The sequence below is a fragment of the Lagopus muta genome, chromosome 3 (assembly GCF_023343835.1).
Source record: "Lagopus muta isolate bLagMut1 chromosome 3, bLagMut1 primary, whole genome shotgun sequence".
Classification (NCBI taxonomy): Eukaryota; Metazoa; Chordata; class Aves; order Galliformes; family Phasianidae; genus Lagopus; species Lagopus muta.
The window spans coordinates 82,701,386-82,840,787 of record NC_064435.1 but is presented as its reverse complement, the minus strand read 5'-3'; the positions used below and the strand labels follow the sequence as shown (position 1 = coordinate 82,840,787).

The following is a 139,402-nucleotide window of genomic DNA, read 5'->3' as shown; positions in this document are numbered from 1 at the left end:
ATTTCAATGTTATCTTTCTCCTGGCGGTTTTATTTATAATCAGGTAGTAGTTTAGGCAAACTGAAGACATTTCTGTGGCCATCACACAAAATAGGCTGTGCATTGATTTATGTAAGCCGATAGCCGTGTTTTTCTTTCCTTTTTGTAATCAATGAAGATGGGCAGCCCAGTTGCAGTTGAATACCAGCACTGTGTGAATAGCGCACTGCTCAGCCCTGACAGAGTTTGCTTGTGTCCAGCACTACTGTAGATATTGGTAGAAGGCTGAAGTAGGAAATTCATCTTGTAGTTCTGCTACTGCTTGTTTGAAGTAAACGTTTGCGAAGAAGTTTTATGACTTATAAAATGAACTCATTTAGTGAGAATGGAAACTATTCTTCTTGAGAATATTGGCTCTTTTTCCATTCAAAAAATTTATATGCGCTGGAGCAATGCTAATAGCTATTCAGGATATGTAATATTTCTTTCAGCTTGTATAGTAAGACGTTTTGGCTTTGAGACTTTCCAAATGTGGGTAGTAACAGGTAGGAATCTTTTTGAATTATTGATAAGTTGTCACTGCAATTCAACCATTCAAGGATAAATATTTTCTCCTTACTTTTCTTTCTGAAATAATTTGGTTTGGAAAAGAAAAAAGGCAGTTTAGAATGGAATGAATTTGAAGGTTTCCTTTATTTGTTATCTTTTTTACAACTCCTTTCTGTTAATAGTATCAATTAAGTGACAGAAGGATGCTGATGATTTTCCCTACTATGTTCTCACTTAAGGTGTTAAATAATCTGTGATTACAGGAGTGTCACTCAGAGAAGCATTCATGGAATCCTCTGTCTTGTTGGGTATTCTTCTGCTCATATCAGTATTATTTAGCGAGTAGTTCAAGCTGTGTGAGGCTTCAAAGGGAAACCAGAAAAGAATTCAAGAAACGCTGTAAACACTTTTTAGGGTACTGTATTCTTTTATATATTTCAGTAATCCTATTTGGAAGGATGCAGGCATTTGCTAGAAGCTGCCCAGCACTTTCATGGAGTCATACCATGGAGTCATACCATGGAGTCATACCATGGAGTCATACCATGGAGTCATACCATGGAGTCATACCATGGAGTCATACCATGGAGTCATACCATGGAGTCATACCATGGAGTCATACCATGGAGTCATACCATGGAGTCATACCATGGAATGATAGAATGGCCTGTGTTGAAAAGGACCTCAAAGACCATCTAGTTTCAACCCCCCTGCTACATTGCAACATTGCCAACCAGCAGACCAGGCTGCCCAGAGCCACATCCAGCCTGGCCTTGAATGCCTCCAGGGATGGGGCATCCACAGCCTCCTTGGGCAACCTGTTCCAGTGCTTCACCACCCTCTGTGTGCAAAACTTCCTCCTAGTTAAGGAAACCATAGAAATTAAAGCTGAAATATTCTGCAGCTCTGTAATACCGAGCCGGTCCTGTGAGCTGGGATATGTGAATTAGATTTTGTAAGTAAAATGGTACTGAAAGTAAAATCACACAATTCCAACACCTCGAAACACAGACTACTCTTTGTGTGACTGGCATCTTTACCTCATGTACACAGATGTGAAAGAATGATAACTCACTGGAATGTATTTATTGTATTAGGAGTGAATTTTTCTTTCCTCTTAAGCCTATGGCAGTAAGGCCAGTAAATGTTGGAGGCTGCTCAGAATTCTATTAAACATTTGCTGAGTCCACAATTGGTGACAACATGCAGAAGCTGGAGTATGAATTGTTAGCAATTATTTTAGTCACGATGAAATGTCATTTCTAACTCATGAAAGAATTCTTGGAAATATATGTGTCAGTATCTCTGAGATGATACAAATCTCCAGAGACCCGCCATTCTTCTTACTGTTGTCATACATTAGCAAAGTGCAGGAGATACTAGGGCCTTAATTTTGTTTTCTTTTTCATTCCCTCTTTAGCAAAAGAATGATATGTATTTCAAGGCTTGTACCCCTTATGTGATGCTCACTGTAATTTTCTTGTTCTTTTCTACTTAGCACGAGTTTAGATGTGCATTGAGTTAATGCATCACACCTGGGGATCCTGCAGCTTATGGAGATAGCATCTATTTATGTTAATATTTAAATTTAGATTATTTCTTCAGTTTTGAGTAATCAGAATTTGGTGTGAGAAATGTAATACAAAGACAGAAAACTGCCTGGGTATCAAATTGATGAAAAAGTACCTGAAGTTGTGTTAACTTAAATGAAGATGGTATTTTCTTCTCCCTTTATGAAATCACCTTCAAAATTAATTTGCCAGGCACATTATCAAATTCTGTCTGTATTGTTTTCTAGAAAACAAGTGTTTTGCCAATCCATCAATATGTAAGCTACAAATTGATTGTGTGACGTACTCAGCAGAGACAGATGAGACATTTGAGAGGAAACTAGTAAATAAAAAAAGAAAAGAGGAGCAGTATGTTGAAGGATTGGCTGTCATAATTCATATATGCTTTTATTAACCACCATAAATTTGTTGTGAAACGTAGAATCATTCTTTTATTGACACACATTTGACAAAAACTCACATCTCAAACACCGATGTGAATCTGTTAGTCTGTTTTGATGTACATGTAGCTAAATAATGACTGTAGTAACTTTCTGACATTTTATTTTGTTACTTGCCAATATGAAACATAGTGGGCCTGATATTTTTATTTTCCTAGAATCAGCTATGTAAAATTCCTAGTGCATTTTTAGTCCATACCATGCGCAGCAGAGACATCCCTATACTCACCGTACTAGATAAGGACTTGTAGTTTGTTAAGATCACTTAGTAGAAATGAAGTGCAGCTAGTTTTGTATTGTTTCTCTTTTGGTTTCTAAGATAGAAGCACTTTCACAACAGGGAACCTCTGAGTGAACCCAGAAGGCAGCTTCTTGTGGTGTGAATGGGGTGGTGGTGGACTGTTTGTACTGAAGGAGGTAAAAATATGCTTCCAAGATGGGTATTTGTCTTAAAAGAAAGTCTTTGTGAGGTAACCTGGTTTGGTATCAGCTGCTTACACTACTTACAACTTTGTCAGTAGTCAGAGGTGTAAACGCAGTAAGTAAAAGGTTGGAGACTGACAGAAATCAGCTAGTGACTTTAAAGTGTCTTTCCACTTAGTTAGTTTTCACCAGGCTGCAGGAAAGGTATCATTGTTGCTATAATTAAAAGTCTCATAAACATTTTAGCATTCTGTGCTTTATGATTTTTGTTTCACTTATTTGTATGATTTGTTGGTTTGGTTTTTTGTTTGTTTTCTAATTCCTCCACTGTGGTGAAAGCCCAGTTCCTCTGATGCTTTAAGATTAGATCTCATGACCTCCTTTAAATCCCATGTATTCATCTGGAAATGGCTGCTCAAACTTCCCATCTTTCTCCTCAGATTCAGGCCGACAAGCTCATGGCCGGTGAAGAGAAGCGCGGCGCTCAGCAGGAGACATTCCTAAAAGAACAACAGAACAAGAGAGAAGAGGTGGATGAAGAGCACAGAAAAGCTATGGAGCGCCTCAGAGAGCAGTATTCTGAGATGGAGAAGGAACTGGCCAAATATGTTTCTTTCTGAGACCTTTCTGTTCTTGTATTGCTGGTTTTGTGCCAATATTCAATTGCTTCTGAATTAAGTTGAGATTCTTTCAGAAAGCTGAACCAAGTAAGATTAAAGGAGAATCTCCTCCACACGTTTGGTACGGGAAGAAAAGTTTTGCATACTTTCAACTTAAGTGCCTATCTTTGTTAAGGGCAGGTGGAATGCCAGAATTTGGAAGGTGGAACTGGAAATTACATTGTGTGACTACATCAGCTCAGGGAGTTGCAAATTGGAATTCTCTTCAATTTGCATAGTGTATCATATCATTTGGGAAAATAGAGCCTAATGTAATGTTAACTGTACTGCTGTGCAGCCACAGCCCTTTCCCAAAAAGTAGGTGTAGTAGGTTCCATCCACTGTTAGCTGAGAATTCACTGGGAAAACTGTAAATTCTTTTTATAGATTTCAGGAAAACCAACTTGTTTTAAAGTATAAACTTTGAAATTTCAGTGGTGAAAGATCTCAGCACAGTTCTAAATTCAGTTACAATTCCAACTCATGTTTTCTGTGGTCAGTATTTTGAAGTGGAATTGAGATTTAAATGGTTTCTGCTAACATAGAAATGGTAAATGAGCTTGAACAAGAGATCTTCTGTCCCTGTAAATATTTCAGACCTCTTATCAACTCTACTGTTCTAAGCAAAGCCAAAACAAGCTCAGTACTAATCACAAGGAACATATCATTGTGTTAGCTTTTTAGCTAATACAGTATCTACCTTAAATATTTGACATGCTGTTTGTTTACTTAAGATAAAATTTTGAGAACTTTATAAAGCAATTGAGAAAAGATTTTTGTTTGTTTTTCAGCCTAGCAAACGTGAGCAGGTTAGTGGTAAAATGCTTGTAGTCCTGATCTTTTTCCTTACTAACTTTTACTCATGGGGAGCATGTGAAGCTCCTTCACTGCTTTCCTTTATTTAAAACTTGCATTTAACAGCAGTGTAACTGAAGAAGTTAACATAATCAGCTCATTAACTAAGCAAAATGAGACATAGTACTTTAATGAAATTTGCTGCAAGCTAACCGGTAACACAGGAAATATCTTTCCGTAATTTAACTGGTGTCCAATATAGAATGGAAATAGGTAAAAATAAACAGAATTTACCCTTTACCTGTATTGCAATGGTAATATGCCAACAATGGTTGCTTGTATAATTTTATGGCTCAGTGTCAAGGCTCCATTCCTGGCAGCGCGTTGATAGCATGATTAAAGTTAGCAGAGGAGATGGAATAAGTATTTGAGATTTCTTTCAATAACACTGAATTCCTGCCAAGCAGCTCTGCCCACTACTGTAGGCACGACAGATTCATCAATCATCATCGTGCATCTGGACTGAAGAGAGAACTTGTCGACAGTGGGGTGTGCTGGAATGTTAATTCTCTGTTACGGATGGGAAAAACACAGATGTCTCACAGGTATCTCCCACCTGAAAAACAGAGAGGTTTCCTTTTTGTTTGAGCAGAAAGTGATCTCTGTGATATTTCTCAGCTTATGCACCTGCTTATCATTGTCATAATTAAGCTCCTCTATTTAAAAAGCCCCTGCCTGTCTTTAGAATTGGGTGCGGAATTGTTTTCCTTTGTTTTAAGAACAATCTCAAAAAGGCTTCTCTCTTACCAGATTCCTTAACTGTGCTCAAAGTCCAAATATCTTTATAACAGAATGCATTTAACTGTATACTGAATTCATTTTATTTTTGCACTGATCGTTTTTATTACAACTTCAATTCCTAATTAACTGCACTGGAGCTGTACCTTTTAGAACTTTGTCAATTTGAGGGCTCTTAAGCAATGGTACAAGTTGCAAGTTGAATGTCCACTGGAAAATAAAGAAGTATTTCCAAAAACTTCTGGGATTTGTGCTACAGATTCTTTGTAAAAGCTTCTAAATGTTAATGTTGGAAACAGAACATATCTGAGCATTTTCTAGCAGAGTGAGAGTGGACACAACTGTGCAATACAATGGGACTTGGTAAAGTTCAAATACTTATTCAGTAGTCTCTACCATTTGGAAGAAATAGAAACACAAAAAGGAATGGTTTGAAAGTTGTTTTGTGTCACTGGTGCATGAAGGTGTTTTCACTTAAACTTGCAATATTTACATGATTAAATTGAAGAGCAGGTTTAAAAGTGTTGAAGATAGCTTTAACTCTTTTCAAACTTGTTACAAATTTGCACAGGATTCCAGGAGCTGGAATGCATCCTCAGTGTTTAAATAAATCTAAAGATGGTTCTCCTTGGAATGTTTTATATTCAAAGCCTCTCACATATTTTAAGGGAGGGAGAGAGCTGACTTACCTGCTCTTATTCAGATTCTTTCTATGCTAATCAAAGGTAAGAAATACTTCTTGAGGATAAATTCCATCATGACAGTTGGCACATCTTGTGATATTTTAATTTATGGCTTTCTAAGTTTTTTTTTTTTCTTGAAAACCATGGCTCTTCTCAGTAGTCAAATTAAATTGTAAATAAGCCAAATAATGAACCGATGTTCCCTCCTGAGCTGAAAAGCTTCCTGTGTCTGAGGGCTTTGGATTTTGATTTACAAATATTCTCCAGCAGGTGTCAGTGCAAGCCTGACAAGGAAGGTTTGAAGCCTGTCAATGCATGAAGTGGAGTGTGTAAATACTCTTGTTCCATTGCAGTTCACTATGTTGTGTAAGTATGAGATATTCAGTGAATGAAACCACATGCTTTTAAATTAAAAAAAAAAAGGGGGGGGAGAAAGAAAGAAAGAAACAGAGAAAGAAAGGAAGGAAGGAAGGAGGAAAGAAGGAAAGAAAAAAAGACTATCAGGAGCATTTTGCTCCATTACTCTTCAAAAATCTCATAATATATCACTCTTAAAGTGATTTATGTAAGATATGCTTGTTTGAACAGTGTTGATCGTGGTAGCTGTGTGTTCTAGCTAAAATATATTAGAAATTAAATTAGGCTGTCAGAGATGCAAACCTGCAAAAGTTACATTCTTAACCCTGCTGCCTGGCGTAGTGGCTCTGATTTTCTGAATTGGTTTGGAAAATAACTTTATTGATAGAGATTGTGCCATCATTTTTTACTTTTTTTATTTATTCTTTTATACTTTTGAAAAGGGGACTGCAGTGGAATTGTTGTGAACAGAATTATTGTACCGTGTACTTGTAAATGTGCCACTTGCTTGACTTGTGTACAAGCACACTAACTTCTCAAAGGATCAGAGATACTGAGCACTCAGTGCAGTGATTACAGCTTATGTTATGTTGGACAAGATCTGGCATAATCTCAAGGAAGATGCAGGTGCAGCTGTTTCAGCAGAATGTGAATGAGGAGTGTAACTAGCTTTCATCAGTAGCTCTCTCGTAAGATTCTTCAGAAATTCCAAATATCAGACATTTAAAAGGGAAAGGAGAAGTCGGAAGGGCTTTAAATCTGTTTGGGGGAAGTGAACACAAAGGGAGCTTTATAATAGAGATTTCTTTCAACCCACAGAAATGCGATACAGTGTGTGTAGGTAACTTCCAATTCTGAGAAGTGCACTAAACTGCACGCCTTTGCAGTTTTCTAGGTGGCAATTTTCTGTATAGTTGTGAGCAAAGTAGAAACACATTTCTTCAAGATAACGCTGAGCTTATTTGCTACATCACCACCATAGAGTGTTTTATGTTACTCAGAATGTTGTCTTGCTTTGTTAAGTCTCTACTAAGTCTGTATGAGTTAACTGGGCACGCAGTTACCTACTGTGTTAGTCTGAAATAGGACAGTCTTGTGTGTAGAAAGAAGGAGAAAGAAAAACATGTATCCACTGCAGACTTTTGCTGCCTTGTATTCCATTAATTAGACTGCATTGGAGTAAGAGCCATCATAAATTGTGTTTTGTGTCTGTTTACTTAAGCCAGAGTCCCACCATTCTTGAAGTTTCTGAAGAAGGAACTAAAATCTGCTTGAAATCTAGAGAAATGTCCCAGGAGTGCAGAGGTTTGGAAGGCATCCCTTGTGTTCAGGAAGAGCCCTGTAATCCAAGTGGCAATGAAGAAAGTTTTGCAGAAGTCCTGGCAACTTTGCCTTTGAAAATTCAGGGCTTGGATTTGTGCTTCCTGATTTAGGATTCTTGTAGAGGTATCAGAGTGCCTTCCGAAACACTTCATTAGGGTTAAATCTGAACTTTCAGATATATTTTTAATATAATTTTAGAGATAATGAAGAAAAAGCTGACCCCTTTGAATGATCATACCCCTCTGTATAATCTTTCAAGAAAATTACAGTGAATAATGGATAACGCTGTACTTTAAAATGAAGCTTTTAATCTAATAAATAAGCCTTGTATTTCAGTCTTCTTCCCCAGTGAGTCACTGGGTGGATACAGGGAGACCTGCCTCTGCATATCATTGTTTTGCTTTTATCTATGTATTTATTTTTAAACAGATGTCATGTTTAACATACAGTTTGAATTTTGGGCAGTCCTGTGTGAAGCTGGGAGTTAGCCTCAGTGATCCTTGTGGGGCTGTTCCAGCTCAGGATGTTCTTGCTTCTAATGTAATGGCACTGGGTGAGAACCAAAGCGCTGTTGGTAACTCTGCATGTTGCTCATTACTAACATTCTGGCAGGGGCACAACCTATACATTTATCCAGCATTTTATGACACGTGGTCCCTGTAATCAGAGGAAAAAACTTTAGTTTTTGCGCTGCAGGACCCGGGTAAGCATTGTTAATTGTCTTTGAGTTAATTATAAAATAAATTTGCAAGCACGCCTTGCAAAGCTTGTAGGATGGCACATAGCCAGTGCTCTCCCAAACCATGGTATGCAAAAGTGCCTCTTGCTGCAACGTGTGTCCTAGTCCGTGCACTGCATTTTTCAGTAGCTTCAGCTTCTGGAAAGTTAGTTCCAGCCTGCTTGAGGTCATAGGAAGCCCTTTGTGAGCGGACCCAAGTTTGTCCTTTCCAGATGTTTTTAGCCCTCATTAAAGAAATTCCGGTTCCTGAAAATCCCCTCTCCAGATGTCTCTAAACCTGTTCCAATATTTGCTATGTCATCTAGAAAGCTTCTAACCTGAATTACATAAATAGGAAATACTGTGCACTGATTTGAAAGAATTCCAAACATAGACAATGTTTTTCAAGCAAGGTTAAAAATGGTAAGAAAGAATTACAGTAGTACACTTAGTTAGCAGTGTGGTCTTTGAACAACTAATTACTGCCTGGAATCCTAATGAGGAATTTTCCTTTAAACTATCAAAGTCTAAATGGTTAAAGAAATTCTTCAGAGTAATGAGCCAGCAGTACATTGCAAGACTGAATTAGTTTTCTGTTGTTAAGGAGCACTCGGAGATAGCAAGACTTCAGTATTTGTGTCCTGAGCAAGTTGAGAAGTGCTCACTGCATTAGGTGTGTGTGTTAAATGTATCATCTGGGATGCTCTGAGCATAGGAAAAAAAATGCTGGTCAGAGAGCCAGTGTAGCACAGTACCTTTGGCTCATTCTGTGTGTGAAAGGCTTTCTTCATATCCACTATCCAGAAGAAGAGGGCACAAAAACAGGCTGCTGTTTCTCATCATAAAAATATCTGTAAATGTGAGGGGTGACAGGGATGTTTCATGTTTACAAATTTTCTGTGCAGCTGCAACTTGCAGGTGGTACAGCAAAAGTAATTTCCTTTAAGACATCCATTTACAAAATTTTACATGCCAGGGCTGCTTAATTATTGATTTTTTTTTTTATTATTTCTTGGCTGGATGCTGAAGAAGGGAGGAAATGAATGACGGAGACCTGGATAGAGAGGAGTGTTGGGCAGAGAGGAATGTGATGAGGTTCAGCGGGAGCAAGTGTAGTGTCTTGCACCTTGGGAGGAAGAACTGCACACATCAGTACAGGTTATGGGCTGACCTGCTGGAAAGGAGCTCTGCAGAGAAGGACCTGGGGATCCTGGTGGACAACAGGTTGGTGATGAGCCAGCAGTGTGCCCTTGTGTCCTAGAAGGCCAATCCTGGGGGTGCATCAAAAAGAGCATGGCCAGCAGGTCAAGGGAGGCGATCTTCCCACTCTACTCTGCCCTGGTGTGGCTGCATCTGGAATACAGTGTCCAGTTCTGGGCTCCTCCATTCAAGAAAGATAGGGATCTCCTAGAGGGAGTCCAACAGAGGGCCGCAAAGATGAGGGGTCTGGAACACCACCTGGTAGTGGTTGGTATTCTTCACTTGAGGTGGTGGTCAGCATCACCAAAGGATCACAAAATGTAAAAGCCAGTTTGCTAGTATCTGAAAGAAGTAAGTTGCGGAGAAGTGCCATGGCAAAAGCAGGGCATGAGAAGTCCAGACAGAGTTTCTGTATGCCACTCCTTTCACCGTTTGCAGTCTTTCCTAAAAACAAAATAGTGGTTTCCTCTTTATTGAGTCTCAGTTTTACTATTAGCAAAAGCTAAATTGGAACTCAAAAACTGGGTTGGAACTTTGAAATTGTCTTCAATAAAAATCAAGTAAGGTGCTCAGCCTTAGCCTCTGGTTCTGAGTTTCATTGCTGATTATTTTTTCCCTGTAAACACAGGGCTGGCCTAAGACCACAGAACTGTGCAAGGAGGTTATCCAGCAGCTATTGTATTAGTGCTACCGTGGGTCATTGCCTCAGTATGCTCCTTTTGAAATAGCTGCCATAAAGAGAAACTTCAGCTGAAAAGTATTTCCAAATAATTTTCACACGCTAAGAAATTATTCTTCATATATGACGTGATTTCCACGTGCACGTTCCCTGTGCTTTCAAGTTCCCAGGCTAGTTTGTTCCAAAGAATCCAATAAAAAAGTATTAATTTCTCCCTAGGGCCTTTTCTGGTCATGTTTGATATCACTTAACAGAATGAGCTTTTTACTCCCACATCATAAAGGGTTTTGTTTTGGACTTCTTTTCTCCTTCAACAAAAAGCGTTGCTTACATCCCCGCTAAAGAATGCTCTTAGTTATGTGAAATGCGGACAAGTCGTCTGGGCCAACCTCTTATCTGCACCAGCTTCAATCAGTCTGGGCCGGTGCAGTGGCTTAGGCTGCATGTTTTTGTTGTGTTTTGTTTCTTTTAAAAATATATATGTGTGCGTCTTGTTAAAAAACATCGCTGCCCCCGTCTAGGAACAATGCGACACTCACATCATTTCCTGAAAGAGTGGAGTTGGAAGGCAATTATCTACTCACCAAACAGGCTAAAACAACAGTTCCTGATATTCTTCTCAAATATTTTAACTTCCCAGGAATCCGGAAAAAATAATTCCATGAGATGGTGTTCTGAATGAAGGTATGACATTCCAGTTTCCTTCACTTGGAATCAGACATCCAGAGGTAATAAATTAGCACGCACTTGGCACGGCTGGGAGCGGGGTCTGGCTGTGGCATATTGTTTTTCTACAGAGCGGGAACAATGGAGCACTTTTACATCCTCCTTTGTCAGGCGACAGGCAGAGTTTCTTTCTTAATGAGCTTTCAGCAGCAACTACATCAATTGCATGAGGAGGAACAGGAACCTGACAGCAAAGCACCCTGAACTGAACTTATTCAGAGGTAGGAAAGCGTACTAACGATGTATATGCATATACATACATCATTATTTTGCCAGTTTACCTCTGTGAAATAAAACAGGGATAGTATGTGAACCACACCATAACAGGAAAATGAACTGAAATAACTGAGTAGTGAAAAAACATCTTCACCTATCTTGCATCTCAGTGCAAGCAGTTATTACTGATATTATCTTGGCATCTTTTCAGTCTGAAATGTCTGGTTACATCTACTGTCTGCAGTTATTTCATGCACTTTTTGGTCAGTGAAAGGGAAAAAAAGTAAATATGCGCTCAGATACTGCTTGTGCAGATTCTTTGTCAAATGTAACTCTCAGCTTACTCATCACTTAATTCAGTAGGAGTAATTCGTAGGTAGGATTGCAAACTTGAACCCCAAAATAGATATTGTGTAGGTATACATGAAAGTGTAGTGCTGCTCCTGGGGGAGGGAGTTGATGCTCCTAATGCTCTTGAAGAGCTCGCTTTTGGTGTTTAAAAACCAAGCAGGTGGAAAGTACTTCTGAAGAAATGTGCCCTTTGATCCAAAGGGAAGCTTTTTAGGTCTGGTGGCTGGCAACCCTGCACACAGCAGGGAGATTGAAACTAGATGATCTTTGAGGTCCTTTTCAACCCAGGCCGTTCTATGACTCTATGATTATGATTTAGCAAGGTAGCACAGGGAACCTTTGTCTGTTATATTTGTCCTACATGTGCAAAATTGTGCAACACAGTGCACATCCAAACCAAACACTATTAAATCCAGAAGCTCCTAATGGCACCTGCTCTCATTCTTTCTTCTGGATGAAATTTGAAGAAAGCGGCCTTAAGTGGGAAATATGGAAACTATATTTAATTTGAAAGGTGATCATTCTGATTTAATGAGAAGATACATGTATCATATAGCTTTTCTATGTTTTTCTCTTGTTACTCTTTTGAGAGAAGGTGCCCAACTCACCCCACCCCCTCTTGGGGCAGCTGTGCAAGCCCCAGCAGCAGGCCCTGCAGACATTGCAATGCTCCGCTTTGTACTTGGCATCTTCAGGTGGACTCAGCATCTACAAGGGATCATTTGGACAGGGTGAACTACCTCATAGAACGACCTAAACAACACAGGAGGCTTACCCATTTTGAGAAGTACAGTGACTTTTACATGTTCAGAAAAAAAAAAAAAAACAAAAAAAAAACTCTAAAGCTAAAATAAGTCTGCTCTTTTCCTTTCCTACCTGCCAGCCCTCAATGCAGAAACAGGGATATATGAAGGTGTCACTGCTATTTTTGCTTTGGTTTCTATACTCAGCCTGGCTAATAGCTTCCACAGCTGTATTAGTGGAGCCCAACAGGCTTCAGCCCCATTCTTGTCAAATGACCTCAGACTGATGGGATGCCACCCTGCTGTAGGGCTGCGTGGTCTGCTTCTTTAGCTACTATTCTTTTATTTCCTTGCAGCTCCTTCCTGAGCTGGCAATCCAAATTTGACAGGAGAAAGCGATAATAAACAATTTCTATTACTAACACACCTCTGGTGGCCATTAAGCTGGTAACAGATGTTTAATCAAAAGGTCATAATTTACAATGTGGAACATGATTTCACTTACTGCCTTTCACAATTACAAGTATGCAGTTATATCTGCATAATCCTCTGCGTGTGCTATTAGGCATGCACAAATTTAAACCCAGACTGCAAATCAGAGCCTCCCTCCATTACAGAAGACAGAGGAAAAAGCATAACCAGAGAGCTCAGTAAGTAATACCTGTGTAGATGTTTTGCTAAATCTTTGACTGAACTTAACGATAAACAACTAAAATGAGATTGTTGATTCAAGTGTTAACTTCCTTGAAAATAAATATGCTGTAGGATATACAGTTCTGAAACCATGGGTAATCTATTTCTTAAAGCAATTGTACAGCTTATTGCAGTGTAATTTATTATCTGTTCAGGATATTTTAATGTCAGTGGAAAACAATCTTCAACTACAAATAATTACATTCTTACACTACAAATAATTGAGTCAAGAAGCCTGAAAATTTATTTTCTGTACTATTCAAAAGAAAAGGAAAGGTGTGAAATCATACATCTTTCCAACACGTAACTGTGTTCTGCATCCCAGGTCAGTGGGTTTGTTTGTTTGTTCCCTGAATACCTCACTGGATAGGCTGCATTTTATGATAAGTATAACATCTTACTCCTAGGATCTCTATAATCTCTACTACTGCTTCTAAGTCTAAAGTCTGTAGATTCTTTCCCTGTGGTTCTTGCTATTAAATGCTGTAGAGACATGATGAAAGGTAATACATATTCAGAAAGGAATTTTCTTTTGCCCTATCAAATGCATATTAGTTTAATTTTCTAGATGACTGGTTCAGCCAGTATTTTAAAATAATAAAAAAAAAGGAAATAAAAATTGACTTTCTGGGGGCTGTTTTGCAGTCAACCGTGGCCGGATCCTGGGGCAGACTTTCCCCAATTAGCAGATCGTGTGCCCATCTGGTTGGCCAACATGGTTGTTTATGCGTCCTACGCGTTACCGCAGTCCAGACTCAAAACAGTAAATGCTTCAGAACACCAAAAATGCCAGAAGCCACCTCATTTTTGTTGTTATTTTCTGTAATTATACCTGGGAGGATTGGAGCATTTGAGCCTTTTTTTTTTTTTTCCCCCACTTATTTTTAATTTCTTTTCATTTTTATGACTTGTTTTTTGCGTTTCACATGAGCTGCTTGGCAGTGGGTATGTTTGCACGCAGTGGAAAGGAGATCTCTAGGATATGTGTACTTACAGCAGTGGTCAGTCCCCTCTGACACCATGCAGTGTGGCAGTGGTAGAGCCAAGAAATAGGGGCACATTCTCTCCTCCTATTTCCCACCTTGCTCTCCTCTCCTGTGTTGGACACTGTAGAGAAGTGTTCTCTAGCATTCCTCTTTCACTCTCCTCATCCTGGGCTGTGTTTTTTCTCCGAGGATAAGCCAGGGGTGGCAGAGCTGAGTTCTATGTATTTATTTATTTGTTTGTTCATGAATTTGAAAAGGTCACTTTGATTTACTTTATGGCAGGAGGTCTCAGACTTGAACGAAAGTTTAAGTAAGGTCAAGCAGACTTCCCCAAGTCTTGTACTGGTGCTGGTGCTGTCTAATATTTGATTTGGAGGAAAGGCACACAAACGATGGGGTGGCAAAGTCAACACATGACAAAAAATGACTCAGTTGCGTTTAGAAAGGATGAGAAGGACCTAACAAAGGCATGATATTGGACCTTTGATCATGGAGTAAAGCAACTGGGAGAACAATTTTGACTATTTATACCTACTGGTATTTAAATTAATTGAAATCGCCCAGGGAAAAAGATATGCATGCTGCTGTGAAAAATTGAGTGAAAACATCTCTTCAGTTCTTGCCTGGGTGGCAAATAATTTTATGAGGAGTTAAGTAGTACTAAGACAAGATTGGAGAGCAATACTGAAATAAAACAACATGATATGCAGTGTGCATTCACATAGACTACTGCACACAGATTGCTTGATCTCAGATGGGATTGGGTTGAGATGGGAAAAGAAAATGACAGTGAAAATAGATAGAAGTATGTAGGGAGAAACCTTGGGAGGTCTAAGTTGAAGAGTTAAGAATGAGTCTTTAATATAGCAAATGGTGCAGAGAAAATAAATAATGTCTATTCACATTTCTTTATTCAAGAATCAAGAGAAAAAACTAATTGTATCTATTTTGAAACTGATTAAAGGAATTGATTTTGACATAACATGCAGTCGATTAGTCCATTCTACGGGCTGCTATTGACTGACTGCTTCTTTCCAGGTGAAATGTTCTGGGAAAATTGCCCACCCTTCATTTGAAAGGTGCCATTTAGCAAACTTTCCTCTAGCTTTTTTGATCGTGACCTTTCCTAATTTTTGAGTACCCTTCTCTGCACAACAATGTCTCATCATGCAGATGAGGGCATCTCATCAGATTCAGCTTTAGTACGTGGATTTTACTTATGGTGTGAAAGAAACTGTTTAAACATGTTTATGTAACGGTTGCTAGGTTATTCACAATTAGTTAGGTAACTAATTGGAATAGGAAAGCATTAAAAAAACAACAACAGTGTTTTAGCAAAACTCAGCTGCTGCATTCTTTTCTTTCTTTAAGAATCCCCTCTCCTCTTCCTGCTAGCTGTTTTTCTAGGTAGATGCAGGTATAGATGTATTTCATAACATGCTATATGAGAAGAATGCATTCTCCTGTGAGAATGTGATTTACTTCCAGAGTTAAACTTGTTGGTGAATATTAGGCAGAAAGAACAAACCAAGCCAGTGTTGTCTGTCAGAAATACTCTGTGGGAGACGAGATGGCTTTGCATCTTGCAAGCCTTTGCACAGTGGTAGGTGGGTAACCGTGAGCTGGGATGATTTGGGAGACAGAGGGAGAGTCAGCTGGGAAGATGCAAAGAATCCCACTTTTTCTGTGAAGCAAATACATCAACACAATTAGACAGACTTTCTGGGGACTTGGAATAAATTTTTCTTGCAAAGGTACTGAAAGGCAAGGTGGCTCCTCTGCTAAACTTGTAGTACTTTCTTGCTCTTGCTTAATAAATGTTGACTATAAATAAGCTTTGCTTTTTGAAGAACTTAATGTGTGAGGCTGTACCAGTGCTGCTGTAAGAAAAAATGTAAGTATGAGAGTTTTAATACTTGGGTACTGAGCTTCCTGCTGAGCATCTGGCTTGGATTCCTCAATGGAAATAGGGTAAGTGACAGAACCTGGTAGGTTTTTCATACCAACAGTGCATTCTGCACAGAAGCTTTAGAAACAGAGAAGAAGATATAAAAGTAACAACTAAAAATAACCCACCTTCATCAGTAACAATACAGAAAATACTTTCCATGCTATGTAAGTAATATATCAACATTTAAGCTGATTAAGATTTGATAAAGTACTAACTTCCCCATTTTTTAATAGGAAGGCTGGGGCCCGAGATAAAACAGTGTCATGCCGAGTAGGACAAACACCACAGCATCCAATAAACTTTTTATGCATTTATTTTGCTAAGACCAATACCCGTTTCCTTTGTAACTCTTTGTTTATTAATGAGTTGACTCATCCAGCATCCAGCAGCTTGTTTCCACACCAGAGAGATGGATTTGTGCCTCTGCCAAGTGGTCTCAGAAGCAGAGATAACAGCCAGCAACAACAATAGTCTTCCCCACCCCATTTGCCAAGAACAACTGGCAGAAAGGACTCTGCAAACCACTTATCACCAGCACGCTGGATGGCTCCAAAGCAGTGCTGCTGCTTGCCTGCCACAGACAAACAGCAGGATGCAGCTTAGAGCTGAGCCAGCATGGTAAGCCTTGCCTGGGGGGAGACAGAAGTAGGCATGAAGGCCATACTGGCAATGTAGGGCCCTGTGATACCCCAGCCACTCTTGTAGCTGGTGGCATGGCGGAATAATGCAACAGGCAATTCCCAAGAGCTGAACCCACACCAACAAAAACCTGAGGATAGCTCAATGCTGAGGTATGGTTTATTCATTAATCTGGACATACCATTTAATTAGCTGGAATCTAATTATCTAATAACGAAGTGCTGTGGTTTTTGAGTGTGAGCAAGTTGTCACATTCTGCAGTACAGGTGATGTGAGAGCCACTCTCAGCAGTATATGTTTGCTCTTTGGCACGTGCTTCTCTTGCAAAATGTTGAGTTCACTCTCACAGCTGCACAGAAATTATTTGCATGGCTTTTTGGACAAAGCAGACATCTTTATAAGTTGTAATTAAGCTAATTAAAAAGACAATGAAGATGGAATTCATGTGACGCAAAGCTTGTTGTGGATAGTGAAATATGACTCGATGTATTTAATTTAACAAAAAATATGGCAAATTTGTGTGGTTAGGGTGGTAAGCAGCATGAAGTGGTATACTGTGGGTTGTTTACTGCAGCTGGCCTTCATATAATTAAACCCCCTTCAGATTAAGGAGAAGCTGGAGCATGCTAATTTGTTTTGCACTTCTTTCTACTCCTTACCCAAATATTCTTCATTGTTTGACTCCATGTCAGAAACCACCCTTCCAGTCTGCCTTGGTAGAGATTACTTTTTGTTATCCTTCCCTCTCTCTGGTCTGCACAGCTACATCATATTGAGATCCTTCCATTTCTTTTCCTGCAGTTCTGTCTATAACATAACTTCATCCAAATCTCTCATTTGGACTTTTATTGTACCATGTGCTGCTCTTCAGCTCTTGCAGCGTTCTCTTTGTGAGCGCCACAGAGATGCATGCTTTTCTCCCAGAAAAGCCAGGTGTTAAGTTTAAATTTTGCTTTTATTTGTCTGATTGTTCTTCTTCTCACTTCTGATTTCAGAGTTGGCTTCTGTGTCACATTATGTTGCGTTTAAAACTCTGAGTCCATCAACAAAGGGACACAAAATCACTGTTGCTTTCTGAAATTTGCCTTTCCTGGTATTTTGAATAATAAAGGTAGGATTTAACGAGCCATTAACATTATTTTTTGTTTCACAACAGAGAAGGGAGGAGCAAAAACCAACGTGAAGATGGCTTGCAATAAAATTTTTCAGAACTGCTGGACAAAGAGATGAGAAAGTTACTGATTTCCAAGCTATATCTGAGTTTACGGTGGCCAAGTGATGATTTCCTGTGAATCAACAGTATTATTATAGAATTTGAACGTCTAAAATGTACTTGGGCTATATCTATGTCCAGGAGCCCACGTCAGCCTCCTCTCTTCTCTCACTCCAACTTTATCTCATCACATCTAAAGTTAGACTGTCAGCACTGGAGGAGAAAACCACACCTTTCCCATATCTTTTTTTTTTTTTTTAATGTCTTGCCCATTTTTATGGGCTCTATAAATAAATAATAACCAGTGTGGTCCCAGGGAGGAAAGGAAAATGCTACATTAGATCACAGTGCAAAATAAGAAATTAACAACCTCAAAAATAAATCATTTTCTTATAAAATGTGGTCCCACATTATGAGAAATAACTCTTCTCTACTATGTGAATGAAATCTGTCTTTGTTGTGGCACCCCTGTTCCTCACTAAAGAGACTGTCAGGCTATGAAAGGACATTTGGACACCTAAGTGTCCTGACTGGGGAGGTGTTTGCTGCAGGCAGTGGCTGCAGGGGTAAGGTATTAGATGCTTCACAGGCTGCCAAAACTCCAGGTGAGGCCTGGACATTTGGCATTTGGTTGTCTTCTGGCATCCTTTTTGTGGTTGTGTAGCAATTTTACTTACGATTCAATTCTGTTTTTCAACTGGATTTTAGCTCTTTTCGTTTTTCATACAAGGATGTGATGATGCTGGAACGTGTTTCTGTAGGAAATACAAAGCTGGTCATTATTTAATCTTTAATGAGCTGTAGATCTCTTGTCTAGTGGTAAGGTGCTATGGAAAAGGAAGACAAATTGTGTTGTATATCCAAGAGAAATCCAGCGAGTGAGGATGTTAAACACCTTCTTATGGGATAAGAAGGAAACACTGTCAGAATTGCTTTTCTAAAAGGAGATCAAGCTGTGTAGCCACCTCAAGTGCACTGCGACTGGCTGTGTAGGAGGGAGCTTGGAGCTCCTGACAGATCTCGGTAGCTATCTGACCTGGAAAAGCCAAGGAATACTGGTTGGACTTGAGTAGTAGCTTAGAAGAGTACAGAAGTTATGTTTCAGGAGGTGCAAGAGTCTATAATGTGCTGCCAAGACTCAGTTTTTTCCACTGCTGTCAGGGTTAACAGACATATTAGACTGTAACATTCATTAAGAATGTTCTCTATCCATCTATACCCTCAGGATGCATTTGGCAGCTGATAGCACTTTTTATCCTCATACTGATTACAGTTCTGTATTCACACACCCAGCAACACAGAATTTTCTCAAGGAACTCTGAGGAGCATTTCCTACCATTACTGACACAGGCTGGCTTTGGGTGGATACTACCAGTGAGTCTTCCACTTGGACTTTCATCCTCCTGCTCTTCCCATCACTCTTCTGTAAGGGTTACTCCTTCGTGTACAGCAGTAACATTGGCTCAGAGAGGACTCTGACCAGTCAGATCAGCTTTCCCTGAGCTCCTTCCCAACACAGATGGGTTGAGACTACACCCAAAATCTGTATCTAGTAGCCACGTCAGTGAGAACTTTTCTCTGAGTAAAGGAGCCCTAGAAGTTGTGTAATGCTGACAACTGCCTTCTCACTTCCTTTCCACGTAGACAGATGCAGCTGTTTGTGGTTTTTCTCCCCTCCCTGTGTATCAGTCAGCTAACACTCGGCAAGTGCACCTGGCACACGTTGCTGAGGCTGAGGAGCCTGAGCATGGACTGAATACTGAACGTGCTCAGCGTCCTGCTTGTAAAAGAGCACCTGACACTATTTTAAAATAGCATTTGAAAGTGGCAAAGGCAAATAACCCTCTAACAATATGCAAGCTGAGACCTGCCCTAATGTAATCCAGCTCAATGGGTTTGCTGGAATCTGTCCCCTGATGCATCTAAGCAGATTAGAGACACAGAGAGCTAGCAGACCTCTCGACTTCTCCACAAACACGGCTTTCCAAGCTCTCTAAGCATGATGTCTTCCTCCTCGCATGTATTAATAATTAATTACGCTTGTGAAAAAGCAATTTTCTTTCTTGATGAGGAGCATGCTGAAGGTTTCCCAGAGCACAGAGTTTCAGACAGGGTACATACACAGCACCAGAACAGCCCAACAGTGGTTGGGATCTGCCAAAAGGTCGGCTGGCACTGGGCTTTGTCTCACTAAGCTTTGCCTGTAGTTCCTGTTCATTACATATGAGCAGTCAGGCATAGGAAGGATACAGCTTTAAAGCATCAGGAAGTACTACTATCATTGGTTACACAGAGCTCATCATAAGAATGACCTGTCTACATTGTTGTAATGTTCTGAGAAGTAGCATAAGCCCTGAGAATATGGCGGAGGGGCAAATGTTGCAGTTGAGTTTCTGATACTGGAGTAAAGCAAGTTGCTGTTGTTCAGTAGCATGTGAGCATGCAAGAAAAATGTTTTCCTTTGAACAGATGAGACACTGACTGCCAGGGCTGTATTTCATGATACACTTGAAAATGCTCATCATGGGTTTGAGAATGGCAGTGTCTCCATACATGGGGGTGATCAGGGGTCACACACATGGGAACATCCCTATACATGACAGTGGCAATGTCCCTATATTAGGATGGTGATAATGTCTCCATATATGGCGGTGGCATGTCCCCACAGACAGTGGTGGCCATGTCCCCACACGTGGGAATATCCCTATGTGATGGTGACATTGCTTCCCTATGGGAATATCTCTATCCATGATGGTGGCAATGTCCCCATACATGGGGGTGACATTGTTTCCATACGAGGGGGTGCTGTGTCCCCTACATGGAGGTGACCATGCCCCCATACACAGAGATGGCAGTATCACCACACACAGTGACAGCAATGTCACCATAGGTGGAGGTGGCAGTGTCCCACACATGGCAATGTCTCTGTATACGACAGTGTCATATACAATTGTCAGGACTGTATGCTCCTTCTCTGACAGCTAGCAGGGAGGATGGGAGCTGGGCCACGAGGAGTGAAGGAGAAGGTGCAACTTTGATTTTTCTGCTGGTGTTCCTCTGGAACTCTGTTGCAGCATATGATGTCTGGTGGAGCTCTCATTAGATCAGCCTGTAACTCAACCTTCCTTATCCTTCACCTCACTGTCCCAGGACGTAAATGGAGAATGATTTCTCTACCTCCATGTCACCGGCATGTCACTTCTGTGCCACATGATGAACATACACAGAACATAAGGAGGACATTTGTCCACTGACCATTTATTTCTTCCAATTGCGTCTTGGATTTTTTCCCATCTTCGATCATTTCTAATTCAGGACAGTATTTTTCCTCCTATTCTGTCTGTGGCTAGTGTCTTTCCTACTGCACTGTGTGCTTTCTGTCTAAGCCTCTTACAAACTGCAAGAATATTTTATGAACTAATTCATCTCTCCTTTTCTTCCCTGTTTCTTTGAAAAAGTTATAAAGATGTTCTTCCATCTTCCACCTACTAGTTGAGTGAAGGTGGCTGATTGGAAAAGCAGTGTCTCAAGGGGTCTGGTTTATCAGAGAAGTGCCTTGTAAAAATAGTTGTAAACACACAGTATTGCATAGCATTACCATGAAAAATTAATGGTTTATATCCTAACGTCAGGTCTGTTTGTTTCAGTGGGACTCCAGGCAAACCAGTATGAGAAAAGAGGAATCTTTGAGCCCATCTTTTAAGTATCTCATTTTGAATAACTGATGAAGACGTAAGGATCTGGAGGAGGTGTGGCACTTCTAGAGGTGGGAGGGAAAAAAGCCTTTGACTTTGGTGTGTCCTCCAACATTGCAGAAGTTTGAATTTGCATCTCAGATTTATGACTCAGGTTTCCATTACAATCCAACAGTAGTACTTGTTCAAATAGAACGCTCAGGATGATGCTTTTGCTTTCACCATCAGATGCTGAGTGTACAAAGGTTAATGAAAGAATGACTCAGTGTAATAAAGTCACTGGCTTGTATTGACTTGAAGTTGTATCAAGGAACTCTACTTCCTTCTGTACCTGAACTGTATGAGCAAATAGTGCTCCCAAACCAGATGTCATTGTGATGACAGGAGTTAATAGTAATAATAGATCTTAAAAATATTATTTTTCAGCGATTATTTTTCATTGTTATCTTTTTAATATCCCTGTTTTGATCTATCCTTGAAACATAGTGAGGGCTATGGAGAATTGTGTGATAGCTGTAGTATTACTGTAGGAGGAGTGAATGCGCCATAATGACCAGGAAATAACAAACGTAAAGGGACAATAAAGCAAATTAAAAGCCAACTATATGCTATAAATTGTTTCTATATTTGCTAGTTACAGCACTCAGAAGAATATGTTTCCTATGTATGGTATGTTCCTTTTTTCTGAAGTAATTTGCACGTATTAGAACAGTAGTCACTTGCAAACCATGTAAACATTTCTTTTCCAGAGGGAAACTGGGCCAGCAAAGCAGAAGTGCAGGTTTGTCACTGTGCAGTGACCCGGCAGCAAGGTTTTATAGTTCTTGTGTCCCTCTGGGAGCACCAGAGGCTTCAGCTGGGCTACTGGAGATGATGGTCATTGGAGCAGGCTCAGGCAGGCAGTGCCTGACCACTGAAGGTGCTGAAGACTTCAGCCTAGCAGAAATCATTATATATATTCCAGCACAGTACGCAGACAACAAAAGGTCTGCTCTAAAAGCAGAATCTTCCCTGAAAAAACAGCTTCTGTTCCTGTGTTCAGCATGTACACAGTCTAATCTAGATAAGCTGCATTTTCCTATCCACGAGGAGATAGAGAAGGGCACAGCTGCCAGCAGCACACCTTGGTGAATGAGCCAAGTGCCTGCATTGCAGTGCCACCTGCTCAAGGCGGATCTGCCACATGGCAAACAGGATCCCAATCTGTACAGGATCAGTGGCTGGTGCATTGCCCGAGGTAACATCAGAATGTTTCCCAGCTCTTCTGGTAGTTATTTCAGCCTGCTGATGTTATGGCCAAAACAATTGTTCCAGGCAGCCTCCAGACAAACCCACCTCGTTCATTCACACATGGAGGAAAAAGGCTGTTCTACTGATTGTTTTCATGCCTTTTTGTTTGAATGTGGTTAGTTCAAAGTCTGAGATGGCTTTTTGCTGAAAGCTTCTGCAGAGCCCAGAACCTGGTATGTATTTCCAAACAATGGAAGAAAAGGAAGGATGTTTCCTGGATCTTTAAGCAGAAATATGCTTTGCAATAAAAGGCAAATGCTTAATAACTTCTTAGAATATTTTAAAATGGTTAGGCAGGAGACCCAGTTCTGTTCTTTGCTTGAATTATTTCAAATTCACACTAGAATTTGAATAAAATATACACAGAATAGATTCATTAAATTTGAACCGTGTCACACTGACTAAATGCCAAGTGAACAAGAGCCACATGTTAACCCTGAGTTTCACCTTTCTGCTGCTCCCATTACCCAAAACTTACTTGTCCATTACTGTTATTATTGTCATTATTACACTCATCATTGTCCTGATGCTTGTAGAGTAACATACAAAACTCCAAGATGCTGTTTGAACATTGTCAGCCTTTCCAGAGAATTTTAGATTTCTTGAAGTTAACACTGTAATTTAGATAAAAGCACAACCACTTTGCAGGCTTTTTGCTGGTATCAGAGAAAAGGCTCTCTCCTTTTCTTCTAGAGAGTGAGATATATGCCTAGCCTACACTGACTAACGTGCATTCTGCAGTGCCAGTGACTACTAATTGCCTTTATTGTATTATTTTATTATATTATTATAGTGATGTGATGTTTGCCATCACAGACTCGGTACAGTGTTTTGTATGCATGCAAAGCAAATAGTTATGGCTCAGCTTCTCTCGTGTGTAGAGGATAAGGGACCTCTTCTGCAAAAGAAATCTGGACCCTGAACTGCTGGTTCTGAGTGCGTGCATCATGGATCAGCATCAACAGTATGAGTTCTGTGTGAAATGTGTGAGGGTAAATGCATTTTAAATATCATACTGAGTAAGAGCACCACCTTAAACAGGAAAGCGAGCAGCAGAACACGTGGAATAAAAGGCATTTTATTTATCTGGCAGTTTGGAAAAGCATGGTGCTTTTGAGGGTGAGTTTGTTGTTGACTGGCTGCATTTACGAGCAACCTTAGGAGTGTGAGAAGATGATGGCAGCTCACTGCCAAATGCCTTTTATTTATTCTCTGCCTGCTAGAGACAGGAGCTGTAGTGGGATATGAACACACAATCATTAAGGTTGGAAAACACCACTAAGATCATTCAGTCCAACCACTAGCCCATCTCCATCACCACCACTAACCATGTTCCTCAGTGCCACATCCATCCATTTCTTGGGCACCTCCAGGTACGGTCACTCCACCACCTCCCTGGGCAGGCTGTGCCAGTGTCTCATCGCTCTTTTTGAGAAGAAATGTTTCCTAATATTCAACCTGATCCTCCCCTGCCACAGCTTGATGCTATCACCTCTCGTTCTAAGTATCATACTGGCTAAAGATTCCCTGGATAATTTTTCACAGCCAGAAGTTCACAGAGCATTGTCTTCTGCATGACATGGAAGCAGAAAGTAGACAGAGCTTAGGGCAAGCTGTTCAGAGGTCAGAGGCACAACATTCTGAGTCAGTGGTGATGTCACTGCTTCAGCCTCTGTGAAAGTGACTGCAAGATGCCACGCTAGTGTACAGACACAGTGAGAACCTGCATTGTACCTAGGGGATTGGCTGTCTGTTCTTTGCTTTCAGAACACCTCTCATGCTTCTTGAGGAAGAAGGAATTGCTGTAGATCAGTCTAAAAGAGTAAAATAAGACAAATATGCTATTCCGGAGTAGCAGCTAGTAGCTTAGAGTTTCTATAAAAAGTAAATTGTTCAAAATGTGTTGAGCTAGAACTGCTTAATTATATTATTGTTATTTTTTTTTCCGCATGAAGAGCTTTATCAAATTGCATTCAAATTCACAGCAAGGAAAAAAATATTTAATTTAATATTTGTTAGTAGTAGGCATGCATACAGTCAATAGGTTTTGGCAATATGGCAGTCAAGGAAAAGGTAGTTTTGGTTTTTATCACACAAACTGAGCCTTCACAGAAAAATAACATGCTTAGGTTTGTTAAACAGAGAGATCTGAGTTTTTCATCAAGAACATCAGCACGGAAAATTAGTTTTGCTCTGGCTGAATGCCTAAAGCTACAGTCACTGATTTGGTCATATTTACTGAAACTTTAGATCAGAAACATAGGTATCTAATACTTTTCTGGCATACTAATTATACTAGAAACACACTCATGTTTCTCTAGATAAGACTAAACGCTCTCTATGGAAAGAGCAGTTTAATATTTCTCATTACAATAACTGATGCCCAAACCTCTGGTTGCTAGTGCATGGGAGAGCAGTGCAGAAGCGCAAAGCTGTGCTTGCTGCTCTTCAAGCTCTCTGCTTGGAAACCATTTGGACGCCAAAGGAGAACAACAGGAAACAAAACAACAAGTAGAAAAGAGAAGCTACAATGCCTCCAGGTGTTCACAACAACCTCCCAAGATCCCATCACAGCCCCTTTCCCATTTCATGAAAGAGTAGTTGTAATGTGGCAGGGGGGTTGGAGATTCATGATCCTTGAGTTCCCTTCCAACCCTGGCCATTCTGTGATCCTGTGTGTGACTCTGTGTTGGTCACAGCTCTTAACGTGCTCAGTGTTTTGATGTATTTCTCTAATACATCAAAATTTCTCTCTCTCATGTTTTTAGGGAAATATTTCAGTATGTTCCATCTTCTCCTCCCTTTCCTCTTCCTCTTTTCTCTCTTAGTAACAATTAAACTATCTCCAGACTTTCTTCCTCTCAACGTAGCACTGTTCCTCTGGTGATGTGAAGTAAAACCTGTTGGACACCTTTGTCTTTTGTGAATGTGGCCAGTAGGTCATGTATCTGAATGTCTAGAATGGCTTTGTGAAATAATTTTGTGAAATAGAAAGGGAGTTGAATGTTAGCCTCCTTGGAAAGAAACACAATCAGTATTAACTACGGTGGCTGCTTATTTTTATTTTTATTTTTTAATTTATCATACGGTATCTAGAGAATTAATATTCTAAGCCATAAAATAATGTGGTGTACAGCAGCTTCTCAGTTAATCTGAGATATCCAGAAAGTGAATGAAATTTTGAAGGACAAGACTTCCATAGCAAGAGAAGAGAAATAGTTAGAAATAGAAGTACAAAGAAGTATGACAAAGAGCTAAACAAAGAAAGAACGAAGCTGGCTGGAGAGAAAAACTTCCTTGCACCAAAGCTGCAAAACTGTAGATTGCAGAAATCAAAGAGACAAGTTTGGAGTGAGTGAAATGCATAAAGAAGGCACTCTTGTTTAAATCCTACTCGGCTCGCTCCCATGTGAAAGATTGGCTGTTTGCTTTATTCTTGATTCTCTGTACACTCTACTTCTGTGAAACTATAGATATTGCATTTGACATCAGCTGTTAGGGGGAAAGAAGTTGATTACTCTTCCCAAACTTCCAGATTAGATTACATGACACACTGGAAGCATAAACTGAATGTTAAGTAATGGTAACTCTGTCAGTTAGAATTATAGTCCTCCATGCCTTTGAGACTTCTTTTTTAAAGAGAGGTGGTGCTGCAGTTCTGAAAAGAAAATGAAGGAAAAGAAATTGCCCTTATTTGTCCCCTAAATTGCATCTGGCTTCAAAAGAACAACCTCAGAGTCCAGCTTTTCCTTGGGTGGATATTAGAGTATGCTGGTCCTGGTTACGAGCCACCAAATGGGTACAAAACAAATCAGGGAGAAAGTGCTGATTAAAAAATAATTAAAAACAGTTTTCTTACTGTATTGCATGTGGAACTGGCCAGAAACCACAAATGAGTAACGGTCTACACAAGTATGTTTTTCCTTCAAAACTTTGTTCACCTTCTGGATATCTCAAGTATCCAAAATTCTGCTCCTGCATGCAGCCCCCATTTCTTGTGCTTCAAGCTGGTTTCATTCAGGGTACACTGAGAAATCACAGGGGCTGTGTAATGTGTCAGGCATTACAATGGACCAATATTAGTAGTGGCAGATAAAAGCAGCTGCAGGTTACTTAAGAGGGTGTGTGCCATGTAATGGAAGAGAATTCAACCATGGAAAAAAATAGCCTCCAGTATTCCATCGTCAAGGGGAATTCATTAAAGCAGCTGCAAAATTAACAGACAGGAAATTCTTTCTTTATGATCCATGAAATCTTCAATCTATATTTTGCTATTCTTCCCAGCAACTTCTAATTGCATAACTGAATTTCCCTGTTTATTAATTTTGTAGTGTTGTGACTTACAATTGAAAGTAAATTGCCCAAAAGAAAAATCCGGTTCATTTGACCAAACCAAAGGAATCTGAAGACCATGGAGAGAGTAGCGTTTCCATCAATTATGTCCTCCTTTTCTGCAGCTGCTGGAGCTATTGAAGCTGGGTTCTGTGGCCGTAGTGGTCAGAGTCCCACAGAGATGGTGGACGGCCATCACAATGAGAACACGTTTCCTCCAGAAGCAAGAGATCTTCCATACAGTTGGATTGCTCCTTCCTTTCTGGTGTGCCATTTGCTGGGTTGTCAAACTCCTTGTGTTTTGTGGGTGGCAAAATGATGTCATTTTCTTCAACAGCTTGTAATAATTTCCACTCCCAACCCTTCACGAGAGGTACAAATTACCAAAGAAAAAGGGCTATCAGCTTACAGATGGCAGTGTCACTTTTCTTTTCCATTGAGATCACAATATCCTTCTTTCTAGCTGAATGACAATTGTGCTGTCACTAAAATTACGTAACGCTCTTTCCCCTGAGAGGTTATGCTTTAGGATTCAAAGGACAGCTGTCAAAATACAACATGCTCTATTCTGGGCATTGGAAGTCTCTTAGGGGGTTGTACAGATGAGTTTGGCTTTTTCTTTTCTCGTGTGGATCATAGATAGAATTAGCAGTGGAATGTAAATTAGAAAATGACATTTATGTGGCAAGTTAAGTGAAACACCTGAGATATGATGACACACTAAAATAACTTGTGTTTGCTGTAAATCACAGGGGTCACAGGTGAAAATAAATGGCAGCAATGCACTGACTCAGTGCAGTTTGGTAGCCTACACTGAAACTGACTTTTCTCTTTATTTTGTATGCTATTAGGCTGTACAACGTGTAGTAAAAGCTGCTCTGATTTTCTAGGTGTTCCCTGATATCTTGAAATCAGCTGTGCTGTAATACTGTCCACTGCTGCCAATTGCTGTGAAGAGGCACTACATCAAGGAAATTCAGTCTGGTCTTCCACTGTGACTGGGAGGAAAAAACTCCAGTAGTTTTAGAACATTCCCCAAAACAGAAAGAGGAAAGAAGAATAAAAGAAAAAAAAACAAAAGAGGAGAAATGCTGGAAAAAGTATCTTGGTTTAGGCAAAAAACATGGAGCCACATTTTTGTCTGAAGGAATTGAACAGGGCTGTTTTTGAGGAGTCAGAGCGGCTCTATAAGGTGACTGTTATTTCCTTCAAAGCTGAATGTAACAAAGAAGTGTGCGTATGTCATTTTCATTAAAAAAAGAAAAAAAGAAAAAATAAAGAAATTAAAACCTTTCTAAATAACAGTAGACAGCAAATCTAAGCTAGGCCAATGCAGATCTTAAACCCTGAGGCTCAGCTTTTCCTGCTCAAATGACTCATTAACTGGACCGGGTGACACCTCTGGTGTTTCTTTCCTGTGGGTCTCAGGCAGATTCTTGTTTTCCCTCAGTATTTCTCATCATGAGTATTCCCTGCTCACACAACTTCAGTTCCTATTGTAAAACACTGCAGAAACAGGAAGATCTTAACAAAACAAGCCTGGTAGTACCAAAGTCCTTGAAACTGAAGAAAATTGATGTGAGGAAGAAGTGTAAGAAAATAGATCAACAGTACTGCTTCTAAGGGGTCATTTTCTCCCACCTGCAAATAAGGGGAGAACTCTATATTAGGTGGTAAAAATCTATATTGAGTAACATAGAAGAGGAAAAAGTGTGGCACACATACGAGTGAATCAAACTTTGGTTTGCAGAGCACCTATTTCTGGGAGCAAGCCAGTCACTTGCTGTAGGTTGCTTAGGTTGCCAGCAAGAAAATACATTAAAATAAAACATACCAAACCAAAACAAACGAAAAACATATGCAAAGTGATGCATACATAACATCATCTTTTTAAGTGACGACGATAACATGGAACTAGTTGTCTGTGACATGAATGGAAGGCGAAACATCTACAACACAGACGAACTCTTAGATAAGATACTAATCACATTTTAGGGATACATTTAACATCAGGGATAAGGAGACTAAGATGTACAGGTATTACAAAGCATTCACTGCTCAGCTGCGTGAATGGAAGAAAGGATGGCTTATTTTTTATTTGCTGGTCTGGTTTGTGCGGAAGATCTCTGGGACAGCATTTGTGAATGTGTGGGAGATGTTGGCTTGTTTAGCCTAGCAGAAAGAAAGCTGAGAAAGGATGCCGTCTCTACCTCCAGACACTATCAGTAAGAGGCAAAGAGTATTTTGTCTAATGGCCAATGCTGACATAGGAATGATCTGGTACAAGTCAACAATAAGTAAAGGCTGCCTTTGAAAAATGTTCATAATCATAGGCAAGGAATTAACTTTCAGAGTAGCGTAGGCAAAAATCTCTCAGTCATCTTAAAATTGAGCTAAGAAAGTTTACAAACAGGCTCATAGGATGGTGTTACAAGGACTAATTGCTGTGACTTCTGAGCTCCTTGCCAGGCCCAGGTTCCACTCTTATGCCATGTATATTCTCTCTGACTACATGTTGCCCACCAAGTACACCTCCTGGCCAACCTCCACACGTGGATAAATAACTTGTTGATAGCGTGCTAACTCTGCAGGGCAAAGCAGCAGGCAGGAGTGAGCTGTATAAGGACTGCTCCTCTGCACACCATGCAGCCTACAAAGATCCCAGGGTGAGTTCCCCAGAGCAGAGCTGAGGAGAGCTGCAGCCCTGATGGCGGCTGTAGCTCCTCGCAGGGAACGGAAGGGCAGCGTTGAGCTCTGCTGTGTGCGACAGCGACAGGGCCTGAGGGAACGGCATGGAGCTGCATCAAGCAGGAGCAGCTGGGGGTTAGGAAATGGTTTTTCACCAGAGGGCAGTGGGCATGGAACAGGCTCCTGGAGTTCAGGAAGTATTTGGACAATGCTGTTGTCCAGTTTGGATTTTAGGTGGTCCAGTGTGGAGCCAGAAGATGGATTCAGTGATGCTGGGGGACTCCTTCTAACTCAGGATATTCTATGAGTTGTGTTTCCAGGCGTGAGAAGAGGTTAGGAGATTGGGACTGGGGTGCATGTGCAGGGCTTATAGAAGGCTATGAGAGTCAGAGCCAGCAATAACTGTCTGCATCCAAAGATTAGACACTGCTAACTGCTGATCAGCAAGAAGCAATTGCAGCAATCATGACCTGTTGCTGCTAATCTCTCCCTAAGAAGAGGTAACAGCTCCTGGCAACTCTTTATCTGGTCTAGTATTAAATGGGGAGGTTGGTGGCCCAGCTTGCGGCAGGGGGATTGTAGACTCATGATCCTTGGGGTCCCTTCCAACGCAGGCCATTCTGTGGTTCTGTCATTCTGTCTTCAGGACCCTTCTCCCAGGTCCTGCCAGCTCAGCTGTCCCATGGTGGGATCATGTCTGCGAAGAACAACAGCTCCCGGGTGTCAGTGACTTGCAGCTGTAATGGATCATCCTTGGGGAATGCCTGGAGCACAGGAGGTGGGGGCTGGAGAAGCAAGAGGTGAGGTGGTACTGTGTGCTGCCTTCAGAGGTGATGCAGCATGGAGATGGCAGAAAGGGAGAGGGAAATGGATGTTGTTGACTGGCTGAAGTCTTATTCATGCTTATCTGGCACACATTTACCTTGCGTGATGGGATGTGATTATGGTTTGGGATGGGTGAGACCTCTGTGGGGGTCCTATGAAGAACTACAAAGCTGTGGCTGCTATTCTCCCCCAGCTCTGCTGTGTACTAACACAGTTAATGGGAGGAGGGCAAGAGCTGAAAATAAAGTTCATCAGCTCCAGAGGCAGAGGGAGCAGAGGGCTGGAGCAATTTGATTTTAATCAAGTTCTAAATCAGCAAGCTGGAAACACTGATTTACATTATCAATATCAATTTTATTAGCATTTTACGGAGAGGAATGAGGTAATTGCAAAGGCAGATTCATTCTTATTGGCAGTTCTGACCTAGCCGCACTTCTTGCTGATTAAAGAGAGCTCAGCTGTGACCTGCCTCGGCTCTCCTGCTCACCCTGGGAATTATGAACCGTACTTCTATTTCTACTACATCTGAAAGTAATACTGTATTTATTTCTGTCATTTTTATGTGATCTATATCTTACTGCACTGCAGGGGATTTACGAATTTATTAAAAATGATTTTAAAATGGCTTTTCACTAACCTATTATTTAATTAAGGTCATAGAAATGCTTAATTTAATGAAAAAGCCTATTTTTAAACGTGCTAGATGTACAGAGTGAAACAACGAAAATAACCTCGCATGAAAAATAACTTGAGAAGGTGCTGCCTGTGGTTGGAGAGCTCACCTGTTGGTATCGAGACATGGCTCTTCAAAGACTTAGAATTACTCATTCTCACCCTCTCTGTATTGCTATTTTTGCCTACGGGGTTTTGTTGGTACTTTTTCATATGCTGAAGAGGGGGGATAATCTACATTTCTCCTTTTTCTTTTTGAATTAATGATTATTCAGTCACTGAAGTTGGTCAGTACAGAAATAAGGGAAGATAAACTCGTTTGAAGAGAAAGTTAGTAGACTGGTACTTAATGTGGTACAGGTTAATGCACTGGACTATCCCAGCTGGCTTTTTTTTCAAGCTTGGTGGTAAACACAGTACCAGTATTTTGCAACCGCTTCACTTACAAAGATTTTTGGAAGAGGCCGTACCTTTCAAGGCTAATTTGAACGTTGGAAATAAAATTAGGCGTAGCTTTCATTTTTTGCCCTCTCTGCGATTACTGTGAGCTCTTAGCGACGGCTCTCGCAAACGCGTCGCTTTTCACCCGCTCCACTTCCCCACGCAGCCCGGTGCCGGAGCGAAGGGTTGCGGGGCGGGCGGCACAGAGGGCGGGGCCGGCGGCGGCGGGCGGGCAGGGAGGGAGGCGGCGGCGGCCGCCCGGGGCTTTTCGCTGCTCGCTGCCTCGTCGCTGCCATGGCTTCGCTGCGCTCCGGCCCGGCCTGGTGCCGCCTGCTCGCCTGGGCCGCGCTCGGCCCCGTGCTTTGCGGAGGGTCGGTGCGGGCCGAGCCGGAGCCGGAGGCGGACCCGCACGCGCGGCACCTCTACAGCGCCGAGATGCTGCGGCACGGCGCCGCCGCCGCCCCGCACTTCGTCATGTTCTTCGCCCCGTGGTGGGTATCGGAGCGCCGGGAGGGCCGGCACGGCACGGCTCGGCTCGGCCTGGCCTGGCCCTGCGCGGCGTCTCCCAGCCCGCCTCTTCCCCCGTTGACGTGGCGCCGGGAGGCGGCCGGGCCGGGGAGGCCTTGGGGTCGCTCCGTGCGCCTTCCGCCGGGCGAGGGGCGGCACACGTGGTGAATGGCGGCAGCGGAGGGCCGGGCCGGGGACGGGGTGAAGCCTGGTGCGAATCGCCGCGCCCGGACCGGGACCTCCGGCCCTAAAATGGGACCCTCCGCCGAGGGGAGGCAGCTGGGGTGGGCTGGGCTGGATGGGGATGGCGCGGAGCAGCCCTGTCACGGCGGTGGGACGGGGAGCCCGTGCGGGGAGCCTGCAGCAGCTTTGCACGCAGACCGAGGGCTTTCGTTGTACTAACGAAGCGGAGGCTTTGCTGACTTCCATGCTCCCGCGTCCCCGGCCTTGTAGATACTTTCTTGAAGAAGTTTAGTCCTCTTTACTGCTGCAGATGTGAGGATAAGTTTGCTGCGAAAGTAATAGAAATGAAAGCTTCCAAGCAGTATAAATGGAAGTCCCTCAGGCCGCAGGTAATAGTGGCAGAGCTGGGGAGCTACCATATCTGCAAGATACTCACTAGGTTCTTGTTCTAGACTGGCACGTTGGACACGAGAATAGTCAGAGCCTAAGAACAGGACTTGGATGGGCATTACAGCAGTCAGTGGGACAGTAGTTCTCATCTCTGGGCCTCTGCAGTGGTTGCTCTTGTTCTCCTTTTCTGCTTCACTCTCTCCTTTTTTAAATCCATCTCTGACTTATCTAGTAGTGTCATTACAAGTTTTGTTGTCAGGGTTGCTGCTTTTCCTCCCCAAGTTTTCTTAGGTTGAGATAATGGAATGATGTCTTAGCTTTGGACTGAAACGTGCCTACTGCAAACTTTTGGTACCTGGTGCCACTGAGGCGCACGTATGTCATGATACTCTTTGAAATCAAAGCTAGAGAAGTATTTCCTTTAAGAAATGAATTTTTTTTTTTTTTTTTTTGTTACTGCCATTGACTTGTTTATGACATCGAGAAGTTAAGTAAAAGCTTGAAAGAGCCTGAAATTTTCCTTTGCTCACTGAAAGTTACAAAACGGAGGAAGCCCAACTTGCTGGTGAAGCATCTTTGAAAGTAAGAAATTCCTATGCAGAGCAGGAGTGCTCAGGAGGTAATGTTTGCGTTCAAGCTTCAACTGACTGTTTCACGGGCATCTCTGAAGCCATATGGGCTTTCGTCTAGGATCACAGTTGTAGGAGACCCTGTGCCAAGAAGGCCATTGCAGAGTCCAGCATATGTTTCACATCCTCACTGTGCATCAGAGAGAGCTCTGGCCTTGCAAACTTGGACCACTCTGTGCCCTTGGGAGGGTTGCAGATTTCTGCCCAGCATGCATGTGAGGAAGCTGTGTCCTTTCCCACATTTGCTCCAGCTTCTCTGAACATTACTCTCATGCTTAACGTGCCTAATCCAAATTCCTGGGTCTCAACACCAGGTCCTTGGTCTGGACTTCTGGCTCCTGACAGGCAGCAACAGGTCCAGGTTTTATGTTCAAGGGGAAGCGAGGGGAACAGATGCTGGAGGGAGATGCGTATATACACTAGTAGTTTTATCATTGGTAATGTCAGATGGCAGTCTAACAGCCTCAGAACGGACTGTAGACTCTTCTGTTAGAACCGACAGCCATACTGCTAGTTGGTTCCAATGTGCTAATCTCCTTGTGCTTCTCACTGATGCAGGCATTTTGACACTGGTCCATTTAGTTAGTGAAGGAGAAGCCTAGCAAATTCTACAACGTTCAGTTGAATTTTCTTTGGGATTGTTAGAGGTGCTGGTAATGTTAGATAATGAAGGCTGACAATGAGTTGAGATAAACAGGACCAACCTCTTCTGCAGAATTCTTCAAACAAACATTGCCATGGGCCTCCCTCTTCCTATTCTTATAGCAGCAGCACCAATAAGGTCTCACATTTGTTTTGAGTACTGTGGGCCAATACAAATAAATAAAATGAAAAGCACACCAGGTCATTTGCCATCAGATTTTTGATCATCAGCTTGTATTCCTTGGTATCTACGCTTGAACAGGTTTGACTCTCAATGATACCAAATAGCTTAAGATTTTGGCCTAGCCAGTTGTGTGCCTACAGAAAAGGGAAGTTTCCCCGATTCCTTAGTTGGAAGGACTCTTAGATGAGTAGTTTCATTGCCTTATTTTGACCACTGTGATCTTTCAGCATATTCTTGAAGTCAACTGAACTGAAGCATTAGCATGCTGGATTGCCAGAGTTTGTTGTGGTTGTATTGAAATCTTGACTGGAATTGATCTTGGCTGGACTCTCTTGTCCAGAGGGGGCTGGTTCTAAGATGCTTGCGCCTACCTAACCTAGGGTATGTGGGTGTTTTTAAGTTAGGTGATGATTTGCATCATGTCTTGCTGTGGAGTTACCTTAGCTAAGTGCAGAACTGTGGATGTGCTGGTGACATCCAAAAATGTCTTTGTTCCTCACTAGCCAATCCTAGCCTAGGAAGTCCACTGTCAGGTCTTCCAGGGGAGAAGCACTGATTGGTTAGAGTTCAGATGATCAACTTAGCTGCAGACTCTTACAAAAAAAAAAAGCTCTCTCCTTATGTCCTGATGTTAGTAGTGTACAAGAAGAAGGATTTTTGTTTTGTTTTGTTCTCAGCAATCTGAATCTTTTCTGTAGCATTTCTTTTGCGTATTGATTTATCTTTATAAACACAGATTATGTAGGGGAGGAAAGGCAGAGCTGCTTGTTGATAGCTCTCTACCATCCCTTCTGGCTGCTCTTCTCTTCCAGTCCCTCTGATATAAAATGGGGAGGATAACTGTATATGCATGGGACTAAGAAAGATGCATAATGTTATGCAGGCTTGCTGTCTTTGGTTTTGAATTCTCAGGTTTTATATAGTCTCCAGTTATATCTTAGGCATTCTAGAAGAAAGTATTTCGGGGACAGTCTTGCCTTTTACTTCTTTAAATATAAACTGAATTTTTATGAAAACAGAGAATGACTAACTAGTTTGTTTCTGATTCAGATATGAGCCTTTTTCTTGCTTTATTTTCAATTTCAGCTCATATAATCTGAAGAAGGAAGGGAATGGTGAACTGTGTAGAGCAAAGATCACAGTGTTAAATAGGAATAAGGTAGTTCTGTTGTGTACTTAAAAAAATTTTAAAAAAAGAAAAAGTGTGAATTACTTGAGATTTCCTTTCACAGATTTCCATTCCCAGTTATTGAGCACCAGTCAGTGTTCACTGAGAATCCCAAGTCATCCTCTTGGAGCTCCATCCATGGAGAGTTGACAGTTTTCAGTCTGAAGTTAAATATTTAAGAATTATTTAAGTTTAGTAATACACATTGTATTCCTTCACCATTATAATTCAGAATGAGGTTATATTCCTCTACGTGGCGGGAATATATGCCCCCAGTATGACCAACTGCAACAGAATCTTATCAAGATTGAGAGATGGTGATGTTTTTTGTCTCAGTGAACCAGAGAAGCTGGAAAGGTGTGAATCTGTGCAGATTTTCCGAGTGGGCTCAAAGCCAATTGTATGAGTGAAGTTGTTTTAAATGGAAGATCTGAAGGGAATAAGAAACAATTTCCCCTGACATCCTAATGCTGTTTTAATTGTTAAAAAGTAGACCTTCTAGGTCATGTCAAGGGCAAAAACAGCTTTCATACTAGTTGAAAAGTTTTCTGGTTAATTCAGTTGTGTATTTCTAGATGCACTGAAAGATTGGCAAAAGCAGCCATTAAAGAGAAATGGAAATCCTTCTGGAAAGACTTCTTTCCTGCTGCTTAAAAGACACGGTACTTTCAAATGTTGGAGAGTATAGAAAGCTGGTCAGCCTCGTGTGATTTTAATTCTAGGCAGCTGGGAAATGCAGACTGCTTTTCTTAATAGCATCTCTAGGTTCAGAAGGTGCTCAGTAGGCCTTCTCTTGATGGTTTTTACAAGGCATTTGCAGTGTTGTCACACGATACATGGTACTATTCACTGTTACTTACTGTAGCAGCGTTTGAGTATGGAAGATGTCCAACTTAGCTATTTTTAAATGTATCAGCATCTCTGATTATTTTGTGTATGGCTTTTCCAAGGATTCATTCCCTTCTAAAGAGAACAACTGTAAGGAAATATTTTGTTCATTCTGTTGCAGGTGTGGACATTGCCAGCGTCTCCAGCCAACTTGGAATGATCTGGGAGATAAATACAACAACATGGAAAACCCACAGGTCTATGTTGTTAAAGTGGATTGTACTACAGACACTCCTCTGTGCTCTGAATTTGGCGTCCGAGGATACCCTACGTAAGTATAGAAGGAGATCTGGTCCTGTGTCATTCTGTTTGAGTTTTCCATGATCTTCTGCCAACTTGTTGAAACTAATTTCTTAGCTCTGTGTTTTGGTAGTTTTCTCTGTAGCCCCGTGAATCTCTTATATTCCATTTAATCCTTTTTACTGTCTTGCCAAGTATGATGTGATATATGCTACTCTTGCTCTTCTTTCTTCCGAAGAAACTGTGTTATGTCTTGGAGATGAACTGTTCAAATAAAGTCCAGAATTATCCTCCTCTCTCATAGTACCCTGTTCTCAAGCACCTTCCACAGCCCATGCTTTTCAGTTTCCTTCCCTGGGCTCTCTTTGCCTGGTGCTACTGCTGACCTCAGCAACAGGCTGAACATGACATCCACCCGTGGCTACATTTGCTTTGACGCAGATGAGTGCCACTGATTAGAAGCTGAGAGTTATAAATAGCAAAGTCCTCATTGAAATAGGAATTGTCCTTAAGGGCAATCTGTGGCTTAGTTCCGCTAGAAATACCAAGAAACAATGAAGTTTGCAACTTTATTTTAGTATCCCCAGAAGCAAACGCTGGTTGCCTTTGTATGTTTGTATAGTTTATGTTGTGGCACTGTTCCTTACAAAAATAGAAAGAATGGCAGAGACTCTGAGTAAGGAAGAATTGAATGGTTATCTGTTATCACCTTGGGATACGTAATATTACTTGCATTGTGTTGCTTTTCAGCACTTTCATATGTTCATTTCTTTACAACTTGTGAAATGAGAAGAGAAAGAAAAATATTAAAGAAGAATGAAAAACTGGTTGTTTTTTAAATCCCCTGTAAAAATTGATATGGGAATGAAAAAGAGTCCTAAGTTCTAGAAGTTACCCTTCAAGTTGAGGGAGGTGTGTGGTGTTGAAATGAATTATTGGGAATAATCAAGAGAGCTGAATTGCTGTGAATTAATAAAGCGTCTCAACTTCCTTGGAATGTTTCACACGTGTGAATTTTTACCTCACTCTTTTCTGCATTTTAATCCTTTAGTTTAAAGCTGCTTAAACCAGGACAAGAACCTCTGAAATACCAAGGCCCTAGAGACTTCCAGACGCTGGAAAACTGGATGTTGGAAAAACTAAATGGGGAACCATCTGTAAGTGGAAAGGGAATAGGAAAAGGAAATATTTCCTTCTGCAGACTTGCTGTTCTATCTATAGGTTAGGTTTCGGTCTCTGGCAGAAAATCTGCTCCTGAGAATAAAAGTCAAGTGAGAAAACGATGTGGAGCAGCTTCCACGTAAGTTAGAATAATAATAAAATCTGATATCCTATGAGCTATATTTTGTGCCTGTATTTAAAACTACAGTAAGTACATAGTGCAGTTTTTAACGTTTAGCATTTTGATGTTTGAAGATTGAATTCTTTATATCAATTCATTTAGCACCTTCAGGCTATAATATCTCTGGAGTAAGAAAAGTGACTTGTCTATAATAGAGGATAAATTGCATAATTTCCTCTTAACAATGTGGGATGCTATCTTTAGCTTGATTATTAGCTGATAATGCTGTAGTCTACAGGAAGGGATTAAACTAATTGGTTAAATAAGTTAAACTAATATCATCTCTAGGAGAACCGTTGAGTTAGCACTTATATATATTAGACAAGCCTTGCCTAAAACCGAATTTTTAATTGCTGTTGCTAATCAAGATATAACTACATGCTGAGCACAATTAGAAAATGATTATGCACAAACAGTGATCTTTTTAATAAGTTTACATTAAATGCTTAACTAATTCATGAAATGTACTTCCCTCTTGAATAGGATTCAGAATCTACTGTGGAACCACCAAAAGCCCCTGAACCTAAGCAGGGAATGTATGAACTCTCAGCAGACAATTTCAAGACGCACATAGCAGAAGGTAACCTCTTTCATAAGCACGAGAGACTTGTTTACAGAGACCTGCCTAGTGGGAAGTGGGAAGCAGAAATATTAGTTCTTAACGTGCCTCCTTCCCAGTTAATTTTCCAGTAATGCCTCAGTAAAGAGGATGAACCTACATGCTGGGTAAAAATGCTGTAGTTTATTTACATACACTTTGCACGCCAGTAGAAAGCATAAGAACAGCACTCCAACCAGAAGACAGTAGAGTTAAGGCCAGATTAAATTAACTGCTTATGCCCATGTGATAACGTGAATGAAACAGACATTAAAGCTTCCTGAAGAAACCAATTAATTAATTAGAATCATATAAAATGTAAAGAAGGATTTTCTGCAGCAAATTTCCCTGTACGTGTGCCTTATCAGAGAATTACGTGGAAATTACAGGAGATTCTTCATTCAGCCATCAGGGAAACACAAACCATTAAACAGTTTGAGAAGATTCTGTCAGTTGTTTAGTGCATGCATGAATGTTTTAATATGTGTCCATTGGCTTTCATATATGATTGGAGGAGGTATTCTCACGGTGATACCTGATAGTCGAGCAGCTTTATGATCATCTGTAAGGCTGTTGTCCTCTCTTGACTTCAACAGTGCTTAAATTTAGCTGAAGGCTTAGGAGTTCTGCTTGGAAGGTTGACTTTGGTTCTTAAAAACAGTTTCTGTCTACCTTTTCTGTGCTCTGGGGCTAGAAGATACATTTATTTTCTTTCAATCAGAAGAGAGTATCACAGAGTAAATGATACAGAATAGCTGTTTTTGACTGTATGTTCTTAATTAATTCATGAGAAATTTCAGTATTGTCTTTACTTGATCAAAGCAGAGCTAGTCAATCATTTTTGAAGGTATTCCTGGTACACAATAGGCAAGTTAAGACTAAAGTACTTTTGCAGTTTACATTTCCTAGTGATTTTTGTGGTATCTCTTGCCTGACCTTCTTCTGTGAACAACCCCCTGAACCAGAAATTCTAGAAATTCTAGCCCCCACAGTGGTTCTCAAAGGATTGTAATTCTGTTAAAGTTTTCCCACAATCACTGTTTTTTTCCTTCAAATTGTTTTTTTTGTTTGTTTTGTTTTGTTTTTGGTTTAATTAAATTCATTTTTATTTTGTATTAAGAGAGCATTGCTTTGATGTGTGCAAAAGCAGGCAGCAACTTGAATTAATAGTAATTCTAATGATAGGATATCACATATTCTGGTAATCTGCAATTAGGATAATGATTTTAAACAATATATTAGTGTGAGGCAGCAGAGAGACTCTCCTCTCTGTAAAATGCCATGAAATTCTACAAAAGCAGCAGTTTTTGCAAGATAGAAACAGAGAGAATTGTAAGATGAAGAAAATTATTTAGGCAGCTCTTGGACACAGAGCAGTGGTGTTTGCCTAGAAATTTGTACATTGAAGTCTAATCTATACTTTGCTTTATGCTGTTACAAACACACATGCCTTGGTTCTTTCTACTGTGTAATAGGGCAAGGGATTGACATAGTAGAATTAGATATTCTAGAAGACTGTTAGGTTTAGTAGTAGTTCTACTACTTCATTTGTTGGCTTGAGTCTGTAAAGCTGCTTGGATCTTCAGGGAAATTGGCAACACTGAGGGACTGCATACAGTTTTGAAAACCTAATTGCTGAAATATTCTGCCCTGGCTTTTTATTCACAGTGTTTCCTATCTTTAACCCAGGAAATACCATGATAAATTTGCAGACAGAGATTAATGCCTAGCCTTTAATGGCAGCCAAATTAATTCCAAAAGAGTTAAATCTTTTTCTTTGACTTCAAAGGTAATCACTTCATCAAATTCTTTGCCCCTTGGTGTGGTCACTGCAAGGCTTTGGCCCCAACTTGGGAACAGCTGGCTCTGGCCTTTGAACATTCAGAAACTGTAAAGATTGGCAAGGTGGGTGACGTACTCTTTTCTTAATTTGCAGATGTTTTTGCATACAGATGTTTCAATCAACTGCCGTGCTGTTCATTCTGTGATTTGCAAATAATAGCTTTTAAATCTCTTCATATTCATAGTTCCTGTTTTAATTTTATGATGGTTATTTTCTTCTCACACATTCAGTGTTCTACTTTATGTTGGAAGAGATGGTTATTTAGTTACAATTAACAGGACTCCCTCATTTTAAACAAGAACTTGTTGGAAACATTGCAAACTCCTCCCTGTGTTTCAGAGAGACTTGGGAATAAGTCTAAATACTTTTTAAATTTTTCCTGTTTATTCCCATTGAGCTTTCTAAAGTTTTCAGGGGGTCTCCCACCCTAAAAACTGATACCTTGTCCTGCTTTACTATTTCTCTTAGGGATGATAACCAGATTCTGTGGTGTATTTACCATGGGAGCTTGATATTTGTACATGGAGTGACTTCTGTGCAGAGGTATGCAGGTGGTCTGGCAATTCTAGTTACTGGCTTTATTTGCTGACCCATACCTAAGTTCAGGTCGCTAATGATGTGAACCTCCCTGTATTTGTCACTAGTGGAAAGCTGACAGGGCTCAATTTTCATATCCTTAAGCTTTCAGATAGGTTCACTGGTCTGAAAGCTTCCATGACACTTAGCAGTGCTGTCTGTCCTGCAGAGAGACAAGAAACCAGCAGCACATCTCTGCTCTCATAGTATTTTCAGCTGTTACTAGGGGTGATGAACTTGACTTTTTTTTTCCCCTATGAAATGCTTTGATAATTGCTAATTCAGATATGCCACAGATGCAGAGAGCAGATCAGCATGGTTAAACTCTAGAGGAGACATGTATCTACTGTTGAGACCAGGTTGATATAAAATACACTCCCCTCTGAGAATAAAGTATCAGAAACTGACGTTGCTTTGATACCCATTGCACCAAATTGTAAATGCTGATTAACTTTTGAAGAATGTGGAGTGCCTGATAAAATCATTGCTTAGCTTAACTATCTTCTTGAAGTTACCAGTCTGTTATCCAGAGGAATATAAACCAGAAATTTTCAGAAGCCATGTTCAATTGTCTGTTGTGTTCACAGTTGTCCCTGTTGCTGATATTTGCTCTCTAATAAAGCCACTGAGATTTGTCTTGATGTTTAGTCAGTTTTGGTTAACTGTATACATTATGAAACTATTTGAAATGTGTTGGCTAAGATATTAGGTCTGTAATTAAACAGGAAATACAGCTGTTTCTAAGAAGGTTCAACCATGACCTTTGTGTAATCTGGGGAAATAGTGTCTTAGCAGCAATGCTATCTGCTGGCATGGTTGTGTTTAATGTTTAGAACTGATCTTCAGGGATCTGGGTCAAAGTATTTCTAGTGTAAAATTCAAAATCCAAGTGTAGAGCAAAGACTTAAGTGCCTAAGTTATCTGTTTGCTTTGCTTTGGGAAAGATTATGAGCAGGTAACTTTATAGATTGGTTTATGACAAATTAGAATTGAACGGTGCTACGCACTTGGAATTTCCTTTGGAGTCAAGTTAACTTCTTAGCTGTTGACATGCCTTCTGATTTCAAAGAGTAGTCTTACCTTCAGGTGAAGATATATTGGTTCATCCATTGTTTTAAAGCCTTTGCACGTTAATATTCCAAGTATTTAACTAGAATACTTATGTTCCCATTGTTCTTTGCTGCTGTTTCTTCTCCTTTTTATTCATCCCTCCCTCCCTCTGTTGTCCCTCTTGAAATAAAAGCAAAAATACACACAGCCTCCCAGCGACACAACCAGAACATTACTTGGAAGGCTGAAATAACTGTTGTCAAGAAAATACTCGGCACTGGCTTTTGCCAAGCTATGTATTCACTGTTCATGTATTTTTCTGGGATTTTTGAATACGAGGGAGGCTCTAATGCTTATTGTGTGTTTATTTTACACACTGAATGGTTTATAATTTTTTTTTTCCTCAAAACGTAGGTCGACTGTACCCAGCATTATGAGGTCTGCTCTGAAAATCAAGTTCGTGGCTATCCTACACTCCTCTGGTTTAGGAATGGTGAAAAGGTGAGTCTGCAAGCTCAGACTGTGTTTTCCTGAATAATACATGGACTATGCTTGGATCCTGGGAAAAAAGATCAAGTGGTTGTATATGAGAGACCACTTGTGACACAAAAGATGTGGCAGGTTCAAACCAGTACTAGAAGAGATATACTTGATCCACAGATAAAAGTTAGAACGTTTTGCTCAGTGTTCTCTGCAAACAACTGAGCAGTGTTCATAAATCTGAAAGAAAACACTATCCTGAAGTTTGCTAATGTGAGAGGAATTCTCTGTTTATCTTAAGACTCTACCTCCTGTAGAACACTAGATGAAATAGAAGTAATAAAAATATATTCAATTTTCATAATCTGTATCAAAGGGTTCTTATCTGTAAGTGATGCCAATCTGATGAGTGATGTCTGAGAATGGACATTTTCCTTTATAGAAATCTTCATGCAGACTCTGTGAGTGAGGGTCTTGTGCACTCAGCTGATGTTTCCCTTGTAGAAATTCAGAGGGACCATGTTCTGAAGTCTGGGGAAAGTAAAATATTTATATACTGCATACTTTAATGCTGCATACGTGAACAGTAGCAAACATAGCAAACATACTGTGAGTTGTAGTGTTGCTTATCATGTGTAACTGAAAGAGAGCTCGAATTGGACAAAATGGCACATCCAAGGTTGGAAGCATTTTCAGTTAGCAAGAATTCGGTCTGTTCATGGATTTAGTTTGAAGAACAGGAAATGTTCTGCTGTTGCTCCAGCATGATTTTCCAACTGCTTTATTTTTATTTTTAACATGGCTACAAAGGGCAGGATAACTTGCCAGAACTGTAATGGCTCAGCGTTGAAAAGTTAGCTGTGTTTTTTCTCAAAAGCCAGACTTTTTTTTTTTTCATAATTATTGAAGTTTAAGTTGCAGTGAATAAAGGGTGCAGTGAAAGAGCTCAGATCACTGCTATTGTATTTGGTTAATATGAATCTCAGCCATTTGTTTGAACAATGTATTTCTCTTGACATTAAACTGGCCTGTCTCCACTGGCAGTGTTGGTATTCCCTGGTGACTTTCTGCCATCATGATCACATGTTTGTTTGTGGGCTGATACGATATATTTAAATGTAAAAAAAACCCCACAAAAACAGCAACTTTCCAATAATGTAACACAGAGATTCCTGGAAGTCCTTCTAGCCACTATTGTACTGTTCAGTAATATGGGGGAAGAGGAGGGCTGCTGGTTCAGCCATCCAGCATTGTTGTCCGTAATGCCGTCACCCATTCTGTCATAACTGACTGGCATCACAACACCCTTATTGGTTAGATTGAGGTAGCAGAAGCCCTGTGAGGAATGAATGTGGATTGACCCTGTCCTGCTATAATGGATATGAACAAGAAGGTAGCACAGTGAGCTGGTGGGTAGGGCATTTCAGCAGTGGCAGCAGTGCCAGTGGGTCACCACTGCTGGTGCAGATTTTTCTGAGCACAGCATGCAGGCTCTTGTTCATCGCTGGTGAAAATGCAGAGCTAATGGTCTTTGTTTTGAAACTGGGAATTTGCTGTATCAAATGGTACTATTGTGCTCTTTGTAGCTGTTATCACTTCTGTGGGAATAAATAGGAGGCATTACTTTTGGAGCGACCTACACCTGTGTTAGATTAACTACACTCACACAAGCTATTTGATAATTGTAGGGTGACCAGTACAAAGGGAAGAGGGACTTTGATTCCTTGAAGGAGTATGTGGATTCCCAACTACAGAGCTCTGGGAAAGAACCACCAGCAAGTAAACCCACAGAAGCCCCACAGCCACCTGCAGAACCCACCCAGGCTGAGGTAAGTGCTCCTGCACTCTGCTACTGTATTAACAGAGTTTCTGCAGCCTGTCCAAGTTTTCCATGTGTTTTTCTCTCTGTTAGACCCACAGTTTCTAGATGTGAGCTGGGCCAAGTATTTTCTTAATTTTCTTTTCAGCAATTAGTGATGGGAATCCAGCCGTAAATCTTACTGATACTTTTACTAACCTGAGTTACAGAATGTAATGAACAACTACCTCCTTTTATTTTAATGGTTGCAGTAAGTGATTTAGACAGTGTTGTAAGTGTGGTCTTTTTTTGGTGTGCTGAACTGCTGGCACCTCCGTATGTGTGACAGCATGCTTTGTTGCTAGGGAGATGAATGTCACTTGCAAGATTCTCACTTGAACCCAAGGAGATGGCATACAGTGCTGAGCCACTGAAAAAAAGCCAGATCTCCATTCTTACAGACTCTCTGCAGAAACAGCAAACAAGCAAAGACGATGAAGATTGATCTAAATGTCTCAGGGCAGTGTGCACTGTGGCAATAAAACTCCTTGGGTTTTGAGGCTTATTTTAATCCTGCTTGTAGCAACTGGAGGGTTTATGAATATTGCCAAGGACTGTCAGGAATAACTTCATCATCTTTGCATAGCTGTGCTTCATGTCATGTAACTCTGTCTTTTTTCATCACTTCTGCATTTCATCTGCCATTTTTCTTGCAGCTGAATATCAAATTGGTCTGGTAGAATAATTAGGGATAATTTTTAAGCGTTCTGTTTTATCAAATATGGAAAACACAATTCTGCCCAGAAAGTAAGGGATGGTGATTTACACTCCTTTGTGATGTACATTATACTTACGTAATATAAATATTTACATAATTAAAAATATAAATATTATTAATATATTTATATTTTATATATTTATATATTTATATATATAGCTGCTTATATGCAGCTTCTCACAAGAGAATATTACCTTTCCTATTTGGCTTCTTCCAATTAGGTTGCTCATCTTGTGTAAGGTGGCTTCCAGATAGTGATATTAAGAGATGCAGTTTTCATCTTTCTCAACTTTTTAAATTGACCTCATATTTGGAAGGTATTAACAAGCTGGTGTTAGTACAATGCAGGAAGTAATTAGTCTTCACTCTCTACTGTTAGAGAAATAACATAAACTATGTATGATGCAAATTCCCACTTACACCTTGACTGCACCACTGCACATGCAAAAGGGAAAAGACTGTGGGGAGGCAGGTTTGTTTTTTGTTTTTTTTTTCCTAAATAATAGTAGATACAGTGTAGTACTAAACTTTTTTTCTTTGCAACTTTACATCTCAACTCAGTATTGCCACAACTTGTTGGTTGTTCACCTTCAAACACCTTGGTTCTGGTTTTCTTCTCATGAGTCTACAGGATTCTAGCCCATGTAGCCAGGAAGCACTGACTGTGATTAGCAGCCACAGCTGGTACCTCAGGCAGCAAAAGCCATGAGTTCTGACTCCAAATCTGTGTTCCAATGTTGTGTTCCAACCCTGTGTGAGTTCTTATCTTACATGGACGTACTGCATGTCAGTCATTTCACAAAAGCTGAACTTTTATATCTGTCAGGCTTCAGAGCAGCCACACTTACCCAAAGTACTCAAAAATGATCCAGATGTGTTAAGGCAGAGTGACCAACACAGATGCTGTCACTGTCTGTGTTCAAGTCTCTTTTTGGCTTCTCTTCATAAAACTTTCACTGCAGAATTGATAATCCTGGCAGCTGCGCTCTTGTGTTTGTTTTGCTTTCATTTGAATTTGAAACCTTTATAGGCACGAGATTCACTCATTTATTTATTTTGAATCCCTCCCATCTGTAAAGGTGTCACACAAAAATCCAGTTAGTTATGGTTCTGTGCTCTCATACAATGTGTGAGGCTGCCTTTAAGCACTGTGCAGTCCTCCCTTCTCTCCTGTGCCATTGCTTCTGATGTTATCAGGAGGAAAAATTCTTCATGGCGTCCGTGTGAGTGTGGTGTGGTGATGTTCTCCTGGCAGCCAGATATGTGTTTCTGCTAACAGCTTTCTCTGTGTCTGCAACACAGGGATATAGCAGAGGGAGATCAGCTGTCAAGACAACTCTAGCATGCCATAAGTTCCTCATGGAACAAACTCTCCATCAGCCATCACAGGTTTTATGCCAACTGCTCTCATCATTGCTCTTGAAATGCTTGCATGACAGCGTATTGAAGGGAAGGTGATTTTTTTTTTTTTGAGCAGATATAAGTTTGCCTGTTAGTAAAGTCCCCTGAAAACGGGCATGTTTTATTGCTTCAGATACGGATCTCTCTAAGGATGGAAAGTAGCTAAGGGGTAAATGTGAAGTATATTGCTTTTAATCTTGTTCATACCATCAGTAATGCTGTCTTTCCCAGTTTGAGTTTCCCTCTCAGGTAGCTAAATGCTCATTTGGCCAGTGTTAAACATACAACAATGATTTTACTTTCCTTTTTCAGCAGGCTACAGTGCTTTCTCTCTCTGAAAAAGACTTTGATGAAACCATTGCTAGGGGAATCACCTTTATTAAATTCTATGCTCCATGGTAAGTAGTTTGTATCTCCTTTTCAGAGTTATTCTTTTAATTTGTGCGTTAGTTGTTGTAGGCCTTTGAGTTCCTCTGTAGTAGTGCATTTGTTGCCTGGATCCGAAGTGCAAATTAACTGAAAAATGAGTGTGTTGGCAAGAGTTGCAGCCAAAAATTGGGTCTCTTCTAGCTTTCCTGGGATTCCTCTCTGTGGAAAGGCTGACAGAGAGGCTTTACCATGTTAACCTGCAGCTAATGTCAGGTAACAAGGAGAGCAAAGCTTTCTTCACAGGCTTAGCATGCTCCTTTGCCTTGATTAGGGGAAGCTGAAGGAAGGCTATCGGCAGTGCTGGTTGAGAAAGGAGAACGTGCCAGCGTTGGGATCTCTGTGCCACAACCAGCCTCTCTGGGAAGCATTACTTGAGCACCTGAAAATTGGTACAGACTGTGGAGCTTTGGATAATGGGCTGTCATTCTTCAAATATCTGTTTAAAAAACTAATTGGCACAAGTGATGACTTTAATGCTCTGTGTAATATATTCTTACAGCAACCTGTGGTAGAAATGATTGATGCAGATGGTGTAGGTGCACGCTGAGTTGAAAGCATTGGGTGAAAAAAAGTAATGATGTCCTTCCTATCTGGCCTCTGCCATTTCTGGCATGGCCAGCAGAGCCTAGCATTCAAGCTGGGATAAGACCCTAGTAGTAGAAAAGCACAGAATATTTTCCTTTCTGAGACTAAAACAATTATTCAAGTTTGTCTCTCTGGTTTTTGGACTTCATCCTATGTATGTCTGATGGAATTTCACGAAATTTGTTTGCTGTCTTTCTCATCCATTTCCTGGATGAAGAAGAAACCCAGTGTGGGAGGACAGAAGAAAATTACGTTGAATGTCACTGTGAAAGATAATGCATCTCTGATTTGAGACCTGCCATCCCACGAGGGATGTAGAAAGATCTTTTATTTGTGGCGGTAGATCATAACTATTGCAAAGCAACACAGGTAAATGCAACCTATTTCAAGATGCACTCAGGAGTATCAAAATATTGCCTCTTAACTTTGCCAGTAGGTGTGACTCCGTTTCTGATTGTAAGAAAGAAGTACTAGGAAAACTTTCACTTCTGTATAGTCTAAATGATGCCGTTTTTTCCAGTGTTGTCACTCTTTCTACTGCAGTGTGATTTGCTGCCTGTTTTATGTCTAGATCTGCTTTTGGATGTGGGAATGTATCTGACACCACTGTGTTAAGAAACAGCCCCCACTCCACACACCTTCACGTTTGCTCTGTTTACTGCTCTCTCTTCACTTTATCCTTTCTGTGCACTGTGGGAGACTGAGATAGATTCTGTGCCCATTCTGCTGTGCCACCAGCAGAACTCATTGTTAAATTCAGTATTCAGTTGACACCTGTGCACAAAGCAGAAAGATTCTAGTTGGAAGATGTGGAGTTGGCCATCTGAGAGTCATATGGAAAAATCACAGATAACTAAAAACAACTGCGAATTTATATTTACATTTTCCTAATAGCGTGGCAGTTTAGCCAACTTGTTGTGATAATCTGATGGGGTGTTGCTGGAAAAAATCATGTTCTTAATCAGTATGCTCTCCCTGGCTGTAAAGTTCAGGAAGCCACCATTTAGGAAAATACTGCTTATATTTATGTAGCTGATAGCCAGTTTTAGCTCTCAAAGTCATGCTTATGTATACAGTTACAGTGCACTGCCTATAAATCACCTTTTTCTCTTCCAAGTGAATTAACTTTCACTGGGCTCAGCAAACACTATTATATTGCTTGCTAGTTCTGTACTTCAGTTAGTTTTGGATAAATATTCCTGCTAACTTGCATGATAAGCATAAAAACTGTCCTGTTTCTGTTAGGTTTTGTGCATAGTCAAAAAAGCTTTTATAGTGTTGTACCTTAACAAGGTGGTTTAAACATATGTAGGCTTCTGTTAAGTGAACTTTAGCAGAGATATCTTTCACTGTTTTTGTGAATGCCCTGATCAAGCTTCAGGGCAATTAAAGGGCTGTTCTAATTACCTAGTTAAGGTGCAGCTGGTTAGAATAGAATGAGCACAGACTTAAAGTCTGAAGCACTTTGGAAGTTCTTCTTGAAAGCAATAAGAAGTTCAAGTTACTAACTTGGCCAAGCCTTGTTCAAACTATCAACAACATTAATACTTGGTTCTAATTCCTGCCATTTTACAACATCATTTTCTCTTCTGATGCTAGTCCTTCAGTGTGTACCCTGTGGAAAAGTGCACTCAACTACCAGTGTGTATCTCAAACAGAGAATCTGTGCTGAGAAATGTGTCTATTAAAATTGAATTTCCAGCACCGGGAGTTGCTACTTTACTCAAGGAGGCAATTAGGAACTGGAGGAAATTCAGTAGGGAAATCAAAATCTCATTTAGGTAATTAAACTCAGGCCATTTAAACTAACCATAAATGGCATATACTACCTGATGAACTATTATTAATTAATTCATTGTTTAAAAAGCTTAATTAGTGGTACAAACATTCTGTGTCTTATTCAAAACACGTTCGTATCTATGTGACTGTAGTTTTTTCATTTAAAAATTTTCTTATTTGGTTTTGTTTTCCTCTGTGAAGTGCTGACAACCAGAATACCATTCCAGAAGAAGAGAGTGAAGACTACCTCAGTGTTGTGCTTAGAGGATATCGTTCACTTCTATTTCTTTAGCTCATTTGACTGACATAACAGTGCAGAGGAGTTGGAGGCCTAAATCATTAGGGGATGGGAAAGGCAGCTTGTTCAACTTGCAGATATCGCAGTTAGACAGAGATAAATGGGAAGGTGTATCTGCTAAACAAATCTCTTTCTTTGTTTCTAGGTGTGGTCACTGTAAGAACTTGGCTCCGACTTGGGAGAGCCTTGCCAAAGAGCAATTTCCAGGTTTGACTGATGTCAAAATAGCAGAAGTAGACTGCACTGTAGAACGTAACGTCTGCAACAGATTTTCTGTAAGTGTGAAAGAGCTGTAATGAACTGGATAGTATTGTGTACCAAAGCTAGAAGCTCCAGCATGCAGCCCAGCTGGCTGCTGTGTTGTGGGTGCCTGGTGACGGCACAACCGTGTTCTCCGTTAGCAAAAGCAAACAGAAATGTAGCCCAGAAATGCACCTGACGGCACGGCTTCTTTCACTGATAGTTTGCTCAGACTTGGTCATTCTCACTACTGGAAAAAGGTGAAGGAATTCCTGCTTTGAGAGCCAGCAGCCTTCTGAAACCACCAGTCTTGTGGTATAGCCACTGAAATGTTCTCTTCCTAGAAAATAAAGGTTGGCTTGTGGATCTGGTGGCCACACAATGGAAGATAAAGCTGGCCTTCAAGTTGCTGATGGAAGAGCCTAGAGTACCATGTATTTTCCCACTTAACAATTTTTAGAAATTGCAGGTTGGCAGTGAAAGTTCTGGTGCTTTTTTGTTGTGTGGTTGTTTGGTTTTTTTTATCTTTAATTAAATCAATTTGTTTATTTAGAGTGGTTTGGTAGCTTTTCAGAGTCAGATAAATACCAGTGAGTCTGGAAATCAGTAACAAGTTTCATTTGTGTGTCTTTTGAAGGTACGTGGATATCCTACGCTTCTGCTTTTCCGAGGTGGAAAGAAAGTCAGTGAACACAACGGGACGAGAGATCTGGAATCACTGCATAGCTTTGTTTTGCGTCAGGCAAGGGATGAGTTGTAATAAAAGTCTCAATGCTCTGTCCCTGGCTGTCTCTGTACGGTAGTTGAGGGATTTAAGGCATTGCTAATTTTCAAATAGGATGTTGGGGGGTGGGGTGGGAATTGGGGCTTTTTTGTTTGTTGGTTTGTTTTTAGGAAATGGAATGTACTGAACATTGGTATCTTCCCTCTGTGTGTGTTAAAGGCAAGTTACCCTACTTGTGAAGGAGAACTGACAAGTAGTTATATGCAAACAGAGAGTATTTTCAGTATTAGTAGTATTGCTACATTTCTGCATTCCCGCAGTGAAGTGTAAATGGTTTCCATTGAGACTAAAATACATTAAGAAAACCAAATTAAGGGCACCAGCAGAATATGTTTGTCTTCAGGTTAGATTTGGTTAAAAAAAGTAATCCTTCCAAACTGCACACTATTGCTAGAAAGCTGAAAGCTGCAGCTGTGTTAAATAACTACTGCCTCTACAATGGTACTTCCAACCTGTTTGTCTTAATATGGCTGCTGGTTAAGAAATGAAAAGTCATAGGAGGGTGAAAACACACATTTGGAAGATACCAGGCCACCACGAGCTGTTTCCTCTTAATCCTCTCTGCATGGGAGGTCAGCCATAATGAAAGCAATGGTACTGTAACATGTGCCTGAACATTACTGATGCCATAGCGTATGTGTCAGGTGGATGTTTTTTTGTTGTAGACTGCTTTTTAGCTCCAGAGGAGTAACTATGCTCTATTTATATAGAGTCAAAGCAAACTGGCTCTATTATAGCTACTTCGTTAATATTAAATGATCGGTTAGACCTCACAGCTGATTACATGCATTTCCTACCTTCACCTTTGTGTTGACCTGCTCTTTAGTCAGAGCACTTGGAGAACAAGTAGTACAATATAAGTAATTTTTCCGCTCTGTTTGACAGTCGTCTAAAACAGTTCCCCACTCTTCTTGAGCCTTAACCTTTTTTTCCAGGTGTAAGTGTTGCTAAGTTTGAATGTTAGGCCCATGCCCTCCCTGTTGCCTTGGATTATGATATGGATCTGTTCTTTGGTGCATAAGATGCTCCAGGTTTGACAGTTGAAAGCCAAAGAATTACACTGCAGGTACTGTCAGAGTACAATGACAGCAGCAAACCAAGGACTGAATTCTGCCATCCCGTGTGTGCACAGAAACTCATGGAATGAATGTGACAAACTACAGGCTAATTTGACTAATCTGTCAAAATTCTGATCTTATCCATCATATGGAGTAGGTTTGTTTTCATTTAAAAAAAAAAGTAAAACAGTAATGAACTTTGAAATCAGTGGATAGCTCGTGGTACTTCACTGTCTGTCAAGAACCTTTTGGTTCTGTTCAATTTAAAAATGTGCAGAGGTGAAAAATCCACAATGGAAGCTAAGTGTTGTATGGCAGATGTGTTAGATCAATGTACATACTTCTGCCTTGAAGGAAGCCTTTATTATCATGTTTTTAACAACTTTCTAGTGAAGCACAATCTCATGAGTTTCTTGTATAAAATCGAAGTGATACAATTGTTTACACTGAGATTTTTCTAAATAAAAACTTTTTTAAAAAGCAGTCTTTCTATAAATGATACAGCACAATGAATATACAGTGAAAAGTGCAATAAATTATAGCTTGTATTTACAAGAAGCCTTTTAAATGCAAGAATCAAGAGGTAAGTGCATTTAATACAAGTTTAATATTGATCAAAACAATTTGCTGTTAGCTTCTGCTAGACAAACCGTGGCTACCGTGTGAATGCATCCTTTATACCAGTTTGTTAGTTGCGTGAGTTGAAGGGGAAGGGTTGGCCAAATATTTGAATAAGTCAGTTGCTGACATTTTGTCTTCCTGTAAATAAATTGTCCAACTAGAGAATGAATGGCCCCTAAACTTTTACGTCTGACTTACAGCTGGAGAAGTGTCCAGACTTCCTTCCTGGGCAAGTGGTAGTAAGATGAGGCAGCTCCACTCAGGGAGTGGAAGGAAGTCATGTAAGAACAAATATGTGAAGTTACCCTACTCACAGTCAAACCCTGATCAGGAAAGATCAGCCACGATCTAAGTTCATGCTAGTATTTCTAACACAGGATGCAGCCAAGCCATCTTACTCTCTCAGCATCAGATTTAAACTCTGCTCAGAGACCAAGGTACCCAAAAGATTTGCTTTGGCACAATGCATGCTATCATGATAGGTTTCAGAGAAGACTAACAGGAGAGGTGTAACAGCTGGTCCTTATAGACAAAAGGCAATTCCTACCCTTAGGAATTTCGTATTACTATTGTACACATGGTATATACTAAGTCAGATGTAGTAACAATGCTCTTTAGCGACCCTCTCCCCTCAAAAAACTCACTGTTTTTGGGTGTTGGATGTCCATCTGCATAAACTGTAGCACACATCCAAGCAACTGATAAGGCCAAGCTGCTAGATGAGATTAAGACCATCCCAGCCAATAAGCACGTGTGCAGGCATATTGCTGCTTTGCGAGCTCCAGTTGCAGAGCTGAGCAGCCACTGCAGCTTAGGGTCGCGTTTGAAGAATTCCAGCTCTTTGCTCACACCACACCATGTGGTTCCACAAGCCCTTTCCTCGCACAAGGCACATAAATGGTGTTTTGAAAGGTGATTCATCAACTTTTTTCTCCCCACTGTCAGGTAGTTCGTAAAATTATGGAAGGTAGTATGGAAGTTCATGGTAGAATCACAGAGTCCACGTGAGGACTGTTTGTCAGTGACATCCACAGGCTCTTACTACCATATTCCTGTATTTCTTCAAGATTACATTAGAATTATCATCGAAATAAAGAACTGATATGGCGTTTAGTTTGGTAGGTGCACAGCATGGTTTGGGAACGTAATCAGGATTCATAAGATGAACCTGTTGTCGAAAAGAGAACATAATTGATACAATGGTAACTCACTTCGAAACTCACCTATGGCTTTAGCACAGGTCTTTCTGGAGACTTACCAGAGTTTGTACGATGGCGTGGTTGGTTGCGTTCATGTGTGCATTGAGAGGAAAGGAGCACTCCCCATCACAGTAGTTGGCTGCGTAGCCCTTTGGAGCGATTATCCAGTCCTTTTTTAGGAAACAAACGGAACGTGATTTTAATTAAAAAGTTGCCAGCTTCTAGAGACAACTGCACCCAATTAAGGCCAGCTGAAAATTTTCCACTTTTTCTTCAGGGGGAAAATGTGTTTTCACTGAAGGTTTTTGTTGTTTCTTTTTTTTTTTGTAAGCTGTGACTTTTCCATGGACACTGATGTTCGTGTCCAAAGAATGGTGCATTGCTACGCGCTTCGCTGCCACAAATGAAAACAGTTTTATTTCCAAAACTGCTGCTGTGGCACTTTGTGAGGATTGTGGTTTGGATGCCTTTATGCTCCATGTTTCCTGCAGGTTAGGTCCTCTGGCTGAACTACAGCTAGGGCCACTGGAGGAAGTTTCATCTGTCTAAATTCTCTACATGTGGGGAAGAGTGGCCTCCTTGAGCTGCAGGTGGCAAGGCTTTCCCAGCAAGGAACACAACGCCATGGGAAGAAAAAAAGTGATGTTTCCCCATAGGGATAACACCAGGAAAATTACAGCTTTTCTCCTGCTGCTACAAATGAGCCAAAAGCAAATTAAAACCAAAAAACGGTCCTTGTGTTAACAGTGCAGAAAGGTGTTTTTAAAGAGTCATCATCGCCAGTTATCAGGAGACACTTCTCCCTTGGCATCAGGTGTCAACACACATCTGGGTTAGCATGAATTTTGCCACAGCAGTAACTAAACAGCCAGCAACTGTTGCCACAGCTTTCTAACTAAGCTTGTGGTGCGATTGCTGACACAAGGATTCCTGGGCACACCAAAACTACATTTGACATACTCATTCAGCTGTAATTTTGCTCCTGGTTAAGCAAGCTGCTCTTTGTAAAGCAGGCACTCTCCTGATACACAGGCAAGCGCTGATAATGTGAATACATTTGTGGTTTAGTGCTGTATAAGGGAAGCACTGCAAAGGGTGTGGAGGGGCAAGGTTTTGCAAGCTCTGCACACAAAAAGGTGCTGAATTAAAAAAAGAAAAGAACATTGAAATGTGACATTTAATGCACTAGAGTCTGGGCCCTAAAGAGCTTGCCTGAGACACCCTCCTAGCCTTGCAGTGTTGCAACTAAAACCAATCTTTGGTCTACCCATGCAGCCAGTGCTAACTTCTGGGGGCACCAGTTAGGGATTTTAACATAAGGGCAAGGTTAATATTGGGTTGATGACTAGAAAGACTTGATTTTGTTAAAACTGGTACTTAACCCATTTGTTTTTCCTTATCATTAGAGGTATGCAGATACAAGTCCTTGTCGTGACTCCCATGAGTGACAGAGGATGGCTGTATATTTGTATCTCATAAAATATCACGCTTCCTCTGGATTTTGTCAAATGTCACAACTATCAATATTTATTTGCCCTTCCCTGTGACTGGTTTTAGCAGGGAGGCACAAGGGACATCTTAAAGCATAATGGCAACCTTGAGTGGAATTACCATGACACTGTTTAGCTAACATTTCATAACAAAATGTCTAGTTTATCCAGTGAGAAACATCACACACCTGCCATCCCAAGTCTTGGAAGCTAACGTAAAGTTCATGCTTTCTGCATGCTGTTTTTAAGTCACTGCTGTTGTAATCTGTTAGGATAAAAAAGAACAAAACAGGAATTTAGAAAGTTAAAGAGGCAGAGCATCACTGGAGCACACAGCTGGACAGATGTGTGCACTGCAGAGACTCTTCTTTGGACAGCCAAAGCAGGACTGAGATTTTCAAGATACCTATGGGAACGGTGGCACCCAAGTAACAGTGACTGGCTTAGAACTCCTTCATCCTCCCTTAAAAACCTGATGAGCAGTGCTCATAAAACACCTTCACTAAAATCATTTCTTCAAAATAAATCCCTGCTCCATCCCCCAGCACGTGCCACATCTCTGCTGCCGCTCATATGCACATTTCCCCAGGGTACACTCACAACCCACACAGTTCCTGAGGGCATCACAAGTCCTCGGAGGTTCCTTGTTGCCCTGTGCCGATGAGCAGAAGTCCTTGCACAGCTCTGATGTCCTGCAGTCAAAAGTCATGTGCCTTTCCCCGAGCTTGCCCAGTTGGTGGCTCCACATTGCACAGAGGTGCCTCTCAGACCTATATTAACCATACTTTGCAAAACTTCCCACAGCCCACCACCACATGTTGATCTGCAGATGACACGAGAGTGGATGAGCTCTCACCATTAGCTTGCTCTGTGCTGCCGCCATTGCACAGAGCAGCACGGGATGCCCAGCTCTGACCCTTGCCATAGCATTTAGTGAAGTTCTGACCATGCAGAAGTTGCTCAGACATGCCTACAAAATGCAGCTTTTGTCTGTGAATAGAATTTCCTCTCTATATTTGGAAAGTGAGGCGGCTCCACACACGAGCACCTGGGACCATGGTGAAGGGAGGACTCACGCTGTGACAGAGGGGCCTTTCACTTCCCCATGGCTGCCCAGATCCAGCTGAGCCATGTGGCCCAGCAGCCATGCCCAAGACTCACGGCAGGGCAAAGAAAACAGCATCTGTGGCAGGAAACAAAAGAGCCAGCCTTCAGCATGGATGGGGATGTTTGTCCCACAGGCAGGACCTGGGCCTGGCTTCCCAGCTCCCTACCAATGGGGCCTCCACTCCTGTTGCACGCTCTGCCTGCGGCCCGGCAGGCTGCCATACGAGGCCGGATGCCACATGAGGATGCTGAGACCTCGTTTTGGCCAAGCAGCCCCCAGTGCCCCTAACGCTGCATGAAAGGGCACGGTCCCAGCACAGCTTTCCACAAACGTGGCAGCTGGGATAGAAAAATATTTTTAGTGACTTTTTCCTTGGCTCTGAATAAGCCTTTCTTTTTCTTTCCTCCCCCCCCCCCACCCCACCCCACCAACCCTAAGTTGGGGAACTACAAATGCAAATATTTATTCAAAAGAAAACTATAATACTAAAAGCACATCCAACTGACATTAAGGGCAGCCCAGCACCACAGCTGGGTACAGTTAACACCGAGGTCTGAAAAAAGACCCACACCTCAAAACAAACCCAGCCTCCAAACCACCACAGATTAGGGAGCTGTTTTTAGAAGCAGTTTGGGTTTTAAACATTTGGGATTGCATTTCAGGCTTTCAATAGCTTTGCTTCAATCACAAACGTAACCAGGTGAGCAGAGCCGGCTCTCAGGCTGCTGCAGCATAAACATGTGCTATTTCAGCCATGCCCAGTAGCTCAGGCTTTTTCTGTTCAACCTTTCCATTTGCAAACCAGACCTACCAAGCCGTAACCAGGGTGTGGGTTGGTTTGTTTTGCCGCTTGGGTTGTTTTGTTTTTTTTTGTTTTGTTTTGTTTTTAAAGAAGCTTTTTGGTCCTTGAAATTCCTATCATGAGATGTTTCTAAAGGATCTGGTCATAATGAGGGGGGGAAAAAAAAATGAGAAGATACTTCTGGTTGTCAATGGTTAGTACTTGAAAACACAACTTCATTGTTCTATGAGAAACATTGTATTTGGTAGGTAATATTTAAGGAGAAGAGGAGGCTCAATGGAGACCTTATCAGTCCCAGCAACTTCCTGAAGGGAGGGCTGCAATGAAGTAGGAGTTGGCTTCTTCTCCCAGGTAAAAGTGATAGGACAAGAGGAAATGCACTCACGTCACACCAGGGGAGGTTCAGGTTGGATATTAGGAAAAATTATTCTCACAAGGAGTGGTGAGACACTGGAACAGCCTGCCCAGGGAGGTGGTGGAGTCACTGTCCCTGGAGATGTCCAAGAAACATTTATATGTGCCACTGAGGGACGTGGTTGGTGGGCATGGTGGGGATGGGTTGGACTGGGTGATCTTAGTGGTCTTTTCCAAACTTAATGATTCTATGATTCTACTCCTAACCAAGGAGGCAGAACTACAGTATTTCCCAAATATGAGTTACCCCAATTACCTATGGGAAAGGGAAGAAGGTGAGGGAAGTAGAGAAAACAGGAGTGGGAAGGAAGACTGTGAGCAAAAGTTTAAGAAAACAGAGGAAAAAATTACCGCTTAACAAACAGAACATGCTATGAGTCTGTTCTCACACAGTGTGAAACTGGCCCTAAAAAATCCTGAATGTCACCAAATTGACACCCTTCATTGCTCACCAGCTACTGTCCATCCCAGGTGGACATCATCACACATAATGATCCATTCCTGATGGTTTGGGGCTTGGCACATGCCCTACAGCCACATAATTATGAGTCAGAAAAGAGTTTTTGATCGAGAGCTCAAGCTTACTGAACTAGTGAACCTGGCCTCCATGACACATTACCCCCAGTCCCTGGAAAGCAGCGTCAGCTGCCCCAGGCCAGCGTGCTCAACTGTTTTAGCCCACATTGCCATGCTCAGTGCCAGAGACATCCACAACTTCTGAGAGTCCACAGAGCTGCTACAGAGTTCCTATAGACTCACTGTAGGTTTAGTGCATTTTCTGGTTGGGAACACCAGCTTGGCATTTGCAAAAGGCTGCAAGACTAAAAAGAAAAAAAGCAACAACAAAGAAAACAGCCATAAACCTCTTGTTCTGCACTTAAAATTAGTCCCAAGGCTTCTTATACGTAAGGGCAGTCCCAGCAGCATAAGTAGGGCGGCTCCTCTCTGTTGTATGGCCCTCAATGAGGTCGCACCACAATGCAAGCCTGCCCATCTGCCAGCACAGATGTTTCTCTTAAGGCTGGACACTGGCATTTACATCACTAAAGAGGAGAGGGAATAGTTTGACCCTAATGATCTTCCTCCTACTGATAGATATGCACCAACCTCAGATTTCCTACCGCCTCTCCCATGTTAAGTGCTGGCAAAGGAGATATAAATATTTACTGAGATTGAGCTGCCTGAGAATACCCTCACTGCTCCAAAGGTGCCAGTTTACCAAATTCCACAGGGTAATTAATTGCCTCTGTAGTCCCAGATAGCTCTGACAGAGGTCTCCAAGGCCAGCCACTTCTCCTTGGTGTTTGACTTTGGTGCTCAGCCCAGATGAAACCAGTGTAAACCGATCGTGTGGATAACAACAGCCCACTTCACATGAAAGCAGCCTGCTGTGGGAGAACAAGGGGAGACGTCAGGCTGGAGAGGACATGCACGTGACAGCACACATAGGAGAGCTGGCCATGCCTTATTTACCTTCAGTTTTTGCTTGCACTGCCCTTAGTGGCACTGAGCTCCCACATGCACCAGGATAACCTGCCAGAAGCACTGCACGGCGTATGAATCTTTGCATGGAAGTGCTGCGTTGAGGGCCCCCCCCCTTTGATGAAGCACCTCATATTATTCACCCTGGAGCCTCTGACAATGAAGAGAAGGACCCAAGAAGGGAGTGCTCTATGAATCACAGAGCATCCTGAATTGGAAGGGACCCACAAGGATCACTGAGTTCGATTCCTGGCTCCACACAGAACCATTCAAAATCAGTCATGGAGGAGCTGACCATGGAATAATAATGCTTTTAGCATTCAGGGGCTGCTGCCTTTTGAGTTGAAGATTCTCCAGCTCTTCTGGTAACAACATGGCCAGCCCAGAGCCTGGGGCCATGGTCTGAACCTACTGCAAAAATGGTTGGGCAATGGCCTCCAGACCTCACAAGAAACAGAGAAACACCTTTGCTCTCCTCCCAGCCACCTCGTGCCTCCACGTCCTGGGCCTGAGCTGATGCATGATTTTCTGCCTCAACAACCAAAACCACTTTTTCTTTTATCCTGCTCATCCTCCTCCTGCAGATGAGCAGAGCTCAGATCCAGGAATGCATTGACGCAGGACTCGATGTCAAAGCAGTTCATAGCCATGGGGGTTACTGAGTTCTGCTTTATATAAGTTGGTTCCAGTTGTAACTACGTGTTTGTAATTCAGGGAAATAAGTGTTCTTGGCAAAAAACTACAGACTATTTGGATTCTTATGCCACAGCCATAACCTTAGCTTCTAAATGCTTGGTAATGACTGCAGGACAAGAATTGCACATCACAGGGGACACAGCAGGATCCCAGCCCTGCAGGCAGCAGCGTGCCTTTGCACAATCCCTGGCTCCCCAGATCCGGTGCCAAATCCAGCAGTACATTTCAAGGGCTCCTAACAGTGAGACTTGGAATTCTTTCCATTTTTAGATCATTTTGCATTTATTTTTTTTTTTAAATACTACCATGACCTAAATTACAGCATCATTTGGAAAAGGGGATCACTTTTGGAATGAAGCAAAAAAAAAAAACAGACCCAACCAACAAACCAAGTGATCACTAAGAGAGGGAAGGGAGAAGCACCAGCTCCAGCCAGCTGCTAAACTCTCCAGGACAGAAACTGCCTTCAAGGCCTCGTAGATGGTATCAATCCCTGCTGAAGGACAAGCATGCACCAAACATATGATGAGATGCAAGATACACGGAAAGAGGAAGTTGTGCAGGTCAGGACCATGCATGGTACTGTGCCTGCCTTGCATCCTATTGCATCTGGGCACCCCCAGGAGTGAAATGACTGTCAGGGTAACCTCTGGACCCGCATGTTGCTTTTTGTCCCATGGAAAATGCTTCCCCAGGCCTGCTGTGCATCAGTGCAGCATGGACACAGGAACCCACTCAACTGAAAAAGAAGTTTCCTTCTTCCCACCAATGCTAAAAATGCACATTAGTTCATGAAGTCATCCCTCCTCGGGATGCCCGGTGCCTCTCAAGCTATTAAATTGACCACTTTTTAAGGAGAACAGACTCTGAGAGTGTCACACTTAGAAAGGAAAATAAGCTGACACAGTCTCTCTTTTCTAAACACAGAAACCAAACAAACATACATCTTAACATCAAATTCTCCTCCCTTTCCCCGCCTTAAATCCACAGAGGCTCAACTATACCTTGTTGATGACTGAACTGCCAAATTCCAAGTTTCAAATTAAAGCTGCCTTTGAGCTATGAGAGCTCAAAAAAGCACTTAAGACCGCAGAACAGCCAGCTACATTTTTTCCCTTTTTGTCTTTTTATACTTTTATAATCTGATGCCTGGTGCAGTAAAGAAGGCAGCAATGTAAAAATGGCCCTTTGGCCCAATATATATTTTCCTTCTGGAGCTTTGAGCTATATCTTTTAATTTAATAGGACTCAAAACTTGTTTTTAGCACTGCAAAGCTTATGGAGCTAAGGAGAAGCTTGAGCCTATCCTGAGTCTGAAGCGAGTACCTATATGGACAAACAGTACATTCTGGGCAGGGAGGTCACCCAGCCACTAACCCCAACAAAGTTCAATAGGATGGCATGGCAGATGGATGCTGGTCCCTGTGTCTCCTCCTAGCCCACTTTCCCCAGCTATCCTGCCAGCCCCAGAGGACAAAGCCTCCAGCACAGCACCGCTAGAAGCCATACCTGCACCTTGTCAGCATGTGCAGTGCCATCACAGGTGCAGCCTGCCCACTGCCCAAGCATGCTAGAGAAGGCAGCCAAAGAATTCTCATTGCAGTTTTGGACAAGCTGGCTCATCTCCCCATGCTGGGTCTGAAGGTACACTGACAAAAAGCAATCACCTCTCTTCCTGGGGGTATGGTTATTTATAGGTGCTGGAAAAGCAGGGATCCTATTGGAAAAGAAGGGGGCAGCATAGGCAAATTAATCAAGTAGCTTGGAATGAGCTGAAATGTTTGAGAGGAAAGAAGGTACATGATGAATGAAGGACTGCAGCACTGTGATATAAGGCAGAGCAGCTGGAAAGCAGACAAGATGCACACGGCAGGACTTTCTCAGTTTCTGTCAGAATTTCAGAGTTGTCCCACGTATAATCAAAGAATATTAGGAAATTATGGTCACAAAATAAACAAGAGAGTTAGGCAAAGTAGACTATGATAACAAAAGAAAATAAATAGAAGGCCTTCTTATCCAGGGTTCACCCACAAAACACCAGTAGAGGCGATCTCCAGCAGAGATCCTTCCCCACTGGCAGCCACCTCTAGGAGAGGTGCAGCCAGGCTCCACTCTTTCTGGCAGCACAGCTGAATTGCCTTCACCTGTGCTCCTCTGGCTGACTCATGGCTCGCCTCAGGTGATCAATCAGAGGTTCAGGCCGTGATTCAGCAGTTCCCATACATCCCACCATCACGTAACAGCACTCCTAAGGTTGTTGTACAACACCTGCAATGTGCAAACTTTCCACAGCAAACAAGCAAGTCTGCTTGCACACCTGAAAACATACATCACCATTTACATGGCTGTTCCCTTTGGGGGGAAAAAAAGAAATCTTGTGTTGTTCTACCAGCTTTTCCAAAGGAAACCAACAGAAGATCCTGCTGGAAATGGATGCGTGAAGTATGCTAGAGCTCAATGTACACCAATATTGAGTCTTGTAAATTTGGTATTTCACATGGTGTGAGTCTAGGCAAAAACTGAATTTAATGTCTGTGATTTCACAGATGGTCTGCATTCCAGCTCGGGTTTGAGGACTCCTGTAAGACCCCTTACATGAGATTCCTTCTCCCGTTATACTGCAGATGCAACCTGCACCCCCAAAGAGCAGCATCCCACTTCAGATCCCCTTTCTTGCCTTTGTACATCAATGCAAAAAGAAACGTCCCAAGAAGCGACCCCAATTCCCAGCCAGAAAGGGCTTTCCATGATTACCTGTGACAGTTGACACCCTGGAAACATCCTGAGCCTGAGTGGAGCGGTTTCGATTTTGCTGCCTGCGCCTGCTTGTCGCTGACCTCGTAGTCCGGACGTGGACTTCGCTCACTTTGAAGAACGCCACCATGAAAGGCTGCTTGTCATAAGGGCCATCTCGCCCTATAAGGCCTGCTTCTCTAGGATTTACACTGAAACCTTCAAATTGAACAGGAGAATTAGAGAAATTGTGCAGTTGGATTGCTATTTCCAGAGCTGCGGCATTCCCAGAAGCACTGTTTCCTCTCTTCTTGATCACGCTGTTTCTCTTCTATTGCTTCCCTTCTGCCACTATAACCTATTGACACTTTTACAACAGCAACCTGCCCACCCGAGACAAGAGGCTCCATCGTGGCACTCAGCTCTTTGTACTCCTGTGGTACTTCTACTCCATTTTAGGTCTTAAATAGGTATAGAGAAAGATACATAAAACACAAAGCCTGATTGTCTCAGGACATTATTCTGCTGCTGGTGAAACACAAGGAGCAGAGAAGGGTTTAGGAGCTCTTTGACGAAAGCAGAGGGCAAAGAAACAAGGTGTATTGGTCATAACACAGGAACGGGCCCTCAGCACATTTGGGGAGGAACTAACATTTCCTCAGGGAATAGAGTGGACAATCCTTCTGGTCACATTTGACCCCACAAGCATACCAAACTCTAAGATGAAGTGATAAAAAGAAAACATATAATTAGAGGCTTGTTCCTGTAGAGAGAAGACGTCGTTGTCTTTTGTTGTGATCTTGTGCTCACCTAGATCTTTTCTGTCCCCACTGCTTATCCTCTAAAACCCAATTTCATATTCCCTTGCAGACTCTTCTCTCCTTTTCCACCTTTCAAATTCCTGTGAAATGCTATCATGTCAGCTGCCCTCACCATCCCACAAGGGCAGGTTGGTTGCTCATTCCCAACATCAAACTGGCCGCCATTAACACCACTTCCAAACAGCATCCAAAAGGCTTGTGAGATGAACTCGCATTAACTGATCCATGACCTACCGTCGCGGGTCACCACGCTCAGCTGGAGTCCCATGTTGTGCTGAGGATTCATCACCCACATGTTACTGGTGGCAGTGACATCAAACTCCAACCAGCCCTCCTCCGAAGCCCACACTGCCCGTGTATCCAGCAGAAACAGGTCAGAGGCTCTGCAAAGAAGAGCAATGACAAGATAGTGATATCTGGGTTTTTCTCCCCTAGCTTTTGCTGTTACAGTGCTGGGGGAAACAAAAGCAGAAATCATTAAAAGAAATATTTACAGCTATTAAAAAACAACCCACAAACTCTGCCTGTTTGTATCCAGAGTTCTTTCACACCATGCACATGCTTCTGCATGTGAAACAAGATTGCAAAGTTTTTTCCACTGTTTTCTAGGCTGGAGGAAAAGGAATCTCAGTCCTTAGGTCTGGGCGTTTCTCCATCAGCAAGAGATTCATAAGCCACTCTTCTTCCTGAAGAGAGTAATTCTAGCCCTGGCAGGATAGCAGTCAAATTACCAGCACTTCCAGGCATTCAATGACTTTTTTGAAAGGGTTTTAGTGGTTTCAGCCCAACTTCCACAAAGCAGATCTACCACAATTGACAAAAATAAAAATTAAAAAAATCAAGCAATACGCCGAGCATCAAAAACTGAAACAAGATGAACCACCATATGGCCCATAAAAACATTTTGCTATGGTTTAGAAACATGGATTAGAGAGGGTTGTGCCAAGGATGTTGGTACTGGCTCTCCTTCCTGGGTTTCAGCTTCAAATGCTTTCAAATCTATGCCTTTTCTGCAGAATCAAGCAAGCCCAAAAATTTAGCTCAATGAAATCAACTGTAGAAGGACCCAGAGAAATCCTGCATACATATTACACGCATAACTTTTCTGTATAAGAGAGTTACGATTCCTGTCCTTAACAGGGGATCAGCGTCACAAAGTGGAAACAGGCACCAGTCTCATCTCCACTTGCCTATGCCCCTGTGGATTATTTTTTTCTAACAATAACTTACTGGAAAAACAGAGTACCTATCCCTTCCACCCATCAAAGGTTAACTTCAGAAAAAAAGAAGTTTTGATTGGGTTACATTTTATTTTTGGCCAACTGCTATGTCATACTGCCCAGCAGCTTGGTTTACATGACATCACACATGGAAAAATAAGCACTTAAGTGTATTAGGGCTCCTCGTGCGGCTATTTTTACAACGTGGAGGCCTTCCTCTGCCTCACTGGTAGCCGCACTCTGTGGTTGACTCAGCAGCCTTCCCCACAGGAGTCTTTGCCACCGCTCCTCTAATGGAAAGAGGGCTCAGGGATGACTCTGACCTTCTCCTCCAACTGCAGCGAGTGGTCAGGGCATCTATCCCAAATCAAATAGCTCTGGCTGCAAAGCTGCTTGGAGCTCTTTAAGATCAAACCCTGTATAGGCCTTCAAGAACACTCAAGCATATGGAATTAGTCAACTCTGCAAAAATGTAAAGAGGACGCTTAGACCTGAATTCACAGAAACACACACACAATTATGGAATGGTTTGGGTTGGAAGGAACCTTTAAAATCATTTAGTTCCACCCCCCTGCTATAGGCAGGGACACTTCCCTCTAGACCAGGTTGCTCAAAGCCCCATCCAGCCTGGCACTGAATGCCTCCATGGAGTGAACATCCACAACCTCCCTGGACAAATTCCCATTGCCTTGCACTTTATAAAGGAACTTGGCCATCACAGACCTATAAAGCCAGAAAGGACCAATTGTCATTCATCCCCTGAACTTCCAGCAGGATCAACTACATCCACATCACTCCTGTGAGATATTTGCCTGACCTGATCTCACGGATTTCCAGTCTCTAGAACTTTACCATCTTTCCAGGAAGTCCAATATGCATCACTTCAAGGTTTTCTGTTTTGTTCTCTATTTTATCTATAATTTCTAACTAAAATGACATAAAAATCTTTTCTCATAACAACCTTGAGTCTCCAGTCTTTCCTTGCAAGTCATGTTTTCTGGACTCAACTATTCTCATTGCTATTTTACAGACCCAGCTTTGATCAAGATCCGACGGATCCAGAGCACAGTGGAGGGATAATCTTCACGTGTCTCAGAGACTGTACTTCTACTTGCATACCACAGAACAGTATTTTGGCTTTTTCACAAAACCCATGCTGTTAACTCATGATCGCCTTGTGATTCACTATAATCCTTATATTCATGCTGCTGAACTGCAGAGTGCCCAGTCACTTCCTAGGGTGTATTTACATCAATGAATTATCATGCCTAAATGTAACTCTTCTTTCTACCAAATCACACCTTTTTTTTCCTCCAGCATTACAGATTTGCCTTCCACTGGGTCTTCCCCATCTCAGTGTCTTCTAAAAATATAATAAGCAAACTGTCTGACCAAGGTACAGTGTCACCAAATGAGAATGCTCCACTTCAGCCCAGTATTTCACACTGTCTCTGGGCAAATTTAAATTCATTCATTAAATGCAGAAAAAGGGACAAGTGGTCTTTCCAATCCAGTTAATAATTTCTAAAAATGAAGAGTTCATAAATACAGGACTGTTTTTTAGTCAGTTCCTCCATTCAGCTGGCTTTTGCCCTGCTTGGCTAGATGAAGCAATGCAGATTCAGGTATTGCAGATACCATGCATACCAGATAGATATTAGCATGTAACATGCTCATATTTTCTGCCCAAGTCTGTTTTCAGTTAATGTTTGTCACTTGAACCTCACCAGGCTACAAAACATTGTGACTTGGCATTCCTCTGCTTCTAGAATTATGTGGGAAACCACGGGAACCTTCCTGTAGGGATGGCTTACAGAGGGGAACAACCTGCAACTGCTGCCATTTGTGGCAACACAGCTGCCAACAGAAAGACAGGCTTCAGTGATGTGAATCCCATACTCCTCATCTTGCTCCTAATACATTCACATGGAAATGAAGCCACCTAACTGCATTTGCCCATCTTTTTTTTTTTTTTTTTCCTCCTGTTTTTTCCTCAAATTCTGCTTTCTAAAGACCACAGAGAATATTTTTATTCCAATCCCCTCCTATTAGGTTTGCAAAAGAAGGAAGGGAAGTGTAAGAGCTATTGGTGCTGCATAGCCTTACTCCCATTCCTGATTCTGGTCTCTAGGCTGACTGTGGCAGGGACCATTTTTTTTCTCTTGGTTTTGCTTACTGGGTCCATACTCTCTGACCTTACCAGTTTCAAAACTTGGAGCCCACACACAGCAGACAAGCAGGAGTCTCCTGCAAGTGAAGGATGCTGCTGGATAAAGGAAAAACATCTGAAAATGGCAACTAAACCTAGTGGAGACATTCTGCCCCCACTGGTATATGCATCAGCTTCTTGTCTGCACTAAACAGTGCCACAAATTTCCCCCTACAGCCAGGTCAAGAAGGAAATAGTTTGGGAAGAATGCAGACACCATGTTGGAGAGTGCTGTACACAAGCAAATGCAAGTCCATATCCAAGGTGAAGTCTTAAGAGTGGAGAAAGTGAATCTTCTCTGCCTAAACCTGCCTCAGGGTACTGTTACTACACTGTTTGACAGTCTCACTTATATTTTCAGTCTGCCTAACCATCTGGATAAGTTTAATTAACAACTTCCATTATGACGGTGCTGTAGGCATAATATATGTTATTAAAGACAAACAAAAGGAACTAAGCCTATGAGGTGAAAAAGCTTCCTGAGACAAGACAGGACATTAATCATAGAATATCTTAGGAGGGACCTTAAAGCCCACCCAGCTCCAACTCTGTGCCATGGGCAGGGCTGCTCCCCACCAGCTCAGGCTGCTCAGGGTACCATCCAACCTGGCCTTGAGCTTCCAGGGATGGAAGCTTCTCTGGGCAGCTGTGCCAGTGTCTCACCATGCTCTGTGTAAAGAATTTCTTCCTATCATCTCACCTAATTTCCTCTCTTTTAGTTTAAAGCCATATAAAGTCAGTCCCCTCCTGTAATCCCTTCAAGTGCTGACAAGCTGCAACGTGGTCTCCATAGAGGAAGATGCAAGCTAAGGATGTCTAACTCAAACCAGGATCTCTCTGTCCAGGATCAGGGCCCAAGATATTGCCTCAAGTCCCAGGAAAGAAATGGAGGTCTTTCCGTGGCCTTCAGAAGACACTGGAGGAGGACTGAGAAGCTAAGGTCAACAAAGTAATCACAAGTGGCTGCAATAAACAGAAAGTACACAGTTTACTGTAGAAATAGAGCCTGTGTGATTCAGACAGCAGGATTTAGCTCCAGTGTCCACGGAGAGTAATATGATTTGTCAGATATAAATATCAGATATAGCTACTATTCTTAAAACCGGCATCCCAACCATGCACTCAGGGCATTTACAGGAGAAACAGCTTGCATTTAATTTCAGTGCTTTTTACCCCGTAAGAAAAATATTTTGTTAACTTAAACCTCTGTGTAAACCTTTCAAGAAAATGTCTCTGGGTGTTAATTCTCTTTAATTGAACACTAATTAGATTAGAATTTAGTCAAATTAGTAACCAGGTCAAGTGATTAATCTAAGTAACTATACTTAGTGAAACATTCCCATTAAAGTAATTTCTCTGTTTTGGCTGCACATTACAACATGGAACTTTGCTACACCAAAAACACCAAAGCTATAAAAAGCTGACTATAAAGACGCATATGTTGAGCTAAATTTTCTACTTTCCCACCCTCTCTGGCCTTTTTTCCCTGAGAAGGCAGGAGTTTTACCAGGGAGACAGTGAGAATAAACAGAACTCTCACCTTCAAAATGACCAAGTTAAAGGTCTCTTATTTTAATTACAGAGCTCAGAACAACATTTTTGGCCCAACTTCAAAGCTTGCAATTACCCAGGTGTTTAAAGGATTGTTACGCATCAACAGCCATTTACCAAAGCATTAATTACTTTAAATCTCTAAAACTTTCCTCATCTGAACCTTTTTGTTTACTTTTCTTCAAAGGCAAGTTGACATAATAGTCTAGACTGCCTAACAGCAGTTTCTCAAAAGGGAATTTTGAACAGAAATGCATGGGATTTACATTTTAATTAACACACTTAGTAAATACTATTTTCTTCTGAGTCCCTCTGGATACGAGTCTTTAGTGTGAACAGACACTACCTCTCTATAAAAATGATTCTGCACATAGCAAACTATGAAGATTATTTGCTCTTATCAACTAGTGACAAATAACTGCACTTATACACTTCTTACAGAGGCGAATGGAGCTCTACGTAGAATAAAACCTGGAAATCACAGCCCTTTCAAAACTGTAGATCCGCCATCTTTCAAAAGATGCAAGTCCATGAACTCTTAAAAAATGTTTTTATAGAACGTATTGTATGTGAAGCTCATACAGCATGAGGCACTGCCAACAGATACTATATAAAGTCCTAACAACTTTGTATGTTTAAATAATCATTACTCCAGAGATTTAAAAGCACCATAGAAAATCTCATCCATCAACGCTCATTCATGCACAGAGCTTCAGGCAAGGAAATGCCTGCACCTGCAACAGGCTGTCATGGAAAGCAAAGGCAATCTCTATCGTTATAGGGAAAAGAAGAAAGCATCTGTTTAACTGACTTGAAGAAGCCACGCCGCCTCTGGGCCAGGGAAGAGGATTTGCCCATCCTATAAGAAGTTTTTGGAAATGTGAAAGAAAATATTAGATGCTTCCAGCCTGCAAATGAAGATATTTCCAGAACTAAACAGGAGGCCAGCAACTGGGTACTAATTTGAAGGGAAATGCATAGAATGGAGTGCAGGAACGCATCTGAAGGGACAGGCAGGTCAGCTGGGCTTCACACTGCTCATCCCACCACTGCTTTGTCTGATAAAAGCTCCCAGGCGCTGAAAAGGCTGTCCTGTGTCACTGCAATTGACCCTGCAGGTAAAGTCTGCAGTGGTGTGGGTTTAACTCCTGTAGACTCACTGGAAGAGCAGAGGGGTTTTAAGGCTGCACCTGGCAAAGAGGTGAGAAACCTTGAGCTGGCTGCTGGATGTGGCTCCCCCAGCCCAATAGTGGGGAAAGCTCAGCCTACACGTCCGTGATAAATCCCAGCAAAGCCAGCACTGATATTTGAATGCAAAGGTGTTTCCTCACATCCAGCATATCCAGGTTGTGAGTTTCACAGCTCTCAGGAATGAACATTTCACCCACAACAACAGTGAAAAAAAAGAAATCAGCCCAGATCAGATGGATAGGACACATATTTCTTATTTCCTTGACAATGATTTAAGGATGCTAGAGGGACATTCTAGTTGTAGTGAAGGTTAAGAGTACAACTCCTCAGCATTTCTGAGCCATGGAGGAGAGTGTAAATGTATGTAAGAGAAACAAGGCGCTTACATAGCATTCTTTAGTTTTAGCAGAAAAAGCCATCTGGTTATGGAACTGTTAAGTCTCATCCAGAATAACTGTGACTTTTGAACTACTAAAAACAACCACCCGACAACACAACAAATTGCATACACACAGTGGGAGTCGAACTGAAATGCTGACAGACACTTCTCTATAGCATCATGGAAACAGCTCTATCATACACAAATATATGCACACTGTATACAAACCTGACCCTAACTTGAAACAGATTGATGCTGGCTTTGTCATCTGTGTTACACAACCCAGTCCAAAATCCAGTTGAGGACAGTTATTTATTTTTTAAGCTATAAACACTGCCGGCAAATCATTTTGCCCTTTAGATTAGAAGCTCGGATTGTATTTGTATAAATATCCTGTTGCAAAGAGGAAGACTTTATTGCCTGCCGTAACAGGCAGCTAAAAAGTGATGACAGCCTTAACCCTTCCGGAGCTGTGCTCAGCAGAAGAATGTGCTCTTCAGACAGTGGCTGGGGAGGGCGCCCTGATGTCCACATGTGTCTCATCACATCGGAGGAATCTTTCTCAAGTTCTCATATTTCATTCCAGGTGCAAATGAAACTGTTTAATAAACGCTGGCCATTAAGGTATGGTATCTGCCTTTGATCACTAGCACAGGCCTCTGTGTTTTTCATAGATCGGTTGTTTAGACAGTGGAGGAGTGTTGCGAGGTCTGCATTAACAGGATATTTACACTTGAAAACACACTGATGATCCAATCTCAGGACTAACATCTTTGATCAGCCACAGACTGCCTTCCCTCCCTGCTCCTGACCTGACACCTCGCTGGGTGAGAGTGAGGAAACATGGAGAAAGGAGAAAAAATTAATGATCTGTTTCCAGAGACAAACTAATTTCCTCTTTTCCCTTGCAAAGGTCTCACTTACATAGCAATCCAATCCCAAAAGCTATTGGAAGTCACAGAGGGCTTTGCTGGTCTTCCACAAAACCAGTTCTTCACCTCAGAAACAAGGCTGTGTTTAGCCCAAGAGGGACAAGCATCATCTCTCCACTTTCTACACATACCAATAGAAGGGAAAAAAAAAAAAAAATAGAAGAAAAAATCCTACCCCAGCTTTCAAACAGGCCACAGTCTATCTTGATCCCCAAAGCCATCCCACTCAGAGTAAACCAGAGGCCACCCCAGCACTGCCACGCTCATCTCCACTCCGCAGTCCAACCCACACAACCAACAGCTGACCTATCCTGAAGGTTTCATTCATCTCTCTGCAACATCCCACTGGCATCTCCAGCAGTTTGTGCTACGACAGAATGCGGCTGCGAGCCGTGGTTTGGTTATAAAACAAAAGCTTAGTTTCCAGGCACTATTTTTTTTAACCTTACGAAAGGGTGGAAGGAATGGGGAGATGAAAATATTACTGACACAAGTGAGTCAGTATTAAAAATGTTTTCTTTTTGAAGAGAGAATGTGCTCAGACCACACTGTCCACAATGTGTGTTTCATTGCCTGGAGACTCCGTGAGTATCGCTTTCATATTTCTGATTGCTTTTAACATGGAGAGTGCCAAGTTGCTCCCTGAAGGTTTCCTGCTGTTTCAATAAGCATTGATCTCTGAGCATCCACACTCTTTCTGTACACACCCCTACCTAAGAGACCGTCTCAAATGGCTGCACATAATCTTTTCTTTTAGCCTTGCCTATGTTGGCAAAAATAAGTTTGATAATTCAGCAGAAGACAGAGATTTTAAGTCTCAGGTTTTGCTTTGCTTGTAGCCAACATGCTGTGCCCTAGGGAGTTACCAGCAATGCCCTGTGATTCTGCTAAACAGAGCCCACATTTGGATTGGAGTCACACGCTGACGCTGTTATTCCCTAGATTATCTTCTTGGTTTTTTGTTTAAGGAATTCTGAACTCAGCCACTCCCTTAAACTTCATCAAAACAAAGGGATACTTCCATGCTCAGGTGATATATTGAATCTTCCTCTTTACCCTCTTTACAGATCTCCCACCCTTGCAAACTCATTTCTTTGAGAGGAATGAAACAGTTTTTTTCATTTACCTTTTTTTTCCTCAGTGGTGAACACTACCTTTATGAGGAGGCTAAAATCCATTTATGCCAGATGCCCTGGTAAGAGCTGTTTGCAACCAAAAGTATTTTAGTATCTACAAATAATTGTCACAGACAACTGTTAACCTCATAAAAGCCACAATTACGATGGTGCCTTTGAACTTTCTGTTGAGACTGTCAACACTGTCTGAACATCATTTTCTGTGGCCTTCAGAGGTGAACTTTCCTAAGCAGAAGGAATATTTGCCAACAGAACAAGACGAAGAAAGTTGCTACTTCAACTCCTTATATGTCACCTGCTGGCTCACGAGTTAAACTTCAAGATCAGTACAGACTCTTCTTTATGCAATAAAATATCATCATATGTCAGGAAATATCAGGCTGTTATTCAAACTATTAGTCTAAAGGAAGTGTGACACAATATTTTTTTTTAAGTCAAAGGCAGCTGTTATTTTTTGGCTCATAAGATGTCCACTAAAATGCAACAGAAGCCTTACAAATATTTAGCAAGTTCCTTCAAAAAATAGTGCTAGGTTTTTTTTTTTTAACCTTCTACAGTTTTCAGCAAGAAAAGAAAACTCCTTTAGGCATCCTAGAAGAATCTGAGGCAAAACAAACAACCAAAGAGAAGAGATTTTCTTCCCCCTACTACAAGATATTAGCAAACAACTGTGATTTTTTACTATTTGTCTTCAAGAATGTTTATCATCCACAGCCTACCCACGTCACCATGTCAGTGTGGCTGTATGTTTGAATCTCCAGCAGGAACAGCAGCTAACAGAGTCAGAACTTACACTGAAGGCAACACTGAGGGTTAACTGCTTCTAATACTCTGACTGTCTTTTACCACCTGCTTATTTTAATACTGAGAGGTTGATTAATATATATACTTCTATATACAGATATGTACAAAGAATTCCTACATGTGTACACATTTATACACAAGCACGTTTTCACATGTGTTTGTATATTTAATATAAAGATGATACGGTCCTTTGGGCTGAAAGGACAACGTGTGAAGAAGGTCACCTCCTTTTCACAGCTGCAGGAATCAATGAGCCACATTTTGCCACTTCTGATTCACAGACGGTGTGACAAGTCTTGTAGATTCACCTGAATCACGAGTTCCTTTAGCTAAATATATCCCTCCTTCCCACCAGGAAAAATAAATAAATAAAGGAGTAAAAGAAAGAAAAAGAGAGCTTGGAGAGACTGGATGAGTCAGAGGTCAGTAATGAACTACTGACACTCATCTCTAGGTCAGCAGTTCACAGTGTATCCATGAAAGGAAGGATGGTGAGCTGCTGGCAGTCTGGACCTAGATGAAGGTCCAGTCCCTATTTCCCTATTTCCAGTCCCAATTGCATGTCAAACAGCAGGAGGAAGGAGGACCAGTTTATTCATCATGAAAGAAACGATACACTCACCAGCTTCCCACTGAGTCTAGTTTGGAGACCAGCATCCAGGAACCTGCTCATTACATGCAAAGGCCTTTTGCAGCCAGCTCTGCTCAGCACACATGAAGGCTGAAGCACTTCCTTCCAAGGGACATGAATTGCAACTTCACTGCACAATCTGCTTTTTGCAAGTTTCTGGCATGTTGCTCGAAATAAACATACAAAGTGCCAGCACCATTCCTGTATACAGAACTAAGAGCTAACTTCCTAACAAAGATTTCATGAATTTGTTAGTAAGGTTTGTCTATCCTGTGATTTATTCTCTTTCTTGCAGTGTATTACTTGCTTGTTCAGGTTACTCTAAAATATTGTCATAAACGCACAAAAGTTATCATTTCGCTTTAAAAGAGACAGGCCTGACCTACTCTGTGCTCTTCTTTGCTGACCATCACCAACAGATTATCTACCACTTCCATTGACACTTGGCAGAGATTTTCCTCCAGATCCAGAGATGGGGTCTGTCTACGTGAAATCTACAACAAGCTAACACTCACAATTATTTTTTTTCCCCATAGATGAACAATGCAGATAACATCTGTGGAATATGCATGACCATCTGACTTGCTTCTGTTCTTCACGTGGCACTGAGGTACTGTTATCCCAAAAGACACTCCAGCCTACTCACAAAGGGAACAATATCCCTAAAAACACGTTCTTCACTATCACGTGTGTAATATTTCTCTCTGCCTTCCCAAAGGCCACACTCCCCACAGAATAACAGTTAGCTGCTTGATGTTGCCCTCATGACAGCTCTTCCTCGCCTATCACATCACCAGTGAAAGCCCATGAGTGGCTTTGTACCTGTGGTCAGCATGTTGAACTTTCTCTTGCCTTTTGTGTTCTAGAGTTGGTCAAGATCGCACTAATCACTTGTAATTTGCAAAATGGCTATGATTTTTATTCGGGTAGTATCAAGATGAAATGGGATACATGTATTTCAGTACGCATGAGCAATGCCAGAATATAATGTCTGTGGTTTAAAATTCCGTGGCCTCGCACCAGATTCTTGCTCTTTGTACTGCCATCAAAAAAGTCACAGCATGGACTTTCTCGGCTGAGGCCCTTTTTGCAATCCAGTATGCCCATTTCCCACAGGGGAAGCACTGTGCAGCAACACATCTTGTTCTTGTGCACAAAACTTAGTCCCACTGAGCATTCCTTCTGGCATCATCCCTCCCCAGGACAGGAGGTGATGGCCTACCTGTTTGGATGTTCCTGCAGCACTTGGTAGATGCTGATAAGGAAAGTTTGGTTTTTAAAGCTCTCCACAACGCAGTCCTTGTAGATCCGAAACTCAGCAGCTGTGACAGCCTCACCCTCGGGAATCTGAGACAAATTGAACTTGAACTCCTTGTGGTGCTGCTGGTGAGGGGTGAACTCCTTGTCGTACTCAACTGCAGATGGGAAAGGAAAGACAAAAATGAACCGTGAATAAAACTTTAAAAAAATGGACTCCACAAGCTGCCACCTGTTCCTTCAAAACAGGAATTATATTTATTCTCCACACACAGCCTTGGTATGTGCCAGGAAAGCTTATGCAGCTAAGGCCTTTCAAATACAGTACTTGGAAAAGATAAATGTTCATCTTCTCTAGCCTGTTCCTTTGAGATTTCTTTTTTTACTTTCTTTGACTAGTGAAATATGACCATGCGTTTTTCTCCCGATTAAATCCACAAGAACTCTGAAGCTATGACCTCCCTTGGCATTTTCCACCCATGGATCCCCATACTCTTTATGGCATTTCCATAATTCTCACATGCCTCTTCCAGCAGTGGACACCATTAGCTCCATTTTGTTTTAGTATATAAAGGCAAAGACAAAATTAAGTGCTAGCAGGAGGTCAATCTGTTCACTAATGATCCTAAAAGCTGTTGTTTTCTTGCTCCCGGGTTTGTGCTTTAGCCAGGAGACCTCCTTGTGATTTGAGCAAGATTAACATGGCATTCCTCTCAAGGGCCAAGGCCAACCAAACATTTGGGTGCCCCTTCCTTTTGCAGGAGCTTATTTGAGCCTGAGAGAACCAAGGAGGGATCATCTTTTCTGCAGTCGTCCTCCCTGGCCTCAGACCTTCTCAGGTAAGCTCCCATGTACAGAGTTTCAGGTGCGAACCAGAAACCCTCCTTCTCCTTGCCTGAGGATTTGTATTTTCTCTGTTTCGGGTGCCCTTTGCAAATTCTACTTCTCATCCCAAGCTTGTGTCATTTGACTGCAACTAGTTATAGTTTGAATTCAATTAATAGCTCAATATTTCTAGTTTTCTGTTAGAAATCACTTAAAACATCAACACATTATATAAACACACATAACTATATTTTTGAGGCCCCAGGAAAAAGAAAATCTAAACCCAAAAAAATCATTCCCACCCATGTAACTGAGGCATTATACATCAGTGATGAATAAGTCACCATTACACTATCATTAAGAAGATGATCAAACTCAAGGAAGGCAGTGATGGAAGCATAGATTCCTTCTCACTTCAGTGTTGTGCTCACTTTTTGTTGCTTTCTTTTCCTTTCTCCTCTTTGATGCATCAAAGTGCAAGAGTGTTCCTGAGACTACCCTCACAACACCCTATGAGGTAAGCTGCAGTCCCCGTTTTACAGACAGGATACTGAGTCACAAGGAGATCGATGTGTCCCGCTTGTGTCGGGGCCAGGAATGATGGCCTACGCACTTGATGTTCGTTGCTTTATTCATGGGTGACCTTCTTGGAGAGCAGATGTATCTACTGGCTGCTGGAAATGGCCCACAGAGATTTTCCTCTCTACCTTTCCCAATTGCCTATTCCTCTTCATCCCCCAGTCTCAGTTTCGTCAGTGTCCTCTCCCTTTCCTCTGGCAGCCCTTTCGTGTGAGCCGCCTCATCTGGCTGGACAAGCGTCCTGGCTCCCTCTGAGACACTTAGTCACATCCTTCTCTTTGAAGCTCGCCTGGAAATCCTTTCACCTCCGCATGGCTGCTGCCGAGCACTTTGCGGGACACAGCGCCTCAAGGTGCTGCCTTAGCAGCTGCCACAGGGCGAAACAAATTATCGGCCAACAGATCCTTTGGCACTCTCACAGTGTTATCTGGGTAGTTTGGATGTCAAAAGACTGAAAGATGTGGGTGACTGGAGACTGTGACTTCCAGAAAGGAGGTGGTAATACTCAGCATCTCAGTCACTGCACCAAGTCAAACGATGCAACACCATCAAGGAATTAATTCACCCGCCATATGGAGCATCTGCTGCCTCTTAGTTAGCCAGTAGTGACCCAGAAATGTTGGACTGGTTGGTGTCACTCATGTGGGCACTGTGGGGAAGGAGAACTGCCTGTTGACCCCACGCCTCAATGCAGGGCACACATTCTGAAACAGCGTACTTGCTTATTTTCAGGGTCCAACCACTCAGATGCCATGTTTGGCTGTCCACAGCAGAACTACATGCCCAGCCTGGCCGCTTGCTTGCAGCTACAACATGAGAGGATGTAATTAATGGTGAGAGAACGTCTACACCAGCTGTTTTGGAGAGACGGAGGGATGAAGCAACCAGTCTCGATTTAGAACTCACAACATCCTTGCTCGCGGGTGTAACAACCTGCTGAAACCCTCGTCCCTTCTCATATGGCCAGCAGGAAAGGGCACAATGCATCACAGAAAGGCTGCTTTTCCCCAGACTCATGGCTAAGGACAATGGGCAACAACCTCACTACATATGGTAAAGAAAGACCTATGAGGACAAGGGGAAGGAAGAACACTGCCAGTACTGGCAGCAGGCTACAAAACTTGCTGTTTAAATGGGATATAGATCTGCCCCCCTAATAAAAAGTCAAACACAAGCCACAGAAAGGGGAAAAAACACTCAAACACCCACCACAGAGCATAGGAGTATCAGGTATGGTGTTTGACTCCGAGTACCCTTTCCCAGATTATAACTTGTGTGATATGTTTACAATAGTATTTTCCTGTTGTTTTTTTTAAACTTTCTTCCTTTCCCCCTGTCCTTACGCGAGCACATCTGACAATCAGAGAAGCTGACCACACTGATTACAGAGGAAGCATTCAGACTGATTTTGTTATCAGGGCTGGCAGAGTAAACAACCTGAAACACACAAACAAGTAAGCCTTTTTTCAATCCTTCAGATTAAGCATTTTAGCTTCTTCTGTTACAGCAAAGGCACGTTCAGAACGGCTCTAAGTGGATGGTGTCTTTCTCAACTATGTTCAGAAGTGTTCCTGCATCATCACAGGATGGAAAAATAAAACCTACATTAAGTTTGTATGAAGGGAGTATAAAAGTTTAATGAGTTGGAAAGTTTTTTTGGCTATGTATCTTCCCATGATACAATGGAGAGTGCTTTTTTTTTTTTCCCTTGTGGGAGTGGTGAGATATTTAAGTTCTATATACTCATTGTCACCCCATCAAGTTCATAATCAACTGTTTTCATTCAGCAAGACAGCTTAAAAATATAAAATGCCATCAGTTCTTCTCTGGGGGCTTTTTATTCCCTGGAAACAGTTCATTTTTAACAAAGAAGTCAAGTTTTAGAACAGTAAATTTTGGAAAGGGAAGATCCGAGCTGCTGGTTCCCAGGATTACCCAGTTTGTATTGCTATCGCATTACATCACATCAGATGACCTATTATTCAAAATGCAGATAGCGCATGCCAAAGTGCAAGACAACAGCAAAAAGGAGGAATCATTTCTCAAGCTTCTTTCCAATCTTTTTCCACGCAAATTTGTTCAGGTTGGTCTGACCAGAGAGATGGTAAATCCAAAGCTGATTTCTGGCTGAAAATGGACGCAAGTTTCAGCTTCACAAAGCCCCGCAGGCTGAATGCAAGGAGCGTTCCATAACCTATCCTCATTGTCAGCCAGCACATTAGGAACAAGCCAGGCAAAAACAGGGACAAAAACAGGTCACGACATAAACTACAACTGGGTAAAATTTATCCTCAGGTTCACACTATTATTCTGAGCACTCTTACTCTCTTGTAGGAGAAGATCCTTAAAGGCTACAGATTCAGGCAGACACACTGCAAGCAGAGTTGGCTCTGAGCTACGGACCCTAGGAGTTTTTGTTACAACTCATTCTAAGCAGAATGGATGTGTGCACACAAAGCGTTAACAGAGAAGCCTGCCAGTAGCTCTTTACATCCCCCTTTACAAATATTTTTAAATCCTATACAAACAGAACACTATTGTTGAGCAGTTAAAAAGACAAGAATGTCAAAATTAGGGTTACTGTGGTTTTGAATTTTGTATATTCTGAATTAGTTTTGCAATAGTCAATTTCAGAACAAAATGTCCTTGGTTTAAAAATAACACACTGCTTAGAGTACTAGTTACTTTAAAAGCAGTGCACAAGAATAACAATAATAATTTAAAAAAAAAAAAAATTAACACAATGTGTCTATTTTGGTTACGATGCCATCCTTCTTCCATTAGAGTGAGTTGCATACACCTTGGACCAAAGGAAATCTAATTCTGATGGCAGTCATCAAGATAAACTCTTCTCACATGTAGGAATGTTCTGCTTTTTTTATGTAAATAGAATGCAGAAACAAAGGACAACTGTCATTCCTGAGTAAACACAGTTTTCTTTCAGAACAACAGCACTAAGAATTATAATATTTAGTATTTTTTTTAAGTTCTTAGATGTTGAAGAAGCGTTAAGTCAGGTATTCAGGTGACAATCTCAATGGTGGCCTAAGAAAGTCTTTAGCTCATGTTCTAGGAGCTCAAACCAAAAATAATAAAACATACAGCTCCAAAAGCAAACATTTTATAATATACTATCTGCTAAATAATTATAATTTCAGTGGCAACCTGGCTCTTTGGAAGGGGGAAAAGAAAGAGAGGGTTGCACCTGAAGTGCTTCAGCTCTGACTTGGCTTTGTTGGCCCACTGGAACCACAATCCAGCAAAAGCAACAAGCATTCATCACTTTTCACAGTGAGTTTTGCACAGGTATTCATGAATTAGATTTGAGTACAAAGATATTACTTGCCATTTCTTCTCAGCCTCCATGACCCCTTTTTTTAGTAAAGAGAGCCCCTGAAAACTGGGGTCACTAACAGGAGATTTGCCACCATAGCAACATAAAAAGATCAGAGAAAATTTCTCCATTTTACTTCAACCCCTTTCTACATTAAGTAAACAATGTTTATCGTATCTGGAGCAGTGAAGCTGTTGAATAGGTCACAAATACTTGAAGCATTACCACAGCTTCCACAGATCAACTGACAGATTAAAACTGACTTTTATTGCTAAGATATGAAATATTTCCTCAATATTTCCTCGATACTATGTAAAACAGAACAAGAAGAATAATCAGTACAGCCCAAAGAGTACAACGTACCCATTCAGCTTATTACGATGATTAGAAATGTAAAATGCTTCACAAGTACTTCGTGCTTGATAACAAGGAACAGGACTTGAGTTATACTGAGTGCACCGCAGGTGCAACAGTAGAGCAGCAACAGGAACAGACAGCTGCTGGAAATAGTGAGGTAAAGGATTGCTGCTGTCTGTCTTGCACTAAACCACAATGTACACCAATGTCAGATGGACGTCAGGCTCCGATGGCCACGATCACAGTGGCAGATCCATCTTCCATGTCATGTGTGTTCCCCGCACTTCCAAATGATGCTTTCATATATTCCAGGCTTCCAAAGGTCTGATCCTTCTTCCTCTGGGCCCTCTGACTCTCAGACACCTCCCCTGGATCTGCAGTACAGCATGAACAGACCAAGCTTCATTCTGAAGCCAGTAGAAGCTCACTGGATATAAATACTGAAACTTTCACATTTACAACTGCTTACATACTTCATGATAAAAGCAACTTTTCAGCAGTAAGAAGCCAAGATACTCAAGGTGGAATTTCATATTGCACCTGCTGTTTATCCCTCTGGGTTCAGCTGAGGTGGTCTAGTTATGTTAAGATGAATGTAATGCAATTGGAAGTTAATGCCTACACAGCTTAAAAATAATAATAAAAGAGTCAAGGCCAACGAACTCCAAAAGGGCACTTTCTTAGAAACAGCTATAATATCACATCTGGGCCACCACAATATAAAGTGGAATTACTCCACTAACTTCTGTGGAGCAACGCCAGCTTACATCCGATGAAAACCTGGCTTTATGCTCCACAGTTGTGTGTGCCAGAAAACAATGATTCGGAAAAATAACCCATCATTAATCCAACCCCAATGTAATTATGGAGATTAAATTCAAACAATAGCAAATCACTCTCTAAACATAGCATTCTAAAGCTTCAAAAGAGGAGGGCCTTCTACTTTTGGCTGAAAAATACAACTGAGCTCCTCTTTGTGCTGGGAATCAAGCTGGAACCGACTTGTAAAATCAGATTAAAACAGTTGCACAACAGCTTCCTTTCAGGATTCCTGAATCAAAAAGCCATTTAAAAATCAAAATAATGCACTAGCCAAACATAAAATACCCATGGGACACCAGAAAGTATTAAAGGGCATTTCCATGCTATCCACCATGATGCCTACTGTACAGTCAGCAAGGCGTTCCCACTGCCCTGGCCAGCAGGCAGTGCTGTGGGGCAGCTTGCACCAGCACATGCAGTGGCAAGGAGACATCTGTGGGGTGCTTCAGGGGGTTAAGTCCAGGAGGCTCACTGCAGACCATGGGCATCTTATCCATGGCATTAACTTTTGAGTTTTCCTGTGCTTCCCCTCTCCTTGTAGCAGCTCCTTGTAGCTTCCTCCTACAACCCCTCCCAAAAGCTTCTGAACGCAGACATGAACAAAACCGGTATTTTCTTTCCATATGTTGGCACACATGGCAGGTCCTTCCACTGGAAACAGTGTTGTATCTTAGGAAAACAAAACATCTTTCTGCTTAGCAATGCCAGATTGTTTTTAGCAAGGCACTACTGTTTGCATTTTTGTGGCAATATTAATGCAGTTCCCACTGAGAAGCTGATAAAGACCCCGACTGCAAAAGAGTTTTAATAAATAAATAAATAAATAATCCCCCCTCTTGAATAAGTGATCTGCAGCTACTTCTGTATCGAGTTTCCAAATAATTTATGATTAAAATAACATTATGCTTCCCGATCCCCACACACACATCGCAGCCAGGCTTCGTGCAGGCAGAGCCAGCATTTGTGGGAGCAGCCACAAGCAACTGGCAGCGCTCTGCCACCACACATGAAGGGATGAGGACTTCCCTGTCCTGTTCCTCTTCTAACCCTCATCTTTTTGCTAGCACCCATGGCTGCATGTCCTATGCTCCCGGATGGATGCAAGTCACGCTGCATTTACCACTGGAATTGCTGCTCACGTGGCAGCTCCCTGCAGTCAAACAGCTGCCCAGGGTGAATCCACTGAATCTTGAAATGTTTTCAGAGTTTTTAAATGGTGCAGCAGTTACCTGGCTTATCTCACACTCTCTCACTAAATTATCTGCCCTTCTATAGAAATTTACAGCAGTCCCAACCGATTCACTTGAACACTTGGAACTAAATTTCAAATCTGAAGTTGTGCAAAGTGGAAAACATTTAAAGCTTCATTACATTTCTGTTTCCCTTTTTTTTTTTTTTTTTTTTATCAGACAGACTTAATGTTGATCAGCAAGACTGAAAATCAACCAACAGCAATTAGGAAAGCAGGTAGTGTAACAATGTTTGCAAGCTACTTTATCTGCTTTTGTTTTGTTGAGCGCTCATCTCTGCATCATAGGCAGCTTTCCTTTTAATAGCCCCAACTGAAAAAGGTACCTCCTCAACACAGTGCAATCAGTCCCTGTAAAAATGCTGCCCAAAGCATTTAAGATTTGATAAATCACTGAAATGTTTAACCCAGCACTGAAGAAAGGTCCTTTGAATGCTAGTACACAGAGAAAATCATTTGTCCTTCAGAAATAGCAGCGCTGCTCCAAAGGCTACACAACCAAGCTGTGACAGCAGTGTCACTGATGTGACTTGTGAATCCCACAGACACTGAGTTGTGTCGCTGAGCATTACAGTTTAGTATTTTACACAGGATTGCAGTTCCGAACGACTGCATGAAGCAGAGTCTGGCCAAAGCAAGGTGAAAAGATGAGGACAGAGAATGAGTGATGTGTTTGAAGATTCTAATTCATTTTTTCTTGTTTCCTTTTGGTTGTTTTTGGTTTTTTAAAATTCTCTCTCCCATCCCACTGAGAAGGCAGATGAGTGAGTAAACAACGGTGTGGTGCTGAGCCACTTGCCAGGTGAAACCACAACAGGCAATTCTGACCTGGCCAGTTACCTGTGGGCAGTGATAGGAGGTCTCTCAACTGAGAGTCTTTCAGTCCTTCTGCCCGTGGCATTTGCAGAATTCGGAGTAATGGACAGCTAGATGGCTTCCACTTCTGCAAATTATTTATTTTTTTGGAGGGTGAGGGATGAGAGTGGTGCTCACTGAAGGGTTTGGAGGGACCACAGGGCTCACTGCAGGAGTCGGAGGGTACATTTCATTGTCATCAAATCCAGAAGTATTCTCTTACCCCTGAGGATGCTGAATAGCACTGAGTAGAGCCCGATAGCCATAGGCCAGGCCCCAGCATGCTGCAGTGGTTTGTGCCTCTTTAGAATTGCCAAGGTGATAGCAGACTTTTCCAAATCTTCTACTAGTTTTTCAGGATTCTACAGGTGTTCAGAGGTGAAGTTTCAAGCCACTGTGTGTGCCCACCACTCCGGGCTCCTGCCTAGACTCCCTGCCAGTCAGAACTATCCATCTCAGGGCAGATCTCTGGGTGATACTCTTAAATAATTGTTTAATCTTAAACACCATCTGACGCACATTCACAACACGTAGCAACAAGAGAATGCTGGTTTGAACACCCCACGGATATTCAAAATTCTCACACTGGTACTAACTCTTGAGCTCTAGGGAAAAAGTGAAAAAGTGAAAGGGAGACTGAGGAACTGCTGGGAAGTGTTCTCCCCTATCTCCTCCATAGCCAGGCTCTCCAAGAGGACAAAGCAAAGAGTATAATCATGACAACGTGCCTTCCAAAACCCAAAGATGACTGCAGTACTAAATACATACAAAACATCAGTTTCTCAGTTGACAATTTTATCATAACGTAAGGCAATGCCACGTAGCTGAGCAAAATAAAAACCTCACACCAACTCCTGAAACGGGCCCTGGGGCTGCTCTAACCTCTGCGATGGGTCCCAAGGCAGACAACAGCAGAAATGTGGAAAAACAGAGCATGGATATCCAATGCCGAGCCAAATGGACAAAGCATCTTCCTGACCCTGGAGTGAACACATCTCATCTCCCATTGGCAAACAAAGATTCCTGAGGTGGATATTTTGCTCTGAAGTCTCGCCTGCTGTTGACCAACACAATACTGGTGAGAGCCAAGCAGCCAGAAAGCTGTTGCCGCTGTGGGCAGTTGGAGCAGAGATCATAAAATGGTCATTAATAGTTTTACCTAGTCTGCAGCCTTTCAGTTTCTCAAAGTCTGTTTTTAGAAAAAGAAAATGACATCACACTGCTTTAATGACCTGCGTAAGGATAAAGGATTTCACTCTAAAAAAAAAAAAAATCCCTAAAAGAAAATTAATAAAGCAAAAGCCCTTAATAAAAAGCCCCACTTTGTCTAGCAGCTTTTCTCTAAGCCTTCCTTTTCCATTACTTTTCACATCCCCACATCCCCTGGTGACCAGAAGCATACTTGGAATGCTTCTGTCCATCTGATAAAGAGATTGGAGGCTGCGGCCCTGCATCGGGTGAGGACCTGTGGGACACACAGCTTCAGCATTTGGCTGTAGCTCCAGGCGTGACCAAAAGCCCCATGAGATATAATGCTTTATGGAAGGTGGGAGAATCCTGGTCAGGTTGGGAAATGCTTGGAAAAAGTAAGACTTGCAGAAAACCACCGTTAAAAGAACTATTAAAGTGGGATTTGTGGAATAATCCTTAGTTCCAGAGTTGGCCTGACTTTAGCACAGTAGCACAGCTGAGTAGTTCACCTGAGAAAAATCCAGCAGGAAGAAGCACAGACTCTGCCAAATTCTTTCTCTTTGCTTTTTTTTTTTTCTTTTTTTCTTTTTTCTTTTTTCTTTTTTCTATTCCCCCATTTCAATTTCACCAGATAGGTAAGGCACCCCTTATGATGTAGGCATTTAAAATCAATGTTACACATGGTATTAAAGAAACAGCACGTGAATTGACTCAAGAAGTCCTCAGGTTAACAAACAAGATATTAATAAACCTCTCCGGTTTAAAAAGCAGCCAGGACATAGGCATCTCTAGCTTTCATTGAAAGCATTTTCTTTTAAGTTATCTGGGTCCTGGAGACAACAGTTCAGAAAGAACAAAAGGGAATGTGTTCAAATTCCCAGCAGAGCTGCTTGCCCACAAATTAATTTTCAGACATTTGGCTTCTACGTCTTTGCTCTGCGATTTGTGATTTGAGAAGTTCTCTGCCCCACCCAATGCAGCCTTGTCATCACTGATTTTATTTTTCCACTCCCTCTCCCTCAGTAATGCCCTCCTCTCTTGCTTTGACCACTCACATGCCATGGTTGGAGAAAACCATCAGGACCCTGACCATTTCTAGTACATAAATGTACAGAGAGAGGGATATCTGAATAAGAATCTCAAACCCTTTTCAAATGTTGGTCTTAAAATTGGTCTTTATCTTTTATCATGCTTGAAGTGTTTTTAACGTTGTCAACCGGGCCAAACTGATCCAACAATGAATTTAGTTTATGACTCAGTGGCAAGCACATTGGATATAAAAAAAATCAGCTATTTTAGAAGACTTTGAACATCTTTTTTTCAAGTTACTGCAACATGGCAATGCTACGGATCTGACATCTGCCACATCTGGTCAATTTTTGGTTGGGTTTTAATAAGAAAACCATCAATCATTAGAAAGCTTGGATCAGGCGAGCTTCTCAACACATTCTCTTTATGAACACACATACGTTAGGGTGATCTGACAAGCAAAAACATTTTTAATGCACATGTATTGAATTGTTTTTACCTCTGCTCATTAAACCACCCTAACGAGTGAGGTTCTTGCCTGCATGAACAGATGCTTTTACTGCAGTCCTCATGTACATGCAACAAGGCTAAAGCTGTGTGTAACGTGCACATGCAGAAAAGCGACCAGCAGTGATATTGCACGTCCTAGTAAACTCCAGTTGAAATAGGAGCACAGGAACATCAACGTTGTGTACTTTATGTTATTAGCTGCAGCTGCTATCATACTTGGAGAAACCTCCAACCCAGAAACAGCAGTGATGAAGCGCTCCAAGATGAGTAATGAGATGCTTGATAGGAAAGGAGGGGGATAAAAAGGCTTCTAAAAATGCGCTCTCTGGTACAATAACAATCTCTTAGAGATTTACCAGGCAGAAAACACCACAGGAGACCAAATGAAAACACGCCACGTTTAAAGTGTTGTCTCCATTAAATCAAAATTGAGGCAGAGAGGTCGTGGTAGGGAGGAAACTCCTTGTATTTACCTAACCCATGTGAGTGCTAATGCTCACGTGTGCGTTGTAACGAGACGGGGGATTTTGAAAGCTCTTGTCAGTAGGTGCATGAGCAAATATTTGTCCTGATCCATTCCAACTCTCTGTGGTTTGTAAATCCCCAAGAAAAAAAAACGCAGCAGAACAAACCAGTCTAGACCACAGATTTTGGCTACTTGACACTATTTAGAAAATCACAGGAAATAGGCCAACTCCAAGGAGGTTTTTTCAGTGGACTTTTCTGTTCGTTTTCTGAAGATCTGTGAATACCTGATTTACATGCACTCGTCTGAGTAGCCGAAGAGAATCCTTCTGGGCATTCTTTAAAGTGTCGTCACCCCAATATAGAATTCCACATTGGTGATGTCTCAGCGAGGTGTCGACATTTACAATCTCTCAGACTACTTCTGACCCACGCTTTTCATCCAAGGCTATTTTAAAAAAAAGTCTGAATAATGGCACCTTTGTATTTCAAGATCCCAAAGAGTTTCTAGCAGCATTATTTCCTTTCCTGTCAGCAAAATGCATGGAAAGAATCACTAGATGATATGTTTTCATCAGATGAAAATCTGAGCTGGAAAATATGTTAGACAGAGGGTTAAACTTACTGGAGATAGCATTCATTCAAAGTGTTAGAAGATCTTTCCATTCAGAGTTAGAAAACACTTTCTGTGAGACAAAGACAACATTTCTGTCTTTACCATGTGGAAAAAATCAAAAGTTTGAGCAACCTTGCTTCAGGGTGAGCCAGAAAAAGTCTGGGTGAAAGAAAGCTCTCGGATCTTGCTGTAAGCATTGAGGTAAAGCAAGGCATGCAAAAAACACTGGTAGAAACAATAGATTTACTAACAAGTACTTCCATAATAAATGATTTTCTTGTAATCATGTTCTTAATACTTTGGATTGTTTATTTTTTTTTAATTAGGGAAAAAACCTCACAATGAAATATGTTTAGTGGGAAAAACAATCTCTGTTCAAAGACAAGCTTTTATTACATTATTATTTTGTTACATTATTATTCTATTAACATTCTCGTGGAGAAGCTGGCTGCCCATGGTTAGGATGGGCGTATGCTCCGCTGGTGGCTGGATGGCCAGGCCCAAAGAGTTGTGGTCAATGGAGTTAAATCCAGCTGGCTGCCGGCATCCCCCGGCAATCATCTTTATTAATGATCTTGATGAGGAGATTGAGTACACCCTCAGAAAGTTTGCAGATGACACCAAGTTGGGAGGGAGCATTGATCTGCCTGAGGAGAGAAGGGCACTACAGAGGGACCTGGATAGACTGGATTGATGGGCCAAGGTATGAGTTTCAATAGAGCCAAGTGTTGGGTCCTGCATTTTGGTCACAACAACCCCAGGGAACCCTATAGGCTTGGGAAATCTGGATGGAAATCTGGTGGCTGGAAATCTGCCTGATCGAAAGGGACCTTGGTGTACTGATGGACAGTTGGCTGAATATGAGCCAGCAGTGTGCGCAGGTGGCCAAGAAGGCCAACGGCATCCTGGCTTGGATCAGGAATGGTGTGGTGAGCAGGACTAGGGAAGTCATCCTGCTCCTGTACTCGGCATTGGCGAGGCCTCACCTTGAGTACTGTGTTCAGTTTTGGCACCTCAGTACAGAAAGGACACTGAGGTGCTGGAGCAGGTCCAAAGAAGGGCAGCAAGGCTTGTGAAGGGCTTGGAGAATGTGTCCTGTGAGGAGAGACTGAAGGAACTGGGGCTGTTTAGTCTGAGGAAAAGGATGCTGAAGGGAGACCTTACTGCTCTCTTCCAATATCTGAAAGGTGCTTACAGCAAGAGCAGGGCTGGTTTCTTCTCACTGGTGACAGGACGAGGAGCAATGGCCTCAAGTTGCACCAGGGTAAGTTTAGGTTGGATATTAGGAAACATTTCTTTACAAAAAGGGTTGTTAAGCACTGAACAGGCTCCCCGGGGAGGTGGTTGAGTCACCATCCCTGGATGTGTTTAAAAACTGTTTGGATGTGGTGCTCAGGGACATGATTTAGCAGAGGGTTGTTGGTTAGGGTAGCATGGTTAGGTCATGGTTGGACTCAATGATCTTTAAGGTCATTTCCTACCTGAGTGATTCTATGATTACAAATACAAAAAAAAAAGCTACAGCACAGCAAAAGCAAAACTGATACAAGACTTCCCATGTATCCATTTTAAATTCATATTTCTGATTCAATTGTTGGAAAAACTTTTTTCCTCTGTCATAATCTTTCTGCTGCTCCTTTACAGCTGTTTTGTGTAGCAAGAGCAGCACTGATGCTGCAACAGCAGTTGGAACAGTTAACATGCATTGTTTGCCATAGGCCCCACACAAGTTGCATGTCATCTGACAAGATGTGAGGCATGGTCAGTGGGATGACCAACCATCAGACCATGCAGATGCCATTCACATCTTGCTGCCAAAGTACATGTTCCCTGGTCTCTGGGCATCTTTGAAGGCTCACTCCGACACTTTTTCTGATAAACTTTTCAAGACATCTTTAAAAGAAACTGGGTATTTTCCCCCTCCTCCCTGTTAAAACCCATTTTAAAAGTCATTGCTTTCAGAATAGATGAGTCAGAGAAAGAAAAAGTTAATGAATTAGTCTACTAATCAACAAATAAAAGACTACAAGGATTTGCCAGGGCCCTCTTATTTTAGTTACGTTGCTTCAGGCAAAATGTGCACTAATAAACTTCCCAAATTAATGGATATATATGCCAGAATCAAATACAAGTTGTTTTAGTTCCAATCAGTTGTATTTTCACCAGTGTAAAGCAAAATATCTTTGTAAATCATAGAATCATTTGAGTTGGAAGGGACCCTTAAAGGTCATTGAGTCCAACTCCCCTCCAGCAAGCAGGGACACCTACAGATAGGTCAGGGTGCTCAGAGCCCCATCCAGCCTGACTACGAATGTCTCCATCCATCATTTCTCCGGACAACCTTTTCCAGTGCTTCACCTCCATCATCCATAGTAAGCTTCTTTTCCTTATACCCAGTCTAAATCTCTCTTGTTCTAATTTGAAACCATTTTCCCTTGAGCTATCACAACAGACCATCTTAAAGAGTTTGTCCCCTTTCTCATCTTCAAAGACACCTGCTTCTTGTACACACTGCATTTCCTGACATAGATTAGCTTTCTTCTTCAAACTGAATGTCCTTGAAAGCTGCACACTCTTAAGTAACTAATCTGGGCTGAACTAAAATTCTCAGGTGCAGATACATGTCATACTCAGAACACAGCACATATTACTCTTTACCTTATGAAATGCCTGATCCAAAAAGACGCACACTTCAAGCTCAATCTTACCATCATTAGGCAGTGGCAAGACACCTCCTTTAAAGAATCCTTTCCATTCAGCTGCCTTTGCTAACAAACTTTATGTTGTTTAATTTCCACATTATTGGAAAATAAAACTTCAACATGGGACACTATGGATTTTCCTATTTGCCTTTGTACTAGATATTACTAACAAACCTTATGGAAACACCATTGCAGCTTAGATGTCTCACAGGTAACTGTAAACTAGACTCAGCAATGCCCTGATTAAGAAGCCAAGCATCTCTTCCATACCACAAATGAGATTTTCCAATGTCCTAACACTCAGTCTTAGGTGCTCTGAGTTTGCAAAACTGTTCATTGGCTGCAGCTGCCACTCACTTTCTATTTTGGAGCATCAAGGAAAGCAACAAGTCCTGGAATCCATAATTCATCCAAAACTTAAACATCCCTGAGGGGATGCTGTTTAACATTAGATTGGGACCGAATATCTCTGACTTGAAATACTGAAAAGAAAGTTTTGAAAAAAAGCTTATGTCTTGCTGGCGCATGAGGTTTTATGCTTAACAGTACATGGAAATTCAAACTTGCAAGAAAACAGAAATCACTAGATGAAAAGATATGAACAGCCTCATTTCACCATAGTTATGAAGATGTTTAATTCATTTGTTTTTAATGAAATCAGCAGGCTCCTGAGAAACATTACTTATTCTAAGTACAACCACAGCAGCAGTGCTGGGTGCTTCCTGGGGCTGCCACCTCCGCCAAGAGGAGTCTCATCCCCACAGGAAGGTCAGACCACCATGGGAACATGAGGGAAAAAACAAAAACCCAGCACAATTCCTCTGAAGCAGCACTCATCCCTCTTCCAAGAAGAGGAACACCACCAGGCTGTATAGTGCTTTCAAGGCGTTGAAACACCAAAGCAATGCACATACTACTGCTGCTAATGTCCCTCAACTAAAAGCACTGCAGGATAAGTAATTTTATTAACTGATCTAACAGCCACATCCTTCACATGCCTGTGGCAGGTACATGTTTATCAGAGCATTGTTGAGTTCTCTGAAAAACCACTTCCACTTTCCAGTATTTTAGCAATTGCAGCTATTTGCTTCTTACATAAAAACAAATGGAAGTGCATTTGCTTTTGTTATTAAAAAAATGCCACGGAAACCAGAATGTAAATTATTTTTCAGCTTCCCTCAATCCTTTTCTATCTAAAAGATCAAATATATTGCTAGAATCTGCAACAAATCTGTATTTTTAACACCAGTGTCATGCTGGACAAGCAAGGCAATTAAATGCTGGAAAATACTCTCCTTGATTTTCCTTATTTCCCAATAGAATTGGCTGACCTTTATTTGGCTGTTCACCATTATCAGCTAAAGACTGACATCTGCTTTTTCATCTATGTGGGCAATAGAAAGTTTCCAGTTATTTAAACTTCATTGTGCATTTCTATAGATAGTAGGAAACTGTAACAACATTTTGCACTTGCAGGAAATAGCATTCAGATCACAAGGGACAGTGAGAGAGATTAGCAAATAAAAATCACAGCTCGTGATCAAATGCTACCTAATTCTTTCAGTCTCATAGACTATTTAACCTTAAAAAAAAATCTGCTCTTTACACTGATCATTCACCACACGTGCATGCACTTGCTAAGCTTTACCTACATCACATATTTAACTATAAAAAAAAATCTGATTGTATTTGTTCCTTTTTTTTTCATTTCCAATTTTTGCTACAGACATAACCCTTTTATAATCAGGAAAGGGGCATGCATGCAGCTCCTGCACCCTCCAGCTGAGCTGTTTCTTTTCACATGTATCATGCCTCATGCTCTTAGAGGTAGTAAACCAGCAACAGTGAGTTGGTATGCAAATGAATCATAGACAGAATCACCCAAGTTGGAAAAGACCTCCCATATCATCCACTCCAACCATTCACCTACTGCCAATATTTCCCCACTAAACCATGTCTCTGAGCACAGCACCTACACATTTCTTGAACACCTCCAGGGACAGTGACTCACTCACCTCTCCGGGCAGCCGTGTTAAATGCTTATGTTCATTTTGGTGATGAGGAACTGGTTAACAAGTGCGTCCACACAGACATACTATGCAACTTTCCAACTCTCTTCTTAGGAGCTGAGTTTGCATTCACATCATGAAACTCTTATTTTTGCTATACCAGCAGCTATTATCTAGAGAGGGAAATGGCTTTGCACACAGCTGATATACACAGTGCTGTACTAATTCCAGGCAATCAAGACTTGTCTCCGTCAGGAAGGAAGAAGAGTCTCCATGGCAGATGCACTTATTCATTTCTCTTAGCTCCTCAAATAAGAAATGAAGACAATTTTTAAAAAATTAAATTAACATAAAATTAAATCTTCCCTTCCTCCTCATTTCAAGCATCAGATCATTTGCATACTTCACTCTTACAGATCACAGGTGAGATCCTGAGCAGACACTGTGCTCTTCCCAGCATTTCAAGGTAACAGAATTCTATAATCATCGAATGGCTTGGGTTGGAAGAGATCATTAGTTCCACTCTCCCTGCTGTGGGCAGGGCTGCCACACACCAGCTCAGGCTGCTCAGGGCCCCATCCAACCTGGCCCTGAATTACTCCAGGGATGGGGCATCCACAGCTCCTTTGTGCAAGAGGGAAACACATTCCCCAGTCCCCGCCAGCACACTCACCTGCCACACCAGCAGCAGTAAGCTCCTGCTTTAAGTTACCAAGCAGAGAGGTCATTAAGGAGCTGACAAGTTTGGAAGCATGAACTTCTGTTTGTTAGAATTATTTCTGAATAGTTGAACAAGGAGAAGAAGATTTTTTGAGTCATATACAAGCTAGTTGTAAAAGCACACCATCCAGAATAAGTGGAGCTGTGAAAAGCTTCTGCAAGTGGAAGTGGGAACGTTGGCCTCTCTTACACAGTGATGCAAATGAGAGCTGTGATGGAAGAATCCCTTTCCAGTTTGACTGGTTGCACCAGTGCTCACACAAGCATAGGATGAAGAGTAGATGCTTGAACTCTGTCAGACCCATGTACACTACGGAACTTTGGGACATGGGCTGGGAGTTCCCAGGGGTAAGAGCTCACATGCTGAACACAAGTTTTAAGCCAGATAGAAATTGCTATGTACGATATGTTAGAATTGAAGAGTTTTAAGCCACTGCCTGGCCATGGCCAACTATACTTTGTAATAATGCCGTTTAAGACTAAGAATATTCAGTGTAGTGTTTTCAAAACTTCATTCCACTGTGCTCAAAGAGTTGGGGGTGGAGGAAAAAGAGGGAAGACAAAGCCCCTTCCATAAACCTTGGATTCAGATGACCTTGTATCTACAAATAGTTTAAATCCCCAGGAAGAACTTGCAGTTGCCCAGCATAAACTCCCCATCCTTTGTCTACTGAACCTTTTCTTAATATTCTAGCCTCCAGTCCAGATGAAACCTCAACTTCAGATATAAACCAATTCAGCAGCTGCAAAAGCTTAAAGGAGATACTCACAATAAATCGCCCCTCCGGAAAAATATAAAAATATCTTGCCATTGGCTTCCTTTAGGGTTCTGAAAATCCCTAATGGATGGTGAGTGGGATGTGGAGAGTGGTCAGCAGTGCCTCCTGCACACACACGTTTTCTGCGCAGTCCTCTTAGGGGAACAGTGGTTGTCTGCATTTGATTTCTGAACCACATTTTCATCCTTTTCTGCCTGCACCCAACCACAAAGAAAAATAACATCCATGCTGTGCATTCTTTTCCCAACTCCAAAGCTGCTTCTCAACTGATCTTCAGGACAGCTAATCTCCTATAAAGAGCTTCATCACACAGCACAGAAAGATAAGCTGGGATACGAACATCAGGACTGCCAACATTTTTTGGGGGGACTGCCAGTCAAATTAACACTTATGGGGATGCTGATCTATTTCTGTCTGCCAAGGGTTATACACTGAAATTACTTCTGACAGCCCAATTTAAACTGCAGAGAGGAGGGTGGGAATGGGGCAGGGGGTAAAGCCCTTCCCAATGTATGCATCAAAGACGACAGTGTATATCCTGCCATTGTTTGAAAGCACTGGAATTTTTGCCAGATTTTGTGTGGTTTTCAAAAGAAATGACTGTAGGCTTTCTTTATGGTCTCAAGATTTCAGAAGTTTAAGGAAGCATCAAAATTAATGAGAAGCGGATGACACTGGTTACTGTGGTTCAGCCAATTGTCCAATCTTCCCCGTCTCTCAAAGTAAATAAAAATAGACAACTCGAGTGCCAGTGGTGAGGGGGAAGTATCAACGTGATTCTTAGTCTTTCAGTTTCCTCAGAACAAATGTTCAACTCAAAACAAAACAAAATCAAAACTAGAACCTGAACAGAGCTATTTGTTCAGAGTGACAGATTGTGACATGCTGGCTTCAGCTTCAAGACACTGAAAATATCTCAGAAATGAAGATTTATGAGATTCATAATCCTGCTTTAGAAAGATCCTTCCATTAGGCCTTCCTGATCAAATATTTTCTTTCGCACTCAACATATGAATGACAAGAGCCGTAAGAGGACCTTGACAGATCAGGCATTTAGAAGAACAACATTGATCTTCAATTTTAAGACATTCATTTAATCATGCTTCCTTTTACTAAGCCATATAAAAAGCAAGCCACAAATCAATATACACTAATTTAACTCATCATCCCACTGTTTTATACAGCCACAGAACTCAACACTGACATTATCTATGTCTTCCTGAAATAAATTTGCCCATTGCTCTAGGTTAGAAAAAGGTCCGAGTGAACAATGCTACCACCATAAAAAATTTGCTCCTTTTCAATACTGTAGTGCATTGACTATTGCATTCCTTTAAAGTTGTGACTAAGGAAAATTGTCCTCACGCCAATCCAAAAAAGGCAGTATAGTAAGTTGTTTCTTACCAAGTCTTTTCTCAATCATTCTCACACATCAAGGCATGATAAAACACCACAAAAGCAACAATCCTGCAAGATACAAAGATGTACCAATTTCGTCTTAGTTACTCGTTTTAGACATCTACCACTACAGTCAGAATGTCACAAGCCATCAGAAGTATCGTGTGGTATGTTGGAAAGTCTCATCAATGTTTTCTTAACAAATAGAACTTTTTTTTTTTTTTAAACATGTGGGCATTACAAGAGCATTCTACTTGCTAACTTTCTCCACAAAAATTTCAAGAATATGCTGTAAATATCTCCTCTCTTCTGGACAAGTTGTTTTCCCCTCCTCCTTCCATCTCCCAAAGCTTTGGTATGCAATATGAGAGATGTTGAAAGTAGAGTCAGAAAAGGAAAAGTGTTGGGGAAAGAAAAAGAAAAAGAGAGGTCAGTTCTTTCCTGCTTGACCTAAACTAGTCACTTGCTCCAAGACTTGCCCAAGACATGTTTGCATAATGGCAACCCTGGCAATGTGCAAAGATGGAAGAGCAATGATTACCACGGCCACTTTGTGAAGAACAATAGGATTTAAGAAAAAAAAAAAGATGTTCTTCTGATTTTATTTCAGTTTTCCACTGCCAGCAGTTGTGGCACACACAGTCATCCTTGAAGCAAGGGGAATATTTACAAGTCCTATTCACAGGCATCCACAGGGTTAACTTGGTATTCTCAAGGACTTATGTTGTAAATGTATTACACATTAACTGTTTGCAATGCTTTGAGTCACTGCACTGACCTGGCCCATTAAAACAGACCAATCCCTATGGGTAAAAAGCGTGTAGTCTTTTTAACCTGACACTTCACACTTCAGCAGTAATGAGACTAAGACCCAAACGAAGTCATGTGTCGTTTTGACTAGAGATAAACAGTGCTAGCTCTGCTATTACTTGATGACCTCCCATAGTGTGGGAAGGCTCAGCCTGAAATTTTTCACATACATGTCTAAGACATTGAAGCCTTTGTGACATTTTTCGTTCTATAGTACTTTATGCTCTCATTTGAGCTCCTTGATGATCTTCTCTAGGATTTTATTTTGCCTTAAATGGTTCTGCAAGTTCTCTTTTGAAACAAAGACTGCTGAACCCATGTTTGTTTTCTTTCATCATAATGAAGTATCATGTAATTGATTCATAGCGATTCTCATTACAAGCGAACTGCATGGCCCTAGATGGGAAACTTCTGGTTTCATTCTGGAGTGTCTGATGCATCTGCACAATTAAAATGCCATGTATTTTGAACCACTTAAAAGAGAAAGAAGTTGCGAGAAAAAAGGAACCTGTGGAATGTGAAAAAATATTAGCATCTGAATGTCTTGAAGTTATCATAGGGAAGCAGTTAAATCCAGTCTTCTATTCAAGCTAATCACAGCCCCAGATAACAATCTTACCTGTGTTGAATGGAAGCAGAGCCATTCACATATCTGTGTATCAGTATATGATTTCATATCCCCAAAAACTCGAGGCCTGAGCCACACATTGTTAAACATTTACAATGAACTCACTTATAGTGGTTCAGCACAAGACCAAGAGAGTCAGCAATTGACAAAGGTTGGTGTGTTGTAAAGAAAAATACACATTTCTCTCTTCCTGATGGTAAAGCAGTAAAACAGCGAGGCATTAAATGCCACAAATGTTTTAACAAACATGAAGTTTTTATGATCATCACAGAAAGAGAAAATAAAGAGAGGCCCTCAATGACCACTTCCACTTCAGCAGTCATCATAACATCCATGTTGACCTCTGCAAAATGGGTGGAAGACGCAAAAGCCAGTAAGTGAAACTGGTTATCAAACCTCTGTCCAGTGAATGCAAACTGGCAAAGTTAAAAAAAAATAAAAATAAAAAAATCCACCAACCTAAAAACCACAGAGATATAAATAGGTGTGTGTGGCACAGTACAGACTATGTGCTACATGTTTTCCGTTCTATTTTTGTTTCTTTCAAATGATGAAGCACACGCTATGCTCTCTCACATTTGTCTCCTGGTATGGAGAGGAGCATTGGGATGTCCAGTGGGGGATGCAGGCTCCCCTGCATCATGTTTTCCCAAGGTGCAAGAAAACATACCAAACCTCCCTATCAATATCCTCCAACTGTTTTATTCTACACATGACAGAAACTAATCAGACTGTGACTGAATTGTCACTCACTCACAGACTTCAGACTAGCAACACAGAAAATGAGGAACTCAAAATATGAGTTGTGACAGAAACAAGATACATCTTTTGAGTGAATGAATGAATCTTTCCCCATTGTTCTGAGAAACATTCTGAAGACAGAGCAGTCAGCTTCACAACTCGAACGCAAACAAGAATGGCTTCCAGAAGTTTTAACAGGAAAGGGGATGAGCCAAGAACTGTTTCAAAGGGCAAAGCCCCTTATGCTTCTTAGGGGAGATTACATGATTTACATTAGGTCGAAAGGGAGCCACAGTCTGAGCTGTGATCTGAATTCAGATGTTTTTGGAAGCCTCATTTTTTGACACAGTTTGGAAAGTTTCATCTTATCAGAAGAGAGCTTGGGAGCCTGCCTTGGCGTTTCCAAATTAAAGAGTGCTCAGCTAACCACATGCCCTGCAATTCCTCTTTTCCTCCTCCCTTCAGGGCTTTCAGGGACAAGTTTTTTCCCAGGACTCTCAATCCCAGCCAGCAATAAACAAAGCAGGAGTGGTATCAATCTCTGCACCATGGGAAAGCACAGAATAACCAGCTGGGGGGCCCTCTGTAATCCACACAATTTCCATAAGCTTCCACCAGCACTAGCCTGGCATTAGCACTCCCATGCTGTGTCATAAGCCCACCAGCCTGGCTCCTCATGCCAAAATGGGAAGACTGTTCCCACAACGACCACCTACAGCTGCAGCACTGCAGAGGACACCTCAACATCAGCATCAGCTCTGAAAATATGGTGTGGAAGAAGTACTACTTCTCCTTCTTAAATGCCATCTTTCCCTAATCAAGCAAAGCCTACATGCTTTAGCTCTGCAGAGCCATGGGGATTCAGTTCTGGGGAGCATAAACTTTACCCCTGTGCTGACGGTTAGTTGCATTTTTACAACCCTGATGTATTGAACACTGGAAAGACTTCTTTTTTAACTTGGGACTTTTTTGAGGGTCAGGGGAGGAAAGGCTGCTTGCAATTTGGAAAAATACTGTAAGAAATTTTTTATGTAAAAGACTACTGAGTGTTTAATAAAGTGGAAAAATCAGTTTTGTTTTGTTTCGCTTTTTTGAAACAAACAAACAAACACCAAAACCAACACTATGTATAGTCTTCAACAGTGCATACACCAAAGTCAGATTCTCTTCTTCAGAATTAAAATCAGCATCCATCAGGTGAGGATTAGTGGGTTACAGGGAAGGGCAGGGCAAAGATTATCCCTCACATCTATTGATTACTATGCAGACAGCCCAAATCAGTGCTTGTCACTAGTACTTTCTACAGGTCATGCCTGAGTACAGCTGCGAAGGACAGCAGTGGTGAATTTGAGGGCCATCCCCAGTCTGGGACCATAATGCAGGAGGGCAGACATGACTTTGCTGGCCTGCAGCATTCTCTTCTCTCCAGCCTTCAAAATACAATCTGCAAATTAAGATAGCAGCTTTAATTCCTCTTCAGTCCACCTCTATGCAGGAGCAGAAGGAACCTATGGGTGATTAAATGCAAGCTATTATTTTATATCAAGATGTGACATTTTCTGCCTCTTTACTATGGCTTCTGAATTTATTTCAGCCATCCTGCATCTGGTTGCCATCCTTCTCCTCTCTCTGCAGAAGCTTTTCTTGTGGAGCTTGGTGGCATGGCTTCATTTTTCCCAACCTCTAGGGACAAGGACACAACCTTCTCAAGCCATCACTGCTTTAAGAGGACATAACAGCCTCTTAAACTGAACCCTCAGCACAGCTGACTTGAGACTCCAGCTGGTTGCAAAGCCTGGAAGCAGTGGAAGCCTGGAAGCAAAGCCTGGAAGCCCACGTGACAAGGCTGTTCAACCAGGCCTTGCATTATGTGACCAGGGCTGAAAAGGCTCACTGCCAGTACTCTGCAAAGGGTCTGAAAATCTCCCCCTGTCCATGAAGAGGCCCCCTCAGAGGTGCTATTGACTGTCAATAAGAAAGAGAAGTATGGTAGAGGCCTGAGGAGGGCACCATGTTTGACACGTCGACATACTAAGCCAGGAGGACAGCAAGACAAGTCCAAGACCCTGTCTCAAAATGCTCCATATGACACATGCATTAAAAGCTGCTTTAGCTCTCAGCTAGATCAAAAAGCAAGACAAACTTTTTGGCACAATAAAACAGAAAGCAAGCAGGGCTTTATCATATGATTCCAATCAGACAAGATGCCTTTCAGCCCTCCAGAGATTAGCTTGAGTGAGCAGCATCAATTTAGGATGGAATAACTCTCCATTTCTTAGGAAGTTAATCTAATTTGGGGGGCTGGGGGGTAAATTGGGACGGGTACAGGGACAGGAGGGGATAGGGCTCTCCTTCTCAAGAGATAAGCTGCTTTTACAGTCTTGGAAACTCTTACAGCTGCCAGGGGCATTAATGAGCCTCATACACACAGCATTATCTCCTTTGTTTTCAGCAAACCTACAGCTGCTGGCAGCCCTCTTTACAACCATGACAGGCAAGGATCAGGTCACACTAGTGACAAACAGGTTCTCTCAAAACGTTTCCCCAAGCACTGCCAGATTGTTTTCATTAGTTTACAGGAGACTTCCATTTGTGCTTTTTAATAGGAGGCAAGGAAAGTTTCAGCGTTTCCCTTAAGCATTACGACGCTTCTGACATGTTAATTGCTACTCAGAAAGCCTGTAATTAGCCAAGCCTAACATCATTGCTATCCATGTCTATCACTGAAATCATCATTTCAGACCAATTAAAGAAACCCCTCAGCCATCTCATGAATCCTCTGACACACAAAAAGATTTTTAGTGGATGCAATTACTTAAAGGATAGTGCTGGCCCTCTCACCAGCTGGATGAAGTCTCTATCAGAAAAAAATGTCTACTGACAGAGAAGACCAAAGTAATTCTGCCTATGATAGAAAGAATATAAAATTACTTCACGTTCATCTTTGAACACTGTGCATCCTATTATCTGACCAGCTATGCCTCACCACTCTGTTCATGAACAAAATTATTCAGTTTGCACTAATATGTGAAAGACCACTCCCATTCAGATGTCACCAGATGATCTCTATCTTCTCATGCTTTTCCTATCATCTTTCATTTGTCAATGACTTAAAATTTTGGCCAACTCTTCATGATATTAGAGTCCAAACTGTGGGATTTAGAGGCAGGTCACTGAGCCCACCACCACCTTCCCATGCCTTCTCTGAACAGCACAGTCAGCTCTTAACTCCATCCCCAAATGCAAATCCCCAAATGCAAATCCCCTGATGCTTCAATCACCGTTTTCTTTCTCCAGGTGTGTGACAGAGTCCTTCCAGGGTGACCACCAGACAGAAGAGCTACCTTGCTAGCAAATGTCTGTTCACATCAGGAGATAGTGCATACACCAAACATAGCATCTGTACTTGCCCATTTGGGATATACTGACTTTCCTCTGTAATTAGACTATCTACGGAATTTGTGACCTCTCTGTAACTGCTTGAAGTAAATAATGCCACCCCAAATGCTTTTGACTTCTGCAAATTTTCAGCAGTATCTCCTGACCCAGATTAAGATAATCCCCTGACTAGATAGGCTTTTTCTGAAGCTGCTGTCAAAACACATGGGGATTATTTTTAGCAACACATTACCATTCTGTAGCTTAGCTGTGGTACCTGCTATGGAGCAAATAGTTCCCTGAGCAAGGTACCTCCATGAATTCTGTTTGTGTGTTGGAAACCAGAGCATGAAAGTAGATAACTGTAGGTTTTACTTCTTTACTGCTGCAGGCTGTATGCAGAGCGACTACAGAAGGGGAGTAAGGGACAAAGTCCTTATTGCCTATTTTGTCTCTTCCAAAATATACATAGATTTTACTCTAAATTGTGTGAAAAGCAGCATAACAATAAACTGAAACCATTCTGTCTTCATGCCCAATGTTTTCAGCCACTGCTTTAAACTATTTGCAATTATTTTAGAAAAACAAGTATGTAGGCAACACATGACTTGGCAGAATTAGTTTCTACCCTGACTCAGTATTTAGTCACAATAGATCATGTCATCAAAGCCTAAATTCTGTCCCCCTTTACCACAGAGGCAGTTGTACAGGAGCATTTGAAGGCGAAATTCACTCTTAAATGTTGATAAAGGGAAAACAATTTTTATTCCTTCCCTTAAGCAGCGCTCAGATCCAAACAGGCAAAATCCAATTTCAATGTCAGATCTCAAAGGTATCTCTCTGCCAGGCGTCAAACTATCAAAGAACTATGATGAGGAGCTCAAATTAGGTCTAGCAACATATGATAAAACCATATGATAGTACTTTTTAGGGGGTTAAGAAAACAAAATTAACTGTCCCACAGCAATTGCAAGTCAGGCTTGAAAAACACAAATTTCTGGTCATTTTGATTTATTCAGAGGTAAACAGGATTCTAAGGTGCAACTTTACACAAGATACACACTTCTCCTCTGCAAGTGTTGGCAGTCCAATCTATGAGAAAAAATGCTGCTGAACTGACTTATAGTCACGACAACAGAAAAATGAGTGGCCAGAACCCATCATGGGAGAAAGGCAGCAAAAAAAAAAAGAAAAAAAGAAAGAAAAATCAGCGTTTCATGGGAAATGACAGAACCATTGAAGAGGTCTTATTTTTACCCCCTTCTCTGAAGGCTCATACACAGAAAGGAGAAAATCTCCTCCAGGGCAATTAAAGGCTGCCTCTTTCTGTAAAAAGAATGCAGCTGATGGTCTATCAGGTGTTAGCCTGCGGGCTAGTCATTTTCCTGAGCTTGGCAGCTGAACCGCAGGGGATGCTGTACTAAGGATGACTCCGTCCTTACACTGGAGAAGCATTAAGCAGAAAATACCACTGTTTAATCATGCTCTTTCCTATACATCTGACACACCTGCTTCCTCCTGTGACTAATCCTCTTTTCTGCTACGGAAATATTTGGTGATGAAGATGGCGTGGGCATAGCAAGGCGGCTAGCCGACGAACGCATTTGCCACCAGTCCATAAACAAGGATAGTAATGGGAAGAGTGGTGAGAACAAACAGACTGTTCTTCAGCGACAGCATGATTAAGGAACAGCTGCAAAACACAGGGTCTAACCCAAAGGCCAACAAAACGAATGGAAGCTTTTCCATCATTGGCCAAAGATCCCGTTCACAGCCTCAGCAAGGGCTTCATTACAAATACTGGGGCGTATCCCGAGCAGCAGTGCTGCACACAAGCCCTACCCATGCCAAGGACGGCTGTAGGAGCCCAGATCAACCTCAAGTTGAGCCAGAGAGGCTAGGTTTCCAATTCTGCTAAATTCACTCTACTCGCAGTCTCATTTGGCTTTTGGGTAAGCGTTGGGCGGCGCAAGAGAAAAGCAAAAAAGCACCCCATCTGCCTGCAAGCTTGCTGCTCGCTCAGGGAGCCTGGAACAGCTTCATGAGAAATCACCCTGCTTCCTAGATTTCTGCTATGTACAGAGGGAAGAGGCATTTTGCAGAATTATTTATGGGTGGGATTTTTAAGAATGCCTGAAGCCACGGAGGTCCTATGATCCCAGCTGACACAGGAATTCATTAGTCTTCTTCTGTTCATGTTCCACGTCAAGTATCTTAAATCAAATCTTAACTGACTTGTAGTTCAAGTCAAGATACCAGCTTGAATGTTCAGTAAAGCACATGTGAACGTCACACACAATGCAACACAGAGGCTTAAAAAAGTTATATTTGGCCTTTCCCTGCCTACTGAATGTGTATGCAGAAAGCTCTCTGACCAGACAGTCGTGATGACAGAAAAAGAAAAAAAAAGAGCACATGCCACCACCACCAACAAAAAACAGCTACAAAGGAAACACCATGATTTTTGCTTTTGGATTCTTCTAGTATTGTTAAAAAGTGCTTATACTGGTCTGATTTTCTGATCTCCAATTACTGCCCGAAGGCATCTCTGGAAAGAAAGGAGTTCTTTCCTCCCCCTGCCTCTACTCCTAACCTATTTCTAAAAGCTCCTTCTTTAAGAAAATGATTAGATATATATCCAGAGCTGCAAGAAATGTCTTTCTTTTCATAACAATAGTTAAGTGTACTGTGATGCAGGTGTGCTTTTGAAATGGGGACATTTCCATCAGTTTTCACAATGATTTCTATTTAACAGCACTGCAGCTTTGAAGCATGCCCTGAACAAATAAAGTCCAGTTGAAATGTTGAACTGGTTGAATGCGACCATTCTCAAGGGGGACATGATAAGAAGAGAAATGCTTGTTCCCAGTACAGGTTTAAGAAGAAATGTCAACATCTGGAAACCATCCCAGGTGGAGTCTTTCCTGACAACCCCTGCAGAAAAGCTCCCAAGAGAGGATCCCAGTGGCACAGCACAGCAAAGTGTGCACTGCTGGTGCCCATCTTAAATCTGTTTTTTGGGACTGCAAAGGTCCCAAAAAGGTCCCAAAAAGGTCAGCCAGTGGTTTAGCTCTATTGAATTAGTTTGAAATACGTTCATTCTTCCAACAGGGCTCACCCCTGCCACTGCCATGAGCTGCAACTTGCCTTTTGTTGCAGTGAGGTAACAGGCAAATATTAATCTGGGATCATCGACAGGAGAAGATGTTTAATGTCTGCTGGAGGAAGCATAATGGAGTGTTACAGTGCAGAGACCTTTGTTAACGCCCTGCCTGTGCTTATCTGCAGACCAAGCTGATGGCAGTGGAGGCCACAGCATTCAGGCCCAGGACTCCAGCAGAGGTGTCTCTATTAGCTCTGCACTTATCTAGACTCCCACCAGGAGATCCTTCTACCAATGGAACCTTCATCTGACCATAGCTGCTATGCATTCCTAGTGTGAAATAACACAAAACATACCAGGAAAACTACAAGTCTATAGTTTAAAATACTGCTTTCACACTTTTGCTATGAATTTTGTTATTTAAATGTGAATCTGGAAGCAACACACTATGCTCTCTCTCTTCCCATTCTTTTTTAGCATTTACGCACAGCTCCTTACTGCAATTAAACTTGCTTTTTTTTTTTTTTTTCTTAAGACTGTAAACTCCTCAAGACAAGATGGACCCCTATGCAGACTGCCTTGCACAACAAGAGTCCAGATCAAGGCTTCCAGATGTCATCATAGCACAAACAAAACAGAACATTCATGAATATAAGCATTTGTACTGGTATGGATCGAGCAGATGAGTCAGCTCTCAAGATGGTAAAGGGCCTTTCATGTGCACACTTTCTTCTCATATTCAGATGAAAAAATTCTGCACTTCCAGCTGTAAACCTTAAATAAGTGACGGTATCCCTGCAAATTGCTTGAAGACTCAGGAGTGGCAATTTGCGCATTCAAAGCTTTGCAGCTGTCAATTGACATTTTCCTAGCTAATTAGGACACATACAACCAACATAAATAAAAGGTACTGGAGCATACATCAAATTTTAATAAGCTTTTGGAATCAAATTGTTTGGAAATATAGCTTCCAAGTTCATATTTAATATACTATAATGTTTCCAAGAGGGAATAATATTTTCTGTTCTAATTCTATTATGTAAAAATATGTTTTCTCTGCCAGTAAAACATATGGGATAGTTTTTCTGTTGTTAATAAATGAAGTCATGCAGTACAGATTTTCACATTTAGTATTCAGAAACTAAGCCCTTTTTGGTCAAAAACCAGGCAAAAAAAAAATAATCCTGAACAGAAGTGAAATTAATCGCCTTCCCACCATCTTTTCTAAGGATGCTTTTACATACGATATTTTTTCGACAGTCACGAAAGGCAGCCATCATGGACGACAAACTCCCTTAGCGCAGAGCTCCCCTCAAGTCAGTCAGTAACAACTTTAAGACATGAGTTTGCTAAAAGAAGTTCTCAGGAAGATTCACGGTTGTTCATCCCAAGCGAAACAAAAGAAAGGGGGTTTTCATTACGTTGAACATAACCTCAATTTTTTTGCTTTGTCAATGCATCGATGCCTCAGCCCTGCAAGATGGGCTTCAAGTCCCATAAATTCCACCCAAACTTTAAGGAGTTTCTTCCAAGTACAGGTTTAAGCATCAGCTTGAGCATTTGTGGAATTAAAGGCTAAGTCAAAAGCAAGTTGGTTTTAAAGAAAAAAAAAAAGCTCCTTTATCAAGCTAGCATCTAGGCAAAGCTGGTAGGTCTAAACAAAATGAAAAAAAGAAATTAGACCACTTATTTATCAGGAACAAAAGGTGCCTTTAAGATGTAAAGAAATCTGAATGTTAATGCTTAACAAGTCTCAACAAGTGGTTTTGTTCTAAAGAACACCTCTGCAAATATGAAAACCAAATAAACCTTTCTAGCCTTACAGTGACTTTCAGTCACACTTGCTAGTGCTACAAATGCAGTATCTCCAAAGAAATAACAGGAAAAGCTTGATACATAATATACTCCTAACAGAAGTGAAGCTTCTCAAAGGCCAACAAAAAAGCAAGTTGCAGAAGTAAAGAAAAATTAAATCTTAGAACTGGTCAAGATTACATAAATATGTTGTGATACACTAATCCTGTCAAAGCTAATGGTTTCTGAACATCTTGCTCAGCTCTAGACTGCATTCCATGCAACCATTCTTGCTCCATCCAAGCCCACTTCTAGTTATTATGACCTGCTTAACTGCTTTATTTTCAAGAGCTAAACTACAAGAGGTCTTAAATGGGAATTCAACACCAGCCACTGTAAAGCCTTAGGACTCCCAACCATTTGCAAAGCTGCACAAGTGGGAGAGGAAAATCTCCAAGGCAGATTTAACCATTCAGGGGCACATGTACTCTGTTGTGGAAGAAAGGTGCTCGGACATTTGTGGGTTCTTCTGTTCAAGAAAGACAGAAGACTACTGGAGAGAATCCACTTGAAGGCTATGAAGATGATGAGGGTCCTGGAGCAACTCCCTTGTATGAAAAGACTGAGAGATCTGGGGCTGTTCAGCCCAGAGAAGGGAAGGCTGGGAGGGGATCTTATTAAAATCTAAAGGGCAGGAGTCAAGTGGATGAGGCCAGGATCTTTTCAGTGGAGCCCAGAGACAGGACAAGGGGCAATGGGCAGAAACTAGAACACAGGAATTTTCAGCTGAACGAGGGAAAGAACTTCAATACTTTGTGGGTGGCAGAGCACTGTAACAGGCTACCCAGAGAGGTTGTGGAGTCTTCTCGAGATATTCAAGACTTGACTGGATGTCTTCCTGTGTGACCTATTGTAGAGAACCTGCTTTAGCTGAAGGGTTGGACTGGATGATCTCCAAAGGTCCCTTCCAACCCCTACAATTCTGTTATTCTATGACATCTCCTGGGGATTACATACATCCTGCTCTTTTTACAGGTTCTCTGAGCCCAGATCACGCTCCCACCTCATCCATCCCAGCAACAATCTCCACAACCCTCTAGTTTCACTCATACAAAAAGCAGGAGCAGTGATAGCTCATAAAAAAAAAAAAAAATTATAGCATCTTCTGCCTGATTTTGCAAGATCATGTGGTTAATTCAACTCAGCGTGAAGGGCAACGAATGGAGCCCTCCTACAAAAGAGCTGCACAAAATGCAAGCTCATTTAATCTTGTTTCCTTACCCACAATTATCTGCGCTGAAAAATTAACCTTATTTCTTGGAGTTGCTAACTTGTCATCAACAATTACTTGCCCAGCTTTGACAATGTGATGATGAAACAGCTGACAGCCCTTCCAAGCTAACACAGCCAAACCTAACCCCCCAGCACCCAGCCACCGAGGCAGTCTTTGAAACCTGGAGCTAGAAAATTGGAAGCTGTGTTTAGAAAAGAGGTAAACCTAGGTTTATTGGCCTTGCAGGACACAAGCAAGCAGGAGCAGGGCGGCAAGGAGCCAGCAGCCCCCTGCAGCACACGCTTGCCTACGCTCTTCCAAAGCCAAGGAACGGCTGCACAGAAATAAAAGGAAAAGCAGCAGATGAAGCATATTCATTTCTGATTTTATGAACAAGTTGAGGAACAAACAAACTGAATAAAGAGCGGGTGGAGAAAAGATTCATCTCTTGACTCTTTGTTTTTTTCCCCCCTTAGACTGTCCACAGAAATCTGTCAGCTGAAGGAGTATATGAATGGGAAAAAATCCCGCTCATGAGCCAAGGCTTGAGTCGCAACTGCCGTCACATTTTTGACTGCTGGCCAAATAGGGCTCCATGGCTTGCTTTCATTCTTCCCGCTTCCTGCTACCTGGGATTTAGTACCAAAACCACACAAATTTCTGTGCACTGGGAAGTAGCCAGGGATGCGTCAGGGCAGTGGGTGAACGTGTGCTCTCCAGGATGACAGATGTGGGGATCTGAATGCATTTAAACACCAGAACTGGGGGATATAGCTTACTAAAATGTGTGTCCCTGGGTCTCCACCATCGTGGAGGAGCCGTGTCCATCCCCTCCCCATGTGTGAGGGCTGCAACCTGTGGAGCTGAAGCCCCACTGGGGCAGCAGGTGCCGCCTCTTGCTCCATCCTGGGCCTCGTGTGAGGACTTTCACAGAGGAAGCCACTGCCAGGGCTGTGAGCTGCGAGCTGTCCTAAGGGATTTGATAAATAAAGGAAAAACAGACGAAAGAAGGGAAAAGCAGCTGTTTGGAAACGAACTGTAAAAACATCTGTAGCGCACAACCGATCTTCCCTTGCCGCGACAGTGGGGGGTTTTAAAGGGGCACAGCTTTGCAGCAGGGGACGACGGCTTTGCAGCCACTCCAGCACAACACACACTGGCAGCCACCGGCTTCCTAAAGCTAAACAAGCGAAATCAGAGAACACAGAGCTGTGCCCCTGCAGCGAGCCCTCTCCTCTGTGTGTGGGGCCATGCAAAAGAAGGAAAGAGGTATTAAACCATAAGTCCTTAACAACATCATCCTGAACCTGTGAGAGTCCCTTCAGATGAAGCTTTGTCTCGGGAATAGCACTGAGGGGTGGTTGATGGAGGGCTTGGTGGGGTTTTAATTTACTGTGGAAGGATGGCAGCACTACTGGGAGCAGTTAGTTCACACACAGACAGCTTCACCACTGCCTGCACTCTGCTAGCTGACAACATACCAAAGAACATTCAAATCAATCTATTTGGCTTCGGCGCGCATCATTCCAACACAATTTTATGCATTTGCTTCATACATGGGAGGGGGGGGCAGGGGAGGGAAGATGGTTCAAGGGTCTAAGTAGCTCAATTTATTTTTCAGTAACTAAGTTACCAGAGACTTGTAGGGAGATTGTATTTATTTTCTGAAGGAGGCTCCAAGTTGGCAGAGAGGTCCTTGGAAGTACATATTTCTTCACGTTCTCTTGATCTCAGTGTGTGGAGATTCACTTAACAGCTGTTTTATGTGCAAATGTTTTTTCAGGCATGTCCTCCCCAACCATAAACAGATTTTTAAAGGAAACCCTCTTAAAAGAAGTTAAGAGAGAACAAATCTCCGAGTCTCTTCTCACCCAGACATAGAGACGAACAAAGCCCAGAGGGTCTTCAAACCACAGAGGGCTTAGGGTGTATACTTTTTTTTTTTAGTGTATCAGAGTAGTGGATCTCCCAAAACAAAAAGCAACACTCTGCCTTCCACACAGCTCTACTTCATTCCTTCTGGTTCTTTTATTTTTAATTTTTACATACATATCCATTCATACATTTTCACACGTGCAGTATCTATATTAGGTTTACCTATATTTAATTTTTCCTTAAAATGAAAGAAACAACTAGACTTCTGGCAGTGCAGAAAGCAGGAAAGAGAGACATTTTCAAGAGCTGCTAAAAAATCACCTAACAATTCGGCTGCTACACAAAGCAAGACTACCCCTTAGGAGTGTATACACACACACATACAGAAAAAGGAAGGGAAATTCTGGGGGAGGGGGATGCAGGCCATGTCTTCTCATCATTTTCTGAGACACAGATTTAACCAAGAACACTTGGGGTTACTTTTTGTGAACACACTGCAAAGCCAAGGTCTTGCAAAAACTACCTAAAGGCACTATATGGTAGTACTAAGCAGTTTATGTTAACTTTTCCAGGCTCATCAGAACAAGAGAGAACTCGTAGGCTAAGCTTCAAAACAAAAATGTACTTTGTGCCCCTAATCGTGAACGGTCAAGAATATCAGCAGAAATGTAGAACTGTTTTGAAGCACCAAAAGAAAAAGACAAAAAAAGAAAAAAAAGAAAGACAAGCCATACTTTAAAGAGAGGACCAACCAGCAGCAGGTGAAGCACTTCTGAGGCCACCTAAAGAAGAAGACCAGCAGATCCTGACTCTGAGGCCCATGTCCCACATCCTCTAGTAACAGAGGCAATGTGGAGGCTTTTGTCTGCCTGTCTGCTTCCAGGATGCCATTCCAGACATTCCCTCACCTCTGATGGCTGTTATCAGCCCCTCATTGCGCCGAGTGAAGCATCTGTGGAGCCAAGTTCCACATCAGATCTGCAAAAAGATCAGGGTAATAAAGAAAGAAGGAACGGGCCCAAAAAAAAATCGGTATTAATGCTGACGCCGTGGTTTGTTGATACTGTGAATCCAGCTTAAAAAACCTACTACTACAAATCAAAAATGTGACAAAGAACCAAGATACAGTAAAAATTTCCTCTGGTAGTTCAAGCTTGCCCTCTGCTACCAGTTTGACTTTGTATTGGCAGGCTCCCAGCCAAGTCATCTGTCAGCCTGTGTCTCCTACAGGCAACACAGCACCAACATGAAAGCACCAAGGCAACGTTAAATCCCACATTGTTCATTCTGATCTAGATTGCACCCTCACTGGCAAGTGATCTGGTTCCAGCGAGAGACCTGGGACAGCACCGCAGTCCTGGGCTGAGTCATCGCCTCACATGAATGAGTAAGCCGGACAGTCCACAAAACACTGATGAAATCTGCTTCCTGCTTTTAACAGTGCCATTACCTCCTCTGTCCCAAGCTGTCAGCCAGTAATTAGGATCTTGCAGGTTGTTTCCATTAGGAGACAAAATCAGAGCCAGGTATAGAGCTGGCAGAAATAAAGGATTTCCAGTTGTCAGGAAATTTTCATTTCTTTCAAGTATGACTTTGGACTGAGTTGTATGTACTCATTCTGCAGCTGGGGATGATGGTCAGTATCCTCCAGCTATATCTGCACAGGGATCTGAAAAGTCCTCCCAGCATCTCCTGAGTCCACAGCCAGCTGCCCAATACATTCCCAGTGAAGCAGTTCAGGCTCAGCTGCTGGCATTCCTACTTGCTCTTGATGAGTATTTCCTCAGATTATGCACCTGATTTTCAGTGGAATTATCCATATGTAGTACGGAGACACATACAGTGGTATCCTCCAAAGTTAACATCGCCTTTTGTAGCCCCCCACTCAGGCAACAAACTTTCATCAGGTTAAGAGCAACACAAGTAATAAATGGCCACAAGACAAATGAAGGTCTGAGATAAATTAACACAAGCATCTCAGAGAAGCAGGTGGAAGAAGCAGATCCTGTCTCCCCAAAGTTCACTGGCCCAGGCAGCAGAGGAGCAACATGTACTTGGCTGCAGATTCCTCACGGGTAAACTGGGGAGAGCCAGTGCAAGCCAATTCCACCTCAACGTGATTTTTTGCTTGCTTGCTGCCTTCAGCAGTGGCAGAGACCACCAAAAATCTCTGAGAGATGCTTGTGTGCACTGGACTTTCATAAAAAAAAGTATTAGAAATTGTCATTTAGGGTCATTCACATCACACTTGCTTTTCCTGAAAGTAGCCATGAATGATACCTTTTTGAACTTTGTGAAAGACAAAAAACAATAATAATCTCTTGAACTAATATTTAGTGGCAAGTGCTGTCCCTCAGACAGCTGCCCCTCAGAGTTCGCAGAATTACTGACCCTACATGTAGCCAAAATATATTTCTGCTTTTGCCAACCTCCACTTGCCAGTTGTCAAAAATCAGCAGTTTGTAAACATCTCAAAGCTGTTAGTTGGTATAAACCGTTCCGTTTTTTCTCCAACTGATTGCCTGGGGCTGTCAGCTGCAGACAGCTCACAGTAACTTTCAGTGGTCGACCTCCTGGTTTTTCTAGTGCATGCCAAATCTGCACCTTCTTATCATTCACATGCACAATCATACCAAAATCTTCTGCTCTTGTGCTTAGCATCAGCAATATGGAAATTTGCGCAGGCTGCCGGACAGGAATGTTTCTTTCTCCTGATTTGCTGTAATGGTTTTCCAGTACAAACACTTAAAATTCAAAATTCCTTTTTCACTATTTCATATTCAGCCAAGTTTTAACCCCTTTTACCAACACCCCTGCTGACGTACTCATTTGTTTCTGGATAACATCACAGAAGGAGGTATACAGTTAAAAAAAAAAAAGTATTGTGTAAGAATGAGAGAGTACTTGTGGAACTTCTTTTCTTTATCCCTTCTATTTAATTGAAGTCAACATAATTAAAAAGGCACTCCTATTCGCAGTATCTAGCATCACCATGATTCACATTTTCCAAGACAAATATTTGGAACCCAGGTCCCAGCAACTCAAGCATCAGTATTTGTCTCTCTTGTCAGTAGATTCCCAATTGTCAACTCACTTGACCAAAAAAAAAAAACCAAAAAACCAAACCCGCAAAACAAGCACATTCTTGCAAGCTCCAAAAAACACACAAGAGCACAGAGTAACGCCCAAAACACAACGTGCCGTGTGGGGACTTGGGCCAGCTGAAGCAGCCGTGTCCCAGGACTGTGGCTCTGTTGGGGCACCAAGACCTTGGGCCTTGCACCCAAGGGTCAGCAGTGCCCACATGTGCTGGCACCAGCTTAAAAGAGTCATTTCAGGACTTTCTAAATCAGTCGTAAGGTCTCCCTCCAGCCTTGACCAGAACTTGGCATACAGCAACCTTGAGCTAGGAATGGATATTTTATTCAAAGCAAAACAAAACCTTGAAACAGCTGTTTGTGCTTTTTTTCCCCCTAGTTTAGGTATGTCCAAACCAAACAATCTTGCCTCAAAAGGTTACCATTTGTGTGTGTTCTCATAACCTAAAGCCAATATTAAGAGTGTATTTACTTTTTTATAGGCCTATAGCCTACCATTTAGGTATAAACTCATGGACCTTTGATGAACAAGTCTGGAAATTAAATACTGCTACTGGCACCTACTGGCATAGGTTGCTCTGAAAGTAATGCCTCCTATTTATTTCCATGGAAACTACAACAGATACAAAGAGAACAATAACACTACTCTATTGAGCAAATTCTCAGGTACAAATCATTATTTTTCAGCACAGCTAGCACTACTAGTTATGCATTTTCACCACTGATAACCAGAACAAGAGCCTGCATGCCATGCTCATAAAAATCTGCATAGCTGACCAGAGTGTGGCTTGTCTTTTACTTCATAGTCGCCACTTCTGAAACACACCACCCACTGCTTCACTGTGCTCACGTCCACACTTTGGTCTTCGTAAACATTCATCAAGCATCAATGAATGTCAACAGGTACCATTTTTTCCACATGAAGGAATTTGATTCCACACATTTGCTCCATCTGCACTTCCATATTATACACCATTTTGTCAAACTGACCCAGTGCTGACATCTCTAGTACAGTGTACACACAAAATACAACAGAATACTGGTGGGAATACCATCCCATACCACCAACATCCACCTCTGAAATTGTGGAACACTATTAAAAAAGAAAAAAAGAAGAAGGCATTACTTTTGGAGCACCTATTTCTGACTGGAGCACATATTCCTGACTATCTGGTGCAGATTCTGCCCAACTGACTAACATGAAGGGCTTTTCTGCAGTCACAGTGAAGCCGACGTCCCTCTGAGGAGTATTATCATGAGTCTTGTAGATACACCGAGTTGGAAGGGAGCCACAAGGATCACCAGTACCAACTCCTGGCCCCACACAGGATCACCCAACATTCAAACCTTATTTCTGAGAGCACTGCCTAAACGCTCCATGAATTCCCAAATGAATCTTCCCAGAAACAGAGACGAGCAGGTGCGTGAAGGGACTGCTTCCAATATGCTTCAAACACTGCTCTACAAAAGGCTAAAAAACAAAAGGATCTTCCCACTTCAATCAAAATATCAAAATATTCAGCCACTGAAGGCTGAGACTGATTCTTCAGTCTGTTAATCCATACCAAGTAAATCATACTTATTTACTTGCACGTCTCAGCTTACCCCCATGCAAAGCAAGCTGCTACCTCTTAGGCCTTCTTGGTCTCTGGTTGCATGTGAAGGTCCTTGGATAGAAGGTTGTGTATAGCCATAAATGACCTGTCCCTTCTGTTGAACACTGAATGGTTCATCACAAAGCAGCTAAACCCTTCCCTTAGGTGCACAATGAACTCACCCTGGAGAAAATGTGCTGGCTTACCTCAAAACCAGTCTGGTACACAAAGAAATGTTCTCTCAGGCGTTATGTCAGAAACCACAATAGGTTCAAAGCCACGATTCTTTTTCAACTTGGTGGCTCCTCTGTTCATAAAATCATAGAATCATTTAGGCTGGAAAAGATCTTCAAAATATCATCAAGTCCAACCTGACCTTCCAAGTGCCATCACTAAATTATGTCCCTTACTGCCATGTCCATAGATATCTTAAACACCTCCGGGGGGGGGGGGGGGGGGTAGAACTCCATGACTGTGTTCTTTCAGCTTTTTTAAATGTGTACCTTGCACTGGAGAAATTAAAGGATAAGTAGCATCTCCCTACAGGTTTTTATCCTCACATTGCTTTGTGTTGCTTGCACCATGAACTAGAGAGCACCAACAAGACCATGTCACCATCCAGTTTCACAAGCTTATGAGATAGCCACAATGAGATACAGCAAAGATTCAAAGCCCAGCATTATGTTTTCAGGGCTGACCTGTAGGACATGCTTAGGAATGAAAATAAGAAAAAAAAAGATGCAGTAGGACCTGAGCACATATTCTTCCAGTCATGAGAAGCTTAGCAGCTTCCTGGGAAATGCAGAGCATCACATTTAACAGCTACCAATAGATATGTTGTTCTCTATCCCTTTTACACTCTATTCATACTTCTGATCTCACCAAAATCCTTTGGTAATGAATTTAATAATATAATACTGACGCACACACAAATGGATTCTTTCTGAAGGGGGGGGGAATAACACTTGCAAGACAAACTGAACACAAACATAGATTGATAAGAAGATACAGGCAGCATGCAAACAGACCATTTGCTAAACAAAAGTTGGTAAAACAATGCATGCAATGAAGAACAAAATTAATGAGAAAACCATATGTGAGGAGATAAAATCTGAGAAAGACAGCTACAGAATTTTTGAAGTACTGTGCAAGAAGTTATGAAGAGGCAAGATAAATACTATGAAAGAAATGGTTCTGCATGAATTTACAAAAAGAGCTGATTTTCCAATTATTTTCAACAAAAAAAGCAGGAATTTTGCCCCCACATTACAGTAAGCTGGTTATTTTCTTCATGTTCTACAAACCAGTCTTCAGAAGATGATACTTTTTTCCTGGCTTTTCTCATAATGCATGAGATGCACATTTTCTGCATATCTGTATTGGTCTAAATAGTTTATTTATGCCCACTGTGTACTTTTCAGATGGTTCTCTCATTACAATCCTTCCCTTGCCAAAAAAAAAAAAGAAAAAAAAAAAAACAAAAAAATCCCAACCAACAACAAAGAGGACAACTGTTATGCAGAGATCCACTGACAAAAACAGATTCAAGATACCAACTGCATGGACCTCACTGGTGAACGGGGCTCATGGCAATAAAAAAATTCTAAAATTCAATAAATGAAAAATGATATTTTTCATACTTGAAATATTTTCCACAAACACACACACAAAAAAAAAAAGGCTGGGGACTATTGAAAAAAAATGAAATAAATTTCTACAAATATCCACTACAGAATCCAGTAAAAAGATAGGAAAAAAATGATTTCATAATGGCAAAGGCATTCTTATTTTTTCTATTTTCTTTCCCCATCTTTCTTGTTTTCATTTCCCTTTCAATAGAAATTGAATAATGACCTTAAAAATCTCTAACCTTAACACTTTGCTCTTTGGTTAAAAAAGAAGCTAAGATGTTAATTTTCCCCCAGAAATGACAAAAAATGATGACGACATCCAGCAGTGCAACTCATAAGAACTTAAATAAAACCAAAATCAGTATTTACCAGAATGAATCACAAAGCTATTTCTCACCTATGGAGGTGAGCCAAATTATGTCTTGTCAGTGCTGGCAGGTACTATGCCATAATTTTGCCTGTAACATTTCAGCCCACATTCCTTCTTTTGGGAAACTTGACCCACTTTACTTACACCTTGCAATCAAAAAAATACGTAGAAATAGTACAGAACTGAGGAAAAGAATCCAAATTCTTTAACTCTGTCAAAGAAGAAGCAGATATGTATAATGTTCCCATATGGTGTCTTCAGCTATGCATCAAGAAAGGGCAAACCAAACCTTCCAGCTAGACAAAGGGAGGAAAGCTACAGAGGCTAACCTCAATTAATCACAGAGAGACAACCCACAGCAGGAATCCCAGCATCCGAAGCCCAAGGGCCTCTTTCCCCTTCTTGTAGATGTGCTTCAGATTTATGCTCGAGCACTGCTGAAAGTCAATGGCAACAAAGTTACTGCAACTTGCTTTTGAAATTTGTCTGCTTTCACAAAACATGGTTCCTGGAGTAAATTCAGCATCTCGCAACTCTTAAGAACACTCTTTAAAATTATGTAGGTTCACCATTTACTAAGCCTTTTTACAAAAAGCATTCAATTTCTGGAACTGATATAATTCTTCACAGCATGTGTGTACATATATATATATATGATTCACCCATTCTTTGCAGGAAAGCCCTCATACTAGTGCAGCCCCAGTTACCTACAGACACACAGCAGTACTTTTGAATGAAGGGCATAAATCCAACCTGCTCCAACTCTCATAAGTCCCATCTCTCACCCACCCCCAGGCTCACTACACCAAGGGACCGCTGCAGAAGGGCTCCTGTTCACCCATTCTACCAGCCCTGCCCACCCATTCATCTCTCCCCATCTCTCCTCCGCCTACATGGGCACCCGCCCACAGCCTCTGGCAGCTTTCCACCCCAGCCTGGCTTACTGCTGGTCTGTGGTTGCCACCAGGGACCAAGGGCCTCATTTACTGTCTGAATTCCTCACTTCCACATCAGAGGAACATATTTTGGGAGAGTCCACCACCATCTACACTCACCCCGACGAGTCTAACCCGCGAGGGACAGTAACTTGTCTGTGCCAACCACAGGGTGTACAAAGCAAGTCTAGAAGACGCATCTTGAATGTTTTCTTTGGAGCAAAGAAGATGAGGCCCCAAACCTAAGAATGAAACCTCATGAAGAGCAAACAGGAGACTTGAATAGTAAAACATGATACAAGTAAGTGTGCTACACTGCACGCGGCCTCTCACACCCATCCACAAAAATGTGCCTGTCCCAAAATTACTTTACCAGATGATGAGCCAAACAGACAGCATTCCTCCATTGGATTCTGCATTGCCTTCAATTGCTGCAGATGCCCCAAGGCAGACAAATGCAGACCTGAGATTAGCATCAGCTTCACTGCAAGAAGCAGGACATTATCCTTTCTGATCACCTCAGATAACTTTGGTGTACCTTTTGGCCTATCTAGGCACAATGATTTCACAGTGCTGACATCCAAACAACTTTCCAGAGGAGAAAGGCCAGAGCGCCCATCCATCATACGAAGGAAGGCTGTGCTCTTCATATAGGGGAGCCCATAAGCTCCTCAGCAGAATCTGCCACCTCCTGAGATGTCCACAGCAAACAATGTGGGAAGGAAATGGCAAGCTGCCTAGTAGCACAGTGATGCAGTGATTCTGGATATTACACTGAGAATAGTTGTCAATAAATGTCTAGAAACACAAACAATCCTTCTGCTCTCCGCCAAGCCAACAGTTCAAATCATCCATTTGCATTTTGTGATTGAATATCCAAGTTCTAAACCAAGACATCACCAATGTTTCATCTTCTGTTTCAGTTTCACCCCTCCAAGGGACATGGAAGCAAGATTAGGTACAGAAGACTACAGTGCGTGTATATACAAATAAATTTTGCCTGATTCTTACTTGTCCTTAGAGAGAAAAAATATTTCAATATGAAATACTGTTAAATTTATGTTCCCACATAACTGGCACATAAAACCATTTTTCAAATAACTTGTTTAATGTGTGGAGCCACGTATTTATCTGCTAATCACTGTGCATTTTGTTGCTTTATCCTTTGCCATCATTCCTTCATGTCTCTTTAGCTGTCAAGGGCAGATCTTGTCTTCTCTGTTCTGAACTGGTACAACGCCCAGCACAGAGCAGTTCTCATAACTAACTCCAAGCACTGCTGTAAAGGCAATGGCAATTAAGTTCACAACTACACAGATAAATTTCTGAAGAGAACATACAATTTACATAATGACACAAATTCACAAAAATGTTTGTTTCGTGTTGGTCAGAACTGCAAATGCTAAATCCCTACAGAACTTCCATATTTTATAGTGCTTTTTATGGCGCGCTTGGACAGAACTGAGAAGATGACAGCCTGAAGCCAGCTCTTAATCAAATGCAGATTTACCTATGGGGCACAAACCAGTGATCAGCAAATTACAGCAGAAAATAGCTGTGAAATCAAAACGAATCTTGGTGCTAACCAAATCCAGCTCACCTGAAGTTAAAATATAACCCTTGAAGAAAACACTTTTCAGCTAGACATCATTTTTTTATTACCGGTATGTGGGACACTCCCAGCTCAAAATTCCTGCTCATCTGGGTGGAGACTGATGGCTTCTGAGCCATTTCTTCAGAGTCTGAACCACCCACATCTACCAGGAAAATTTATTGTGATGAATAGACCTATTAATACCAGCTTCACCCCACCCTATACTGCTTCAGAGTATGGAAACTTGATTGATGTATCTGCTTCTGGTTAGTACACCATGACTCTCAAGTTTTACAATGGGACGGCAGGGGAAATGCATAGTGTATTTTATTGTATTTTATTGTAGTATTTTGACACATTTTCCAGAAAAAAATGGAAAATTCAACTTATCAGGGATCTAATTGGCAATCTTTGCTTACCACACATTAAAGTCTTCTTCCATTTTTCACAAAATCAATTTCTCCTTTGTTCCTTACCTCCTTGCCAAGAGAACTGGACAGACCTGATAATCTTGTGTTCCATTGGCAAGAGCAGCCTCAAGCCTTCCCAAGTTCACAACAAAAAGCTTTGTGCCCGTTTGGCTGGTAGGCCCTAAAAACTAATAGCAGAAGGGACAGTCCCTTTCCCCCATTTAGTCAGGAGCTTATAACCACTGGGGCAAAGACAACCCTGCTAGCAGTGAATGTTGTCTGGCAGGCAGGAGAAGGAAGCAGTTTTGAACACATCACAGATTTGCTTTCCTCTCAGTCCTCTGTCTTGACGACAAAAGGGAGAAAATGCAAGGTGTGTTACATCTGAAAGGCTGCCCACAGCTAACACCTGTCAACGTGAGGACTTAAATGCTGATTTACAAAGCAGTGGTATTTTGACATGAGGAAAAGCCTACACAGATATGACTTAGAAGACACCCACGCAAAGACGATGGCGTGGCTATGCCACAATTACAGATATCAAATTATGGAACAAAGAAAATACAAATGAGCTGCAGATGACAACCATTGTAGCAATGGAGCCAATTCAAGCAGCAGGACAGGGGAAGGAACTGAACTGCTTTAATTATGAGGCAAAGGGTAGGGTCAGTGAACCTAAAAAGAAAAAAAGAAAAGACCACTGAGTTTGCAATCATACACACCTTGTTTGAAGTCTGTCTCCACATGAAAACCAAGACTGAATCTGCTCTTCTGCATCTAGCAGAGGAGGTACAAGACAAGAGACTACTACCTCTGTCAGCTCTTCTCCAACATAGCCTTTGGATAGGTGTGCCAAAGATCGCCAACTAGGTCCCTGATAAGTTGAAAAGTGCTTGGGTGGGCTCTGTAAGGGAATTCACTCATAAAAGTTGCTCACTTTGGTCCAAACGGCTCAAAAATTTTATTTCTCTGTGTTTGTCTGACATGGCAAGAGGTACCTGAAGGGCACTTCTTCAGGTAGGAGTAAAACTTCTTTGTAATGCATTCCAGAAGAGCTTAATTTTTATCAGCACTGATGTAAATAGCATCAGGCACTATCACTAGCATGATCATGTTCTACTTCTATTTCCCAGTGATGCAACTTCCCAAATGCTTCAGCAACTTGCTACTCCAGGTAGGACACTGTGAACAACAAATGTGGGGAAGGCTAGGAGGAGTGAATAATGTTCCAGTCCTACATTTCAGAGCAAGAGGGACCAGCCAGGATCCTGGGGTAAAAAGTAGCATTACAGCAACTTGACTTCCTCTAGGTCATCTTTCATTAGTGCAACTGGCCTCCATCCATAGAAGAGAGGAATGATCAAAAACTTTAATCTCTACATAAGCAGAACAAAACGTGGTGGTTATCATGGTAGCCCATTAACCACATCTGTTAGTGGCATCAGCAGAAGCTGCAGTGTTAGTCAGCTACAATGGGCAAGAGCCCAAGCTTGGGCTGGTTTCTTGGGCAGCAGATCCTCTGAATAGTTCCAGGCCATCTTGACAGAGCTCATCCATTTATTTTTGACCACCAGTAGGTGCCATGGGGAACTGCTGGGTAGCCCATAAAATTAAGTTTCCTTTTTTTGTGTTAACTGATTAAGCAGTCTTTGCTTGCTAGCCTCATTGTACAGCAACTGCCTGTTGTTCCAGAAAACTGTTGTATGACAGTAAGAAGATTGACAACTGATTGTTAAATTTGATCAGGTATTTTTATTGAGGGAAGAGTGTCGTTAAAACAAACTCATAGAAGAAGGCTTTGGCCCATGTTCAGGAAAGCACTTAAGTGCAAGCCTTAGACTGTCTCTATTCAGGAAAGCGCGTGCTTAAGTGCTTTCCTGAATATAGATATACTACTGCCCTGGGGCCTTAAAAGTGCACTAAATAATAAAATTTATTGCAATTTGACTTCACCATTTTCTTGAAATATTTATTTAGCCGCTTCTTTATTAAGAGTACAGACACTGAAATTTTGTATCTATTTAACAGCCCTTACTACTCACTGATTGCAATCCAAGAGACAAATAATCTCTTTATGCTATTTCAGTTAAACTCTAGATTTTCCATCCTTGTCATTAAACTAAATCATTTTCATGAAAAAAAAAAGCCAACCTTATTTAAACCAACTACCTTGAAACAGGGTACTTACCGGCTGAATATCATTTGAAATCATTTTGCAAAGAGTTGGAGGTCTTCTGAGTTCATTTCCAGTGTTACACAATAAAGATACAATTTCAAACTTAATGTTTCAAGGGTGACGTCTGAAGACCTGAACGATGACCACTGAGCAGCAACATTTGGCCAGGGCTTCTCCAGATATTAATGCATACCATTATTCCAGTAGAGATATCACAAGTCAGACCAAAAAAACAGATCTCGCCAAAAGCAGATCCTTCTACCACAGCCAGTGTGCTGTACCTGCGTTTTGCATCTAACACAAGCTACACCCAATGTTTTCCTCTTCAAATTCCAAATTTTCCTAAAGGAAAGCTGATCATGTTGAGAATGAGGGAGAAAAACATGGGAGCACATACATACACATATCCACAGGAAAAGCTGGGAGAGGATGTGGGAGACCATCATTGCTGTAGCCCCCTGAAACTTGTGAAACAAGGCCAGAGCCACCCAATTTGTTACTGCTGCCAGTGTGCAATAAAGTGGGACGGACACGATCATCACTCTTTTGGACAATAGTTTATTCCATCCTCTTGTGATACATCAGGACTGATCCCAGCTAGAGAAAGAATCTCAACACCACTCCCGGCAAGAGCTTGAAGGGACCGATTACTGAATTGGCAATGTCTCATGGGCAAAGTAAACAGCAACTTCCCTCTGTAAAAACAACAACAGTCCACACTGCACCCGGAGATGTCATCCAGAAGATGTTTCACATCTGGAAGGGCCTGTGTCACCACTGATCTCTCCTGCTCCCAGACACATCTCCATCAGCAGACGAAAGATCTTTCAGTTCTTTGCTGTTAGATTTTTGGTTTTCTTTTTTTCCAGGTCAAGAGACCTGTAAGAAATTGGGCAGGATTTCTGTGGAGCTAAAACACAGTTCTTTGTGGTGGCCCTGAGAATCCTTGCTAATGTCATTTCACCTTTCCTGCCCAGATTTGGGCTTTTTGTGTGCACCATCGCTGATAATGAAAGTACCAATTATTATACCCAGCTCTGCATTCCAAGTACACACACAAGCACCGAAGTACTGAAAAGGAGGCATCTAAGTGTATTCACATAATCTACACAGCAGAACAAAAAAGGTTTCAAAGGCTGAAACAAACAAAAAAAAAATCTGCAGGATGAATTCTCTTCTGGCTACACACAAAAAAAGCAGCTGAAAATTTAGATGTCCCAACTGTGACCAGCAGGTGCCTAATTAAAGAAACACCCCATGACAGTGACATCGGTTTAATTTGTTCAGGTGGCAGTTTAACAAAATAAACTCAGGAAATTAATGTTGCACAAGCACAACCACTTAAAAATGAAGAAAAGGCTCAGTTGTGATGAATCATACAACTTAGACAAGCACTGGAAAGTCTGCTAGCTTTAAACTCAATTGTAATTAGTTTCCCCTCACTTCCAAAAATGCATTTAAAAAGGAAATAAGTATTTATGGTGTAAGCTAAACCACAATCCTTTTATTCATCTTTTATTTCACTTTTTCCTTTAGGCTTGGTTTTAAAGACAATCCAGACCAGCCTACTCTCAAGCCTCTTAACACACATCATGCTTAAATGGGAGAATAAAGAACATTATGATCAGTTTTCCTAGAGCAGGACACCACAAGAGAAGCATAATAACATCACTTCCCCTTTGGCAGCTCTGCCAGATGTCCCTCCCAGGCACTTCCAGCCAAAGACTGACACGGACATTGGGGCGAAGAGAATGCTCCTGAAATGGGACAAGACTCAGAGGATATGACAGACAAATGCTGATGGAGAGCCTGCCTGTTTCCTCAGCTCCATCGTTTGGCCGAATGAAGATGGTAAGCCTCCTGCTCCCACAGACCTTGTCTTCTTCATCACTGCTCCATTTTCACAGCAATGAGACGCTGTTACAAGTGTTTACACAGGTCTGAATCATGCAAGCTAGGAGACATGAAATAAGAGGTAAAATGATCAGAAACTGCATCAACTAGAGATGCAGTTTCATCCAGCTGGAAACATTATTTTTAGAAAACTCGACTCTGCCAGGCATCATCCTTCAAGCTCATTTGTGTGCTCCTCCCCAAGACTGCAAATTTGAGAGCAAAGACCCACGTGTGCTCACTTCACTCCTGCCCAGCTTGTTCCTCCTGCCCCCAGGATTTCTCCTCCCTCTCTGTGGCTGTGTAGTCAGACAGAGTGGCCAGCCTATTATAAGCTGTACAAGGTGCACCATGACCTACTGCAGCATTTGCTTTGACACCAGTGGAGTCTTCCAAATTTTTCTTGGGATATTATCAGGTGATTTACTGCTTTCTTTGCAGGGTTTTTCCCCAGCTGTGCTCTTCATAACTTCAGTCCCAGACAACTACGGTTATTTTTCACAGCCCATCAGCCTGAAACCATACTGATTTCTTTTCTCCTTGAGTACAGCTTGGGTTTATTCAACCAGAAAGAGCAGAAATGGCAACGTACACACTTCACACCACACATAGTGACAGTCAAATACTCTGCAACTCAATGACAACATTTTCCAACAGTTTACACTGAAATTCCTTTGCCTGTGCTGTACACTGAAATTCCTTTGCCTGTGCTGCCTGGATAACTAACTTAAAACCTTAAACTCAAGCCTGAGTTGGCAGATCACATGCAATTCTATGAAGGATTCCCTACACCCTCCACCTTGTTTCTTTGGATTCCAGCAAGCATGAAGGTGCTGACAGGAGGTGCTTGGCAAACTCTTACAGTAGCAGAAGACAAGGCAAAACCAACATATTTCTCTGCTGTGGCTGCTTTAATATTAACATGCAAAGAGGTAACAGTGATCCCACGAAGAGACTGTGCAGAGCACCAGTGAGTGGCTTTCTTGGATTCAAGAATGAGTTTTTGTTTGCCACTCACTTCTGAAGTGGGGAACTGTTATTGACATAAGGTGACTTCCCACAGAGAGGAGGCAGTGGGACAAAGAGTGGAGAAAAGTAATGAATTCCAGGAAGGAGAGCTGCAAGCATGTCCTTCTAGGTTATTGCTACCTGGACTTAGTGCACAATCCCTGTATGCTTGGCTTTGTTTTGGTTTGTATTGGATAAATGCAGGTTTTGCTGTCTTTTCAGATAGCATCAGTGAAATCTGCAGAACTGTTTGCATACTGTAGCCTTTATTTGAGATAACTACTGCCTCTGAAGCTGGCACTAGGCAGTACTTTCAGCAGGAAAAACACATTAGAAAGCCACTGTTCAGGACCAAAGCTTTCAAGATTTCTTTTTATTTCTTCACATTTTTCTTGACCTTTGTAAAATTTTAGAAAATTTGGCTAAATTAAAAATAATCTGTATGTTTAATCATGATCTCTCTCTTTTAATTGCTAAGAGGACCTGTCGTACAAATTCAGGTTTTATTCCACCTCAGACTGGTGCAGTCCAAAGCCAAGAGTACGTATGTTGCTAGCTGGAAAATAAAGTGCCCTTGATTCCTAACTTTATTTTGGACAGTCAACTCCAAGTTATTAAAAGCCAAATTCAGTAGTGAGAAAATATATATAGCTTCAGCTGTTTTGTGTGGGTTTAAAGTGGTATTTGCTTTATGAGTAAGAGATTCAATAATGCATATATTTACATAAAAATAGTTTTGACGTTTAAGTTAACTTCTTGCCAAGCCGGCACAAAAATGGAAATGTAAAAAGCGTAAGTGCAGAAATGAGCCCCTATGCTGTAAGTCTGCTATTTACAGGTAATTTTTTTTCTTGGCAATAAGACCTGAACATACCGTTTTATAGCACTAGACCTAGCCACTCTGAGTCAATTTAGTGTTTATGGAAAGTGCTGGACTGACAGTTCACGAATTAAATTCTTCATGCCAGAATGTAGTTTCGTAGGGGCAACAGCAAAGGGAATTTCTAGAACTTGGGCCACTGCTGTGCCTCAGTCATATTCTGCAGACATGACAAAATTCCAGATAGCACAGTTGAGTACACGTCAAGTCAAACACCCCATTATTTCTCAAGAGCAAAGAGGCTTCTGGAGAGGTAGCACCACCACGTGTCATGGGAAAGTATGCAATGAAACACCTTGTGCAATTTGAAGTAAAACCCCAGACGGCTACAGTGTGCCTGAAACTTTCAAACTGGAGCTGTTCAGAGGAAGAAGTCTATCTCACATAACATTTTAGCTATGCAAAACTCACATGGATTTGCAAAAAGTGATAATCTGCCACTCTCAGGGCTTCTAGGTTACTTGTCAAGACACTCTGGACAGGAAGAACAAGCAACAGGGAAACAGAGGCTAACAGAAACTGGCCTTGCAAATTGCAGAGCCCCAAGCAGATCACGGAGGAGCCAGGACCTCTATCTCAGATTTACATCCTCCCAGCAAGACACGTGAAGTCAAGTTCACCAGGCACCAGGCAGATCTCTTGACAAAATGCTCACACAGGTGCCTCCAGAACTCTGTCAAAATTTGCACATGGACCTTGTTCACTCAGACATCTTCAACACAAAACATACAAAAAAGTGTATCTCACTGGAGGATTCACTAACACCTCCTCCAACAAATGATACTTGGTGATTTATATGCTGTCTTATCTACCCTGTTGCTTTTCACATGAACTATCTAGCTTCTTTGGCCTTCCCTTTTCTCAAAGCCAAGGAAGAAAAGAAATCTCTTTAATCCTTGCTTAGGATTGGTGACGGTCTTTATGACATCAACAATAGTATTCCATTTCAATGTGGCAAGCCATAGGTGGCCTACTACGCTAGGGATAACTGCAGTGTCACACATAGTAATGTGACTAAAATAACTGATGTGATGGACAGAAGGAATTGGAAGCTGTCCTTTCTACTAGACTAACCAAGACCGCTCCTTCTTTCTTCCCCAGAGCATTTAGTCAGCTCAAGAATGTCAAAATATATAACTGGGCAGGAAGATAAATTACAGAGTAAGTGCTGCTGCACTTGCTTGGCCCCAAGGTTTCTGATGTTTGAAGCCTCACGTCCCCTATTCTGTAATGCAGGACTTCTAAGCGCATTTTAATAATGACAAAATGACAGACAAACCTCCCTGCACAGATTCATGATAAATATAAACAAATAATAACAAAGCCCAGATGACCAAACTGATGACATTGTTATGAAGAATAGTAATGTAAAATATGTATGCATAGATTTGTTAAGCCTTTGGTCACCAATTCAGGCCCTCTTGCAGAAGTTCACAACAGTTGGCTCATCAATACTTAATACTCTGACGGCTTCAGCTGAATGGTTTGGCAACTAAAAAGCCATCTTCAAATTCTAGCTACCCTAAAGCATCATAAGTAGATGAAAACACATCAACAGAAACAATTAATCAGAGCTGAGGATAGTCTTGATCTCTACTGCAGCCTCATATGTTACATATTTTTTCTGCTGTGATCTCACTAGCAATGCATCACTGTTCTTTAACCACTCTGAGCACTGATTCTACACTCAACAGCTGTGTTTGTTTACAGGGCTAGAAATTAACACACGACAAATGGACTTCATCCAACTGAGTTTTTTTTTTTTTTTCCATTTTCCACTACACTTCACAATATATTAGTCCTCATAGTCCAATTATGTATTTGCCACAAAAGCTGGCCAAGGAGAGTGGATAAGCAAAGGAACTGTTCGCAAATACAGCATGGGGAAGCTTCTTACTGTTCCAAATGCAAGCTGCCAACTAAGCATGGTTCAGACACATGTAGTCAGGGAAGTCCACTGCTATACTGTCCATGCTTTTTCGCTGCAAATGTAAAGAATGTCATCGTAACCCATCATGCAATGAGCCAGTTCAGTGAAAGTGATGACATCTGATGGTACTTTGTACTTAAAGGGATCTGCCCGTGCCCTTCACACTGGTATCTGAGCTCTCAAAGCCACTTCCGAAGGACTGTAAGCCAAACTCCAGATGAGACAGTCCTAAAATAATTTCCCATTTCAAAATCCACGTTTAGTAGCAAAAAATTACTTAAAACCAAATAAACATGCAGCCCTCAGCCCCTGTGTATTTTTAATCTCCTTGACAGTTTTCTTCTCACAGAGTTCAGGGAGTCCTTTAGTCTTTATACAGTCATACAATGCCTTGGGTTGGAGGAGACGTCAAAGATCATCCAGTTCCAGCTCCCCTGATGCAGCCCAGGATACTGCTGGCCTTCCTGGCTCCAAGCACACACTGCTGGCTCATGTCCAGCTTTTCATCCACCAGGGCTCCCATGTCCTTCTCCACACAGCTGCTCTCGAGGAGTTTTTCCTCACAATCTGTATGCTTGTTCAGGTCCCTTTAGATGGCATCCCTTCCTTCTATCTATTAACTGCACTGCTCAGCTTGATGTCATCAGCAAACTTGCTGAGGTGTGTTTGACCCCATCATCTATGTCATTGATAAAGATGTTAAAGATTACAGGTCCCGAACACAGAACCATCGACAACCCTCTAGCAGTGACAATCCAACAGATTTCTTATCCATCGAATAGTCCACCCTTTGAACCCATATTGCTGCAAATTAGAGATACAGATGTGGTGCAGGACCACGTCAAACGTGGTAGACAACATCAGTTTTCCCTTCCTTTGACCACCAATGCTATCACTTCATGGTAGGTCACCAGATTTTCTCCTACCCCATTTTACAATAAATACTTAAGGAGGAGTTGCTGGACTCACTGGGACGTGCAAATGAATAGTCCTGCACTAGCTCTAAGACTCATGCAGGTAAATGTAATTTTAAATCTTTGCCCTAATTCTTGCAAGTGACCCCTATTTATGCTAGAATTTACACAACATATAAACACAGCATGCATCAAGTTGTAGTTTACAGACTGTTTATGTCTTCCACTCTGCTACAAACACTCCAGTCCCATCTTATAAACTGAGTTATACAGAAACTCCCAAACAGCCTTCCAAGCAGCTGCTGAAATCCTGGTATTCAAACAATTTCTCCACGCAAATGTTCACTACTGTTCATTAGTTCACCACCACCCTCATGGGCACCCCTCTGGACAGAAAGAAGTTTAAAGCACTATGAAACTTGATTTTCTTATTTTCTTGGGAACTGAAAAAACACATTTTTGGGAAACACAGTTGAGGAGCATTCCATTTCTAAGGGACTGCATCTCCTATTTTTAACTTTGCTGCATGCAACAAAGTACATATTTATCTGATAATTCCAATAATAGCAATTGGGATGTTCTGACATCACAAGACATGTGAAGAACCCTGTCAAAGTAATATATTGCACTTTGCAGTGTAATTATGTTATGTTGGAGCAGAGCATTGGAAAACTTAGTATAATCATTAGCTGAGCACTGAATGTTTTGATTGTCAGACAGGTTGTATATGATGCAAATATATGACTCAGAAATGATTTCACATAAACATTTTGGTAACAGCAATCTGACTCATAACCTCCAACATAGAAAATAACAAGCTTCGCAAAACATCTGTGCACTCTGAGCAACGCAGCCTTGCAACAACCTCAAAACCTTGTAGTGTCAAAAAATGAGGGAGCCTGGTCCCCAAAGTGAAGAGATGCTGGAATCCACCCTCCTAAATGACTTGAAGCACGGGGGATTAAGATAGCAAGCCCACAGCAGAGGTTAATCAGGCTGCAGTTCCCACCGGAGATCTGCCAGAGAGCTGCAATATTTGTGCTGTCCGATAGACTGCCTGGTGGGTCTGCTTAGTTTAGGTCCATATTTAACAGGCAAAGCACAGGAGGGAAAGTTTGTTGTTATTCTACCCGAAGCCTTGCCATGTCAAGTATGACACAATGCACAATTCATCTGCTATTTATTTTCTCATTCATTAGGAGATGGACAGCTTCTTTCACTGCCCCTTTCCGAAGACAAACGTGCAGTCTTGAGTGACAAGGAGGATTTACCGTCTGTTATTTCAGAGGAGGTTTGCCATGTTTATTCTGGAAAGTGCCACGAGTTAATGAACTATCTCTTCAAGCCCCAGCGAAGCCAAGCTGCCAGCTCAACAGATGCCAGAAGCAACAGAATGTTTTGGGACCCTATAAAATTGTTTTTACTGAGACTAGTGATAGCAAAAGCATCAGACGGACCCAATGCCAATAGCTCCTGCAACATAAAGAAGTCATTATAAGAGCTTCAGCCATTACAGTGCATTTTTTTTTCAGAGTTCCTTAACAAAACTATCAGCTAACTCAGAACACATACTTTTAGCCTCCCTGCAACCTGAATACCACTTAACCTAAGCACACCCCTTTCACTGCCTTCCCGTTACCAAAAGCTAACCAAACCTTTTATTGGCTCCACAACAGTTTCAAGAGAAAAACGTGTCTGTGGCCTCTTTCACCTTCCCCATTCAACACTTCTTGGATGCCAGCATATGCAATTGCAGAGCTTCAACACACAGATAAAAAAAGAGCTACTTGCAAAACAGATTCAACTACAAAATAGAACCACATTCAAACCTAATCTTAGCTTCCCAGACATTGGTATCCATTAAGAAAGCCCTCAAAAGCGGGGAGAACTCAGAGCAAGGTGTCCTCAAATCTTTCCCTTCCTGGTCTGGTTCAGGGTGGCCCAGCTGCCACATAAGGCCACCTCTGCCACATCCCATGTGCTCCCATGGGACAGGGCAAATAGTAGACATGCTGAATGGCCATGGTGAATATTTGGGTTCAGACAGCACGCACAAAGGCAGGAGGTGATACCAACACACGCACAGATGAGAGGCCATTCCCCTAATGGAGGGTGCCCACAGAAAATCAGGCAATGCCAGTGAAGAAGTTTTACTGTCAGGAAGGGACAAAATGCACTCAGAGCAAGAAACTGTGGTCTCCATCAGACTGATACCCAAGGAACCTGAGGTAGGATGCGGTTTGCCAAGTAAGAGTGCACCGTGTGAGCTGCTTGGAGGCCTGCCAGGCCAGTGATGTAGTTTTGTGGTTAGATCACAGCAATAACCTCATAGACCTCATCACAGCCCCCAGGCCTGGTCATGCCCTCTGAGCTTCAGTCCAGACATTCAGAAAATGATTTGAATGGCCATTAAATTTAGTCAGAGCGTGCTGTAAGATTTCACAGAGTCATCAAATGGCTTGGGCTAGAAGGGACCTCAAAGATCATCTAGTTCCAAACCCCATAAGCAATTCAATGCTTATGAAGTGTTTTCAGGGCCTGGATAAAAGATAGAGTCATATCCTTGCATTGTTGAACAGACGAGGAGCCCTCCACATCCTGCAGAATGGAACATTTTTGGAGAGGACGGCTGCTACAGTCATTAAAGTGTAAAAACCATCATATGCAAGAGACGAAACACAGACATCTCAAAGCGAAAATATCTCTTGCCCTGTGTAAAGTATATGTATTTTCTCTCCAGCTATCTTCCATAGCATAAGTAGGAACTTCCTTACATATGAGAACTTTTTTTTTTTTGCCTCCTTTCTTTCTTCACTCTCTCCCTCTCTTTTTTTTTTGTGGGGAAGGGGGGGAGGAGGAGAGGAATTTTATTTTTTTTTAAAGGCACTGAAAGGGCAAGCCAAGAGATTCACAATCACTAAAGCTTGCAGAACATACAGTGAAATTTTGGCAGGACACGCATGTTTATCCTTCTCATATGCTGTTTAAATTATTTTTATAAACAAGCCATTATCTTGCATAGCCACTGCTTGGTCCCTTTCATGTAGAGAACGTTTGATGTTACAGTAATTAAATAAAAGGGGCTACACGCCTGAAATGTGGTCTCAGGATGATGGTTTGTGGGCAAGAGAGATTGCTGCTTTTCTACAATGAAGGGTTTATTCTCCAGAGTGCATTGTTTCAATCAGGCACCTGAACTTCGGACTTGCAGACCAAAACTTTGCGCAGATACAAATTACATACTCAGCTTAAATTTTAGAACTATGCTCCCACCATTTAGCACTAAAAATTGTGTACAGCTGACGTGTGCTCTGCCATGACAAATGCATATTTCGTAACAGGAGCCACTACCAAATCAATTCTGTCTGTTCATTATAAAGCTGATACTTAGAAATGAGCATGCATCTTTTCTTACTCACGTATATAACTGGGACTCAGGATATTCTGGATCTTCACATCTGTTATTGAGATTTTGCAAGTCCGGCCTGGTGTAACACTGCTCAGCATCCCTCACTAGCCCACAGAGACATGCCTGAGATGAAGTTTTGATCCCTAGTTCTCAGGTGCAAAAGGGACCTGTACACTGACCCTTTGCAGTGTGAGGCCCCACATCCCCCTCAGTGTGTGGCACCTCCATCTGAGATCCCCAGGGAACCAAACTGGACCCTGGCAAGGCAAGCAAGGTCAGAGGGAAGTTAGTAGAGGAGTTGGAGCCTCTCACTGCTTGCATGCAAGCACAATGAGGAACCGGTTTTGGCATCATGATGGAAGAACAGGTATTTTAACACAAATCTGCTTTGCATATAAGGAAGAAATGTTTCACAGTAGGGTAGTGAGATACTGGAGCAGGTTGCCCAGAGAAGCTGAGGATGCCCCATCTCTGGAGTTGTTCAACTGGGACTTAAATGGGGCACTGAACAGCCTGATCTAGCAGGTGTCAACAATGCCCACAGCAGGGGGACTAGAACTGATTGAGCTCTGAGGTCTCTTCCAGTACAAATCATTCTCAGAATCCACCTCAACTGTGCTTAAGCAGAATTAAAGCCTCAACCACTTCTTTATTCCCCTTATTACCCTTCTTTTATCAAGGTTTGAAAAGTACAGAATTTAGGCTACAGTAAGCGTTCACGTCTAAACAGCTTTTATTACAGTGTTCATGAAGATGGAGGTAGAAAAATACTATGCATTTTGTATATGCTTGTTAAGAGTTCAGCATTTTTTCCAACTCATTTGGACAATTTTACTCCCAGTAAATGACAGGGGCTGACAGCTGACAGTTCTACTCTCCCTGATTCATCTCAAGCAATCACGATGATGAAATACAGCACCTCCATTTCAGACAAAAACTACAGACCCTTTTCACCATCACCTCTTTGCTTACAGGTATGGATATCCCAATCTGCCCACAAGCTTTAATCTGTTCTCATTTTTACATGCTCCTTGTTGCCTGGTGTGAAGCAAAATGACTACGCTTCAATAGACATTATGTCACCCCTTACACCTTTACACAAACACAGTGTCTAATACCTTCACCATACACACCAGCCACATGGAATGCAGTAAATGACAAGATAAGAATATTGTCTCTGCAACACAGCATATTTAACAGCCCACACCTGATAAATAAAAACGTGGCTCTCCATTTGCTCTCATTAAGATTTTGGTTTGATCAAATTCATCTTGTTTACATGAAAGCTTCAAACAGCTGATCCCCGAGTCTTTCTCACTACAAACGACCACTGAAGTATATGGAATAACACATCTTTGGAATACTGCTTGAAAAACACTCTCATTTATTATCAGGAAATTTGACTTCTTCTGAAAAAGTGCTAAGTGTCCCGATTAATTTGTAATTAATTTGCTATTCAAGCCATGAAGTACATCTGCACTCAGAGAATATTTCAAATACTGTGCTTCTGTTTTCATTTTCAAAATGTTTTCATTTGTACACTAATATTTGACCTATGAATATTCCAAGTTTGCATGGAGCCAGCTATTCTAAATTCTGGTTATACTGAGCATTCGCGCAAAACACCAGGTGATATCACTGGATATTTTTAAGGGGAAGTTCATAGGAAAGCAGTTATGTATTCTTGTGATTAACACCACATTGGATCAAAACAGTCATGTCTAGCTCTCTTAAAATACAGCTACTGTTTTAGTTAGCAGAACACTTCGGCTCTGTCTACATTATACTTTTTTTTGCCAAAAAATTCGCACTGTTGCTGCCACTGATTCAATTCTGTCATTGTGCTGTGATCAACACTGCAACCTTTAAAAAAAAAAAAGCTACGGGCAGCTCTGTCAAAATCTTTGTGCCCTTAAAAATACAACAAAAATCATCTCATGATGTCTCAAAAAGGAAAAAAAAAAACAACAAAAACAACAACAAACAAAAAAAAGAAAAAGAAAAAAAAAACAAGAAAACAAAAAAAAACCAGCCCACAACACAGCCTAAAAACCCATCACAGCCATCTCCTGCCTTGAGAGCTGAGCTTAGAGTTCAGGAAATGCTGGCTGCAGTCTGAAGTCAGTTTTATAAATCAAACTCCAGCATGACCCCTGCAATCCCAGTAGGGCTCATCTCAGTAAATGCAAGCCTTCTTTCCCCTGCACGGTTCCTGCAGTAGCTGTGTCCCTGTGCTGTCCCCAAAGCCACCGGGAACCAGCCCCAATTGCAAGGCGCGGGATCAAGGAGTTCCCTGGCACAAGAAAGGTTGAAAGAGAACTCACTGCCTAGGGCATCACAGCCCAAAATGCTCTCTCCACACATCAAATGGGAAATCTCGGTATGACCCAATGTCATCCTCTGAACTGTTCACACAAAGACTGGACCTCAACTGTGGTCTCCCATGCACAGGTCTGATCCTTTGAAAGCAAATGGGAATCTCTCAACCATGAGCCATTTTTCCATCCATACCGATCATAGAATCCCAGAAGGGCTGAGGATGGAAGGGCCCTCAGGGTCCAGCTGGTCTGACTCTTGCTCTAGCAGCAACACCCACAGCAGGGTGCCTAGAATGATGCCCAGGTGGCTACTGAATATCTGTATATTGTCTGTTCTCTGTTTAATATCACTATATAAATAGTCAAATGGAAATGCTAAACAGTTAGTAGGTGGACTCTGCTTAGGAGCATTGCTGTGCCACTGCTGGGAAACAGCAGAAACACACAATGGGACTGTTTATGTCTTAAGTAATTCATACTTCCCTCTAGCGCCACGCAAGTTAGAAATGATGCAAGATGACTTAAAGAGAACCATGCCTCTACAGCATGGAAAGTCTAAACACCACCTTCCTTCCTCCTAAATCACAAACACCACTTAAAAGTTTACATTCAAAACTGCAAGAGGGAGCATCAAGACTGCAATGGGCTCAGCCAGGCTTGGCACAGACCTGCAGCCCTTCAGTGAAAGCGGCAGCACAAATGCCCTCCAGGAGCTCAGCACAGGGCATCCACGGCAGTTCTCCAAGGGATCTACCTGCTGACAAGACATTCACTTGAAGGGAAACTTTGAAAAGAACACCTTTTTAGAAGAAATAGTTTGGTTGCAGGCTGCTAGCACAGGGAAAAGAACTGGGAAATGCTGCTTTCGGATTTTCAACAAACAAATCCACACTTAGTTTTGTATTCCAACAAACAACTTTCTATTAATTTATACATACAAAATTTGTCTTGAATTAATCAAGACCCCTCTGGGAATTCTCACTTTTTCCAATTACAATCACTGTTTTCTTTCTTCCTCTCACACAAATTTAGGATAGTGTAAACTTTCAATCCATTAAAAGCTTTCACAAGAGTTCCTAGCTCTAGAGAGTCCAGATGACACTCAAACATGGCCCTCCACTAACTTCAATGCCGTACATCTTGATCAGCAGCTGTTCTTGGAACCACACATCTGTCAGGGCTCCTGTGCAAAGCAGGAAGACCTGAAATTCACTGCCTGAAGAAGCTGAAGGCTTCTAAAAAGGCAATCAAAGGATGATGGAGGACCACTTGCCTTTTCTTTCATCCTGTCATCCTTTAGCTCCACACCAGCAGACAGCCAGCAAGCAACAACTTCAAGGGGATTACATACAAAAGGGTCTTCGGCTGCATCAGTTGAGCAGCAAATATAAAGCTGATCTCCGATGCTTGGGATGCGTCTTGGCGACGAAACCCAGCATACTAGGTTTGGCAGACATCAGTAAACTCATTCCCATCATCAGCTCCGTGATTTCTAATACTGGCCTGCTCCAGACACACGTGGAGGATGCTGTTTGCATGCCGAGAGCAAGGCTTTGCACAGCCAGCTGGCAGCATAGCCAGATACGCAGCATCACACACTCCCGTTATTCCCTGTGAGTAGATGTCATGACCTTTACAACATGTGGCCAAGAGTATAAACAGATGGGATGACAGTATGAATGGTGTGGTCCCGTCGCTACAATCATACAATGTCCCTGATACATCTTTGTTGCCAAATTCCATATCCCCTGACGCCATGTGTGATACCACAGAAATAAAAAAAGACAGGTAGGCTAATCAGATGCCTCAAAAGAAAAAAAAGAAAAAAAAAGATCTGTTTTATAAATGAATTTGGAGTGCTTTAGCACTGCTTCCTTCCTATGAAAAGCCATAGTGACTGTGTGTAAGTGGTTGCTTGCCATGGATTTATGCAAGATTATTCCTAGAAGTAAATCTGGTAGGAGATTGCTGCCAAAAAAAGATGAAGAGATGGCTCAGAGGACACCACATCCGTAAGCTACTGCTTTGCAGGCAAGGAGAGAGAGAGTATTTGCACAGCCAGCCATGCACTGGCTGGCTGGCAGTGAAACGCAGCTCTCTTGCTCCCAGGTATGTGAAACCATACAGGGAAGACTGTGATTGCCTGGGTTTTAGGGATTCCAACATTCAAGAAACTTTTCATCACGGTCACAACTCAAATCATGCAGAAGGGCTTGAGGGATGGTTTGGGTTTTGAGAGAAAGCAGAGAGCCTTTTCTCCCAAAAGTAAAGAGATACACTGAATCCATGCTGGTAGTTTGCTGCAAGAAGGAACAATACATAACAATAATGACCTAGCACCATGCATCAAAAGTGCACTTTCTACAGTGCTTGCCACTGGAATTTGGATTAGTTCAGACTTTCCTGGCATTGCTGTTTAGCTGCTGCTAGCTATAGATTTGGGCCATACCAGAGATCCACAAAGATTGTTACTGCATTCCCTTTTTCCCTTAGCAGAAGGACACATTTTCTTCCCACCGTGAATGCCAGCATAGTGACCTGCATGGATGAGGGACAGATAAGATTCTTCCCTGTCTCGATCCACACTGTTCCTCTCGTTATACAGAGAGTAACTCCGAATACATCTAAAGTAACAGAGCCTTTGAGGGTCTTCTTTCTGCTGCTACCCATGGCATGCACTGCTCTCTAAAGGCGCTAGCTAGCAAAATATGGTCTGGAGAGCATCTCCTTTCTGTTTTAGCCATGAGGATTCAAAGGAAACCAAAGGGAGTCTGAACAGCCACAGCCCCAGCTCGAGCCTGCAGGTCCAAGCGTGAGACCTTTGCCCTCATCGTCCTGAGCTTAGAGTAGGGTTGCTGCAAGGAGCTTGGTACATCCCTCACTAAGACAGCCCTAGAAGTAGAACAGAGAGACACTAGCCTGAGTCTAGCTGTCAGCCTAGCGTCACTCCCTCAAAGAGAGATGTCCACACCAACACCAAGCCATTCCAAGAGGATAAAGGAGAAAGAACCCTACTAGTGCCATGAGGAAGATATATAATACAAACAGGAAACATTAACACAGTTTTTTATCCCCAGTAGTACTGTGTCAAGCCATGCCAGTGTCTACATTCATCCAAGGATGCTCCTGAAGAGGAACAGTTTCACTGGGTTATTGTCTGATCCACTGTGCTGCCCCAGCAACACAGCCCCTGCTGTAAACCTCAGCACAGAATTTAGACATCCTGGCTGGCCTGATATCTCTTAAAGAGAGAGATCAAAAACACGTGTTTCTATCTGAGTTCAATATTGAGCCCTCTTAAGTGGGAAACTGACAGAAATATGTGTTTTCTGAGTGCTTTATCCCAGGCGATATGCCTGAAATAGATGCCTTGGGGATCATCTTCCCATAGTAGAAAGCAGGTTTACCTGCTGTAACTAGTATTTTATATCAAGATCTTTTTTTGTGTGAAACTCAACAAATGAAATTTATTCTCTAAATTACCTGGTTTGAATCTCGTGCATCTCTTCACTTGTAATAGAACCTGATACTTAGCAGGTGTCTCTCAAAGCAAAGTGCTGAGAATCATCCTAGAAAATGTGAATTTCCCACATTTCTTGAAGTTAGACCCTTGGGGAAACACTGCCCACACCTCATAAATCCACACAACCAAGCACAACCTCCAGCTATCGGGTGATGCACTCGCCTGGCCATATCTGTGCTGCAGCAGATGCAGTACTAAAGGAGATACACCCTTCTGATTGAAAAAAAGAAGGAAAAAATGACTTTGGTAGCTGTCACCTCAGTAATGGAAGGCCAACTCTTCAAGGCTGGACACAGGCAAAGCTCTTCAGAACCTTATTCGAACCTAACAGAAAACAACTGAGCCATTGTTTGGCTTCCACCCGTCAATCTGTGAACTCATTGGTAACAAACAATCGCGTTCAATGACACGAAAGTTTATGACTCGGAACTTGGAAGTCGATGAGAAATTTCTGCAGTTGATTCATACTTCCTGAGACTCGGAATCAGTGTTTCTATTGCGCTGCTCTACTATGCCACAGGAATAATTTTCCTTGCTGTTACATAAGTGTCTAGACCCAAATTATTAGAACCGATCTGAGTCGTACGGATGCTTTTATGCCCTAATAATAATAACAAAACCCAAATATTTCCAGGTCTACTGTCTAATACTGCTCGCCAGCTGCCCCATTATGCAGGGTGCTACACACCAACGCCTCATGCCCACTCCCTGTTATCAGCCCCTGTAGGAGCTGCCCTGCACCTCACAGTAATACAATGGGGATGGCTCACAGAAAGCCACCGCGCTTATCAAACTGACATCGTTCCACATACAGGTCCTCAAAGCCCCCAAGGCAATTGAGAGAGTCAGCAGCAGCAGCTCCGCTTGCCCGAAGAACGTTCGTATTCACGGAGGGCACGGCAGGAGAGAGGGATTTCCACTGAATACCGAAATCTCCCAGCCCAGGGAGCAAAACTAAACCTACTCTATGTACCTACACGGCAGTACCGAGCTACCAAACAGACCTACCACCCTGCTAGCCTGGATACATTTCCCACTGCAGCAACACATCATTGCTATGGGTGAGGAAACAACACACTAATACTGGTACGAACTGCATGCAGGTGCCCGATGTGCAGTCCTGTCCGGCTCTCGGCCGCCGCGCTGAGACGCTCGAGCTTCACAGGAACTCACTTAAAAAGGAACTGCCACTTGCCAACTGAAATATTTTCCCTCTCCACATTAGGCTGAATCTAATTATGCTGCTCCCTTCTAATTACGGGCTAGCGTTCAGGGCTCCTTCAAATGATAAGTTAAGAGGCATTCCCACCGAAATTCCCAGCACGGAGCCCTTCGCATCAGGACCGCGCTTCACCCGAAGAGCAGGGCTGGCATCTGGAAGAACTTCTGCAAGATTTCTACCGCTTCTCCGGCTCGGACACCAGAAGAGCTGTCCCGTACCCACCCCGCAGCGCCTCCGCCGGCCCCAGAGGAGCTGCGGGGACACGAGGCACAGCCGAGGGCCGCTCCCTGAGCACCGGCGGCCGCACCTCGCACGGAGCGGCTTTAACCACGGACAGCCCAAATACTTCTTTTTGAGTTTCGCTTTATTTGTGCTCGGCACTCACCCAGGTTGACGAAGCTCATCACCATGTCGGCGTCGTTGAGGAAGGCGCTGTCCTGCGCGCTGGGCACCGGCGGCAGCGGCGGCGCCGGAGCGGGGGGCTGCGGGCGGCCGCCCCTCTCCGCGCCCGCGGTTCCCTCCGCGCCCTCGGCCAGCGCGTGGTACAGGTCCAGCATGAAGCGCGGCGCTGCCGGCAGCCGTCCCGGCGGCGGAGCCGGCGGTTCCCGCGGAGGCGGGCGAGGACGGTGCGGCAGCCCCAGCACGGAGAGGATCTCCCGCTGCATCTCCCGCTTCTCGTGCGACTTCAGCCGCCGGTAGAGGAAGCCCGGGGCGGCGGCGGCGGGCGGCGGCTCGGCGGGGCGGCAGGCGCCGCTTAGCAGCGCCCAGCAGCAGCACAGCCAGGCCAGCCGCCGCGGCATGGCGCTGGGCCGGGCGAGCTCCCCGCTTCCCCCTGTCCCCGGGGGCTCCCCGCCGCCCTCGGCCCTCCTAGCGCATGGGCCGGCGGGGGGCAGCCAGGCCGGCGGGGCTCAACGCTCGCCCCCGCCCCCGCCGCGCATGGCCGCCCGCGGGGCAGCGCGCTGCGAGCCCCCCGCCGCCGCCGCTCAGGTGCGCCGGGGCCGCCCCCGGCCCGGCTGCAGGGCTGAGCTCAGCTCGCCATGCCCGGGGGCTGCTGCTGCGCGGCGGGGACGACGACGACGACGACGACTGCGAGGAGGAGAAGGTGGACGAGGAGCAAACTTTTCCCCAGCGCAGCCGGGCTGCGAGCGAGCGAGCAGCTGCCGCCTGCGGCCGCAGCCCCGGTCCCCGCGGGCTGGCCAGAGCAGGGCTGCTGGCGGCGGAGGCAAATCACCAGCGCGCCCGCCTCTCGGCGGGGCGGGGGCCGCTCCTCCGGGGCGGGGAGCGACCGAGGGCGCAGGTAGCGCAGCCCCGGGGCGGAGCGGTGGGCGCAGCGCCGTGCCGGCAGCAGCAGGTTGCGGAGCGACAGCCCCGTGAGCCGCCAGAAGTTTGCTGCCTCTGAGCGGGGCGGCCCGGGCGCGTCGTCTGCGGTTTGGGCTTCGAGATGAAATACGGGCTTTGGGCTGTTAGAGCCGTCACATCTCTTCTGCTACCTTTAGGGAGGGTGGAGCCTTCGTTAGGAAGATAGATAGATGAGCTGTTCGCTATCATCTTTTCCTAGAGTAGCAAACACAACCTACCGCAGACCCTTGGTACATCCTAAGCACAAGTAACTCCCTTCTGCCTTGGCCAACAAAGTGCTGATCTGCACAGCTGCTGATCTGCACAGGTGCACTGCTGTATAAGAACATACCCGTTCTGACACAAAGCTGGTAGATCACAGCTCTGATTTCAGCTCCTTCATAAAATAGAGGGGGAGAAACATCACTCTTTAGTGGCCATTGGGATACCAAGAGACAGCTCTTCCACATGTCTCTGACTTCGTGGGTCTTGCTTGGGGTGGATGAGTAAAGGCAGGCTAGCCCCTCAGGAATCAGTGGAAGCGCTCAGGGAGAATTTCATGGGAGTTGGTCCTGAGAGTAGTATCTGGACCATTTGAAGTCACTGGCAACACTTCCATTAGCTTTATTAGAATCAGAATCTGGGAATAAGCTCGTATTCAGTTTCCCAGAGACACATCTGAGAATGTTCAAGACAGAAGATGTTATGTTCACAAGCAGAGGTTGCACTGAGCATTTGCTTGTGTGCAAGTTAGGTTATGCATGGGTGTTATAACTCCACCAGTCAAGGAACACCATAATGCTGTTACTTAAAAGTTTTTTGGGGAAGAAAAATAACTCATTTTTTAAGATCTCTCCAACGGAGGACTCAATGCACACGCATCCCCACATCACTCTAAAGCCAAACAAGAAGGCCTTTTCTCTGTCTGCTTTGTGAGGGGCATTCAGAGGACAGGGAAGAAGTGGAAGAGCTCTGGTATCAGCATGAGGTCACAAGGAGATTTCCCATGCAGGTACTTCAACCCCAGAGTGGTCAGGGAAGCAAGGAGCCACTTCTGTGCCATTCACTTCCCAGTTGCCATGACTGTTCAGGTGTAGCTTACGTTTCTTTCTCCAGCAAAGCTTCATAGCTTTTGTTTCCTGTTTTTACAGCTGCAAAGGAACATGCCATATTAAGTGTCTATCTCTGAAGAGCAAGCTCTCCAGTATGACCTGTCCCCACTTCCCTTGAAGTCAGGCAGATGACTTTACACTCCAGGGCAGATGTCACACATTTCTGCTAAGTAGCAAACGTGCATCACCTGTATGTTTTTCCTCCGAAAGAAAAACACTTTGAGCATTTCCACTTGCATGTGTGTTTCTGAAGTAAACAGCAGCTGTAATAACAGTTGGCTGTAATAACAGTGTTTGGGCACCTGAGCTTGATGCAGTCTGGGGCCATGGGCACACAGTGAGCCTTAAAGTACTTCCCCATTAAATTATCTTCTTGGTAAGTTCCTATGTGTTTCTAGGAAGCTGTCCACACTCCTTCATAAGCCATCACCCTTTTTGTTGAGTCTTTGGCTTTTCTTCAGCAGTGCTTCCCAGAGATGTAGATTCCTAATCCCTGGCAATGCCTCTCACGTGTAGACATGAATGCTGCGCTTTGAGTTTCAGCTAATGTTACCAATCTGGAAAAGTCACTGCAGCACCCAGCAACTCAGGGAAAAACGAATTAAATCTTCTTAAATTGGTCATTTGCAGCTATGGATTTCAGACATCCCTTCCATCTGAAAGTGCACATTTCTGCCAAGGATGTTCCCACTTCAGAAGAGAAGTGAATACCTAGTTCTCTGGAGGATAGCTGTATATTAATGCTGCAAGCTATGACACATTTTAGGAGTTAATTAAACATACGTTACAGTGCTACCAGCAAAATGTTTATCTTGCCAAGGAA

The 139,402-nt window shown here is 42.2% G+C and overlaps 3 protein-coding genes across 4 annotated transcripts in view; 2 read left to right on the top strand and 1 right to left on the bottom strand.

Annotated features, from left to right (window-relative positions):
* BLOC1S5 (biogenesis of lysosomal organelles complex 1 subunit 5) overlaps positions 1 to 5,456 on the top strand; it is a 13,527-nt gene extending 8,071 nt beyond the window's left edge. The window contains exon 5 of the mRNA XM_048939673.1: positions 3,403 to 5,456. Coding sequence (XP_048795630.1) covers positions 3,403 to 3,582 — 180 coding nt within the window. The 3' untranslated portion in view covers positions 3,583 to 5,456. The remainder of the gene's footprint in view (positions 1 to 3,402) is intronic.
* Positions 5,457 to 31,856: 26,400 nt separating this feature from the next.
* On the top strand, positions 31,857 to 50,440 carry TXNDC5 (thioredoxin domain containing 5). 2 transcript variants are annotated; one of them, XM_048940888.1, is made up of 10 exons: positions 31,857 to 32,126; positions 36,348 to 36,497; positions 37,518 to 37,623; positions 38,292 to 38,388; positions 40,196 to 40,311; positions 42,290 to 42,376; positions 44,044 to 44,184; positions 46,648 to 46,730; positions 49,569 to 49,698; positions 50,301 to 50,440. In XM_048940888.1, exons 1-10 carry the CDS (start codon positions 31,930 to 31,932, stop codon positions 50,421 to 50,423), a joined length of 1,230 nt encoding a protein of 409 aa, XP_048796845.1. In that variant the 5' UTR covers positions 31,857 to 31,929; the 3' UTR covers positions 50,424 to 50,440. The 2 variants fall into 2 exon arrangements, with proteins under 2 accessions (XP_048796845.1, XP_048796844.1); XM_048940887.1 differs by having other exon boundaries at positions 46,645 to 46,730.
* Positions 50,441 to 51,676: 1,236 nt separating this feature from the next.
* On the bottom strand, positions 51,677 to 136,968 carry BMP6 (bone morphogenetic protein 6). Its single transcript, XM_048940886.1, has 7 exons — positions 136,515 to 136,968; positions 74,147 to 74,339; positions 63,106 to 63,254; positions 62,072 to 62,269; positions 55,004 to 55,080; positions 53,385 to 53,495; positions 51,677 to 53,294 (listed from the first exon to the last, which is right to left on the bottom strand). The coding sequence occupies exons 1-7, from the start codon at positions 136,927 to 136,929 to the stop codon at positions 53,145 to 53,147; spliced, it is 1,293 nt and encodes a 430-aa protein (XP_048796843.1). The 5' UTR covers positions 136,930 to 136,968; the 3' UTR covers positions 51,677 to 53,144.
* Positions 136,969 to 139,402: the final 2,434 nt, after the last annotated feature.

Bases quoted from the DNA above. Each gene is read 5' to 3' on its own strand.
- TXNDC5 (XM_048940887.1), top strand. From the start codon at position 31,930: ATGGCTTCGCTGCGCTCCGGCCCGGCCTGGTGCCGCCTGCTCGCCTGG. The intron at 37,624-38,291 runs GTAAGTGGAAAG...CCTCTTGAATAG, and splicing joins AACTAAATGGGGAACCATCT to GATTCAGAATCTACTGTGGA. The intron at 46,731-49,568 runs GTAAGTAGTTTG...CTTTGTTTCTAG, and splicing joins ATTAAATTCTATGCTCCATG to GTGTGGTCACTGTAAGAACT.
- BMP6 (XM_048940886.1), bottom strand. From the start codon at position 136,929: ATGCCGCGGCGGCTGGCCTGGCTGTGCTGCTGCTGGGCGCTGCTAAGC. The intron at 63,255-74,146 runs GTAGGCCATCAC...TCTTCTTTGCAG, and splicing joins CTGCAGGAACATCCAAACAG to AGCCTCTGACCTGTTTCTGC. The intron at 53,496-55,003 runs GTGTGTGATGTT...TTCCTAAAAAAG, and splicing joins TCCAAGACTTGGGATGGCAG to GACTGGATAATCGCTCCAAA.